This window comes from Mobula hypostoma, chromosome X1, assembly GCF_963921235.1.
Source record: "Mobula hypostoma chromosome X1, sMobHyp1.1, whole genome shotgun sequence".
Lineage (NCBI taxonomy): Eukaryota > Metazoa > Chordata > Chondrichthyes > Myliobatiformes > Myliobatidae > Mobula > Mobula hypostoma.
In genome coordinates this window covers 54,639,185-54,780,866 of record NC_086128.1, presented here as the reverse complement: position 1 = coordinate 54,780,866, position 141,682 = coordinate 54,639,185, and the positions used below count along the sequence as shown (strand labels likewise).

Genomic DNA, 141,682 nt, shown 5'->3' with positions numbered 1-141,682 from the left:
AACTAAAAGTGTTGCTGCCTCACTGCTCCAGTGACTCAAGTTCAATTCTGACGTTATGTCTGTGTGGAGTTTGCATGCTCGTATTGTGAGCACGGGGGTTTCCTCCCACATCCCAAAGACACGTGTCTTTGGTAATTTCATTGGCTGCTGGAAATTAACCCCCACCCTGCAGTGTGTGGGTGAATGGTAGAATCTATGGGGAGTTGATGGAAAAGATTATTAAAGATTAGTGTTAGTTGTCACATGTACATTGAAACATACAGTAAAGTGTGCCATTCCTTCAAATATAATCAGCGAGAATTGTGTTGTGTAGCCTACAAGTGTCGCCTCGCTTCCAATGCCAACATAGCATGCCCACAAACAAGAGAAAATCTGCAGATGCTGGAAATCCAAGCAACACACACACACACAAAGTGCTGAAGGAACTCAGCAGGCCAGGCAACATCCATGGAAAAGAGTAAATAGTTGACATTTTGAGTGGAGACCCTTCATCAGAACTGGAAAAAAGAAATGAGAAGTCAGTGTAAGAAGATTGAGGGGAGAAAGAAGTACAAGGTAGTAGGAGATACGTGAAACCGGGGGAGGGGGAGAAGAGAAGTAAAGAGTTCGGAAGTTGATTGGTGAATGAGATAGAGGGCTGAAGAAGGGGGAATCTGATAGAAGAGGACAGAAGGCCATGGAAAGAAGGGAAGGGGGAGGAGCATCAGAGGGAGGTGATGGGCAGGTAAGGAGATAGTTGAAGAGGGAAGTGGGGATTGGAAATAGTGAAGGAGAGGGGGTGAGACAATTACCGGAAATTTGAGAAATCAATGTTCATGCCATCAGGTTGGAGGCTATCCAGACGGAATACAAGGTGTTGCTCCCCCAACCTGAATGTAGCTTCATCACGGCAGAGAAGGAGGCCATGTTGGAATGGGAATAGGAGGTAGAACTAAAATGGGTGGCCACCGCTTTTTCTCTTGGACAGAGTGTCGGTGCTCAGCAGTCTCCCAATCTACGTAGGGTATCACTGATATACAGGAAGCCACACGGAGAGCACTGGATACAGAAGATGACCCCAACAGACTCACAGGTGAAGTGTCGCCTCACCTGGAAGGACTGTTTGTGGCCCTGAAAGGTGGTGAGGGAGGAGGTGTAAGGGCAGTGTAGCACTTATTCCGCTTGCCAGGAGGGAGATCAGTGGAGAGGGAAGAATGGACAAGGAAGTTGCATTGGGAATGACTCCTACAGAAAGCGGAAGTGGGGTGAGGGAAAGATGTGCTTAGTGGTGGGATCCTAGAAACATAGAAACATAGAAGCATAGAAAACCTACAGCACAATACCTGCCCTTCAGCCCACAATGCTGTGCTGAACATGTCCTTACCTTAGAACTGCCTAGGCTTACTATTTTTCTAAGCTCCATGTATCCATCCAGGAGTTTCTTAAAAGACCTTATCGTTTCTGCCTCCACCACCGCTGCTGGCAGCCCATTCCACGCACTCACCACTCTCTGTGTAAAAAACTTATCCCTGACATCTCCTCTGTACCTACTTCTAAGCACCTTAAAACTATGTCCTCTCATGCTAGCCATTTCAGCCCTGGGAAGAAAGCCTCTGACTATCCACACGATCAATGCCTCTCATTATCTTGTACATCTCCTGTTGGAGATGGTGGAAGTTACAGAGAACTATGTGATGGACACAGTGGCTGGTGGGGTTGTTGGTGAGGACAAGCGGAACCCTATCCCTGGTGGGGTGGTGGGAGGATGGGGTAAGAACAGTTGTGTGTGAAATGGAAGAGATGCGGGTGAGGGCAGTGTTGATGGAGGAGGAAGGAAAGCCCCTTTTTCTGAAGAAGGAAGATATCTCATTAGTTCTGGAATGAAAAGCCTCATCCTGAGAGAAGATGTAGTGGAGACTGAGGGATTGAGAGAAAGGGATGGCATTTTTACAAGTGACAGGGTGGGAAGAGGTATAGTCCAGGTAGCTGTGAGAATCAGTGGGTTTATAAAAGATATCAGTAGATAAAGTGACTCCAGAGATTGAGACAGAGAGATTAAGAAAGGGGAGTGAGGTGAGAAACCTCTGCTGTAGTATGTGCTGACCACAGCTGTACACTGTGGCCTGACCCGTGTCTTATACAGTCTAAGCATATATGATGTGCCCTACTGCTTTATAACTTAGCTACAGCCTGTTATGCTGCCAATAGGCCATTTTTGATCATTATCATTTCTAAGGTCTCTGTGAAGCTACCCAGACCACTACATGTCCCTGAGATACTCTGGACTGCAATTTTGCAGCAAAATCCAGACTTGATGTACGTTATGGATGAGTGTCTAGTGACCAAGATGATCATTAAGCTCCATAAACCACAGTCTGTCACCGAGAATGCCAATGCCTGGATTAAAAAACAGGCAAGTATACTGATTCCTAGGATGGCTGGATTGACATACAAGGGGAAATTGGGCAGTTAGAGGACTAAGAGGGAGGCATAGAGGAACCAATTAAATTCTAGTAGCTCACGTGAAATGGTGCTATTAATGACCCAGACTTGGTTGAGAACTTACTCTTAGTAAGGCCAAGCAGCATCTATGGAAAAGAGAAAACAGTTGACATTTCAAGCTGAGGCCCTTCATCAGGACTGGAGGAGATAAGAAGCCAGAGTATGAAAGTGACCCTGATGCTGAGCTTGTCAACTTCATCGACTTTGTCTCCAAGTTCCACTCTGCCCTCAAATTTACCTGCTCCATTTCCGACTACTGAACTCCCTGCCACCACCTAGGTCTCATCATGTATGAAGCACCAGTAACGTTAAACTGTGCATGTTTAAACATATTTTATATGTAACTTCTGCTAATTATCAATCTTCTAGAATATATGTAATTAATTACTTGTTAATTTATTTGTGTAATAAATTAAACTTTATGTATTGTGCAGTACACCTTGGTCGGATGAACGTTGTTTTGTTTGGCAGTATACACATGTACAGTTGAATGACAATAAACTTGAACTTGAACTTGAACTTGAGATGCTGGAAGTCCAGAGTATCACACACAAAATGCTGGAGGAACTTTGCAGGTCAGGCAGCATCTACCCATAGAGTGTGTTTTGAAGATGTGGCCAAAGCTGGAGAATTCTAGCTCTGCAAAGAAGCTGTCAAGGTACAGACTGAGTGGAAACTTGATCAAGGTGTACTTAGATAAGAGTATAAACAGAAGGGTTTTGATTCCCTTGGAAAAAATGATATAAATCAGACTGAAGAGGCTGAAGTTAATTAGTAGGATATGAGGAGGGCAGTTAGAAATGGAACAATCAGTACAAGCGTTTTGTCCCATAGTGTCTGTTAGACCATAAGAACATAAGACAAAGAAGCAGAAGTCGGCCATTCGGCCCATCGAGTCTGCTCCACCATTTTATCATGAGCTGATCCATTCTCCCATTTAGTCCCACTCCTCTGCCCTCTCACCATAACCTTTGATGCCCTGGCAACTCAGATGCCTATCAATCTCTGCCTTAAATACACCCAACGACTTGGTCTCTACTGCCACCCGTGGCAACAAATTCCATACATTCACCACCCTCTGGCTAAAAAATTTCTTCGCATTTCTGTTCTGAATGGGCGCCCTTCAATTCTTAAGTCATGCCCTCTCGTACTAGACTCCCACATCATGGGAAACAACTTTGCCACATCCACTCTGTCCAGGCCTTTCAACATTCGAAATGTTTCTATGAGGTCTCCCCTCATTCTTCTAAACTCCAAGGAATACAGTCCAAGAGCGGACAAATGTTCCTCATATGTTAACCCTCTCATTCCCGGAATCATTCTAGTGAATCTTCTCTGTATCCTCTCCAATGTCAGCACATCCTTTCTTAAATAGGGAGACCAAAACTGCCCACGGTACTCCAAGTGAGGTCTCACCAGCGCCTTATAGAGCCTCAACATCACATCCCTGCTCCGATACTCTATTCCTCGAGAAATGAATGCCAACATTGCATTCGCCTTCTTCACCACTGACTCAACCTGGAGGTTAACCTTAAGGGTATCCTGTACGATGACTCCCAAGTCCCGTTGCATCTCAGAACTTTGAATTCTCTCCCCACTTAAGTAATAGTCTACTCATTTATTTCTTCTGCCAAAGTGCATAACCATACACTTTCCAACATTGTATTTCATTTGCCACTTCTTTGCCCATTCTTCCAATCTATCCAAGTCTCTCTGCAGACTCTCTGTTTCCTCAGCACTACTGGCCCCTCCACCTATCTTTGTATCGTCAGCAAACTTAGCCACAAAGCCATCTATTCCATAATCCAAATCATTGATGTACAATGTAAAAAGAAGCGGCCCCAACACGGACCCCTGTGGAACACCACTGGTAACCGGCTGCCAACCAAAATAGGATCCCTTTATTCCCACTCTCTGTTTCCTGCCAATCAGTCAACGCCCTATCCACGTATGTAACTTTCCCGTCATTCCATGGGCCCTTATCTTGTTAAGTAGCCTCATGTGTGGCACCTTGCCAAAGGCCTGAAAATCCAAATATACAACATCCACTGCATCTCCCTTGTCTAGCCTACTGGTAATTTCCTCAAAAAAATTGTAATAGGTTTGTCAGGCAGGATTTTCCTTTGAGGAATCCATGCTGAGTTCTGCCTGTCTTGTCATATGCCTCCAGGTACTCTGTAACCTCATCCTTGACAATCGACTCCAACAACTTCCCAACCACTGATGTCAAGCTAACAGGTCTATAATTTCCTTTTTACTTCCCATTAGATAGCAGGGTGACATTTGCAATCTTCCACTCCTCCAGAACCATGCCAGAATCGTATCGATTTCTGAAAGATCATCGCTAATGCCTCCGCAATCTCCACAGCTACTTCCTTCAGAACACGCGGGTGCATTCCATCTGGTCCGGGAGATTTATCTACCTTTAGACTTTTCAGCTTCCTGAGTACTTTCTCTGTCGTAATTGTGACTGCGCACACTTCTCTTCCCTGCCACCCTTGAGTGTCCGGTATACTGCTGTGTATTTAAATTTCAAAAGTACTTGAGTAATATTGTTAATATATTGTTTGATTAAGCATTCTTGTTCATTTAAATAATTCATTATGAGTTATATGTAAAAATATGTGAATGGCATATGTCATCATGCCACCACATCATAATTGCATGCCTCACTTAAAGTAAAAATGAAGCTAGGACCCGTTCTCCTGGGCTCCCGTCTTTTTCTTGCAATCAGTTTTATGTTTTGGAGTTACAAAATACAAACCCCATTTCCAGAAAAGTTGGGATATGTTCCAAAATGCAATAAAAACAAAAATCTGTGATATGTTAATTCACGTGAACCTTTATTTAACTGACAAAAGTACAAAGAAAAGAGTTTCAATAGTTTTACTGACCAACAATTGTAGTTTGTAAATATACACAAATTTAGAATTTGATGGCTGCAACACACTCAACAAAAGTTGAGACAGAGTTAAAATAAGATTGAAAAGTGCACAGAATATTCAAGTAACACCGGTTTGGAAGACTCCACATTAAGCAGGCTAATTGGTAGCAGGTGAGGTATCATGACTGGGTATAAAAGTAGCATCCATCAAAGGTTCAGTCTTTGCAAGCAAGGATGGGTCGTGGCTCACCCCTTTGTGCCAAAATTCGTGACAGAATTGTTAGTCAGTTCAGAAGGAACATTTCTCAACGCAAGATTGCAGAGAATTTAGGTCTTTCAACATCTACAGTACATAATATTGTGAAAAGATTCAGAGAATTCAGAGACATCTCAGTGCGTAAAGGGCAAGGTCAGAAACCACTGTTGAATGCGCATGATCTTCGAGCCCTCAGGCGGCACTGCCTAAGAAACCGTCATGCTACTGTGACAATTATAGCCACCTGGGCTCAGGAGTACTTCAGAAAACCATTGTCACTCAACATAGTCCGTCGCTGCATCCAGAAATGCAACTTGAAACTGTATTACGCAAGGAGGAAGCCATTCATCAACTCTATGCAGAAATGCCGGCGAGTTCTCTGGGCCCGAGCTCATCTCAGATGGACTGAAAGACTGTGGAACCATGTTTTATGGTCAGATGAGTCCACATTTCAGCTAGTTTTCGGAAAAAACCGGCGTCGAGTTCTTCGTGCCAAAGATGAAAACGACCATCCAGATTGTTATCAGCGAAAGGTGCAAAAGCCAGCATCTGTGATGATATGGGGGTGCATCAGTGCCCACAGCATGGGTGAGTTGCATGTATGTGAAGGTACCATTGACTCTGAGGCGTATATTAGGATTTTAGAGAGACATATGTTGCCATCAAGGCGATGTCTCTTCCCGGGACGTCCATGCTTATTTCAGCAGGACGATGCCAGACCACATTCTGCACGGGCTACAACAGTGTGGCTTTGTAGACACAGAGTGCGTGTGCTTGACTGGCCTGCTGCCAGTCCAGATCTATCTCCTATTGAAAATGTATGGCGCATCATGAAGAGGAGAATCAGACAGCGGAGACCACGGACTGTTGAGCAGCTGAAGTCTTATATCAATGGACAAAATTTCCAGTTGCAAATCTACTACAATTAGTATCCTCAGTTCCAAAAAGATTAAAAAGTATTATTAAAAGGAAAGGTGATGTAACACAATGGTAAACATGCCTCTGTCCCAACTTTTGTTGAGTGTGTTTCAGCCATCAAAATTTAAATTTGTGTATGCTTACAAAATACAATTAAGTTGGTCAGTAAAACTATTGAAAATCTTTTCTTTGTACTTTTGTCAGTTAAATAAAGGCTCATGTGAATTAACGTATCACAGATTTTGTTTTTATTGCATTTTGGAAAATATCCCAACTTTTCTGGAAATGGGGTTTGTAGTTGCAATTTATCCTAACTCCAGAACACACCTTAACTGCCCCTCTTCTTGGCCTTCCCGGACAAAAATGAATTTGATCCAGGAAAGGCCAAACTTTAAGGAGGATCTAATCAAAAAGGGCAGCAAAAATGCTCTGTTCTTAGGACCACCTTCCCCAATTACCTATCACATCCTTATGTGCATCTACATCTATGCTATCATCCTTAATAGCTCCCTACAAGACTCTAAACAGAAATTTGACGAATGGTCTTTAAAATACAGCTTGGACATTCGTATGTCTGTTGCCTCATTCCTTGCTGGCCAATTGCAGTTTTGATCACATTTTTCATTCTTTACCCTTTCATTCTCTGACCACTTGCTGATGTCACTGATGCTAACCCAGGCCAGCAAACATCTTAATTTTATGTGTATTCTCGTCACAATACACAAATTTAGAATTTGATGGCTGAAACACACTCAACAAAAGTTGGGACAGAGTTAAAATAAGACTGAAAAGTGCCCAGAATATTCAAGTAACACCGCTTTGGAAGACTCCACATTAAGCAGGCTAATTGGTAGCAGGTGAGGTATCATGACTGGGTATAAAAGTAGCGTCCATCAAAGGCTCAGTCTTTGCAAGCAAGGATGGGTCGTGGCTCACCCCCTGTGCCAAAATTCGTGAGAGAGTTGTTAGTCAGTTCAAAAGGTACTGCCTAAGAAACCGTCATGCTACTGTGACAATTACAGCCAACTGGGCTCGGGAGTACATCAGAAAACCATTGTCACTCAACACAGTCCGTCGCTGCATCCAGAAATGCAACTTGAAACTGTATTATGCAAGGAGGAAGCCATACATCAACTCTATGCAGAAACGCCGGCGAGTTCTCTGGGCCCGAGCTCATCTCAGATGGACGGAAAGACTGTGGAACCATGTTTTATGGTCAGATGAATCCACATTTCAGCTAGTTTTCGGAAAAAACGGGCGTCGAGTTCTTCGTGCCAAAGATGAAAACAACCATCCAGATTGTTATCAGCGAAAGGTGCAAAAGCTAGCATCTGTGATGGTATGGGGGTGCATCAGTGCCCATGGCATGGGTGAGTTGCATGTATGTGAAGGTACCATTGACTCTGAGGCGTATATTAGGATTTTAGAGAGACATATGTTGCCATCAAGGCGACATCTCCATGCTTATTTCAGCAGGACAATGCCAGACCACATTCTGCACGGTCTACAACAGCATGGCTTTGTAGACACAGAGTGCATGTGCTTGACTGGCCTGCTGCCAGTCCAGATCTATCTCCTATTGAAAATGTATGGCACATCATGAAGAGGAGAATCAGACAACGGAGACCACGGACTGTTGAGCAGCTGAAGTCTTATATCAAGCAAGAATGGACAAAATTTCCAACTGCAAATCTACTACAATTAGTATCCTCAGTTCCAAAACGATTAAAAGGTGTTATTAAAAGGAAAGGTGATGTAACACAATGGTAAACATGCCTCTGTCCCAACTTTTGTTGAGTGTGTTGCAGCCATCAAATTCTAAATTTGTGTATGTTTACAAAATACAATTAAGTTGGTCAGTAAAACTATTGAAAATCTTTTCTTTGTACTTTTGTCAGTTAAATAAAGGCTCATGTGAATTAACGTATCACAGATTTTGTTTTTATTGCATTTTGGAAAATATCCCAACTTTTCTGGAAATGGGGTTTGTATATCAGTGGTGACAAGTAAGTTTTAAAAGAACCCAAGACAACAAAAAAAGCGCAGAGAGATGTTCGAGGTTTAAAATAAAAAGCAAAAATTGGACAAGTACCAGGTGATAATAATCATAAATAAACAAAGAGCAGAAATGGCTGGCTACATTGGAAAGGTAGATGCATGATTGCACCAGAGATAACCAGTTGCAAATTAAGTAGTATGGCTTCCCTGCTTGTTGATAGATCAGTACAGCACAGTAACAGGTGTTTTGATCAAAAAAGATAAGAGAAAAACTGAAGATGCTGGAAATCTAAGATAAAAGCAGAAAACGCTGGAAATACAGACCATGAATGTGGCCTGACCTGCTGAGTAGGGCCAACATCCATTGCCTTTATCCATTCAAAGAGTTATGGGCTCTGAAACTCTGAAATTACATTTATATTTACAATTGGGAGAGACATGTAGCTCGTAAAGCCACCACCTCACAGCTTTGGAGGCATGGGTTCAATCCCGACCTCTGAAGCCTCCTGTGTGGAGTTACAATACATGTTCCCCTCCCCCCCACATCGTTTGGGTTTCCCAGGTGCTTCAGTTTCATCCTACATCCTGAAGATTTGCAAGTTAACTGGCCCCAGTAAATTGCCCCTAGTAGGTACATGAGTGGTAGAATCTGGGGGATAGTTATTGGGATTGTGGAGAGTATGAATTAGGAGAGGATGGGTCAATGGTCAGTGTGGACCCAATGGGCCAAAGTGCCTGTTTCCATGCTATATCTCTAAGACTCCATGGCTAAGTACCTGGATGAAAATTTGAGCTGTGCCCTGCATGGAAAGAACCAGAAAGTGAGATTCACCTAAGTTCAGCAAGGACAAGAAAGGCCTAGATAGAGTCAATGTAGAGAGGATGTTTCCAATAGTGGGAGAGTCTAGGATCAGAGGGCACAGCCTCAGAATACAAGGGAGGTCCCTTTTGATCAGAGAGGAGGAGGAAATTCTTTAGCCATAGATTGGTGAATCTGTTGAATTCATTGCCACAAACAACTGTGGTGGCCAGGACATTAGGTCTATTTAAAGCAGAGGTTGATAAGTTCTTAAATTAAATTAGATTAGCTTTTATTTGTCACATGTACACCAATACATTGAAATGATTTGTTTGCATCAACAACAAAAACAATCCAAAGTGTCACCACACTTCAGACAACAACATAGTATGCCCACAACCTACTAAACCAAACCCATACATGTTTTGAATGTGGGAGGAAACCAGAGCACCTGGAGGAAGCCAATGTGGTCTTAGGGAGAATGTACAACCTTCTTCCAGACAGTGGTGGGAGATGAACCTGGGTCACTGGTACTGTAAAGCATTGTGCTAACTGCTAACCTACCATGCCACCCTATTTGATTAGTAAGGGTATCAAAGGTTACAGGGAGAAACCGGGAGAATGGGATTGAGAAGGAAAATGAATTATTCATGATTGAATAGAGGAGCAGACTCGATGGGCCAAATGATCTATTTTTTCTCCTTTGCCTTAATGTCCATCATCCAAACAATGCTCTCTTCTCACTGCTACCATCAGGCAGGAGGTATAAGAGCCTTAGGTTCCACATAGCCAGGTTCATAACAGGAATTCTGCAGATGCTGGAAATTCAAGCAGTGTGGCTTCATCTTTACAGTAGAGGAGGCCGTGGATAGACATGTCAGAATGGGAATGGGATGTGGAATTAAAATGTGTAGCCACTGGGAGATCCTGCTCACAGCTATCTGGACTATTCTTCTTCTCATCCTGTCTCTTGCAAAAATGGGAGACAATTTTGCTGAACACCTACGCTCTGTCCGTCAGAGAAAGCAGGGTCTCCCAGTGGCCACTCAGGTTGGAGGAACAACACCTTATATTCCGTCTGGGTAGCCTCCAACTGGATGGCATGAACATCGACTTCTCTAACTTCCGCTAATGCCCCACCTCCCCCTCGTACCCCATCTGTTACTTATTTTTATACACACATTCTTTCTCTCACTCTCCTTTGTCTCCCTCTGTCCCTCTGAATATACCCCTTGCCCATCCTCTGGGTTCCCCCCCCCACTCCTTGTCTTTCTTCCCGGACCTCCTGTCCCATGATCCTCTCGTATCCCTTTTGCCTATCACCTGTCCAGCTCTTGGCTCCATCCCGCCCCCTCCTGTCTTCTCCTATCATTTTGGATCTCCCCCTCCCCCTCCAACTTTCAAATCTCTTACTAACTCTTCCTTCAGTTAGTCCTGACGAAGGGTCTCGGCCTGAAACGTCGACTGCACCTCTTCCTAGAGATGCTGCCTGGCCTGCTGTTTTCACCAGCAACTTTGATGTGTGTAGCCAGGTTCATGGAGAGTTAGTTGAATCAGCATAGATAACTTCACTCACCTCAACGCTGAACTGATTCCACAACCTATGGACTCTTTTTCAAGGTCTTACAACTCATGTTCTCAGTGTTATTTATTTATTGTATATATTATTTGCTTTTTTGTATTTGCATATTTTACCTTCATTTTGCACATTGGTTGTTTCTCCATCTGTGTAGATTTCCATTGATTCTATTGTCTTTCTTTGTTCTATTGTGAATGCCCACAAGAAAATGAGTAACAGAGTAGTATATGGTGACATATGCATACTTTGATAATAAATTTACTTTGAGCTTTGAAGTCTAAGATGGCTGAATATTCTAATGATATTCAGTGAATTTTGATGGCTCCATATAATTCTATGAGAAGGATCCAGTTGGAGGCTCATAACAGATACCTGTCTTTTAGCCTCAGGGGCTTCACCATCGTTCTGCTCCATCACTCTGAGACACAGAGGATGTTGCAAAGCAAGACAAACAGTCAAAGAGCTGTAAAGTACGTTGAAATGTTTACAGATCTTAATCAGCATTGTGACTTACATGGTTCATTACCCACTGATGTCCTACATTGGAGAGAGTTAAAATTAAACTGGAAGTCCCATTCCTAATTGTTATCTTGACACCAACCATGGTGAGCAATGCACACCATTAAACAGCTTCAAACATCATTAGTTATAAGCAAATTATGTTGCTTTGACGCAACAGGACAAGAAATTTCCTCTCAGGGAAATTCCTGTGAGTTATTTTTTGTTCAACGCGTCACTGTATATCAAGCTGAGTTTCTGACCTTGTTTCCTGAACTGAGTTTCAATCTTGTGCAATCATCAATGTGTCAGCTCCAAAATTAGTCCTTGGCATTGTATGTTCAACAATTAGTCGGACAGTACAAATGCCATGTTTACAAGTTTGTGGGATTTTGAGAAAATAAAATGAATTTATGTACCAACTTCTGCACATTCCTCAAAGTCAAAGTAAATTTATTATCAAAGTATGTATATGTCACCATATATTACATCAATATTCACCTTCTTGCAGGCATTTACAGAAAAGTAAAGAAATACAATAGAATTTATGAAAAACTATACATAAAGACTGGCAAACAATGTGCAAAACGAGAGAAATCGTGGAAGTAAAAATAGGTACATAGAAGGGTCCTGCCAAAGATTCTCGGCCTGAAACGTTGACTGTAATCTTTTCCATAGATGCTGCCTTGCCTGCTGAGTTCCTCCAGCATTTTAGAAACATAGAAACATGGAAAACCTACAGCACAATACAGGCTGTTCGGCCCTCAAAATTGTGCCCAACATGTCTCTACCTCAGAAATTACCTAGGGTTACCCATAGCCCTCTATTTTTCTAAGCTCCATGTTCCTATCCAAAAGTCTCTTAAAAGACCCTATCATATCCGCCTCCACCACCGTCACCGGCAGCCCATTTCACACACTCACCACTCCCTGCATAAAAAACTTACCCCTGACATTTCCTCTGTACCTACTTCCAAGCACCTTAAACCTGTGTCCTCTTGTGGCAACCATTTCAGCCCCGGGAAAAAGCCTCTGACTATCCACACGATCAATGCCTCTCATCATCTTACACACCTCTATCAGGTCACCTCTCATCGCTCCAAGGTGAAAAGGCTAAGTTCACTCAACCTGTTTTCATAAGGCATGCTCCCCAATCCAGGCAACATCCTTGTAAATCTCCTCTGCATCCTTTCTATGGCTTTCACATCCTTCCCGTAGTGAGGAGACCAGAACTGAGCACAGTGCTCCAAGTGGGGTCTGACCAGGGTCCTATATAGCTGCAACATTACCTCTCAGCTCCGAAATTCAATTCCACAATTGATGAAGGCCAATACACCACATGCCTTCTTAACCACAGAGTCAACCTGCGCAGCTGCTTTGAGCATCCTATGGACTCAGACCCCAAGGTCCCTCTGATCCTCCACACTGCCAAGAGTCTTACCATTAATATTATATTCTGCCATCATATTTGACCTATCAAAATGAACAACTTCACACTTATCTGTGTTGAACTCTATCTGCCACTTCTCAGCCCAGTTTTGCATCCTATCAATGTCCCACTGTAACCTCTGACAGCCCTCCACACTATCCACAACACCTCCAACCTTTGTGTCATCAGCAAATTTACTAACACATCCCTCCACTTCCTTATCCAGGTCATTTATAAAAATCACAAAGAGTAAGGGTCCCAGAACAGATCCCTGAGGCACATCACTGGTCACTGACCTCCACGCAGAATGTGACCCGTCTACAACCACTCTTTGCCTCCTGTGTGCAAGCCAGTTCTGGATCCACAAAGCATGTCCCCTTGGATCCTATATCTCCTTACTTTCTCAATAAGCCTGGCATGGGGTACCTTATCAAATGCCTTGTTGAAATCCATATACATTACATCTACTGCTCTTCTTTCATCAATGTGTTTAGTCACATCCTCAAAAAATTCAATCCAGCTTGTAAGGTACGACCTGCCCTTGACAAAACCATGCTGACTATTCCTAATCATATTATACCTCTCCAAATGTTCATAAATCTTGTCTCTCAGGATCTTCTTCAACAACTTAACAACCACTGAAGTAAGACTCACTGGCCTATAATTTCCTGGGCTATCTCTACTCCCTTTCTTGAATAAAGGAACAACATCCGCAACCCTCCAATCTTCTGGAACCTCTCCCATCCCCATTGATGATGCAAAGATCATTGGTAGAGGCTCAGCAATTCCCTCCCTCGCCCCCCACAGTAGCCTGGGGTACATCTCATCCGGTCCTGGCGATTTATCCAACTTGATGCTTTCCAAAAGCTCCAGCACATCCTCTTTCTTAATATCTACATGCTCAAGTTTTTCAGTCTGCTGCAAGTCAGCACTGCAATCACCAAGATCCTTTTCCATAGTGAATACTGAAGTAAAGTATTCATTAAGTACCTTTGCTTTTCCCTTCGGTTCCAAACACACTTTCTCACTGTCACACTTGATAGGTCCTATTCTTTCACATCTTATCCTCTTGTTCTTCACATACTTGTAGAATGCCTTGGGGTTTTCCTTAATCCTGTCCACCAAGGCCTTCTCATGGCCCCTTCTGGCTCTCCTAATTTCCTTTTTAAGCTCCTTCCTGTTAGCCTTATAATCTTCTAGATATCTAACATTACCTAGCTCTCTGAACCTTTTGTAAGCTTTTCTTTTCTTCTTGACTAGATTTATTACAGCCTTTGCACACCACAGTTCCTGTACACTACCATAAATTCCCTGTCTCATTGGAAAGTACCTATGCAGAACTCCACATAAATATCCCCTGAACGTTTGCCACATTTCTTCTGTACTTCTCCCTGAGAACATCTGTTCCCAATTTAGGCTTCCGATTTCCTGTCTGATAGCCTCATAATTCCCCTTACTCCAATTAAACACTTTTCTAACTTGTCTGTTCCTATCTCTCTTCAATGCTATTGTAAAGGAGATAGAATTATGATCACTATTTCCAAAATGCTCTCCCACTGAGAGATCTGACACCTGACCAGGTTCATTTCCCAATACCAAATCAAGTACAGTCTCTCCTCTTGTGGGCTTATCTACATATTGTGTCAAGAAACCTTCCTGAACACACCTAACAAACTCCACCCCATCTAAACCCCTTGCTCTAGGGAGATGCCAATTGATATTTGGGAAATTAAAATCTCCCATCACGAGAACTCTGTTATTATTACACCTTTCCAGGATCTGTTTCCCTGTCTGCTCCTCGCCCTGTTACTATTGGGCGGCCTATAAAAATCACCTAGTAGAGTTATTGACCACTTCCTGTTCCTAACCTCCAGCCGCAGAAACTCCGTAGACAATCCCTCCATGATGTTCACCTTTTCTGTAGCCATGACACTATCTCTGATCAACAGTGCCACACCCCCACCTCTTTTGCCTCCCTCCCTGTCCTTTCTGAAACATCTCAAACCTGGCACTTGAAGTAACCATTCCTGTCCCTGAGCCATCCAAGTCTCTGTGATGGCCACCACATCATAGCTCCAAGTACTGATCCACGATCTAAGCTCATCCGCTTTGTTCACAATACTCCTTGCGTTGAAATAGACGCATCTCAAACCGTCCGTCTGAGCGCATCCCTTCTCTATCACCTGCCTAACCTCCCATTTTGTGTGTGTTGCTTGGGTTTCCAGCATCTGCAGATTTTCTCTTGTTTGTGAATAGATAGATAGATAGATAATACTGAGAACCTAAGTTAAGGAGTCCTTGAAAGTGAGTCAATAAGTTGTGGAATCAGTTTAGTGTTGAGGTGAGTGAAATTTTCCACACTGGTTCAGGAGCCTGATGGTTGAGGGGTAATAATTGTTCCTGAACCTGGTGGTGTGGGACTATAGGCTCCTGTACCTCCTTCCCAACTGTAGCAGAAAGAAGAGAGCCTGGCCCGAATGATGGGCATTCTTGATAATGGATGCTGCTTTCTTGTGGCTGTTTTCCAGTGCTCTGTGGTGGGGAGGGCTTGACTTTGAAATATCTTGCAGCCAATGGGACTATTCTGTACTGAAGACACTACTGACAATAGGCAAGATCCCACAAAGGGTAATGAGGAATGATCAGATGATCTGATCTTTCTTATTCAAGATGCTAGATTTAAGACTGTTTATTGTTATTCTTCAGTACGAGCGTAAAGGAGAACAGAAAGGTTTTTACCCGAGATCCGATGCAGCATAAGAAAGCACAATAAGCATTGAAAACACAATAAATATGAATACTGTGTAAAAGCAATCCTATCAAACACGATGTTTTTATTTTAATTTTTATTTAGAGTTGCACTGCCCAGTAGCGCACTGATTTAACCCTAGCCTAATCACAGGACAATTTGCAATTAAATGGTAGGTCTTTGGATTGTGGGAGGAAATCCACACAGTTCATGGGGAGAACATTCAAACTCCTTACTGACGGCGCCAGAATTGAACTCCGTTCTCCTGAATGCCCCAAGCTGTAATAGTGTCACCTTAACCACTACACTGCTATAGCACCCTGTACAAGTACAAGTAATTGATTGTGACATTATGTACATCAGATTAGATTATATACATAGACTGACTGTATATACATAAAGAATATGTGTACATAAGGTGACTGTGAAAGGAAATGATAAAATGACAAAGTGACTCTTGGCAAGGCATATGAAAACATCGGACAATGGCTGTGTTGGGGGATGTTGCATGCAGTGATGTTTCAGTAATGCTGAATAAGGGATAAATGCTTGCTAGGACTTTGGGATATCTTCTCTGCTGGTCCTTTGGCATTTTTTATGTCCATCAGAAGAACAAAGCAATGCAAAGCTTCATTTAAAAGACAGCACTGTCAACGCCGCAGGGTGCCCTCAGTGCTATACTGCTCAGTACCAAGCTGGACTATCAGACAAGGTTCGTCTGACCAAGTCCCTTGAGGAGAACTTAACTACCACACCTTAGTGATACAGTGTTAGCCACAGAGGCACTCCAGACCATAGGTCTGGTGAGACCATGGGGGTTCAGACCACCACCAAACCCCTCACAGAATCCTTGTTTCTCATCCCAATTTTACAGACCAACACAAGAGGAAATTAACTGTAGCTGCAAATATTTAGCAAAGGAAACAGCTGCTCAAACACTTCAATCTCTGGCTGTTTGTTTTAAGAGGCAAAAGCTTGTAGGAACAATTAGGCAGCAATCCCACTGTTAAGGGAATCAGAATCAGAATCAGGTTTAGTATCACTGACAGATGTCATGGAATTTATCGTTTTTCAGCAGCATTAGAGTGCATACTTAAAATACTATAAATTACAATAAGAAATATATATTAAAATTAAATTCAATAAGTAGTGCAAAAAGAGAACAAAAATAGTGCCCGTGATGGAGCTGGATGAGTTTGCAACCCTCAGCAACTTTTTACGAGCATGTGCAGTGGCTCCTTCATACCAGTTGGAATGCTCTCCACGGTTCATCTGTAAAAACTTGCTGGAGTCTTTGGTGACTATCAGTGTTCCATCCTGAAGAAGAGTGCTTGACTACACAGAAGAGGGAGAAAGTGGGAAAAAAGTTAACAGGAAAGGACAAAATATTGATTGAAAAGAAGACAGAAAGAAGCATGGAGGAACTCTGCATTTATTTACTGCTTTCAAATTATTGAATTATCACAATGATTGATTGACTTGGTGGTCCACTTTATCTGACGATGACAGCTTCAAACCTGGGCAGGGGAGTTTTCAAAGTGGAAAAACCTTTGCACTGGCCCAGTTCCACTCTCTCAACCTTGAAAGTCCAGGTCCAGTGGTATGAGTAGTCGTCACAACTGGGGTCTGCTTTGGTTGCAGTGGATGACCATGACTTCTTCTGTGTCTTGTCATGCCCTTTGCTCTCCACAAAGTGTTGCAGAACCATTGGATCTCACTGTTGACCTCATCTGCCCAGTCTGCTGGTGCTGACTTTGCATGCTAGGACAAGCATGTCCTTATTTCATCGGGGTATGAGGCCCAGCACCACCCTCACCTGGTTTAGCCCGCCTGTCAAAGCAGTGTACTGGGGTGTGGCCGCTGTCACGTGCAAACAGCTACTTGCAGCCACAGGTGAGATCTGAGTGTCCACTGGGGACCAAAGATGAATGAGTTGCCCCAGAATGGACATGACAAGCCCCTTCACAGGAGGTGTGACCCCTTCCTGGATCTCCCTTACACTTCAGTGGCCCAATAGCAGAATATGTTTTACAAAATCAGGCACCTCTGCAGAGCCTTTCTCAAATCCAGAATGCCCCAAAGTACTTTAATGTCAAATCAGTTACTTGGAAATTATGAGGAAAAAGTATTTTCCAAATAAAAGCAAGAAACGTTGAGAGAGGTAGCCTACTGCTTGGTTAGGGGGTGGTTTTAACTGGACTCTTAATACAGGAGAGTGAGGTGGAGAGTTAGAAAAGGGTAGAATCTATACTCCAGGAGGTGATGCCTCTGCGATTGAAGGCCCAGCCATCATTACTGGGTCAAAGCAAGGGCAATTGTGTATAAAAGACTGGAGGAGGAGGGTTAGAATTAAAGGAGGTGGGTGGAAAGAACTTAGAGCAGTGTTATTTCATCCTTGTGCTATCTAAGAGTCTCTTAAATGTTTCTAAACTACCACCACCCCGGCAGTGTGTTCCACACACCCACCAACCTTTTTTAAAAAAAACTAGCTCTGACATCCCCTACATTTTCCTCCAATCACCTTAAAATTAAGCTGCCTCGTATTAGCCATTTCCACTCTGTGGAAAAGTCTCTGGCTGTCCACTCTATCTATGCCTCTTATCATCTTATATTCCTCTATCAAGTCACCTCTCATCCTTCGCTTCAGAGAGAAAAGCCCTAGCTCGCTCCACCTATCTTCATAAGACATGCTCTCAAGTCCAGGCAGCATCCTGGACCCTCTCTAAAGTTTCCATATCCTTCCTATAATGAGGCAACCAGAACTGAATACAATTCTCCAAGTGTGGTCTCACCAGGTTTTTATAGAGCTGCAACGTTATCTCATTCTTCTTGAACGCAGTCCCCTGACCAATGAAGGCCAACACACCATACGCTTTCTTAACCATCCTATCAACTTGCACTGCAACATTTAGAGATCTATGGACATGGATTGAGCTGGGTTCAAAGATGGCAAAGGGGATGATCTTACCAGGATTTAACCATGAGAAAAGCAAAGTATGGAAGGAAAGAGAAAGCTGCTGACAAGCAGGACGAGAGAAAGAGTCAGGGGGAAGAAAGGAAACAAATGGGGTTCTTTCTGAGTCAAATGCTGAGAGGATGGAGCAGATGCAGAAAGAGGAAAGTGACTGTCCAAGATTTTAAACAGTTCTAATGGATAGAATTAAGGGAAGAAAAATGTCAAATACAAGGCGAAATGAATTAACGGGGTTATGATAAATGGATGTAATGCACCTCCAAAGCTTCCACAGGCCTTGGGGAAACTTTCTACAGAGGCTCTTTGCTCTCTACTGGCATGAAGCAAAGTTTTTTGCAATCCCAGTCACAGTGAGCCTTATCCCTTATAATCTTCATTTTGACAGAGACAAAAACTCAAGAAGATTTGAAGATTCTAATCTGCAGATTGAAACACGAAGCCCAAAGACATTCCTCGGTACTGTACACAGGGAGGGTTTCAGCAAAGCTGTACTTCTTATCAGGAGTTTACCTCACAGAGTTTCAAGCTACCTGCTGTTACATGAGGAGAGATTTGCTGCACGGTGGCATTGGCCACTGGACATCACGTCTGCTGGAAGGAACTGGAGACTACAGATGCCGGAATTTGGAGCTACAACCCGCTAGAGGAACTCAGCAGGTCGAACAGCCTCTGTGAATTGTCAACGTTTCAAATTAAAAACTAATGCAGGGCTTTGACCCAAAATGTTTACAATCTTTTCCTGCCCGCAGGTGCCACTGGCCTCACTGAGCTCCTCCAGCACATAGTTTATTAGCTGGGAGGAGTTATTGGTTGAACAATTCCTTTATTAGCTAGGTTGAGGGAGATGAACTATAGTGTAAGATTGGAGAAGGTTGGATCATCCTCCTTGGAGCATAAAACCATAAGACTATAAGACGTACGAGCAGAATTAGGCCATTTGGCCCATCGAGTCTGCTCCACCATTCCATCACAGCTGATCTATCATCCATCACAACCCCATGCTCCTGCAGGTTCCCTGTAACCTTTGACGCCCTTACTGACCAAGAATAAATCAACCTCCACCACTTTAAATATACCCAATGACTTAGCCTCCACAGCTGTCTGTGGCAATGAATTCCACAGATTCACCACCCTCTTGCTATAGGAATTCCTCCTGATCTCTGTTCTAAAAGGACATCCAACACTTCTGCTGGCAGCTCATTCCACACTCTTACTGCCCTCTGAGTGAAGAAGCTTCTCCTCATGTTCCCTTAAACATTTCACCTTTCACCCTTAACCCACGACCTGTAGTTGTAGCCTCCTCCAACCTCAGAGGAAAAAGCCTGAAGTAACCCTATCTATACCCCTTTATAATTTTGCATGCCTCTATCAAATCTCCCCTCTCTCTCCTACGCGCCAGAGAATAAAGCCCTAACATATTCAACCGTTCCCTGGTCTGCAAGTTCCGGCAGCATCCTTGTAAATTTTCTGTATACTCTTTCAATTTTATTGATATCTTTCCTGTAGGTAGGAGACCAGAATAGCACACAATACTCCAAATTAGTCCTCGCCACTGTCTTATGCAACTTTAATATAACATCCCAACTCCTGTACTCATTTTTTTTAACCAAGCAGAAATATTCTGGACCCTTAGTTGGTCATATGTGACAAGTGACTATAATATTAGATAACATCACATTAAAACCAGATTTACATCCTAAAAGCTGGCAAGTTACTTTAAGTCCCTCCTTAATCAACTAGCCTCTAACTTCACATGTGATGTAAGAGATAATTCAGATCGAGACACATATCCTGTAAATGGCTGAAGGCCAAGTACTGGAATCTGGGGTTAATATGGAAGGGTGCCTAATAGTTGGCATGATTATGGTGGGCCGAACCACCTGTTTCTGTGCAATGACCTTCAGTGCATTCAAAAGAAATCGACAGTGTCATCTGACAAACATGTTCCAGGTGAACAGCTGAATCCAGTGTTTAGTTCCTGTCATGGCTAATATTTGTCATAAACCAAACTAATTATGTTGACAGAATCGGGGTGGTTCTCAAGGAGAGTCATTTGTGTAAATTAGTTGCAGAACGTAGAAAAGGCCAAAGTCTTGCACTGTGCGTCTGCATTTCCTCTGTTTGTAGAAAACTTTGCACTGAGTTAGAGGTTTGTGTACAAAAGCCAGTGTTCCGTTCTGTTCTGGTTCAAGTTCAGTACTAGCAGGGTGTCTCATTGATTGAGCTGCCACCTTTCTAGTCAGAATGAATGATGCAAAGCCCTCTCAGTCCAATACCCCAGACATTTTCTCTTCTTCCCTCTCCCATTGGATAGACGATACAAAAACCTGAAAGCGTGTACCAACAGGCTCAAGGACAGCTTCTATGCTACTGTTGTTAGACTCTTAAATGGACCTCTTGTAAGATGAGATGGACTCTTGGTCTCACTATCTACCTCAATATGATCTTGTACCTATTCATTTACTTGCATGCACTAGACTTTTCAGTAGCTTTTACAATTTATTCTGTATTGTCATTGTGTAATGATTTGATCAGTATGAACAATAGCCAAGACAAGCTTTTCACTGTGACAATAGTAAATCAATAACAATATCCTGTCAGATCTCTCTGGTGGTGGGACTGCATGGCACTTTATTTTCCATTTTCTCACATAATTTATGTCATAGGATCATAGAGATCTGCAGCATGGAAACAAGCCCTTCAGCACGACTAGTCCATACCAAACACAATTCCCATTAAAGCTAGTCCTATTTGTCCACCTTTGGCCCATATCACTCTAAATCCTTCTTAGCCATGCATCCAGCCGGGTACACATATAGATTATAACTGATGTTTCGATGACAAAGTCTGCCATGCCATCTTCATCAGGGATGATGCCTGCGCATATCTAGTATAGTGGTATTTATACCCCTGCAGTCTATCCCACCTGCTTGGTTAGGCCTCATCCAATCAGGTTTCCGCTCTCCCACCTTGTTTACAATCGAACTCTAGTTTTTACTTAGAGCGAAACCTTCTTCTTTGTTAAAATTCTTTTCCACTAGTTTTATTTCAATGGCTTCCTTTACCAAGCGGTCTTAAAAGCCACTGGTGTGGCACAGTAGTTTTGTGCCGTCAAAGTCAATCTTATGGCCATTGCGTATACAATGTTCTGCTATTGCCGATTTCTCTGGGTAACCCAAACAGATACACTTCCTGGGCTCCTTGATGCGGGTTTCCACTGATATACGCTGCTCCACATTCATGGGGAATCCTGTAAGCACCAGCTGACCTGAGTCCCAGGCCATCTTTGACCTGCATAAGCTGTGACTTGAGCTTCCTTATGGGTTTGTGGATGGCATAAATCCGGAATTTCTTCAGGTTCCCGGCGATCCTTCCAGAAACCATGGAATTATAGGGAAGACAGACAATAATGATAGGCTCCTTCTCGTTGTTAGGTTTCCTGGTTCTTCCATCGGCCCTTTTAAGAGCCAAGTTGATTTCCTACATCGTGAGCAATTGTCTTATTTCCTTGGGGGGATTCTCCAGGTCCAAAATGGTTTTTGCATGGTTAATCAAACTAGAAAGAAGTGCTCTACGTTTGGAGGCATGACAAGACCATAAGATATAGGAGCATTAGGCCATTGAGTTTGCTCCGCCATTTCATCATGGTTCATCCAATTTTCCTCTCAGCTCCAGTCTCCTGACTTCTCCACGTATCCCTTCATGCCCTGACCAATCAAGAATCTATCAACATCTACCTTAAATATACATAAAGACTTGGCCTCCAGAGCTGCCTGTGGTAACAAATTCCACAGATTCTCCACTCTCTGGCTAAAGAAATTCCTCCTTATCTCTATCCTAAAAGGATGCCCTTCTGAATTCTAGTGAATACAGGCCCAGAGCCATCAAATGCTCTTCATATGACAAGCCATTCAATCTTGGAATCATTTTTGTGAACCTCCTTTGAACCCAGTTTCAGCACATCCTTTCTAAGATAAGGGGCCCAAAACTTCTCACAGTATTCTAACTGAGGCCTTATAAAGTTTCAACATTACATCCTTGCTTTTATATACGCATCCTCTTGAAATGAATGCTAACATTGCATTTGCCTTCCTCACCACAGACTCAACCTGCAAATTAACCTTTAGGGAATCCTGTACAAGGACTCCAAACTCCCTTTGCATCTCAGTTTTTTGTATTTTCTCTCCATTTAGAAAATATTCAACCCTTTCATTTCTTTTATCAAAGTGCATGACTATACACTTCCCGACACCTTATTCCATCTACCACTTCTTCGCTCATTCTCTTAATCTATTTATCCTTCTGTAGCCTCTCTACTTCTTCAAAGCTACCTGCCCCTCCACCTATCTTCATATCATCTGCAAACTTTGCAACAAAGCCATCAATTCCATCATCCAAATCACTGACATATAACATAAAAAGTATTAGTCCCAACACAGACTCCTATAGAACACCACTAGACACCAGCAACCATTCAGAAAAGGCTCCCTTTATTCCCACTCTTTGCCTCCTGCCAATCAGCCACTGCTTTATCCATATTAAAATCTTTCCTGTAATACTATGGGCCTGTAGCTTGTTAAGCAGCCTCACGTGAGGCACCTTGTCAAAGGCCTTCTGAAGATCAAAGTACACAATATCAACCGATGGTGGCTGTTATTGTTGAGGTATGAGTCCGAGTGAGTGGGTTTCCGATAGATGCCATGTCCGAGGATACCATCTGGTTTCAGTCATATTAAAATGTCCAGGAACAGGAGATAACTGTTCTTCTCTATCTCCATCATAAATTGAATGCTTCGATGTATGCTGTTTAGATGGTCGTAGAACTGTTGGAGTGCAAGGAGTCCATGAGGCCACACTATGAAGGTGTCATCGATGTAGCTGAAGAAGCATTTGGGGTGCAAGGGCGATGAATTCAGAACCCTCTCCTCAAAGTCCTCCATGTAGAACTTAGCAATAGCCGGCGACAAAGGTGATCCTATGGCTACTCCGTCCATTTATTCATAGTAGTTCCCCTTATAGAGGAAGTACATTGATGTAAGGGTGTGTTTAAAAAGATCAATGGTACCCTTATCAAACTTGACCACAGGAGGACCAGGCTGTCCTTAATGGGAACCCTCGTGAACAGAGACACTACATTTAAATTGACCATTATGTCCTCCGGGGTCAGCTGGATGGTGGTTTTTGTTTTTTATGAAGTTGGTCAAATTTGTGATGCGATGCTCACAGCCCCCAACAAAGGGAGATGGCATGGTCATTAAATGCTTAGCAAGGTAGTAAGTTGTAGAATCTAACCTACTGACAATAGCCTGGGGGGGGGAAACCCTCCTTGTGCATCTTTGGGAGCCCATAAGGTCTTGGTAGTACCAGCGTCAGAGGCAGAGGTGTCCTGCTGGCAGTCCAGATTTCTTCTTTTAAAAGTTATTATTGTATATGCTTCAGCCACTTCCTCTGGAAGCTCATTTCAGAAACTCCTTCCGACACAGCCCTCCAGTTTTCTTTCATCCATTCAGAGACTCTTAAATGGCCTTGATGTATCTGCATCTACCACCACCCTGGCAATGCATTCCACGCACTTACCACTCTCCATGTAAAAACCTACCTCTGATATATCCCCCGATACTTTTCTTCAATCATCTTAAAAGTATGCCTTCTTGTATTAGCTATTACCACCATGGGAAAAAGTCACTGTTTCTCCATTCTCTTATACACCTCTAACAAGTCACCTTTCATCCTCCATCACTCCAAAGAGGAAAGTCCTAGCTTACTCGACCATTCCTTACATGAGATGTTTTTTATTCCAGCCAACATCATGGTACTACTACAGCTGAAATCCACAATCACAGCCATGGGTACTTCAGTAAGCAGCATCACTTAAAGACATTTTAAGAATCTAGCAACATTAGATTAGATTAGATTCAACTTTATTGTCTTTGTGCCGAGTACAGATACAAAGCCAATGAAATGCAGTTAGCATCTGACCAGAAATGCAAAGAATAGTGTTATTTACAAAATAACTGCGAATAACAAGTAAGTGCTACAGCACACAAATATAAAAGTACTGAGACAGTACAATATGGGTGCAATACTGCTTAGCGCTGTGCAAAATCGATGAACCTCTGACGGCTGACTTGGGTCGAGAGTGTAGTTCCCCTTTGTTCAATTGAAATGCAAAGGCTTTTGACTTCCACTCCTGACTTTTCTGCTGGTGGATGTACAGTCTCTGGAAAATAAAATTGAAGACCTCAGAGCTAGATTGTTGTACCAGAGGGACATAACGGACTGCTATGTACTCTGCTTTAGGAAACGTGGCTCACACCCACCATTTTGGTCACAGTGCTGTAGCTCAATAGCATCACCAGTTTCTGCAAAGGCAGAACAGCTCAGTCTTTTAAAAGCAGAGGAGGTGGAATATACTTTACAATTAACTCATCATGGTTTACAACCGTGGCAATTCTGTCTCAGTCCTGATCACCCAACCCAGAACATTTAGCGATCAAATGTCATCCATTTTACCTGCCAAGGGAGTTTTTCACTATAATGCTGTCAGTATAGTGCCAAAATACTCCTACCCCAAAAAAATTGCAAAAAAAATGTTTTATGGTCATTTCTTGTACTTTCAGACGTACTGAACAACTTATCAAAAGTTCGACAGAAACGGAGCACGGTAAAGTAAAAAAATATGACATTAAAAAAATGGCTGCCAATGAAAAGAATCGGACCTATACCTGTCTTATTTTGCTATATTTCACTGTTTCTAACAATGGTAGTGCCATAATTGTGGTATAAAATGTGAATGTGAATACCCACAGGGTGTGTTTTCTCGTCAGAACTATGAACTATTATTTCATGACGTCTCAAAAAGGATGAACTGGCAGGGACCTCCAAAACCAGCACATGGTAGGGATTGCTAGGGTACTTGTCACTGTTGATCGAATGGGGTCATTGGGAGATGCATCTCAGTGCCATCTCAGCTTGCTTGTCGATATTCGCGGCCGTTGACCATCTGAATTATCTGAAGTCGGCTCGTCTCTGTCTCCAGAAGATGCATGCATTGGAGGATGACAACCCTGAGGTTCATCAGAAGTTCCAGTCTGGGTTCCATGTAATCAGACGCAGCAGCCAATACTGGGCTGGCCTTGGCTCTGATCTTGTGATAGAACAGACACTAATGCGCTCACTAAAAAGCCAAGGGGGCCTAACGTGAGGAAGTGGGATATCAGAGCACCAGAGAGAAGTTTGAACTATGTCATCCTCTTACAACCTTGCCATGCAAGAACTGACCGCGATAAGGAGTTGTTCACGTCCAGAGTGAGTAGAGATGAGGCTGACCTTGAAAAAGTCGCAGCAAAACTTGACTGTTTCACGCCATTTTCGGATGATTAATCATCGCGCAACATCATCACAGGGGTTTATGCAAATGAGAATGTCAATGTACATGACCTGTTCACAATAGGAAATGACATAGTTAGGAAGATGGATGGACACTCTGTTTTCTCGTACTCGCACAAAAGGAGTTTGAAAGTCAAGACACTAGCATCCAGCAGGATAGTCAAAGTTGCTGAAGACTGTACCATAGATCCAGCATTGTTATTTCAGAGGTTCCTAGTTGTGTCACAGACAGGTGATCTCTGGCTAGACGAAGTGATGAACTATGAACTCTGTTCATATCCGAGGTCTTTGTTTGAAGCAAAGACCATCTTGCGCCAGCTGGATAAGCCACAATTGGCAGGAGTGACAAAGAACTACGTCACCTCCAAATCGGACAATGCTGTCACACAGACGGTCCCAGTGACAGATCACTATGCTCTAGATGGGGGATCACTTATGCACCACTTAAAATGGATGGAGAGGTACAGCTACAGTTCAAGTGCAGATGACTACACTTCATTCACTGTCAAACACTGTGCCAGAGCCACTGCAGTGTTTGATGGTTATGGGTTTGGGCCAAGCATAAAGGACTGTACTCATCAGCATCGAAGTAGAAATTTGAATGCGAACAAGGTGAACATTACAGGGGCGACAACGTTTGTTGGAAAAAAGGAGAACTTCTTGTCGAATGAGGCAAACAAGCAGTTAATTATCCAGCTCATCATGGAACATTTGTGACAGAGAAGCTGCAAAGTGATTCAAGCTGAAGGAGATGCTGACACTGAGATCGCAAAAGCAGCCGTCACAATGTCTGCTTTCAAATCTACCACCCTCGTTGGAGAAGACACAGATCTCCTCGTACTCTTACTCTACCATGTAGTGGTAACAAACTGCACTAAACTCTATTTCTGCTTGGACAAGGCAAAATCAAATGCCTGTAATATCAAGGTCCTTAAGCAGATACTCGGAGAAGCAGCCTGTAATGATCTATTGTTTCTCCATGCCTTTACCGGATGCAACTCAATGTCCAGAGTATTTGGGATCGGAAAGAGGTCAGGGTTCCAAAGAATCATCAAGAAAGAAAAGGGAATCAGAGACTGTTCGAAAGCGTTCTGCTCACCAAAGCAAAGTCAGGATGCTGTGGAAACTCATTGCTGTAGGGCAATGGTGGCATTGTTCAATGGAAATCAGAACGACTCCTTGACATCTATCAGATACAATATGCTCTGCAAGAAAGTTGCGAGAATTAAGACTTTCATCACGCCTGAAAGATTGCTACCAACCACCTCGGCCTGTAAATTTCAATCCCTGCGGACTTACTACCAGGTTATGGAGTGGATGGGCTGTAGTGATGAAACGGAGCCGTCTGAGCGGGGATGGAGGGTAGAAGGGGAAAAACTCGTTCCAGTGATGACAGACAAAAGACCTGCTCCAGAGGTACTTATTCAGATGATTCACTGCAACTGTTTGGGAGGGTGCAATATGCTAAAGTGTACCTGCAGAAAGCATGGGCTGGAATGCACCAGAGCATGTGGGCATTGCTAAGATGGCAACTGTGACAATATGACAAATGAGCCAGTGATAGAAAAGGATGATGAACAAGACTGCATCTGAGAAGCCATAAGGTAGCATACTATGTGTCATGACGTCAGTACTTAACACCAGAGTTGTCCCTTGATTACGTCACTGATGACATCATGACGTCAGTACAAATGCAACTTTCATTCCAGGAACTACTGTTATTTGAAAAACATTGGTGAAAAGAGCATTCATTAAAACATCAGGTTCAAAAAACTTGCAATTTGATGGCTATCAGTCAGATTTTTGATGCTTTTCTGCTGGTGGCCATCTTGGTTTTTGATGTCATTTTTGGAGACTTTCTCATCTGTCAAAATTATCCAACTTTTGATACGTTGTTCTCCACATCGAATAGTACAATAAATGATCATAAAACATTTTTTTGGGGCTAGGTTGTATATTGACCCAATAACTATTATCCTCATAGCAGAGCACATTCCACCCCAGACCAATGTCAAGCAAGCTCTGGAGGTGCTAAGCAATGTAATCAGCAGCAAGCATTAAAAAGGGCCACTTTTCAACGTAATTGTATAAGGGCTAAGAGAGTTGTAAAAGAGCGCCTGAAGGCTTTATGTGTCAATGCAAGGAGCATTCGTAATAAGGTGGATGAATTGAAAGTGCAGATTGTTATTAAAGATTATGATATAGTTGGGATCACAGAGACATGGCTCCAGGGTGGGAGCTCAACGTTCAGGGATATTCAATATTCAGGAAGTACAGACATGAAGGAAGGGGAGGTGGGGTGGCGTTGCTGGTTAAAGGAGAGATTAACGCAATAGAAAGGAAGGACATAAGCCGGGAAGATGTGGAATCGATATGGGTAGAGCTGCGTAACACTAAGGGGCAGAAAACGCTGGTGGGAGTTGTGTACAGGCCACCTAACAGTAGTAGTGAGGTCGGAGATGGTATTAAACAGGAAATTAGAAATGTGTGCAATAAAGGAACAGCAGTTATAATGGGTGACTTCAATCTACATGTAGATTGGGTGAACTAAATTGGTAAAGGTGCTGAGGAAGAGGATTTCTTGGAATGTATGCGGGATGGTTTTTTGAACCAACATGTCGAGGAACCAACTAGAGAGCAGGCTATTCTGGACTGAGTTTTGAGCAATGAGGAAGGGTTAATTAGCAATCTTGTCGTGAGAGGCCCCTTGGGTAAGGGTGACCATAATATGGTGGAATTCTTCATTAAGATGGAGAGTGACATAGTTAATTCAGAAACAAAGGTTCTGAACTTAAAGAGGGGTAACTTTGAAGGTATGAGACGTGAATTAGCTAAGATAGACTGGCAAATGACACTTAAAGGATTGACGGTGGATATGCAATGGCAAGCATTTAAAGGTTGCATGGATGAACTACAATTGTTCATCCCAGTTTGGCAAAAGAATAAATCAAGGAAGGTAGTGCACCCGTGGCTGACAAGAGAAATTAGGGATAGTATCAATTCCAAAGAAGAAGCATACAAATTAGCCAGAGAAAGTGGCTCACCTGAGGACTGGGAGAAATTCAGAATTCAGCAAAGGTGGACAAAGGGCTTAATTAGGAAGGGGAAAAAAGATTATGAGAGAAAACTGGCAGGGAACATAAAAACTGACTGTAAAAGCTTTTATAGATATGTAAAAAGGAAAAGACTGGTAAAGACAAATGTAGGTCCCCTACAGACAGAAACAGGTGAATTGATTATGGGGAGCAAGGACATGGCAGACCAATTGAATAATTACTTTGGTTCTGTCTTCACTAAGGAGGACATAAATAATCTTCCAGAAATAGTAGGGGACAGAGGGTCCAGTGGGATGGAGGAACTGAGCGAAATACATGTTAGTAGGGAAGTGGTGTTAGGTAAATTGAAGGGATTGAAGGCAGATAAATCCCCATGGTCTGCATCCTAGAGTGCTTAAGGAAGTAGCCCAAGAAATAGTGGATGCATTAGTGATAATTTTTCAAAACTCGTTAGATTCTGGACTAGTTCCTGAGGATTGGAGGGTGGCTAATGTAACTCCCCTTTTTAAAAAAGGAGGGAGAGAGAAACCGGGGAATTATAGACCGGTTAGCCTAACGTCGGTGGTGGGGAAACTGCTGGAGTCAGTTATCAAGGATGTGATAACAGCACATTTGGAAAGCGGTGAAATGATCGGACAAAGTCAGCATGGACTTGTGAAAGGAAAATCATGTCTGACGAATCTCATAGAATTTTTTGAGGATGTAACTAGTAGAGTGGATAGGGGAGAACCAGTGGATGTGATATATTTGGATTTTCAAAAGGCTTTTGACAAGGTCCCACACAGGAGATTAGTGTGCAAACTTAAAGCACACGGTATTGGGGGTAAGGTATTGGTGTGGGTGGAGAATTGGTTAACAGACAGGAAGCAAAGAGTGGGAATAAACGGGACCTTTTCAGAATGGCAGGCAGTGACTAGTGGGGTACCGCAAGGCTCAGTGCTGGGACCCCAGTTGTTTACAATATATATTAATGACTTGGATGAGGGAATTAAATGCAGCATCTCCAAGTTTGCGGATGACACGAAGCTGGGTGGCAGTGTTAGCTGTGAGGAGGATGCTAAGAGGATGCAGGGTGACTTGGATAGGTTGGGTGAGTGGGCAAATTCATGGCAGATGCAATTTAATGTGGATAAATGTGAAGTTATCCACTTTGGTGGCAAAAATAGGAAAACAGATTAATATCTGAATGGTGGCTGATTAGGAAAAGGGGAGGTGCAACGAGACCTGGGTGTCATTATACATCAGTCATTTAAAGTGGGCATGCAGGTACAGCAGGCGGTGAAAAAGGCGAATGGTATGCTGGCATTTATAGCGAGAGGATTCAAGTACAGGAGCAGGGAGGTACTACTGCAGTTGTACAAGGCCTTGGTGAGACCACACCTGGAGTATTGTGTGCAGTTTTAGTCCCCTAATCTGAGGAAAGACATCCTTGCCATAGAGGGAGTACAAAGAAGGTTCACCAGATTGATTCCTGGGATGGCAGGACTTTGATATGAAGAAAGACTGGATGAACTGGGCTTGTACTCGTTGGAATTTAGAAGATTGAGGGGGTATCTGATTGAAACGTATAAGATCCTAAAGGGATTGGACAGGCTAGATGCAGGAAGATTGTTCCCAATGTTGGGCAAGTCCAGAACGAGGGGCCACAGTTTGAGGATAGAGGGGAAGCCTTTTAGGACCGAGATTAGGAAAAACTTCTTCACACAGAGAGTGGTGAATCTGTGGAATTCTCTGCCACAGGAAACAGTTGAGGCCAGTTCATTGGCTATATTTAAGAGGGAGTTAGATATGGCCCTTGTGGCTATGGGGATCAGGGGGTATGGAGGAAAGGCTGGTACAGGGTTCTGAATTGGATGATCAGCCATGATCATACTGAATGGCGGTGCAGGCTCGAAGGGCCGAATGGCCTACTCCTGCACCTATTTTCTATGTTTCTATGTTTCTATGAAACTGCACACCAAGATACTTTCCCTATCATTGCGAGAGATTTCAACCAGGCCAGCTTGAAGTAGTCTCTGAATAACTACCACAAACATATCACCTGTGGAACCTGTGCCCATAGTTATGTAACCAACAAGAACGCTTACCATGCCATCCCACGGCCACACTTTGGAAAGTCCGATTACCTGACTGTACTTCTACTCCTGGTGTATGGGCAGAGACTAAAGACCACAGCATCAGTGGTGAGTATAAGGAGGTATGGTCAAGGAAGGCATTGAAGTGCTTACAGGACTGCTTTGACAGTGTACTGGAAAATATTCAGGGATTTATCTTTGAGTCTGGATGAATAGGCCACAATTATCACTGACTTCATCAGGCTGTGTGTGGATGAATATGTGCCTTTGAGAACAAACCCAAATCAAAAGTGATGGATGAACCAGGAGATTTGGAGCCTGCTGAGGGCTAGATCTATGGCATTCAAGACTGGTAATCCAGCACTGTACAAGAAGTCCAGGTATGACCTATGGAAAGCTATCTTAAGAGCAAAAAAAATTTCCAATTGAAGTTAGAGATGGAATCAGATGCATATCAGCTCTGGCAGTGTTTACAGGCCATTATTTATACATGCCCCTCCTCCCCCTCGTACCCCATCCATTATTTATTTATATATATATTCTTTTTCTCTCTCTCCTTTTTCTTCCTCTGTTCCTCTCACTATGCTCCATGCCCATCCTCTGGGCTTCACCCCTCCCCCCTTTCCTTCTCCCTGGGCCTCCTGTCCCATGATCCTCTCACATCCCTTTTGCCTATCACCTGTCCAGCTCTTGGCTCCATCCCTCCCCCTCCTGTCTTCTCCTATCATTTTGAATCTCCCCCTCCCCCTCCCACTTTCAAATCTCTTACTAACTCTTCTTTCAGTTAGTCCTGACGAAGGGCCTCGGCCTGAAACTTCGACTGTACCTCTTCCTAGAGATGCTGCCTGGCCTGCTGCGTTCACCAGCAACTTTTATGTGTGTTGCTTGAAATTCCAGCATCTGCAGATTTCCTTGTGTTTGCATTTTTAAATGAACAAAAGGGATGGCCTCCACCCATGCTAAAATAACTCTAGGTTACTGAGTGAAGAACTGATGCAAGAAACTAGAAAGGGGGCACCTGGATTTGAACCAGGGACCTCTTGATCTGCAGTCAAATGCTCTACCACTGAGCTATACCCCCTACTGACAATAATGGGGGCTACATTTCCAGAATGGAAAATGCTGCAATAATCAAGAACAGACTAGGTTCATGGAAACAATTGACTCAGGTATACTGGGTCTTAAAACTCATCTTCACTAGAATACCTGAGACGTTCTCGAAGGAGTAGGCACCCTTTTTGATAATAAAACAAATGTTCCAGCAGCCTAATTATCCAAATACAGATCCTTACAGGTAGCTTAGTGGTGAAGTATTTGGCTGCAGGTCAGATTGTCCCATTAATGTGTTAGATGATACAAGTATCCAATTTTCTCACTTCAGTTCGTATCATCAAAAATAGCAATTTAATGTAAGCACTAATTGTAGGAAAAATTCATTTTACCACTGTGGCAAATGGGGAATTGAAATTAATGTAACTTAAATAAATCTATCATTTTTAAAAAAAAGAAAACAAACCTTAGTCATTTTAAACATGAGGAATTCTGCAGGTGCTGGAAATTCAAGCAACACACATCAAAGTTGCTGGTGAACGCAGCAGGCCAGGCAGCATCTCTAGGAAGAGGTACAGTCGATGTTTCAGGCGGAGACCCTTCGTCAGGACTAACTGAAGGAAGAGCTAGTAAGAGATTTGAAAGTGGGGGGGCAGGGGGAGATCCAAAATGATAGGAGAAGACAGGAGGGGGAGGGATGGAGCCAAGAGCTGGACAGGTGATTGGCAAAAGGGATATGAGAGGACCATGGGACAGGAGGCCCAGTGAGAAGAAAAAGGGGTTGGGGGTGGGAAACCCAGAGGATGGGCAAGGGGTCAGTCAGAGGGACAGAAGGAGAAAAAGGAGAGTGAGAGAAAGAATGTGCGTATATAAATAAATAACGGATAGGGTACGAGGGGGAGGTGGGGCATTAGCGGAAGTTAGAGAAGTCAATGTTCATGCCATCAGGTTGGAGGCTACCCAGATGGAATATAAGGTGTTGTTCCTCCAACCTGAGTGTGGCTTCATCTTTACAGTAGAGGAGGCCGTGGATAGACATATCAGAATGGGAATGGGATGTGGAATTAAAAGTACAATGTCTTTAGATTATTGCAAATATCCAATATTCTTTAGGAAATTACATTGATCCATCTTCCAGTCAAGATGGTGCAAGCTGGGGGCTCCATCAAAGTCGTAGCTTAGTTATTTTTTAGCTGTTTTTAGGTTTTCGGGGCTGGTTTTGGGGATAGAAGGGTCTGGTGAGGGTTTAGGGATGTGGGGAAAAGTTATAGGAAGAATGCAGAAGTTTTGGAGAGGGTGCAACTATTTATCTGGATGCTGCCTGGATTAGAAAGCATGTCTTATGAAGATAGGTTGAGCAAGACAGGGCTTTTTCTCTTTGGAGCGAAGGAGAATAGAGGTGAGAGGCATAGCCAGATGGATAGCCAGAAACATTTTTCCAAAGCAGAAATGGATAATATGAGGGGCTGTAATTTTAAGGTGATTTGAGGGAAGTTTAGCGGATGTCAGAGGTAAGTTTTTTACATAGAGAGTGGTGGGTACATGGAACATCCTGCTGGGGTGATGGTAGAGGCAGATACATTAGGGACATTAAAGAGACTCTTAGATAGGGGCATCAATGACAGTAAAATAGAAGGATGTCTAGGAGGAAAGGGTTAGATTGATCTTACAGTAGTTTAAAAGGTCAGCACAACATCGTGGGCCAAAGAGCCTGTATTGTACTGTAATGTTCTATGTTCAATGAAAGTGAACGTGCTACCCTTTTCTGCTCTGGCCTCTAGAACTAGGAAAGAGAGATTAACAAAGGAAGGTAACACCAAGTTGCAAAGAAGGTGGCAGGAGATAGAATAATTGAAAGGGAATATTGGATCTGATGTTCTTTACAGGACAGACCAGGAAAGGGTAGCAGGTTTACTTTCATTGAACATAGAACACTTGGAGGAACTCAGCAAACTTGTATGGAGGGGAAGAAAACAGTCAGCATTTTGGGCTGAGACCTTTCATCAGAACTGGAAAGGAAGGGACAGAATCCTTTGTTCCATGGCTCAATCTCATCTCCCATTGGATTCTTTCTTCTTCAGCTCTTTACCTCGTCCACCTATCACTGCTCACTTCATCCCCCCTCTCCCATTCACCCACCTTCCCCCCTCACCTGGTCACACCTATCACCTGCCAGATTGTACTCCTTCCCATCCCCTCATCTTCTAATTCTGGCTTCTGATCCCTTCCTGATGAGGGGTCTCAGCCTGAAATTCTGACTGTTTACTTCCCCTCCATAGATGTTGCCTGACCTGTTGAGTTCCTCCAAATATTCTATGTTCAATGAAAGTAAACCTGCTACCCTTTCCTATTGAAGATTGTGGCATTAGGAATGAAATCATCCAGTACTTGTAATGGCTGCCGGTATACCAACTCAGCCACAGACGACTGCAGGTCCTCTTCTGGAGCAGTGCTGAGTCCCACAGGACCGACTGGAGATGATCAGGCCAACACTCATTCATCAGGGGAGCCCTCAGAGCAGCCTTTAAGGAGTGGTGAAACCACTTGCATAGGCCATTGGAATGTGGGTGATACGTCGTGGTGCGATGCAGCCTAATGCCAAGGTTCTGTGCCCAGAGGTCTGAAATGAATTATGGACCGCAGTCAGAGGAAATATCAGATGGGTGCAAAACTGAGCAACCCAGATCCTCATGAACACCCGAGCCACGTCTGTGGCCATCGTTGATGCTTGGAGGAGATCTCTGGCCACCTGGTGGTACGGTCCACCATGGTAAGAAGGTGCATGAAACTGCAGGGTGGGGTGGGGGGGATGGTGGGAAGAGGACCAGCGAGGTCCACATTGACATGGTCAAACCATCGCTCAGGGACCTCAAAAGATGCCAATGGCACCTGAACATGACAGTTAATTTTTGCCCCCGGCACTCCACACAGTCTGCAGTCCAATCACACACATCCCTTCTGAGGCCATGCCAGACAAATTTTAGTGCAACCAGTTTCTGTGAGGCCTTCCAGCCCGGATGTAGGAGGCCATATATGGTGCCAGAAACATTCTGCCTCCAGTTTGCAGGCACAATGGGGTGAGGGCAACCAGTTGAGACATCACACAGGAGAGAAACCCCAGCTTCCCTGAAGTTAATATCAGCCATCTGCAGGCCTGTGACTGTTGTACTGTAATCCTGGACCTCTGGGTCAGTAGCTTGGTCAGCTGCTATGCCGGCATAATCAACCCCTACATGTACGGCTTCAGCGGCTGGCCATCAGCGGCACTCTGCCACGGAATTATTATCCCCCTTGATATGTGAACGCTGAGATGTAGGCCAGGTGGTGTTGCTGTCGTGGAGGCCAAGGGTCTGATATTTTGGCCATTGCGTGCACGAAGGGTTTGTAATCAACGAATGCTGTGAAATGACGACCCTCTAGAAGAAAACAAAAATGGCAGTCAGGCAGATAGAGACCGAAAAGCTCACAGTCAAACATGCTGTACTTCTTTGCAGGGGGATGGCGCTGCTGATTGAAGAAAATGAGCAGCTGCCCCACACCTCTGACCAACAGCACCCACAGCATAGTCTGAAGCGTCAGTAGTAATGGCTATGGGTGTGTTGGGGGGTGGGTGACCCAGTAGTGTCACGTTAGAAAGAGCTTGTTTGGTATCATCAAATGCCCTGGTCATGTCCGCTGACCAGTCAAGCACCTGATTAGGGGTATTGTCTTTAACCGCACTGTACAGGGGAGCATAAGTGCAGCAGCTCACAGAATGAAGCGATGGAAATTCACCATGCCTAAAAACTCCTGTATTTTTTGTAGTGCGGGGCGTTGGGAAATCCATAATAGCGGCTACTATTGATGGGAAGGGTTTTGCACCTGCTATGGAGATGAAATGGCCAAGAAAGACAATGGTTGACAACACAAACTGGCATTTAGCATCAACCTGTCTTGGCTTAAGCTCTTGAAAAGTGTGCGGAGATGAGATACATGCTCGGATTTCGATACACTGGCGATAAGTATGTCATCCAGGTCAATAAAATGAAAATCTAAGTCTTGGAAGTTCTGTGCTGCATTTTTCAGCCCAAAAAGTATGCGCAGAAACTCAAAAAGGGCAAATGGGGTTATCACAGCTGTTCTGGGAATGTCCTCCCAGCACACAGGCACCTAATGGTTGCCCCTAATTAGATCAACTTGGAAAAGTCTAACTTTCTGGCTAAGCATGCTGAGAAGTCCTGGATATGTAGGACCAGGTAACAATTGGGGGTGGTGGCCTCGTTAAGGTGTTGGTAATCACCACATGGGCAGCAACCATCATTGGACTTAGTGACTATATGGAGGCGCAAAGCCTAGGGGCCATTCAACTGGTGTAAAATGCCAAGACTTTCTATGCTGGCAAACTCAGCCTTTGTGGGTGCCAGATTTTCTGGGTCCAGTCTACATGCATGGGCATGGACTGGTGGGCCGTTTGTGGAATGTGGTGCTTGACCCCATGTTTTGTGACCATACTTGAGAATGTGGGCTTGGTGAGGTTTGGAAATTCACCCAGCAGTCGAGTAAGCTCCCATGCAGTGGTGCATGCAGTTGTTGAGGGGAATTTCCTGTGGGAACAGAGTAACAACCCAAAGCCCTTGAGATCCACAAGCTGGCAGTTTTTAAGATTGACTAACAGTCCTGAGGCACGAGAAAATCTGCACTGAGCAGAGGTCTAGTCACCTTAGCCAGGACGAAGTCCCATGTGTAACGTTGCCCACTGAAGCAGAGCATCACCTGTCCTGTCCCATAAGTCCGGTTCCTGCTTCTGTTGGCGGCCTCCAGCGAGGTCTCGTCACTCTTTGTTTTCTCATCAATAGGCGATGCTGGCAGCACACTCACTTGAGCACCTGGGTCACACAGGAAACGTCACCCTTGAAAGGGTGTCCCTAATGAACAGTAGACAACCCTAGTAGCTGTAACCCACAGTTTTCACAGACCTCTGATATCCCAATGTGCTGGCACTGTTGAAGTTGCAAGGTGGTTGGTACTTCCTAGTTTTTGTACTAAAGCGAGCATGGTAAAAGAACAGGCCTGACATTGTCTGTTTCGCAGCCGCAGGCATCCTTATGTTGGGGGCCTTGCTGACCTGGCTCATTGAGGTAGAGAAAGGAGGAGGAATGATGCACCTCTGCCTGGCTGAGTGTAGACTATCAGCCATTTTAGCAAGTTCTATAGTCTTTCACGGGTGCATTAGTGAGGGCTATGTGAACTTGATCAGTATTTGCATCATGAAGAGTTCTTTAAAAATAAACAAGGATGGTGATTTCCTAGGAGATACAGCATTAGATTGGTCCATTAGCTCTGAAGGCTTACCATTGGCGAGGCTGGGCAAGGAGAGCAACTATTTGGCGTGCTCAGACTCCGATAGTCCAAAAGTCTGTAAAAGATCAGTATATATATATTCAGCCATCAGTATATAATCTGTACAGGTAGGTGTTCTAGTAGACTCACCACTCTTGCCATCATAGAGCTGCTACTACATTGAAATATTTGGCGTTGTTAGTGGAGATTTCTTGAAGCATGAATTGAGTGTCCACTTGTACGAACCAAGCGATGGCATTGTGCTCCCCAAACTCCAGCATTTTCAAAGCAACTGCTTTTGCCAACATGTTCAATAACTCTGGAATCGTTCCAGAGCATCAGGGTCACCAATGTAGGTTTTAACAAATAAAAATCAGAGACGTTTAATATTTTTAAAAAAACATAGCAACACATTTACTGAACTCTAAAAAACTGAACTCAAAGCGTGGTAAAAACCCTTTACGTAATTACATCAACACATCAGAGCAGCCTCTTAAAGTGAAACCCCAACTCAATGTTGGTAGTTGTGAATTAAGTGTGTTTCCACCAATTACGTTGCCCTACATGTCCTCTGGTCCTAGACTCACCCACTATAGAGAACATCCTCTCCACACCCACTCTACCTAGGCCTTTCAATATTCCATAGATTTCAATGAGATCTCCCCTTATTCTTCTAAATGGCAGGGAGTACAGGCTCAGAGCATCAGACGCTCCTTCATAGGTTAACCCTTTCATTTCTGAAATCATTATCATGATTTTCCGAGATGCAGCACAGAGCATCATAGGAAGTCATTCCTGCCTGTGGCCATCAAACTTTACAACTCCTCCCTTGGAGGGTCAGACACCCTGAGCTGATAGGCTGGTCCTGGATTTATTTCATAATTTACTGGCATAAATTACATATTACTATTTAACTATTTATGGTTTTATTACTATTTATTATTTATGGTGCAACTGTAACGAAAACCATTTTCCCCCGGGATCAATAAAGTATGACTATGACTATGACGACTACGACTTCTGATTGACTGCCTCCAGTGCCAGCATATGTTTTCATAGATAAGGGGCCCAAAACTGTTCACAGTACTCGAAGTGTGGTCTGACCAATGCCTTATAAAGCCTCAGCATTACATCCTTGCTTTTATATTCTATCCCTCTCAAAATGAATGCTAATATTGCAGTTGCCTTCCTTACCACTGACTCAACCTGCAAATTAACCTTTAAGAAGCCCTGCATGAAGACTCCCAAGTCCCTTTGCACCTCTGGTTTTTGCATTTTCTTTCCACCATCGAGTACATCTTCAATCGGTGATGCCTAAAAAAGATGACATCCAACACGAAAGACGCCCTCCACGCAGGACATGTCCTTTTCTCATTGCTAACATCAGGGAGGAGGTACAAGAGCCAGAAGACACACACTTGGCATTTTAGGAACCTTCTTCATTCCTGCCGTCAGGTTTCAGAAAGGACAATATTTTGCTCTCTTTCTGCACTACTTATTTTTTTAAATATTTCTCATGGTAACTGAAAGTCATTTTTATGCATCACACTATACTGCTGCTGCAAAACAAATTTCATGACACCTGAGCACCATTTCCCTGCACTACCCCCATATCTCTTGATCCTGTTAAGAGCCAGAAATCTATGAATCTCTGTTTAAATTCTAAGGAAAGATGGAATAGGCTAGGGCTTCTTCTCCTGAAGCTTAGAAGGATGAACAAGAGAAAATCTGCAGGTGCTGGAAATCCAAGCAACACACACAAAATGCTGGAGGAACTCAACAAGCCAGGCAGCATCAGCATTTTGTTTGTTTTGCTTAGAAGGATGATGGCTATTTTATTGAAGTTTATAAATTCATGAATGGCATAGGAAAAGTGAACAGCCTCAATCTTTTCCCCTGGATAGTGGAGTCCAAAACTGGAGCACCCAGAGTGAATTAGAATATTTGTTCAGGTTGAAGATTCGCCTAATTTCTCCTAGCCTCAGTGCTAAATGGCCGACTCCTTACTCTGAAACTGTGATCCTTGGTTGAGACTCCTCAAAGATATTGATAATTCCACTCTGACACAGCAGCCATGTAACAGAGGTGTGACTTGGATCCTGGCACCCTGCAGGGTATTTGCTCAGAACAGCACCCTGCAGTTGGTCAAATCAGTCCTTGGGAAGCATTTGGCAACAGCAAAGCAAACAGTAATTCCCATTACACTATGTAATCCTCAGGAGCTGAATCAAGTTTGTGGGCTCAAGTGCTTTGGGTTGTTAATTACTAAAGGTGGAAATAGGTTACACATGTTGCAAATGGGGACTGCACTTGTTGAGGGAAGCAAAAAGGTGTAAATACTTATTGTCCTGTTTACTGAAGAAGCAACTGTAATAGTAATAAAAAATAAAGAATATAGAACATCCAGAAGAACATAGAATATATAATAGAAGAAAAGCATAATACAGGCCCTTCAGCCCACAATACTGTGCCAACCTTTTAACCTACTCTAAGAACAACCTAACCCTTCCCTCCCACATAACCATAAACACAAGATGCTGGAAATCCAAAGTATTACAGTAAAATGCAGGAGGAACTCAGCAGGTCAGGCAGCGTCTATGGAAAGGAAAAAACTGTTGATGTTTCAGGCCGAGACCCTTCATCACCCTCCCAGATAACCCTCCATTTTCCTATCATCCATGTGCCTATCTTAGTGTGAAGAGGATGATTCCTATTGGGGGGTAGTCTAGGACCAGAGGGCACAGCCTCAGAATACAAGAACATCTCTTTAGAACAGAGGTGAGGAGGAATTCCTTTAGCTAGAGGGTGGTGAATCTGTGGAATTCATAATCACAAATGGCTGTGGAGGCCAAGTTACTGGGTATAGTTAAAGCAGAAATTGATAGGTTCTTGATTAGTAAGGACATCAGAGGTTACAGGAAGAAGGCAGGAGAATGGAATAATAAATCAGCCATGATCGAATAACAGAGCAGGCTCAATGGGATGAATAGCAAATTCTGCTCTTTATGTCACATGGTCTTAGGGTTTTAAATGCCCCTAATGTATCTGCCTCTACCACTACCCCTGGCAGAGGCATACCTCTGAGATATGAGATACCTGGACTTCCCTTCAAATATATTAAAACTATGCCCCCTTGTATTAGCTGTCAATATGGATAAAGAAAAATAATTATAATAATAGTATTTTCCTCTCAAAATTAGATAAATTAGCACACACTAAGCATGCATAAATCATGCTTAAAAAAGTTTTACCAGCGTTGTTTGCAAAAGTGGTCACTTCTCGGCGAAAGCAGGTTCAATTCAGTTTATTGTTTTATGCACCAGAGTGTATAAAGAAAATAGTGGTAGGAGTTGGAGTTCTGATGAAAGGCAATGACCAGTAATAGTAACTCTGCTTCTCTCTCCATAGATGCTGCCTGACCTGCTAAGTTGGGCACCCTTCAGGCTCTGAGGCAGTCAGCATGGAGTGAGGCAGCAGAGTGAGCCGACCAGCATTTCTATCACACTGCTTTTAAGAGATGTTTAGAGATAATTTTGCCATTGTAGAGCAAAGTGATCATAGTGTTGCTCTATTGAGGAAGTGATTAGGGTTGTGCAGTTTGGTTCAAGAACCAAATAGTTAAAGGGAAGTAGCTGCTCTTGAATCTGGTAATGTGGGACTTCAGGCTCCTGTACCTACATCCTGATGTTAGTTACAAGAAGATGGTGTGGCCTGGATTGTGGGTATCTTTGATGATAGATGCTGTCCTGTTGAGGTAGGAACTCATGTAGATACTTCTGATGGTAGAGAGAATGTGCTAGTGATGTCTTAGACTGAGTCCACTACTCTTACGTCCCTGTGCATTTATATTGCCAATATGCAAGCAGTCAGTACATCTAGAGGTGTTTGCTGGACTGTTCAAAGTTTAAAGTTCAAAGTAAGCTTATTATCAAAGTATGTATATGTTACCATATACCATCTTGAGATTCATTTTCTTGCGGGCATCCACAATAGAACAAAGAAATACAATAGAATCAATGAAAAACTACGCACAGAGACTAACAAGCAACCAATGTGCAAAAGTAGTTTGTGTGTTCAGAAGTCCATTCCTTAAAAGGGAAATGACAGGTTACAGATTGCAGTGATAGTAGTTCAGAAGATGTATATCTAGTAGTTTTGTGAACTGCCCACCCTCCCCCCACCTTCTTTATATCACCTCTGGCCCTTCCCTCTACAGTCCTGATGAAGGGTTCCGGCCCAAAACGTCGACCGATCTTTTCCACGGATGCTGCCCGACCTGCTGAGTTCCTCCAGCGTGTTGTGAGTGTTGCTTTGACCCCAGCATCTGCAGGTTATTTTGTGCCCACAAGATGTCACCAGAGATGACCAGTGCCATCTTGCTCAGTGACATGGAACACTGACAAGCCAAGCCTCCTTAATATTTTAAGAAACTCAATCTAAATCTATCGCGTGATCATTAACCTTTACATGTTTTTCCTGATCTGTTGAGTGTCTCCAGCATCTTTCACTTCCCAGCAGCTTACAGTATGACAACACCTCACAAGGTGGAGACACACTCAAAGCCTTGGTGAACAGAATTGAAATAGGAGTAAGAGTAGGCCATTCAGTCCCTTGTGTTTGCCTTCGCATTCATCTTAATAAAGATCACACTGATCTTTTATCTCAGCCTCATTTACCTGCTACTCAATGATTCAGGAACAGCTTCTTCCCCTTTGTCATCAGATTTCTGAATGGAAATTGAATCCATGAACCCCACCTCACTATTTTTTCTCTTTTTGCATGACCTATTTAATTTAACGTTATATATATATATACACACACACAGTTCTTACTGTAATTCACAGTTTTTATTACCACGTATTGCAATGTACTGCTGCTGTAAAACAACAAATTTCACGACATATGCCAGTGATATTAAACCTGGTTCTGATTTTGCACTAACCCATGTCATCGAATGGCCCAACAAGCTTCAGCAAGTGTACTGTTAGAGTCCTAGAACACTACAGCAAATGGGCCTTTGGCCCATTTAGTCTATGCCAAACTATTATTCTGCCTAGTCCCATCGACCTGCACCTCGTGGTGCAGTCCTCCATAACCCTCCCACCCATGTACTTATCCAAATTTCTCTTAAATGTAGAAATCAAACCTGTATCCACCATTTCCACTGGCAGCTCATTCTGCACTCTCAGCACCCTCTAAGTGAAGAAGTTCCCCCTCAGGTTCCTTTAAAAGTTTCACCTTTCATCTTTAACCCATAACCTCTAGTTCTAGTCTCACCCAACAATTGCTTTAATATCCAAATGAAAATATATTGACCACTGAACTACAGCACATTACAGGCCCTTCAGCCCATGATGTTATGCTGACCTTTTAACCTACTCTAAGATCAATCCAACTCTTCCTCCTACATACCTCTGACATCCCCCCTGTACTTTCCTCCAATAATTTTGAAATTATGCCCTCTCATATTAGCCATTTTTGCCCTGGGAAAGGTCTCTTAACCTTTGCCACTCCTCATCTTGTAGGCAGGAGGAGAGATAGCAGAGCGCCGTGCTGGAGAATCTGGAGAAATTTCTGAAACGCTCGTTCGCTGCTGTTGTACTTCGCGATCAAGAATCTTCTGGAGGGAAGGCCTCAAAATCCCTGGCTTTGCTTGCTCTTGGCGACCGTGATTGAGGTCGAATCGTTCGGATAGAGATGGTGCTCGGTACTCGGTGTCGGAGAGCTGATTCGGAGGCTCGAAGTTTTTGGACAACTCAGAGTCAGACTGTGGTCGGGCATGGCAGGGAGAGTTTTTCTTCCTTCTCCCGTCTATGTGAGATGTGGGACATTTGAGAGACTTTGAACTTTTTACTGTGCTCATGGACTGTTCTTCATCAAGTTATGGTATTGTTGCATTGTTGTAACTATATGTTATAATTATGTGGTTTTGTTAGTTTTTTCAGCCTTGGTCTATCCTGTGTTTTGTGATATCACACCGGAGGAAATATTGTATCATTTCTTAATGCACGCATTACTAAATGACAATAAAAGAGGACTGCATGTCTTCATAATCATCCATCAAGTCTTCTCTGATGTTCCCTTGTTCCAAAGTCCTAACTTGCTCAACCTATCCTCATAAGACATGCTCCATAATCCAGGCCGCATCCCGGTAAATCTCCTCTACATCCTCTCTAAAGCTTCCACATCCTTTTTATAACGAGGGACCAGAAATGAACACAAATTCCAAGCGTAGTCTAATCAGGGTTTTATATAGAGCTGCAACATTACGTCACGGCTCTTGAACTCAATCCCTTAACTAATGAAGTCCAACACACCGTACGTCTTCTTAACCGCCTTATCAACTTGCATGGCAACTTTGAGGGAATATGTGTAGTTTTCCATTCACTTATTTATTATTTATTGACATACAGTGCAGAATAGTCCCTTCAAGCCACACTGCCCAGTAATCCCCCAATTTAATCCTAGCCTAATCATGGGACAATTTATAATGACCAATTAAGCCACTAACTGGTACTTCTTTGGACTGCGGGAGGAAACCAGAGCACCTGGAAGAAACCCAAACGGACATGGGGAGAACATACAAGCTCCTTACAGGCAATGGTGGGAATTGAACCAGGGCTGCCTGCACTGTAAAGGGTTGTGCTAACCACTACGCTACCGTGCTGCTCCTATTCTATTGTATTTCTTTGTTCTACTGTGAATGCCTGCAAGAAAATGGATCTCAGGGTGGTAGCTGCCTTCTTGAGCCAATGCAGCTGTTATAGAGTCATAGAGTCAAAGAGAACTACAGTACAGAACAGAAACAGACCCTTCGGCCCATCTACTCTGTGCCGAACTGTTATTGTGCTGAGTCCGTCGACCTGCACCTGGACCATAGCCCTTCAAACCCCTCCCATCCATGTACTTATCCAAACTTCTCTTAAATTTTGAAATCTAACCCACAACCCCCACTTCCACCAGCAGCTCTGTTCTCATGAAGGTTCTCATGGTGTTATTAGGTAAGGAAATCCAGATTTAACCTTAAGGCTACTGAGTGATAAATTATACCGAAATAAATTTAACACAGGGTGAAAGTTGGCTGCTGAGGAATGAGGAGAGGAGAAAGGTGGGAGGGTGGTTAGGGTGTTATTGTATAGAGAGAAAGATCTAAATATTGGTTGGTTGGCTGATTAATTTGATAAACAAGTTGTTGAGAATGATTTTTGGCAAGAGCTGAGTGAATGGGTGAGTGAGGCCTCCGTTGGTCCGGGTTGATCATGGATATTGTGTCCTAGCTGTCTAGATCTGCAAGCCTGGGCAATACAATATGGAGAACAAGCTGTTGCTCATGTAGCAAGCTCCCCCTCTCCACACATCTGATGAACCCAAAGGAACTGCAGAAACCGATGCAGTTTGCTACCAGAAGCATTGCAGGAGTTGCTAGTTAGTTTTGAACTCAACTTAGGGACTTCAGCTCCAGATTTTTCATTTGGGTTTACTCCTGAAGCCTTCCCCATGAATGGGTATAGCCACAAGGCAGTGAAGGTTTGAGATCAGAGTTTTCCTTCTCCTAGATGAGCTGACGAGCCCCATCCACCCGAAGTGACTGGTTTTGAGGCACCAGTAACCCACCCTTGCCCTTTCTCCTGTCAGTAGAAATGGTTCCACTGGGCCTAGTAACTAAGCCACACATGAAGACCAGGAGCTGGACTTGGTTGTCAGAGGCTATGAGGCGCACGTTATTGCGAACATAGGTAGTGGGAACTTGTCCCCATTAGCATTCCCAGCTATAACAACCTTAAGGGCTGAAGGTGATGAGATCACTACCCTAGTTTCAGGGAAATGTTGGTTACGGAGCCTACAGAAACATCAGCATGTAAAGGTATCAGGTGCTCTGCTGGAGGCATTGTGCTGCAGTTCAACAGGTCATTGTTCAAAGCTTCAAAGCCACATGCAAAATAACAATTATTGGATTAGTAGAAGATTAATCACTGAACATCAAGTTTGGTCAACTACCCCAAGCTAAACTGTTGCTGGCTTTGCTGTTCTTATCCTTCATTGCTGCTAATAGTGACCACTAATCTGGGGGTATAGGCCAGTGGTAGAACATTTGACTGCATATCAAGTGGTCCCTAGTTCAAGTCTGGGTACCCCCTTTAAATTATCACAGATTTGTAATAATGATAAATCTGTGATAATTATAATAATTAAGATTTGTGATCACACCACCTCTTTAGCACTGCAACAATATCCACTTCCGGAGGAGACTGAGGTGGGTACGGCTCCACTTCCCCATTCACCCCAATTTTTACAGGAGCACCATTGAGAGTGTCCCGACAAACTGCATCACCATCTGGTTTTGGAATTGCAAGGCACCTGACCACAAGACCCTACAAAGAATTACGAGGACTGCTTAGAAAATCATCAGGTTTCTCTTCCACCCATCTGAGATACTTATCCCAAACACTGCATACACAGGGTACTTAGCATTATCAATAATCTCTCCTATCCGTTCATCAGTCTCTTTGTCTCCCTATCATCGGGCTGGAGGTACCGTAGCATTAGGACAAGAACTGTTAAGATGGGAAACAGCTTTTTCCGCCAGGCCATGAGACTACTGAACTCCCTGACACTACCCAGGTCTCATCAAGTACGAAGCACTAGTGCCATATTCTGTTTACTTTTTGACTTGTGCCATAAATGCACTTTATTATTTGTTAATGTATTTGAGGTAATACTACCTTATGTTTTATGTGTGAGTTATATGTATTGTGTTGTGCACTTTAGTCCAGAGAAACATTGTTACGTTTGGCTGCATACATGTGTACAGTTGAATGACAATAAACCTGAATGAGTAATTGGTTGCATATACAATCCAGTTCCACGTTGTTTTGTTAAAGTAGTTCAACTATATTCTGTGTGTTGTCTGTACCTACGTGACTGTGATGTTGCTGCAAACAAATTTTTATTGTACTTGCACCTCCACATACTTGTGCATATGACAAAGAACTGAACATGTGGGGGTAACACACAAAATACTGGAGGAACTCAACAGGCCAGGCAGCATCTATGGAAAAAAGTCAGTCCACATTTCAGGTGGAGACCCTTCATATGTGAACATGTGGGGGTATAACTCAATGGTAGAGCATTTGACTGCAGATCAAGAGGTCTTTGGTTTAAGTCCAGATGCCCCCTCAATCTCCATTATACTTGCTTCAATTCAGGTCAATTTAAGATCATTAACTGATAGGGTGCAAGTTTCACTTTGTAGAAGAATCTACGAGGGGTGATTGACAAGCTTGTGGCCTAAGGTAGAAGGAGTCAATTCTAGAAAACCTAGCACATTTATTTTTCAACATAGTCCCCTCCTACATTTACACACTTAGTCCAGCGGTGATGGAACATACAGATCTTGGACCTTCAGAAAGTGTCCACAGCAGGGGTGATTGATAAGTTTGTGGCCTAAGGTAGAAGAAGATGAGTTATTAACTTCAAACTTTCTGCATAATCACTCAAAGAGTTGATGTGCATGTAACGAGAGCTGTATAACTCATCTCCTTCTACCTTAGGCCACGAACTTATCAATCACCCCTGCTGTGGGCACTTTCTAGAGGTCCAAGATCCGTATGCTCCACGACCACTGGATTAAGTGTGTAAATGTAGGAGGGGACTATGTCGAAAAATAAATGTGCTAGGTTTTCTAAAATTGACTTCTTCTACCATAGGCCACGAACTTATCAATCACCCCTTGTAGAACTCGGGGTCACCTGCTAAAAGTAACAAGTTGCTCATTTAAAAGCAATGTGAAGGGAACCTCTGTATCTTAGGAAATCGAAAGTCTTCTCAAAATTGAGTCTTTGAATTATTTTATTTTAAAGAAAAACAGGTTCTTGAAGAGGAAAAGGGGTATCAAGGAATAGAAGTGTTAAGGAATAGCACTGTGCTGAAACCTTTAGGAATTTATGGACTAGAATGCCCTACTCTTGTTTCATGTTACTGAAAATAAGGAGAGATGTGTGATCCCAAATATTCCTAACCCAGTACGGAATCCAATGAGGAAATGTAAATCAGGATTTAAACCTTATGATCTTTCGATTGGAAATATATTGCTGTTGACTCTTCCATACCAAAAAAAAAATTTCAGTGGCTGGGTTAGAGGTAGAAGATGAAGTGGGCTCATTAACAGATTGGGTCAGGATCTAACTTGGACGAGAGAATCCGAAAAAACCTGGCTTAAACCTGAATATGACCTGGGAACACATACGGTAGGGAATCTGGTGTAGCACATACAAAATGCTGGAGGAACTCAGCAGGCCAGGCAGCATCTATGAAAAAAAGCACAGTCGACATTTCATGCCGAGACCCTTCAGCAGGACTGGAGAAAAGAAGCTGAGGAGTAGATTTGAAAGGTGGGGGGTGAAGGGGGAGAGAAACACAAGATGATAGGTGAAACTTGGAGGGAAGGGACGAAGCAAAGATCTAGGATGTTGATTGGTGAAAGAGATAGAAGGCCATGGAAGAAAGAAGGGGGGGGGGGAAGCAGTACCAGAGGGAGGCGATGCGCGGGCAAGGAGATAGCATGAGAGAGGGACAATCGGATGGGAAATGGTGAAGGGGGGAGGGGTGGAGGCATTACTGTAAGTTTGAGAAATCAATGTTCATGCCATCAGGTTGGAGGCTACCCAAACGGAATATAAGGTGTTGTTCCTCCAACCTAAATGTGGCCTCATCACGACAGTGGAGGAGGCCATGGATGGACATATCGGAATGGGAATGGGAAGTGGAATTAAAATGGGTGGTCACTGGGAGATCCCGTTTGCCCTGGCAGACGGAGCGTAGATACTCAGTGAAGCGGTCTCCCAATCTACGTCTGGTCTCACCGATATACAGGAGGCCACACCGACAGCACCAAACACAGTATAAAACCCTAACAGACTCACAGCTGAAGTGTCGCCTCACCTGGAAGGACTGTTTCTGGCCCTGGATAGCAGTGAGGGAAGAGGTGTCGGGGCAGGTGAAGCACTTGTTCCACTTGCAAGGATAAGTGCCAGGAGGGAGATCAGTGCGGAGGGACGAATGGACAAAGGAGTGGTGTTGTGAGTGATCCCAGTGGAAGACAGAAAGTGGTGTGGGGAGGAGGGAAAGATGTGCTTGGTGGTGGGATCCCACTGGAGGTGGCGAAAGTTTCTGAGAATTATGTGAAGACGCAGAGGCTGGTGGGGTGGTAGGTGAGGACAAGAGGAACCCTATCTCTTGTAGGGTGGCAGGAGGATGGGGTAAGAGCAGACGTGCGTGAAATGGAAGAGATGTGGTTGAGGGCAGTGTTGATGGTGGAGGAAGGGAAGCCCCCTTCTTTGAAAAAGGACATTGCTAAGGCCACACTTAGGTTGGAGGAGGAGCAACACCTTATGTTCTGTTTGAGTAGTTTTCAACCTGATGGCATGAATATGGATTTCCAGTAATGCCTCCACCCGCACCCCCCCCCACCATTTTCCATCTCCTTGTCCCTCTCTCATGTTATCTCGCCTCCCCTCGCATCGCCTCCCTCTGGTACTCCTCCCCCCTCCCCCCTCCCCCTTTCTTCTTTCTTCCATGGCTTTCTGTCTTTCACCAATCCACTTACTAGCTCTTTGCTTCATCCCTTCCCTCCAAGTTTCACCTGTCACGAAGGGTCTCGGCCTGAAATGTCGATGCTGCCTGGCCTGCTGCGTTCACCAGCAACTTTGATGTGTGTCACCTATCACCTTGTGTTTCTCTCCCCCCTCACCCCCCACCTTTCAACTCTACTCCTCAGCTTCTTTTCTCCAGTCCTACTGAAGGGTCTCGGCCTGAAATGTCGACTGTGTTTTTTTTTCATAGATGCTTTTCTCGTTTGTGAAATAATGAAATACAATATCTTCTGGTGAGAGATAAACCATCATTAAAATTTTTAAAAATAGAAATTTGTGGAAAAACTGATACTGTTTGCACCAGTTTAAAATCCATGTACTTACATTTGCTTGTAAGGGGGTATAGCTCAGTGGTAGAGCATTTGACTGCAGATCAAGAGGTCCTTGGTTCAAATCCAGGTGCCCCCTCAGCCTAGTATTTTCCCATACTGTCCAGTCAATCCTTGTTTTTTGAAATTATCACTTATCAAATACACATCAGCCTTCAGGACAATGTGCTGTATACAACCAACCACTTAAACATCAGCTTGTCGAGTAATACATCCCAATGAGAGGGCAGGATAGTGCAGGGCGTTCCGAAGTTCGGACTTCAATTCAGGTGCAATCCTGTAAGGAGCCGCTGTATGTCCTGGCAGTGGAATGCGTGGTTTTTCTCTGCGTTCTCCGGTTTTCGCCCGCAGTCTAAAGACCTGCCAGGTAGGTTAACTGTCCCGTTAGCCCGATTAAGGTTACTTGTTGGTGGGCGGTGGGAGGAAGTTGTTGTTCGAAAGGCCTACTCCGTGTTGGTGCCTAAATAAATAAATAAATAAACATGAAAGCGGAAATTGTTCGTCTGCACTTTAAAATGGTTCAATCCCATATCATGTGAAGTATAAGTGGAAAAGCAATTCAAATTCAAGTTTATTGTCGTATGTACAAATACATGTATTTATGGAAAACTTACTTGCAGCAGCATCACAGGCACATAGTATCAAATAAGTAGCATAAATACAATTTTTACAAGAACACAATCCACTTCTTGAAGATGTCCTGGGTACTTTGTAGGCTAGTACTCAAGATGGAGCTGACTAAATTTACAACCCCCTGCCGTGCCCCCCCCCACATACCAGAATGTGATGCAGCCTGTCAGAATGTTCTCCATGGTACATCTATAGAAGATTTTTGAGTGTTTTTGTTGATACTCTTAAAACTCCGAAATGAAGTATGGTTGCTGTCTTGCCTTCTTTATAGCTTCTTTGTATGTTGGGACCAGGTTAGGGCCTCAGAGATCTTAACACCCAGGAACTTGAAGCTGCTCACTCTCTCCACTTCCGATCCCTCTATGAGGATTGGTATGTGTTCCTTCGTCTTACCCTTCCTGAAATCCACAATCAGCTCTTTTGTCTTACTGACGTTGAGTGCCAGGTTGTTGCTGGCACTCCACTCGTTGGCATATCTCACTCCTGTACACCCTCTCGTCACCACCTGAGATTCTACCAACAATGGTATTTGTGCTATGCCTAGCCACACAGTCATGTGTATATGGAGAGTAGAACAGTGGGCTAAGCACACACCCCTGAGGTGCGCCAGTGTTGATCATCAGCAAGGAGGAGATATTATCACCATTCCGCACAGATTGTGGGCTTCCGGTTAGGAAGTTGAGGATCCAGTTACAGAGGGAGGTACAGAGGCCCAGGCTCTGTAATTTATCAATCAGGATTGTGGGAATGATGGTGTTAAATGCTGAGCTATAGTCGATGAACAGCATCCTGACATAGGTGTTTGTATGTGAGGCAGAATGCAAAGGATGTTATGGAGGGAGAGAGTTGTGAGGGTCTGGATCGAGTTGGAAGGCCTAGTCATATTTATAAACATACCATTTTGCCACACATCTCCTATCTGAATTTTTGTAGGATCACTGGATTATGGATTGTGGGCAGCACATTAGCATAATGCTTTACAGCATCAGCAATTAGCAATCAGGGTTCAATTCTTGCAGCTGTCCGCAAGGAGCTTGCACGTTCTTCCCATGACTGCAAATTCATGCAGAAAAGGTTATGGTTATAAGTCTAGAAAGACAATAAGACATAGGAGCAGAATTAGGCCATTCGTCCCATCAAGTCTGCTTCGCCATTCAATCATAACTGATTTAAAACTTGCCCCTCACATCACCTTCAAACTTCTCAAACATCCCCCCTCTAATAACGGTTTCCTCCCACGTGCCAAAAGATGTGCGGGTTAGAGTTTGCAAATTGTGGGCATGCTATGTCGGCGCCGGAAACATGGTGACAGCTGCAGTTTGCAGAGCTCAGTAGCAGAGTATTTAAGTGCAAATCAAGAGGTCCCTGGTTCAAATACAGGTGTCCCTTTTTAAATATATTCAAACACCAGAAGACATGCTTTTATGGTTATTAGAGGGGGGATGTTTGAGATAATTTTCGTGAACCTCCTCTTGACTCTCTCTAATGCCTTAGATAAGGGGTCCATAACTGCTCACAATGTTCCAAGTACGGTTTCAGCATTATACCTTTGCTTTTTCTTTTATATATTTTTTTGAAATGCATGCTAACGTTGCATTATAGAAGTGATGAGAGTTCCATTACCACTGCGCTAGGTGACAGTGAGATCGTCAACTGAGTTTCAAGATTCAAGATTCAAGATTCAAAAAACTTTATTGTCATTCTAACCATACATCAGCTCTGCAGGGCAGAATGAGACAGCGTTTCCCAGGAGCAGTGCAATCATTACATAACAAACGCAACACTAAATAATAGACATAACAATAAATAGTAAAACACAACAGCCACATGTCAGTTAAAATCAGTTATAAGTGCCCAGTGCAAGTTAAAAGTGTCCAAAGCAGAGTCAGGTAGAGCAGCTATTTAGCAGTCTGACTGCCTGTGGGAGGAAGCTGTTTAGTAGCCTTGTGGTTTTAGTTTTGATGCTCCTGTAACATTTGCCTGATGACACAAGATCAAACAGTTCATGGAGAGGGTGTGAGGGGTCTTTAATGATGTACCGTGTCTTCTGGAGGCATCAACTCTGAAAGAGGTCTTGGACAGAAGGTAGGGAGACCCCAATAACCTTCTCTGCTCCCCTAACCACCCTCTGCAAGGCTTTTTTGTCGACAGCACTGCAGCTGGAGTACCAGGTTGTGATGCAAAAGGTCAGCACACACTCAACCACGCCTCTGTAGAATGTAGTTAAGATGTTAGTGGGGAGTGATGCTTGTTTAAGCTTCCTCAGAAAGTGCAATCTCTGCTGGGCCTGTTTCACAATCCCAGTGGTGTTCCTGGACCAGGTGAGATTGTCCAAGATCTGCACCCCAAGGAACTTGATGTTTTCCACTCTCTCCACTGTGGAGCCGCTGATGCTGAGGGATGTGTGCTCAGGCTGAGACCGTCTGAAATCGACGATCATTTCCTTGGTTTTGGTGACATCAAGCATCAAGTTGTTATCCCTGCACCAGCTCTCTAGGTGTTTGACCTCCTCCCTGTACATAGTTTCATCATTTTTGCTGATGAGCCCCACCACTGTGGTATCATCTGCAAATTTAATGATCAGGTTCTCCTTGAATCTGGCTGCACAGTCATGTGTTAGCAGTGTAAACAGCAATGGGCTAAGCACACAGCCTTGTGGGGATCCAGTGTGATGGAGTCAGAGATGTTCCTGCCAACACGGACTGATTGTGGTCTCTCTGTTAAGAAATCCAGAATCCAGCGACACATGGCAGTGTTAAGGCCAAGCAGTGTATGGCATCCACTGGCAGGGGTGAACCTCTGTACCATGTAGACCCGTCACATTTATTTGCACAATGAAGTGTGCAGTATATGTAAATAAGTGTGATCAGCCCAATATGGTACTAGGATGAAAGGAAAATGAAGGGATATGCGGGAGGGGAGGATTTGATTGCAAGGGTGTAATGCTGAAACTGTACTTGGAACATTGTGAGCAGTTATGGGCTCCTTATCTAAGGCATTGGAGAGGGTCAAGAGGAGCTTCACAAAAATGATCCTGGGTATGAGGAGTGTTTAGTGGCTCTGGGCCTTTACTCACTGGAGATTAGAAGAATGAGAGTGGATCTCATTGAAACCTATCCAATGTAGAAAGGCCTAGACAGAGTGGATGTGGAGAGGATGTTTTCTATATTGGATGAGTCTAGGACCAGAGTGACCTCCATTGACAGCAGAGATGAGGAGGAATTCATTTAGCTAGAGGGTGGTGAATCCGTGGAATTCATTACCACAGACGGCTGTGGAGGCCAAGTCATTGAATATATTTAAAGCAGAGGCTGATAGTTTCTTGGTTAGTAAGGGTGGCAAAAGTTATGGGGAGTAAGCAAGTGAATGGGATTGAGAGGGATAGTAAATCAGTCATGATTGAATGGCGAAGCAGACTTGATGGGGCCAATGGCCTAATTCTGCTCCTATGTCTTATTGTCTTTCTAGACTTATAACCGTAACCTTTTCTGCATGAATTTGCTTGATTGGCTTGACTTGTCACATTACAGTGCAGTACAGGTCCTTCAGCCCACGATGCAAAACTTGCCCCTCGCATCACCTTCAAACTTGATTGTTCTGTGTAGGTTTTATTTAACACAATGAGCGTTAAGTAACTCAACTGCACTGCTGGAGATGGTGATAGATGCAGATATATTAGGGATATTTAACACAATAGGGATAATAACAAGAAATGCATAAAGAAAGAAATAATAATAAAATAAATAAGCAATAAATATCAACGACATGAGATGAAGAGTCCTTGAAAGTGAGTCTATCTGTAGTAGGAACATTTCAGTGATGGGGCAAGTTAAGTTGAGTGACGTTATCCTCTTTGGTTCGAGACCCTGATGGTTGAGGGGTAGTAACTATTCCTGAACCTGCTGTTATGAGTCAAGAGAGGTAAGTAACTTAAATGCACTGCCGGAGGTGGTGATACCTGCAGATACATTCAGGATATATAATAAACTCTTCAAGAAGGGAGAGAGGCAGAAGAAAGGAAATTATAGGTCAGTTAGCCTGACCTCAATGGTTGGGAAGATATTAGAGTCAATTGTTAAGGGTGTGGTTTTGGGGTACTTGGAGGCAGGATGGTTTCCTCAAGGGAAAATCTTCCCTGACAAAACTGTTGGAATTCTTTGGAGAAATAGCAAGCAGAATAGACAAAGGAAAATAGGTTGATGTTGTGTACTTGGATTTCCAGAAGACCTTTGACAAAGTGCCACACATGAGACTGCTTAACAAGCTATGATCACATCGTATTACAGAAATGGATGGAGCAGGAGGCAAAGAGTGGGACTAAAGTGAGCCTTTTCTGCTTGACTGCCACAGGGGTCTTTGTTAGGATAGCTTCTTTTTACGTTATATATCAATGATTTTGATGATGGAATTGATAGCTTTGTGGCCTAGTTTGCGGATGATATAAGATAGGTGGAAGGGCAGATGGAAGCAGGGAAGCTACAGAAGGACTCAGACAGATTGAGAACGGGCAAAGAAATGGCAGCTGGAATATAATGTCAGGAAGTGTATGGTCATGCTCTTTTGTTGAAGAAATCAAAGCATAAACTATTTTCTAAATGGGGAGAAAATTCAAAAATCCAAGGTGCAGAGGGACTTGGGAATCCTCGTGCAAGACTCCCGAAAGGTTAAATTGCAGATTGAGTTGGTGGTGAGGAAGGCAAATGTGATGTTAGCATTAATTTAGAATATACAATATAAAAGCAACAATGTAATGTTGAGGCTTGATAAGGCACTGACTGGTGAGGCTTCACTTGGAGTATTGTGAACAGTGCTGGGTGCTGACATTGGAGAGGGCTCAAAGGAGCATTCACAAAAATGATTCTGGGATTGAAGGGTATGAGGAACACTTGATGGCTCTGGGCGTGTTCTCACTGGAGTTCAGAAAAATGGCGGGGGGGGGGGTGGTGGATCTCATTGAAACCTATCGAATCTTTAAAAGCCTCGATAGAATGGACGTGGAGAAGATGCTTCCTATGGGGAAAGAGTCTAAGCTCAGAGGAGACAGGCTCAGAATAGAGAGATGTCCATTTAGAACGGTGATGAGGAGGAATTTCTTTAGCCAGAGAGTGGTGAATCTGTGGAATTTGTTGCTGTGGAGGCCAAGTCACTGGGTATACTTAAGGAAGAGGTTGATAGAGTCTGGATTACTCAGGACATGAAGGGAGATGGGGAGAAGGCAGGGGATTGGGGCTGGGAAGGAAATGGATCAGCCATTATGAAATGACTTAATTCTGTTCCTATATCTTATGATCTTATGGCCTTAAAGTATATTGATGAAAGAAAAATGGTGGATTATGGACACAAGAGATCCTGCAGATGCTGGAATCCATAGCAACACACATAAAATCCTGCAGGAACTCAACAGGTCAGGCAGCATCTATGGATAAACAGTTGATAATTCTTCCTCTCCACAGATGCAACCTGATCTGCTGAGTTCCTGCAGGATTTTATGTGTGTTGCTATGGATTCCAGCATCTGCAGGATCTCTCGTGTCCATAATTCACCATTTTTCTTTCATCAATATGTGGAGCGTTATGGACTGTGTAGGAGGGAAGGGTTAGAGTAGGTTAAAAGATTGGCACAAGATGTGTGTATAAGATGATGAGAGGCATTGATCGTGTGGATAGTCAGAGGCTTTTTCTCACCCTAATAGGTATCATATCAGACTGTGATGAGACAGCCTATAGGGAGGAGGTACAGCATTTGACAGAATGGTGCTGTCATAATAACCTGGACTTGAATATCACAAAAACCAAGGAGCTGATAGTAGACTTCAGGAAATCAAAGCGCGTCGAGCACTCTGCTCTGCACATATACGGGAAAGAGGTGGAGAGAGTAGAGAGTTTCAAGTTCCTCAGCGTCCACATCTCGGCTGACCTCACCTGGACTGCCCATATCTCTTATCAGGTGGGGAAGGCCCCACAGAGGCTCTACTTCCTAAGGAAGCTAAAGCACGCTCTCCTCCCTCATCACCTGCTGATCAACTTCTATCGGACAGCTATAGAGAGCCTCCTGACGTATTGCTGTGCAGTGTGGTTTGCCAGCTGCACATAACAGAACAGGAAGGATTTGCAGCGGGTGGTGAGGGTAGCAGAGCGGGTTATTGGCACAACATTACCCTCCCTTAGAGACATTTATACTGGCAGACTTCAAAAGAAGGCTACTTGTATTTCAAAGGATCCCACTGATCCTGGACATCATCTGTTTTCCCCTCTACCTTCTGGGAAGAGATACAGAGCATTAAGGACGAAAACAAAGAGACTCCTTAACAGCTTCTACCCACAAGCAGTGAAATGTCTAACACCCCCTTCCCTTCCCTTCTCCTGCCCCCCTCCTAAGACGGCGGCAGCTAAATGCATCACACTTCCAGGAATGGCAGGTGTGCAATAGCCCTACCCCACCCCCCCCGCCCCCCCCATCCATATATTATTAATTTTGGACGCACTCCTGAGGTTTTAGAGTTTATTTTATGTATATATTCTTTGTCATGCTGCAAAACGTTTAGCTGCTAAACTGTGTTTCATTGCTCCACAACAATGACAAGAAAGATATTCTTTTTCTTCTTCTTACAGTTGGGTATCTTGTGTGGAGCTTGAACACTGGCATAACCCATGTGGGCCAGCTAGCAATTCTACAACATACATGTTGGCTGGTTCACCTTGGAACATTTCAAAACTGCGCTGGAGGCAGGAGTTGGGAAAAGTAGGAAGACATCCTCCATCACAGATGTTGTAAGGAGAGCGATTCAGAGACCAGCAAGTGATGGAAGGCTGGCTTCTGGTGGTGATGTCAGGGACTGCAGTGCCCCCAGCCACACAGACCCTGTGGGGCTTCATAGTCAGTTTTTTCTACAATTTCTAAAGCACTTAAAATTAATTTACAACCAAACAAATTAACTGTGCCTTTTGGAATAATTCCTCAAAATATCCACGGTATCTCTTTGTCTGACCAACACGTTATTGCATTTGTTACATTGATAGCTAGGAGGGCCATTTTGTGAGGGAGTGCTGCCGATTGGCATGGTCCACGCTTCAGGAGTACATGCTGAAGGATGTACAGAAGCATGTTCCAGCCTATACCAAGGCTCTGTGAAAAGGAGCACAGACAAAGCCCCTGATGCTACTGCACGTGGATGGGTTGAGTCAGGTGGGGAAGCCTCTCAATCAGTGAAAGGGTGTATCACCCCAGGCGATAACATAAGCATCAAAGGTGCTGTGGTTTAAAAAATGTTAACACTACTGAACGTAGTGATCATGAACATTAAAGTTTTGCACTGCTTCATCCTTTATATATGTTATTTATAATCGATAAAGTTTATTTTTGAAATCTCATCTAAGGTCCATCTGCCATCCAGAATTGGGGATTAAGCACTGCAAAAGCCTCTCAAATACTAGAAATGGAGCTGAGACACAGGAAAGGTATGGCCACATTAGTGAGATTGTATTACAGACCACCCAATAGTCAACGAGAATTGGAAGAGCAAATCTGCAGAGAGATAGCAGGCAACTGCAGGAAACATAAAGTTGTGATGGTAGGGGATTTTAATTTTCCATATATTGATTGGGACTCCCATACTGTTAGGGGTCTAGATGGTTTAGAGTTCGTAAAATGTGTTCAGGAAAGTTTTCTAAGTCAATATATAGAGAGACCAACGAGAGGGGATGCAATATTGGATCTCCTGTTAGGAAATGAGTTAGGACAAGTGACAGAAGTCTGTGTAGGGGAGCACTTTGGTTCCAGTGATCATAACACCATTAGTTTCAACTTGATCATGGACAAGGATAGATCTGGTCCCAGGGTTGAGGTTCTGAAATGGAAGAAGGCCAAATTTGAAGAAATGAGAAAGGATCTAAAAAGCGTGGATTGGGACAGGTTGTTCTCTGGCAAAGATGTGATCAGTAGGTGGGAAGTCTTCAAAGGAGAAATTTTGAGAGTGCAGAGTTTGTATGTTCCTGTCACGATTAAAGGCAAAGTGAATAGGAATAAGGAACCTTGGTTCTCAAGGGATATTGCAACTCTGATAAAGAAGAAGAGCGAGTTGTATAGGACATGTATAGGAAACAGGGAGTAAATAAGTTGCTTGAGGGGTATAAGAAGTGCAAGAAAATACTGAAGAAAGAAATCAGGAGGGCTAAAAGAAGACATAAGGTTGCCTTGGCAGTCAAAGTGAAGGATAACCCAGAGAGCTTTTACAGGTATATTAAGAGTAAAAGGATTGTAAGGGATAAAATTGGTCCTCTTGAAGATCAGAGTGGTCGGCTATGTGCGGAACCAAAGGAAATGGGGGAGATCTTAAATAGGTTTTTCTGCGTCTGTATTTACTAAGGAAACTGGCATGAAGTCTATGGAATTAAGGGAAACAAGTAGTGAGATCATGGAAACTGTACAGATTGAAAAGCAGGAGGTGCTTGCTGTCTTGAGGAAAATTAAAGTGGATAAATCCCCGGGACCTGACAGGGTGTTCCCTCGGACCTTGAAGGAGACCAGTGTTGAAATTGCAGGGGCCCTGGCTGAAATATTTAAAATGTCGCTGTCTACAGGTGAGGTGCCAGAGGATTGGAGAGTGGCTCATGTTGTTCCGTTGTTTAAAAAAGGATCGAAAAGTAATCCGGGAAATTATAGGCCGGTAAGTTTAACGTCGGTAGTAGGTAAGTTATTGGAGGGAGTACTAAGAGACAGAATCTACAAGCATTTGGATAGACAGGGACTTATTAGGGAGAGTCAACATGGCTTTGTGCATGGTAGGTCATGTTTGACCAATCTATTGGTGTTTTTCGAGGAGGTTACCAGGAAAGTGGATGAAGGGAAGGCAGTGGATATTGTCTACATGGACTTCAGTAAGGCCTTTGACAAGGTCCCTCATGGGAGGTTAGTTAGGAAAATTCAGTTGCTAGGTATACATGGAGAGGTGGTAAATTGGATTAGACATTGGCTCAATGGAAGAAGCCAAAGAGTGGTGGTAAAGAATTGCTTCTCCGAGTGGAGGCCTGTGACTGGTGGTGTGCCACAGGGATCAGTGCTGGGTCCATTGTTATTTGTCATCTATATCAATGATCTGGATGATAATGTGGTAAATTGGATCAGCAAATTTGCTGATGATTCAAAGATTGGAGGTGTAGTAGATAGTGAGGAAGGTTTTCAGAGCCAGCAGAGGGACTTGAACCAGCTGGAAAAATGGGATGAAAAATGGCAGATGGAGTTTAATACAGACAAGCGTGAGGTATTGCACGTTGGAAGGACAAACCAACGTAGAACATACAGGGTTAATGGTAAGGCACTGAGGAGTGCAGTAGAACAGAGGGATCTGGGAATACAGATACAAAATTCCCTAAAAGTGGCATCACAGGTAGATAGGGTCATAAAGAGAGCTTTTGGTACATTGGCCTTTATTAATCAAAGTATTGAGTATAAGAGCTGGAATGTTATGATGAGGTTGTATAAGGCATTGGTGAGGCCGAATCTGGAGTATTGCGTTCAGTTTTGGTCACCAAATTACAGGAAGGATATAAATAAGGTTGAAAGAGTACAGAGGAGGTTTACAAGCATGTTGCCGGGACTTGAGAAACTCAGTTACAGAGAAAGGTTGAATAGGTTAGGACTTTATTCCCTGGAGCGTAGAAGAATGAGGGGAGATTTGACAGAGGTACATAAAATTATGATGGGTATAGATAGAGTGAATGCAAGCAGGCTTTTTCCACTGAGGCAAGTGGAAAAAAAAACCAGAGGACATGGGTTTAGGGTGAGGGGGGAAAAGTTTAAAGGGAACGTTAGGGGGGGCTTCTTCACACAGAGAGTGGTGGGAGTATGGAATGAGCTGCCAGACGAGGTGGTAAATGCGGGTTCTTTTTTAACATTTAAGAATAAATTGGACAGATACATGGATGGGAGGTGTATGGAGGGATATGGTCCATGTGCAGCCCACTTTTACTGGAACGTTCTCTCCAGTATAGCCTGTCACTTTTAACTTCACTGGGTAAATATTGCTCTTTACTGTGAGAGTCTTGTAATCATCCATGGATACCAAATTCAACTGGGCTCCAGTGTCAAGCTTGAATGTTATTACTGTCTCATTCAGTCACTGGAATGACCCATCCTGTTTGACTGGCACCAGCAGTCTGTCGAGAATCCACAAAGAATTCCTCTATTTCCTCATCAACCATAGAAACATAGCAACATAGAAAATAGGTGCAGGAGTAGGCCATTCGGCCCTTCGAGCCAGCACCGCCATTTATTATGATCATGGCTGATCATCCAACTCAGAACCCTGCACCAGCCTTCCCTCCATACCCCCTGATCCCCGTAGCCACAAGGGCCATATCTAACCCCCTCTTAAATATAGCCAATGAACTGGCCTCAACTGTTTCCTGTGGCAGAGAATTCCACAGATTCACCACTCTCTGTGTGAAGAAGTTTTTCCTAATCTCGGTCCTAAAAGGCTTTCTCCTTTATCCTCAAACTGTGACCACTCGTTCTGGACTTCCCCAACATCGGGAACAATCTTCCTGCATCTAGCCTGTCCAATCCCTTTAGGATTTTATGCGTTTCAATCAGATCCCCCCTCAATCTTCTAAATTCCAATGAGTACAAGCCCAGTTCATCCAGTCTTTCTTCACATGAAAGTCCTGCCATCCCAGGAATCAATCTGGTGAACCTTCTTTGTACTCCCTCTATGGCAAGGATGTCTTTCCTCAGATTAGGGGACCAAAACTGCACACAATACTCCAGGTGTGGTCTCACCAAGGCCTTGTACAACTGCAGTAGTACCTCCCTGCTCCTGTACTCAAATCCTCTCGCTATAAATGCCAGCATACCATTCGCCTTTTTCACCGCCTGCTGTACCTGTATGCCCACTTTCAATGACTGGTGTATAATGACATCCAGGTCTCGTTGCACCTCCCCTTTCCCTAATCGGCCACCATTCAGATAATAATCTGTTTTCCTATTTTTGCCACCAAAGTGGATAACTTCACATTTATCCACATTAAATTGCATCTGCCATGAATTTGCCCACTCACCCAACCTATCCAAGTCACCCTGCATCCTCTTAGCATCCTCCTCACAGCTAACACTGCCACCCAGCTTCGTGTCATCCGCAAACTTGGAGATGCTGCATTTAATTCCCTCATTCAAGTCATTAATATATATTGTAAACAACTGGGGTCCCAGCACTGAGCCTTGCAGTACCCCACTAGTCACCGCCTGCCATTCTGAAAAGGTCCCGTTTATTCCCACTCTTTGCTTCCTGTCTGCTAACCAATTCTCTATCCACATCAATACCTTACCCCCAATATCGTGTGCTTTAAGTTTGCACACTAATCTCCTGTGTGGGACCTTGTCAAAAGCCTTTTGAAAATCCAAATATACCACATCCACTGGTTCTCCCCTATCCACTCTACTAGTTACATCCTCAAAAAATTCTATGAGATTCGTCAGACATGATTTTCCTTTCACAAATCCATGCTGACTTTGTCTGATGACTTCACCGCTTTCCAAATGTGCTGTTATCACATCTTTGCTAACTGACTCCAGCAGTTTCCCCACCACCGACGTTAGGCTAACCGGTCTATAATTCCCCCATTTCTCTCTCCCTCCTTTTTTAAAAAGTGGGGTTACATTAGCCACCCTCCAATCCTCAGGAACTAGTCCAGAATCTAACGAGTTTTGAAAAATTATCACTAATGCATCCACTATTTCTTGGGCTACTTCCTTAAGCACTCTAGGATGCAGACCATCTGGCCCTGGGGATTTATCTGCCTTTAATCCCTTCAATTTACCCAACATCACTTCCCTACTAACATGTATTTCACTCAGTTCCTCCATCTCACTGGACCCTCTGTCCCCTACTATTTCTGGAAGATTATTTATGTCCTCCTTAGTGAAGACAGAACCAAAGTAATTATTCAATTGGTCTGCCATGTCCTTGCTCCCCATAATCAATTCACCTGTTCTGTCTGTAGGGGACCTACATTTGTCTTTACCAGTCTTTTCCTTTTTGCATATCTATAAAAGCTTTTACAGTCAGTTTTTATGTTCCCTGCCAGTTTTCTCTCATAATCTTTTTTCCCCTTCCTAATTAAGCCCTTTGCCCTCCTCTGCTGAACTCTGAATTTCTCCCAGTCCTCAGGTGAGCCACTTTTTCTGGCTAATTTGTATGCTTCTTCTTTGGAATTGATACTATCCCTAATTTCTCTTGTCAGCCACGGGTGCACTACCTTCCTTGATTTATTCTTTTGCCAAACTGGGATGAACAATTGTTGTAGTTCATCCATGCAATCCTTAAATGCTTGCCATTGCATATCCACCGTCAATCCTTTAAGTGTCATTTGCCAGTCTATCTTAGCTGATTCACGTCTCACACCTTCAAAGTTACCCCTCTTTAAGTTCAGAACCTTTGTTTCTGAATTAACTATGTCACTCTCCATCTTAATGAAGAATTCCACTATATTATGGTCACTCTTACCCAAGGGGCCTCTCACGACAAGATTGCTAATTAACCCTTCCTCATTGCTCAAAACCCAATCTGGAATAGCCTGCTCTCTAGTTGGTTCCTCGACATGTTGGTTCAAAAAACCATCCCGCATACATTCCAAGAAATCCTCTTCCTCAGCACTTTACCAATTTGGTTCACCCAATCTACATGTAGATTGAAGTCACCCATTATAACTGCTGTTCCTTTATTGCACACATTTCTAATTTCCTGTTTAATACCATCTCCGACCTCACTACTACTGTTAGGTGGCCTGCACACAACTCCCACTAGCGTTTTCTGCCCCTTAGTGTTACGCAGCTCTACCCATATCGATTCCACATCTTCCCGGCTTATGTCCTTCCTTTCTATTGCGTTAATCTCATCTTTAACCAGCAACGCCACCCCACCTCCTTTTCTTTCATGTCTATCCCTCCTGAATATTGAATATCTCTGAACGTTGAGCTCCCATCCTTGGTCACCCTGGAGCCATGTCTCTGTGATCCCAACTATATCATAATCATTAATAACAATCTGCACTTTCAATTTATCCACCTTGTTACAAATGCTCCTTGCATTGACACACAAAGCCTTCAGGCGCTCTTTTACAACTCTCTTAGCCCTTATACAATTATGTTGAAAAGTGGCCCTTTTTGATGCTTGCCCTGGATTTGGCGGCCTGCGACTTTTACTTTTCTCCTTACTGCTTTTTGCTTCTACCCTCACTTTACACCCCTCTGTCTCTCTGTCTCATCCCCCTGTTGTGAACTAACCTCCTCTCGCCTAGCCTCTTTAATTTGATTCCCACCCCCCAACCATTCTAGTTTAAAGTCACCTCAGTAGCCCTCGCTAATCTCCCCACCAGGATATGCACCTTTCTCTTGGTAGCCCCAGTTTTGAAGCACTTCGCAAAATGATTCTTCTTCCCACAGTTCTTGCAGGACTTTTCATAAACAGGACACACCTTTAGAATGTGACTACCTCCATGTTTGTTGTTTGAGTCTACCTCTCTGCTTTTCTGTTGCTTTGTCCCTCTGATTTCACAGCATGCACTGTTGTGGCTGCCCTAGCAATGCCTTAGCTTGTGTTCACGTGGACTCTGCTGCCCTGCACATATCCACAGCTTTTTCCAGTGTTAAATCTTTTTTCACGGAGTAATCTTTCTCTGAGCCTGTAATTTGAAGTTCTGCAAACTATCATGTCTCTAATTAATGAGTCTCTCAAATCTCCAAACCCACAGGGCTTACTCAGTGTGTGAAGCTCAGCTAACAGCTTGTTTCTGGTCACACTTAAAGAACTTACATCTTTCAAATGTGATGTTTTTACTTGGGACAATTATCTTCTCAAATTTTGTCATTAGAGTATCCAATGTCAATGTAACCCAGGTTAATTAAACCCAAAGATGTAATGTTAGAAAGTTCTATCTGTGGAGGCATGAAAACAGAAGAGAGAATTTTGAAAAAAAAAATGCCATGCGAGGGCGGGGTGAGCTGGACACAGGACGAACAAGGAGAGAAACACAGCAACGATTAGAAGCTGAAGACGTGAACTGTTAAGAGTGGAATTAGTAGTGAGTAACTTTACCCTACTAGCTTGAAAACCTCAGGGTGAAACTCCCGGAAGAGAGATAATAGCGATAAAAGATTTATTGAAGCTACGGCTATATCACGCAGCATATTTAACAAGAGAAGATCGGCAGAGGCAAGTGTCCAAAATCCCTACCGTGTCGTCAGGAGTTAGTTCTGTAAAACTATACCAAGGGATTTGGTCAAGTTTTTGTACAAGTTTGTGAATTGACTTACTGTGGATGATAAACTATTTCATGAACCAAGAAACAAGATGGGGAACCACCCAAGCTGATGAACCAGTGCGGGAATGAAATGTGTAATGACGCAGAGAATTTAGTGCGGTTAGATGTTTATTTTCATTCGAAGAATCAGAATTTGATTTTCTGCAAGAACTGATTATTTTTGCAAAGACTTTGATAAGTTACCAAATGAGATTTACATTGTTTAAGAGTTGTGATTTTGGTGTCATGGTCCAGTCCGTGAAGTCCGCGTTCCGGTCCACAGCCCAGTCCATGGACTCCGGACTCCACGTCTTCCTGCTGTCCCTTGTTTCAGTTGGGCTTAATCATAGGCACCTGATGCTCGTCTTGGGCCTGGGAATATAAGTGGCCCTGGGTTTGAGTGTGGGTGCTGGCTGGCTGGTTAATTGGTTGGACCAGTTGGGAGCAGGAGTGGCTGAGTTGGCTTGACTGGAAGCTGGCTGTGTTTTGCTTGATGTGTGAGTGTGTTTTGGAACCTGTTGAGGGAAAGAGAGTGGGGAAGGAATGGAAATTGCTGGGAGGGGGTCGTGTGGGTCCGGTAATGGCAGACAAGATAAGAGGCGGGGTTGAGGGACAGAAAGTGGAGAAGGAGAGGGATAGAGACTTGGGACCAGAGGTAGGCAGCTGGGGAGAGGTGGATTATTGTGAAGGGAGAAATAAAGGGAATGAGGAGGTAGTGAGGGGTTGGATGAATAAAAACCAAGACAAAGGGAATAAAAGAATAAGAAATGATAGTGGAGAAAGCTCTGAAAGTGAGGAAGATGAACAAGCTCAGAGAGGAGGTGTTGTCATAATTAGGTTTAATGAGAAGGCTCAGGGACATATGAAGAAAATTAACCTGTTTGTGCTAACAACAACTCTGACAAATAAGATAGGGGAAATAGTATTTGCAAAAGTCCTTAATGATGGCAACTTATTGGTAAGAGGTGCGAATGAGGAACAACTTGAGAAAGCACTCAAGCTAAAAGAGATAGGAAAATGCAAGGTGGAATACACTGGGAGGGTGGGAGCACAAAACAGTGGTTGTAAAGGAGTGATTATGGGGATACCAATGAGTATAAATATGGAGGAGATAAAGAGGAATATCAAAGGAGGGAAAGTAATGAATGTTCAAAGACTGAAAACAACAAAGGAGGGAGTGAAAAAGGAAAGTGAATCTGTATTGATTGAATTTGAAGAAGAAAGAGTGCCAAGGAAGGTGTTCCTGGGTTTCATGAGTTACCCAGTAAGGGTGTATGTGCCAAAGCCATTGAGGTGCTATAATTGTCAAAGGTTTGGACACGTGGCTAAAAACTGTAAAAGGCAGAGGAGATGTGCTAGATATGGGGGTGATCATGAATATGGAAAGTGTGGAACAGGAGTTCAACCAAAATGCTGCAATTGTGGAGGAGCTCATAATGTTGCATATAGTGGGTGTGAGGTTATGAGACGGGAGAATAAAATTCAAGAAATAAGAGTGAACAGAAAGATCACTTATGCAGAAGCTGTAAGAATGTCAAGAGAACAGAATAATGCTCCTAATGAACAGGGAGCAACAGGGATACGAGAGATGCAACAAAGAACAAATGACAGGATTTATGTAGACAAAAAGGCTCTAGTAACATTCATTGCAGGAGTGATTAATAGTATGGCTGAGGTAAAGTCAAAAAGTGACAAAATTCAGCTGGTGGTAAAAGCAGCAGTGAACCATTTAGGGTTAGTAGGACTGACATGGGAGGAAGTGAGGGAGAACCTCAGTAATCAGTCAAGCCAAGAAGTGTAATGTGTTGGTTAATACTAATTATGGTGATTCTTTTACAATGGAATGCAAGAAGCTTACTGGCCAATAGCCAGGAATTCAAGCACTTTATTAAAGAAATGGTTGTAAAACCGGATGTAGTGTGTATTCAGGAAACTTGGTTGAAACCAACTTTAGACTTTGTGGTATATGGGTATACAATGATAAGGAAAGATAGAAATCTAGGGGGAGGAGTGGGTTGTGCTATGTTAATCAAGCAAGGTATACCATATAGGGTACTGGAAAAAGGAGATGATCAGGAATACATAGTGGTGGAAGTGTGGGAGAGAGGGGAGGGAGTGGTTATAATTAACTACTACAATCCATGTAAAAGGTTGGATTTGGACAGCCTATTAAAGATACAAGGACAAAACAGACAAAGTAGTGTGGTGTGCAGATTTCAATGCTCATAGCACAATATGGGGGGATCAGAATACAGATCCAAATGGAAAGGTAATTGAAGATTTGATGGAAGAAAGGGGTTTGGTGTGTATGAATGATGGTAGCGGCACAAGGATAGATATAACAACAGGAACTGAGTCAGTGTTAGATATTACATTCGTGTCTAATACCTTGGCTGGCATTAGTAACTGGGGAGTTTGGACTGCTTCAACAGTAGGCAGTGATCACTACCCAGTTTTATGTTCAGTGGGTGAAAGAGTTGAAGTAAGACCAGGTGGCGGAACCCCAAAGTGGGTGTTTGAAAATGCTGTTTGGGGTAAGTTCCAGAAGTTGAGTGAAGAAGGGTTGACAAAGATTGATATTTCTGGAAATGTAGATGAATTAAACAGTCAGGTGACTTCAGCAATTATCATGGCAGCAGAAGGATCTATACCTAGGAGTAAAAATAGGATGAATAGGAAACTGGTACCATGGTGGACAGAGGAATGTTGTCAGGCTGTAAAAAACAGAAATAGAGCATTCAGGCTAGTTAAAAGAACCCATAATATGCAGCATTTGGTTCAATATAAGAAAGCACAGGCAGTGGTGAGAAGAACTATACGTCAAGCTAAAGGGGCAAGTTGGAGGAGTTTTTGCGACAAGGTAGGAAGAACAACACCTGTGGGAGAGATATGGGGAATGATTAAGAGGATGGGAGGAGATAGAAGGGAATGGGAATATCCAGTAATGATATCTGAGGAGGAAACTGCAGTCTCCAGTAGGGATAAGGCTGAGGTCATGGCCAAGTCATTTGTACTGATACACAGTTCAAAAAATTTGTCTGAAGAAGGGAGAAGAAGGGAAAGAATAATGAGCCAACACCCAGGTGTGTTAAGCAGGAGGGAAGGAACAGATGATATAATTGATGATCCATTTACATTAGCAGAAATGGTGAGAGCAATAAAGAGATCGAGACCAACCTCCCCAGGGAAAGATCTGATATGCTCTGTGATGCTAAAAAATCTAGGAGAAGGAGCGCTCTTGAAGTTGCTGCATTTTTATAACAGAGTGTGGGAGGAGGGAAGATTACCAAGTGCATGGAAAGAAGCAGTAGTAATTCCAATAAGGAAGCCTGGCAAGGATCTGTCAAAACCCACTAGCTACAGACCAATTGCATTAACATCAAGTATGTGTAAGATAATGGAAAGGATGATAACAGAAAGGTTATTATATGAGCTTGAGAAAAGGGGAATGCTGGCAAGTTATCAGAGTGGTTTTAGAAAGGGAAGGAATTCCATGGACTCAGTGATTATGTTAGAGACTGAAATAAGGAAGGCCCAGGCAAATAGAGAGTCATTGGTGGCAGTGTTCTTTGACATTGAAAAAGCCTATGATATGATGTGGAAGGAAGGATTATTAATTAAACTGCACAAGATGGGGGTTGGTGGGAGAGTTTTTAATTGGATTAAAGATTTTTTGTTTGGTAGAAAAATTCAAGTTCGGATTGGATCAGAATTATCAAAACAGTACATCGTGGAAAATGGCACACCTCAAGGTAGTGTGATTAGCCCGTTACTTTTCATCATTATGATCAATGATGTCTTCACAAAGGTACCAGTGGATATAGGTAGGTCACTGTTTGCGGATGATGGGGCCTTGTGGAAAAGAGGCAGGAACATGGACCATATAATCAGGAAACTACAAGAAGCAATTGATGAAGTGGTGGAGTGGGGTTATGATTGGGGATGTAGATTTTCAGTAGGTAAAACTCAAACTGTATTTTTTTTTACCAGGAAAAGGGTTGAGGGAGGGAAGAAGTTAAGAATGTATGGGGTTGAATTAGAAAGGGTTGCATCATTTAAATTTCTGGGAGTTATATTTGATTCACGATTAACATGGGCAGACCATATCAGGAAAGTTGAGGAGAAATGTAAAAAAGTAATAAATGTGATGAGATGTTTGACTGGTAGGGAATGGGGAGCAAGTTGTTCAGCTTTGAAGAGAATGTATGTGGCTTTAGTGAGATCTGTGTTGGATTATGGAAATATAGTATATGGATCAGCAGCCAGGTCTCTTATAAGGAAGCTGGATGTGATTCAGGCTCAGGCCTTGAGAGTGTGCAGTGGGGCTTTTAAAACATCACCAGGGTCAGCCCTACAGGTAGAAATGGGAATAATGCCTTTGGAACTAGGAAGGATGCAACTGATGGCAAACTACTGGGCTAACTTGCAGGGGCACAATGATTCCCACCCTACTAAAGGAGTGTTGCAGGAGTGCTGGGAAAATGGGAGGTTTCAGAGGGATACCTTTAGTCGGGTAGGGAATGATATCGCGAAAGAATGTGGAGTATTTGATCTGAGGATAAGTCCTTCAGTAGTTTATCCGGCTGTAGCTCCATGGAAGCTTGTATGGCCTGACATAGACTGGCATTTGTTAGAGGTAAAAAGGAAAGAAAGATATAAAACAGATTTGGTAAATGCATTTAACTGTCATGTGATGGAAAAGTATAGTGATTATACTCACATTTATACGGATGGTGCGAAGGAACCTGAAACAGGAGTGACAGGGTTTGGGGTGGTAATACCAGCAAAAGAAATTGGAATCAGCAGAAGAACATCTAATAAGTTAGGGGTGTTTACAGTGGAGATGCTGGCAGTGTTGGTTGCGTTGCAATGGGTGCAGAAAGCCAGACAAGCCAAAGCATTGATATGTTCAGATTCATCCTCAGTTCTAGCAAGTTTAAGGTCTTTTCACACAAACAGTCGGCAAGATGTACTTTATGAAGTCCTTCAGTTAGTTACAAGAATTGCAAATCAGGGAGGTCAGGTAAAATTTATGGGTTCCAGCACATGTAGGGGTGAAGGGGAATGAGAGGGTGGATGAGTTGGCAAAGAGGGCGTTAAAGAAAGAAAATGTGGAAATGCACATTAGTATCAGTAAAGCAGAGGATAAGTGTGCAATCTGGGAAAAAGTCAACCGAATGTAGCAAGAAAGATGGGACAGGGAGGGGAAAGGGAGGCATTTATATCAAATACAAAAGAGTGTTGCAGGTACTAGGGTAGGTAATGGAAACAGAAGAGAGGAAACTGTGTGGACTAGGTTAAGGCTGGGGCACCGTGCATTAAACAAAACATTGAAAATGATAGGGAAACACCAGACAGGATTGTGTGAGGAATGTCAGGAAGAGGAGTCAGTAGAACATGTAGTTCTGAGTTGCAGGAAGTATGGGATACAGAGAGAGATGATGAGAAATAAATTAAGGGAGTTGGGGGTGCAGGAATTCACATTAAAAGGGTTGCTGGGCATGGGTGAGAGAGCACAAGTCCGGGTATTTTTAGCGTTTTTAAGGGGTACAGGAGTTTCTTATAGAATATGACGAATAAACAGGAATAGGATACTAGGATGGTCAAAGATGGGAGGGTGAAGTGTAGGTTTGTGTGTGTGTGTGTGTGAGATTGGGTGAAGGGATTTAGAATGTACGTCTATTGCACATTCTGGAGCAGAGGGTGGCGGTAATGCACCATTAAGCTGGATGCCAACCGCCGTAAAACAAGATACAGACAGACAGTGTGGGTGCTGGTTTGTCTTGTCAGTATCCTGTCCTCCCCTTTGTGGGGTAAGCCAGGCTGTCTTTGCTGTTACCCTGAGGCTGGACTGTTCCCTTCTCTTCCTCTTCCTTCTGAAGCCTTGGCTGTTTTGCTGTCAAGTTCTGCTGCTGGAGCTAGACCAGAGCCTTGCTGTGTCAAGATAAGAAACTATCTATTGTTGTTTGGAACTGTCTCTTTGTGTCCTCGCCTTTGCTAGGTAGGTCTGACTGTTTGTTGCTACCTTGTGTTGAGAACTGTCTCTGTGTCCATGCCTTTGCTAGGTAGGTCTGGCTGGTTGCTGCTACCTTGTGTTGGGAACCGTCTCTATGTCCACGCCTTCACTAGGTAGGTCTGGTTGTTTGCCGCTACCTTGTGTTGGGAACTGTCTTGTCATTTTCAGCATTCTGTGTATGAGTCCCAGCCCTATGTCCTGCTCCCAAGGAAGGGTCCCGGCACTGTGTTCCATGTTCCTGTCTCTCAAGTCCAAGGCTCCGAGGTTCCTGTCTCCCAAGACTATGTCATGTGTTTACCTAGTTCTGGAGTCAAGTCTGAGTCAAGACCCAGGTTCTGGGTCCTTGCCCAGTCTCTGGCTTGGAGTACATATCCAACTCTTGAAGAACCCAAGCCATATTCAGTCCTGTAGCCATGTCATGTCCTCGCCTAATTCTGGGGTCAGGGTCTGGGTCTGAGCCCTAGTCAAGTCCCAGGTTCTGGGTCCTTGTCCAGTCTCTGGCTCTGAGTCCAAGCCCAGGCTCCTAGTTCCCAGTTCCTGGTCCTGGTCCCGCTTGCCTAGCCAATGTCCTAGCCCATGTCTGTGTTCTTGTCCCAGCTCCTAGTCTGCGTCTAGTCACCTCCCTAACTCCAGTCCAGCCCAGTTCCTAGTACCTCAGTGTCTGTGCCTTGCATTTGGGTCCGCTCCCAGTGCCCCCCGTTATGACAGTTGGAGAATTGTCCATGCGAGGAGTTAAGCTGTATAGATATATAATTTTTGAATTTGAATTTAAACTTGTAGATATACTGCCTGGAATTGAAACTGAAGTTAACTATAATTGAGAATGGGAATTATATTTGGTTTTCTAAATATATTTGGTAGTCTGTAAACTTTTAAATAGGGAATAACACTAGATCTACTTAGTTAAATTAGAGTAATAAAGGAACCTCATTGATTAAAATTAAATAGGAATTTGTTGTGGTTTGATATCTAAGATTTGGAACTTGAACAGAATGTTGGAAGTTGGAATTGTTCTTGCTCTCGTAAATATTTTTTAACTCTTTTGTTCTGGACACCAGTGACTACCAGGAATAGTCTGGTTGGCAACCGGGAATAGTCCGGTGACAGCGTGGAGAGACAGCGGACAGCCAGGAAAGACTGGCACTGGGGGTGTTAGGATTGGCAGTCCGGGCACCAGCTCAAAAGAGCACCCACCTCTTGAAGCTTCTAGTTTACACGGAGAAACATACCCTCGGGGTCCTCCAAGAGGGAGGGAGAATGATGGACCCAATTGGACTGATACAGTTAATTACAGGGAATGACTACGACCAAGAGCTAGGATAAGAGGCTCTGAGTGTCCAGTGTGTTGGTGTGGGAGAGCGTTTTCCAGCATTAAAGGTTTATGAGTCCACCAAGCAAAGTTGAAGTGCTATTCCATCCCAGTGGATGAAGATGAGATTACTTCACCAAGCACAGATGATGTGGTCTTTTCAACCACTGATTCACAAGCCACAGCGATTCGCTCTGGAGAGCGTCATCATACTCCAGGTCAGACGAGAGATAACCCAGGTCAGGTTTCAGACCACAGTCCCCAGGTAGATCCTTCGCATGATGGCGATGGTGTGGAGGTAGAGAAGAAGAGGAAGGTCAAGTGGCCAGCAATGGCAGATGAGAAGGCTTGGTGTGTATTTGATGAGGATATCAGTATGATGTTGGAGAACACTGTCAGGGGAACATCAAAGAAAGTTGGAAGTGATGGGCGATATGATTTACGATGTTGGAAAGTACAGGTTTGGTTTGGTTGAGTTGAAGAAAGCAAAGCCTACACAGCAACCAAGCAGGTGCCAGAAGGAGACTAGTAGGTTGAGGAGAGAGTTTAGATCGTTGAGACAGAGGTGGAAGGCAGCAAGTGAGGGTGACAAGCCAGGGCTTGCTGATCTCCGAGAGCATTTTCAAATAAAGTTAGCATCACTCCGTCGTGCAGAGTCACAACATAAAAAGAGAAAGAAGTGAGAGAAGGCAAGAAAGTCATTCTTTGAGAACCCTCACGAGTTCACAAAGAAACTGTTTGAACAAAGTAAGAGCGGGCAGCTTAACATTTCTCGACAAGAACTTGAGGATCACCTGGCAAGCACTTACTCTAACAAACAGCGGGAGACTCCTTTGCTTGACATTTCAGGGCTTGTGAAGCCTACCAAGCCAGGAGTGAAGTTCGATCTGTCAGAACCCAAACTGGCAGAAGTTGAAAGGTTCATCAGAAAGGCAAGGTCAGGCTCAGTGCCAGGACCTAATGGAGTGCTGTATAAGGTGTTCAAGAAGTGTGAACAGCTGAGGAAATACTTGTGGAAATTGTTAAAGGTGGTGTGGAGACAAGGTGTTGTTCCTTTGTCATGGAGTGAGGCTGAAGGAGTATACATCCCGAAGGAAGAGAATTCTTCTACATTGAATCAGTTCCGACCAATTTCACTCCTGAATTTAGAGGGGAAGATTACGTTTGGCATTCTGGCAGAAAGAATATCTTCATTTGTGATAGAGAATGGATTGGTAAATACATCTGTGCAGAAGGCAGGAATACCTGGCTTCCCAGGATGCCTTGAACATTCTAGTATGATATGGCATACCATCCAGGAGTCGAAAAGGTTGAGAGGAAATCTGGCTGTAGTTTGTCTTGATCTGGCAAATGCATATGGTTCTGTTCCCCATGTCCTGATTGAGTTTGCAATGGAATTCCTATGGATTCCTGTTAAGGTGAGGAACTTTGTTATGCAGTACTACAACGATTTCCAGATGAGGTTTTCCACTCAGCAGTTTACAACTAGGTGGCAGAGCTTGGATGTTGGAATCCCAATGGGATGTGCAATTACACCCATCCTTTTTGTGTTAGCCATGGAGGTCATTGTGAGGGCTGCAGAATCAGTGGTACCAGGTGTCGCACTTGATGGCGGAGCGGAGTTACCACCAATACGAGTGTTCATGGATGAAGTTACCCTTCTGGGACCCAGCACGGAGGCAGTGGAAAATGTACTATCTAGACTCGAGGAGCTAATGGATTGGGGAAGAATAAAGTTCAAGACCAAGAAGTCAAGGAGCCTTGTTCTTAGGAGAGGAAAGCTGGTTGACTTTCATTTCACCCTTTGTGGAGAGGCAATTCCATCCATTCAGGACCGACCAGTTAAGAGCCTCGGGCGATGGTACACAGAGGAGCTGAGAGAAACCAAGAGGGTTCAAGAGACAGGAGAACAGATCAGCAGAGGTATGATGTCTGTTAACAAGTGTGGCTTGCCTGGCAAGTTGAAGTTGTGGTGCTTGCAGTAGGGACTGATGCCACGTATAATGTGGCCACTAACTGTCTATGAAGTGGCAATGTCCCATGTTGAGGCAATGGAACGGAAGATCAACAAGTATGTGAAGAAGTGGCTTGGAGTACCGAGCAGCCTCACCAATGTTGCAATCCACAGTAGCCAGACAAAGCTTACCATCCCAGTGCAATCCCTTGTTGAGGTCAAGGTAGCCAAGGTAAGAACATTCTTGATGCTTCGAGACTCAAAAGGCCCTGTCATCAAGAACACCCAGCCGGATGTGAGATCAGGCAGGAAGCGATCAGCCCGTGTAGCAGTTGATGAGGCAGAGTCTAGATTGAAGCACAAGGAGACGGTTGGGGCTATCCAGCTAGGCCGCCAGGGACTTGGGTGGACAACCCACAAGTGGTGGTCATCTTCTACAGGTAAGGAGCGCCATGAGCTTGTAACACAAGAAGTAGGAGAGGTAGAAGAGGAGAAGAGCTTAACTAAAACAGCTGGCCTGACCAAACAAGGGGCTTGGACCCGGTGGGAAAGTGTTGAACAACGACATCTATCTAGGAATGTTCTGTGGCAGATGGAACCGCTCCGCATTTCTTTTCTATGCAGAGCAGCGTACGATCTGCTCCCAACACCTGCCAACCTCAGCACCTGGTATGAAGATAAGACAGACAGGTGTGCTGCTTGTGGCGAGAAGGGAACACTTCAACATATCTTGAGTGCATGCAGAGTCAATCTTTCCAGCGGCATGTACACTTGGAGACATAACAACGTTCTCAAAGTTGTAACAGAAGCGGTTGAGCAGAGAGTACTGCAGCACGACTTATCTCATGCCCCATGCTGCACAGAACATCGCTTATCATTTGTGAAAGAAGGCTCCAAGTCAAGGGTGTACAGCACAGGCTCACGATCAAGCATACTTTCTTCAGCCAATGACTGGTGTGTCAAGGCCGACCTGGATGGGAAAGGCAGTTTCCCGGAGCAAGTAGCTTTCACAACATTGCGTCCAGATATAATCATATGGTCTGACACCAGTAAAGAAGTGGTTATTGCTGAACTCACAGTCCCCTGGGAAGACAACATCGATGAAGCCCATGAGCGCAAGTTAACCAAGTATGCAGAATTAAGATCAGAGTGCAGAGACAGAGGGTGGAAGGTCTCATGCTATCCATTCGAAGTAGGCTGCTGTGGGTTTATTGCATTCACTCTCCAGACGTGGCTGCGTGACCTTGGCTTCACTAGAAGAGAGATCAAGTCAACCAGCAGGGATGTAGCTGAGGCAGCAGAGAAAGGATCAGCATGGGTGTGGACCAAGTATGTCCAGGGGGGCAGATAGTCAGACAGTGTATACATATTTTGCAAACCCTTCAGTAGTTGTATAGACACCTGAAGAGCAGACTATCTGTTGGATGGAAGTGACCAACAACTCTGATAGAGGCAGATGCCAAGTTTTTAAGCTCACCAGTGGGAGGTGGTGCTTTAGCACTGCTGGCCCACCACCTCGAGGGAGTCTTGATCATAAGCGGGCCGATACTCCTGAAGACAGGTGGCAGATCAACTGATGATCCCACTGGTGATCGCACAGGACAGTTAACATCTTAGTCCACGTGTATTTTTTAACTGTACATATTTTTTTTCTTATAAACAAAAGGTTTCCATAGGCCTCCTTCCAATACCAGAATCTTCTGATGGCCTACTAGCACCTAGTGTAATTTGATTTTCTCAGAGTGTGGCGACTATTCACACGCGATAAGACCAGTGTTACACAGGTGGTATATCAAGGCTGTCTCATAAACTTGAAAGTTGCTATAGATGTCCAAAGCATCTTTGTCAATTACAAGTAGAAAGATAGACACTTTTATAAATTAGGAACAGATTTTCTCAGGGAAATGTACGGAAGAAATGTGGCAAATGTTCAGGGGATATTTGCTTGGAGTTCTGCATAGGTACGTTCCAATGAGACAGGGAAAGGATGGTAGGGTAGAGGAACCGTGGTGTACAAAGGCTATTGCAAATCTAATCAAGAAGAAAAGAAGAGCTTATGAAAGGTTTAAAAAACTAGGTAATGATAGAGATCTAGAAGATTATAAGGCTAGCAAGAAGGAGCTTAAGAAAGAAATTAGGAGAGCCAGAAGGGGCCATGAGAAGGCCTTGGCAGACAGGATTAAGGAAAACCCCAAGGCATTCTACAAGTATGTGAAGAGCGAGAGGATAAGATGTGAGAGAATAGGACCAATCAAGTGTGACAGTGGAAAAGTGTGTATGGAACTGGAGGAGATGGCAGAGGTACTTAATGAATACATTGCTTCAGTATTCACTGTGGAAAAAGATCTTGGCGATTGTAGGGATGACTGACAGTGGATTGAAAAGCTTGAGCATATAGGCATTAAGAAAGAGGATGTGCTGGAGCTTTTGGAAAGCATCAAGTTGGATAAATCTCTGGGACGGATGAGATGTACCCCAGGCTACTGCAGGAGGTGAGGGAGGAGATTGCTGATCCTCTGGCGATGATCTTTGCATCATCAATGGGGACAGGAGAGGATCTGGAGGATTGGAGGGTTGCAGATGTTGTTCCCTTATTCAGGAAGGAGAGTAGTTAGTCCAGGAAATTATGACCAGTGAGTCTTACTTCAGTGGCTGGTAAGTTGATGGAGAAGATCCTGAGAGGCAGGATTTATGAACATTTGGAGAGGCATAATATGATTAGGAATAGCATGGCTCTGTCAAAGGTAAGTCGTGCCTTACGAGCCTGATTGAATTTTTTGAGGATGTGACTAAACACATTGATGAAGGTAGAGCAGTAGATGTAGTGTATATGGATTTCAGCAAGGCATTTGACAAGGTCCCCATGCAAGGCTTAGTGAGAAAGTAAGGAGGCATGGGAACCAAGGGGACATTGCTTTGTGGATCCAGAACTGGCTTGCCCACAGAAGGCAAAGAGTGGTTGTAGACGGGTCATATTCTACATGGAGGTCGGACACCAGTGGTGTGCTTCAGGGATCTGTTCTGGGACCCCTACTCTTCATTATTTTTATAAATGACCTGGATGAGGAAGTGTTGGGATGGGTTAGTAAATTTGCTAATGACGCAAAGGTTGGGGGTGTTGTGGATAGTTTGGAGGGTTGTCAGTGGTTACAGTGGGACACTGATAAGATGCAAAATTGGGCTGAGAAGTGGCAGATGGAGTTCAACTCAGATAAGTGTGCGGTGGTTCATTTTGGTAGGTCAAATATGATGGCAGAATATTGTATTAATGGTCAGACTCTTGGCAGTGTGGAGGATCAGGGGGATCTTGGGTTCCGAGTCCATAGGACACTCAAAGCTGCTACGCAGGTTGACTCTGTGGTTAAGAAGGCATACAGAGCATTGGCCTTCATCAATTGTGGGATTGAGTTTAGGAGCTGAGAGGTAATGTTGCAGCTGTATAGGACCCTGGTCAGACCCCACTTGGAGTACAGTACTCAGTTCTGGGTTGCCTCACTACAGCAAGGATGTGGAAACCATAGAAAGGGTGCAATGGAGGAGTGCAAGATGATGAGAAGTATTGATCGTGTGGATAGTCAGAGGCTTTTTCCCAGGGCTGAAATGGCTAGCATGAGAGGGCACAGTTTTAAGGTGCTTGGAAGTAGGTACAGAGGAGATATCAGGGGTACGTTTTTTTACGCAGAGAATGGTGAGTGCGTGGAATGGGCTGGCGGTGACAGTGGTGGAGACGGATACGACAGGGTCTTTTCAGAGACCCCTGGCCAAGTATATGGAGCTCAGAAAAATAGAGGGCTATAGGTAACCCTAGGTAAATGCTAAGGTAAGGACATGTTCGGCACAGCTTTGTGGGCCGAAGGGCCTGTATTGTGCTGTAGGTTTTCTAAAGTTTCTATTTTTTCCTCCGTCCCTCGGCTCTGCTTGCTGCTAAATGTATATTGAATCGCTGTTAGAAGCCTATATGTCACCATATACTAACCTGAGTTTCATCTTCTTGTGGGTATTCACAATAAACACAGTGAAACACAACAGAATCAATGAAAAACTACCCACAAACAGGGATGGACAAAGCAGCCAATGTGCAAAAGACAACAAATTGTGTAAATACAGAAAGAAAAACTAAATAATAATAATAGATCTAAAAGTATCCTTCATGGACTCAAAAACTCGTGTTCTCAATATTAATTAATAGATATATAAGTATTAATTAATATTGAGAACATGACTTACTGAGTCCTTGAAAGCGAGTCCATAGGTTATGGACTCAGCTCAGTGTTGAGGTGAGTGACATTATCCACTTTGGTTCAGAAGCCTGATGGTTGAGGGGTAATAACTATTCCTGAACATGGTGTTTCCTGTACCTCCTTGATGGTAGCAGTGAGAAAAGAGCATGGCCTGGATGGTAGGGGTCCTCGATGATCGGTGCTGCTTTCCTGCAACAGCATTCCTTGTAGATGTGTGTAGTGGTGAGGAGGGCTTTACCTATGATGGACTGGGCTGTATCTACTACCTTTTGTGGGTTTTTCTATTCTTGGGCATTGGTGTGTCCATACCAGGCCGTGGTACAACCAGTCAGTATACTCTCCACTGTGTATCCATAGATGTTTGTGAAATTTTTAGATGACGTGCAGATCTTCACAAACTTCTAAGAAAGTGGAGGTGCTGCAGTGCCTTATTATAATGGCACTTAATTGTAATTTTTGGTTGTTGTTGTGGCACCACTCAGTCAGGTTTTCAATCTCGGAAGGTGGTGTGTGCTTTCACGCGGAACGAGGTGTGAGTGACAGACAAGTTCAAGATGAGCTCCAATGTGTGCACATTTGATTGTTCTTTTGAATGGACCCTTTGTATTCTTTCTTTTCTTTACTAACCCTTTAGTTAAGTAAGATTCAGAAATATAATTCCTTTAATTGTATGCAGTGTGCTGTCTGTTATTTCTTGGCACTGAGTTGTAACAGGGTAGTAAATTACACAGTATCCACACAAACCGGGGTTTGAGGTTTGAGGTCTCAAACTCACGGGTTTGGCAGGACCGGAGTGTGTATTCCCTCAATTTACGCAGCCAAGGAAACCAGGTGATTTCATCAACAAGAAGCAAAATACAGCCCATGGGGGAGGGGTGGAGGGACAGGGAGGAAAAAGAAGGAAAAGCAGGATGCTCAGGTTTTTGTCATCTTCATTTAAGAGTCTATATGAGAAACTGGGTGATAACGAGAAAGAGGTACGCTACAGTCAAATTCAGAACCTTTCTGAAATAAACTACGTAGTTGGCCCAGTTCATTAATAACTACAATATACTGTATGTGTGAACGAGTAATCAACTTCCGGGAACACCTTGAGCTTTCAATGAAGTAGAAACTTGTAGTCGAAATACATCTCCCTGAACATTGAGCTTCTACCAATACCAGTCCAATGACTCAGAGGCGACCTGGTGTAAAAGTGTTTAGAGGTGCTGATTACTGCATAATGCCATGCAGTCCCAGGATACGCAACACTTCAGAAACAAAAATGTAGCGTGAAACTGTTTTAAAACTTCAAACACCAAATATTGGTTAAATAAATGTCATGACAAATCGTTGCCCGGAAGGAGCAATTGTTAGATGAAATGTAATCTGAAAGGGTAAAAAGGATAGAAACAGACAAGTTAGGAAAGCATTTACTTGGAGTAAGGGGAAATGTGAAGCTATCAGGCAGGAACTTGGAAGCATAAATTGGGAACAGATGTTCTCAGGGAAGTGTACGGCAGAAATGTGGCAAATGTTCAGAGGATATTTGTGTGGAGTTTCAATAGGTATGTTTCAATGAGACAGGGAAATGATGGGAGGGTACAGGAACCGTGGTGTACAAAGGCTGTTGAAAATCTAGTCAAGAAGAAAAGGAAAGCTTACGAAAGGTTCAAAAAGCTAGGTAATGATAGAGATCTAGAAGATTATAAGGCTAGCAGGAAGAAGGTTAAGAATGAAATTAGGAGAGCCAGAAGGGGCCATGAAGGTCTTGGCAAGCAGGATTAAGAAAAACCCCAAGGCATTCTACAAGTATGTGAAGAGCAAAAGGATAAGACTTGGAGAGAATAGGACCTATCAAGTGTGACAGTGGGAAAGTGTGTATGGAACCGGAGGAGATGGCAGAGGTACTTAATGAATACTTTGCTTCAGTATTCACTATGGAAAAAGATCTTGGCGATTGTATGGATGACTGACAGTGGATTGAAAAGCTTGAGCGCATAGACATTAAGAAAGAGGATGTGCTGGAGCTTTTGGAAAGCATCATGTTGGATAAGTCTCCAGGACCGGACAAGATGCACCCTAGGCTACTGTGGGTGGTGAGGGAGGAGACTGCTGAGCCTCTGGCAATGATCTTTGCATCATCAATGGGGACGGGAGAGGTTCCGGAGGATTGGAGGGATGCGGATATTGTTCCCTTTTTCAAGAAAGAGAGTAGAGATAGCCTAGGAAATTATAGACCAGTGAGTCTTACTTCAGTGGCTGGTAAATTGATGGAAAAGATCCTGAGAGGCAGGATTTATGAACATTTGGAGAGGCATAATATGATTAGGAATAGTCAGCATGGCTTTGTCAGAGGCAGGTCGTGATTGAATTTTTTTGAGGATGTGATGAAACACATTGAAGGTAGAGTAGTAGATGTAGTGTATATGGATTTCAGCAAGGCATTTGATAAGGTACCCCATGCAAGGCTTACTGAGAAAGTAAGGAGGCATGGGATCCAAGGGGACATTGCTTTGTGGATCCAGAAATGGCTTGCCCACAGAGGGCAAAAAGTGGTTGTAAGTGGGTCATGGAGGTTGGTATGCCTCTGAGACCCATTATAACCATATAACAATTACAGCATGGAAACAGGCCATCTCAGCCCTTCTAGTCCATGCTGAACGTTTACTCTCACCTAGTCTCACTGACTTGCACTCAGCCCATAACCCTCCATTCCTTGCCTGTCCATATAGCTATCCAATTTTAATTTAAATGACCATATCAAACCTGCCTCTACCACTTCTGCTGGAAACTCGTTCCACACGGCTACCACTCTCTGAGTAAAGAAGTTCCCCCTCATGTTACCCCTAAACTTTTGCCCCCTAACTCTCAACTCATGTCCTCTTGTTTGAATCACACCTACTCTCAATGGAAAAAGCCTATCCACGTCAACTCTATCTATCCCCCTCATAATTTTAAATACCTCTATGAAGTCCCCCCTCAACCTTCTATGCTCCAAAGAATAAAGGCCCAACTTGTTCAACCTTTCCCTGTAACATAGGTGCTGAAATCCAGGTAGTATTCTAGTAAATCTTCTCTGTACTCTCTATTTTGACATCTTTCCTATAATTCGGTGACCAGAACTGTACACAATACTCCAAATTTGGCCTTACCAATGCCTTGTACAATTTTAACATTACATCCCAACTCCTCTACTCAATGCCCTGATTTATAAAGGCCAGCATACCAAAAGCTTTCTTCACCACCCTATCCACATGAGATTCCGCCTTCAGGGAACTATGAACCATTATTCCTAGATCCCTCTGTTCTACTACATTCTTCAATGCCCTACCATTTACCATGTATGTCCTATTTTGATTAGTCCTACCAAAATGTAGCACCTCACATTTATCAGCATTAAACTCCATCTGCCATCTTTCAGCCCACTCTTCTAACTGGCCTAAATCTCTCTGCAAGCTTTGAAAAACCTACTTCATTATCCACAACGTCACCTATCTTTATAAATGACCTGGATGAGGAAGTGGAGGGATGGGTTAGTAAACTTGCTGATGACAAAGGTTGGGGGTGTTGTGGATAGTGTAGAGGGCTGTCAGAGGTTACAGTGGGACATTGATAGGATGCAAAACTGGGCTGAGAAGTGGCAGATGGAGTTCAACCCAGTTAAGTGTGAAGTGGTTCATTGTGGTAGGTCAAATATGATAGCAGAATATAATATTAATGGTAAGACTCTTTGCAGTGTGGAGGATCAGAGGGATCTTGGGGCCTGAGTCTATAGGACGCTCAAAGTAGCTGCTCAGATTGACTCTGTTGTTAAGAAAGCATACGGTGTATTGCCCTTCATCAATCATGGGATTGAGTTTAGGAGCCGAGAGGACCCTGGTCAGGCCCCACTTGGAGTACTGTGCTCAGTTCTGGTCACCTCACTACAAGAAAGATGTGGAAACCATAGAAAGGGTGCAAAGGAGATTTACAAGGATGTTGCCTGGATTGGGGAGCATGCCTTATGAAAACAGGTTGAGTGAACTCGGCCTTTTCTCCTTGGAGCTGCGGAGGATGAGAGGTGACCTTATAGAGGTGTATAAGATGATGAGAGGCATTGATCGTGTGGATAGTCAGAGGCTTTTTCCCAGGGCTAGCACGAGAGGTTACAGTTTTAGTGTGCTTGGAAGTAGGTACAGAGGAGATGTCAGGCGTGTTTTTTTAACGCAGACTGGTGAATGCGTGGAATGGGCTGCCGGCAACGGTGGTGGAGGCGGATACGATAGGGTCTTTTAAGAGACTCCTGGATAGGTGCATGGAGCTTAGTAAAATAGAGGGCAATGGGTAACCCTAGTAATTTCTAAGGTAAGGACATGTTCGGCACAGCGTTGTGGGCCGAAGGGCCTGTATTGTGCTGTAGGTTTTCTATGTTTCTATGAACTATTAACTGCGAGCGGCTGGGTTAATATACACATTGTGTCGTTCAGTGGTTGAAACAGGAACTTGGGGAACGACAAAAAAAATGCTGTTTATGACCTCCGCATTGTGCTGAACTGCATCTGGGACCTACTCTCTCACGTTGTCAAAAGAAAAGGTAACGTCAACATTACTGTGTCACCTGAAACGGTTAATGTTATTAACATGACTCATCCGTATAATAGCTCCGGAAAGTCAAGTCGGCGGGATCAGTTGCTGGCCATGAAACCCAATAGCAGGAACACTGCGAAGAAATACAATCACTACCCTCAAAAAAGCAAGAGTATTCTGAAAAGCTTTCAACCAGGACGCCTGTACTTCTAGTCTAATAATACCCAGTCGATGCCTCCTCCCTTGAAGGGTCAGACAGCCTGAGCCAATAGGCTGGTCCTGGACTTATTTCCTGGCATAATTTACATATTACTATTTAATTATTTACGGTTTTATTACTATTTAATTATTTATAGTGCAACTGTAACGAAAAACAATTTCCCTCGGGATCAATAAAGTATGACTATGACTATATAGCTGGACTTTTTAACCCGCAGAATAATTTAAGAATGAACACTGTTTTGGACGAACAACTGTGGTCAAGTATCTTTTTCTATCCCCTAAACACAATATAGCCTCATTTGTATGAAATGTAACGCGATATTTTTACCGGAAAATGCAGCACCCCTCCACCCCCCTGCCACCCCGTCTCTGACGGACAAAATAAGGGCGTGAGACGAACTGCATCAGAACTCTGTCACGTTGTATGAGGACGAGCATGTATTAACATATTTTACCGCAGCCCAACTATTGTCCATATTACAGAGTCACAAGGCGGTGTCCTTCTTATTGATCAGAATATCGATTCCAAGAAGCGAAGCCGGAAGGTTCGGAAGCTTGTGAAGACATTATTCAGCTGAATCGGTACGAAGCAAACTTGCGAGCGCCACGCCAGCGGCTGGAGAACCCGCAAGCATCTTCAAAGCAGGATTGCTGTGATTCCACTCCGCTCTCCAGGCATTGGCACTCTACTGTTAGAAGCTAAATCCACCTTTAAGCTATCAAGGAGATGACTTGAAATTATACCAGTGCGTTCCACCTTCCTTTCAAAATAAATTTCTAGCCAGTTTAAAGTTCAATGTGGTCTTTGAAGTCAACTATTCATTCACACATGCATTGAAATTATTAGTCACCTACCTTGTTTATTTCATTCAACACACATCAAAGTTGCTGGTGAACACAGCAGGCCAGGCAGCATCTATAGGAAGAGGTACAGTCGACGTTTCGGGCCGAGACCCTTCGTCAGGATTAACGGAAAGAAGAGCTAGTAAGATATCGTCTCTCTGTCAAATGTCTGTCGTTGACATACTCTCTCGATCACCTCCATAATTCCTTATTTGAAGTCTCTTAACTAACATGGCACAAATCCAACCAACTGTGTCTCTCTCACTTTCTCCCTCTCCCCCATTCCTCTCAGTGTCACTCTGCGCCTGAGTACATTCAGTCTTTTATTTTCTTATATAAACTGCCAATATTTCAAATTAATCTTGGAACAATAGCGAAATTGTTTCCTTGAAAATAGTTTAAAAGTGTTTTAACATTTTTAATAAAAATATTGTTAGAGATGGAACGTGAAATTATTGCCTGAAATGTGCAATCATTAGACAACTATATTCCGAAATGGTGAATGATGAACTATTTAAAAGCAGCGAACGGCTGTGTTGACGTTGCGTTGTTTCGTGGTTGGAAAGGAAACTTGACGCGCAAAAAAATGATGTTATATTACTTCCGCACTATACTGAACTGTATCTGGAACCTGTTCTCACGCGTTGTAAAAACAGACCCGCCCAGCATAAGTAACGTCAACGTTACAATATCACATGGTACGGTTACTATTATTAACATAACTCATTTGCATGACAGCTCCAGAAAATCAAGGCGGGTCTAGCTCCGAAATCCAATAGCAGGATGGCTGCCAATAAATACAGTCAGCGGCCATCAAAAAACAGTCAAAGTCGGAAGAGTTTTCAAGCCAAGCCGCTGCTGCTTCCAATCTAATCTAATTCCAATCTACTGCGCACCTATTGGTGGAAGTAGACACCACAGAATAATATAAAAATGTGTACTGCTTCGGATTAACAACCCCGAAACACAGAAACCACTGCAGATGTTAATCAGCAGAATCGAAGTAAAGCAATCGATGTTGTCACCATCCACCTAAAATGGCGGAAAACCCGCCAACACCATCACACCAGGACTCCTCTGACTCCGCTCTCCAATCGTTGGGCCGCTCCTATTGGAATTGAAGCCACAGAATATTTCAAGAACATGACTTAAAATGATTCAAATGATTTCCGTATTCTTTTAAAAATAAAGTTCTCTCCCATTTAAAGTTGAATGTGCTCTTGGATCTCGATTATTTATTAACACATACGCGGGAATTAAGTTCAACGTAAAATGCATCATGCAACCTTTTCCTGCGGCCATACTTAGCAGATCTGTAGAGCAGCCACTGTAAACACGATCAATGGAAAACAAATTGTGCAAATGAAAATATAAATAAACGAGCATGAAATAACAAGATAAAGAGTCCTTCTCATGAGACCATTGGTTTTGGGAACACCAGAAGTGGAATGAATGGACTTAACCCACTTTGTTTAAGAGCCTGATGGTAGAAGTGTCGCAGTGGCGGGGCATTGGGAGCAAGGGTGGACCCAAATGCAAGACACATCTTGTGAGGTTAATTAAATTTAGTTTATTGTTCAATACCAGGAAAGCAAGGCAGGAGCAGGAGTAGCGAACTGGATAAGGACTCAGGACTACGACTAGGCTTGGACTAGGGATTTGGGCTAGGACTCGGAATTGGATCCCAGAACTAGAGGAGACATGAAGAGGCTAGGGTAAGGACTCCGAGCCCGAGACTGGGCAAGGACCCAGTACCTGGGTCTTGCCTCGGGCTCGGACCCCAGAACCAGGCATGGACATGACATGGGCTAGGGAGAGGAGGAACATGGAAAACAGAGCCTCGGTCTCGGGAGAGCAGGTACATGGAACCATGGACACATACACAGAACAGAGAGCCAGGACCCCTCCTTGGGTACAGGACATAGGGCCGGGACTCACACACAGTACAGAGAGCCAGGACCCCTCCTTGGGTACAGGACATAGGGCCAGGATTCACACACAGTACAGAGAGCCAGGACCCCTCCTTGGGTACAGGACATAGGGCCGGAATTCACACGCAGAACAGAGAGCCAGGACCCCTCCTTGGGTACAGGACATAGGGCTGGGACTCATGACCCCCGCAGGGCAATGGCAAGACGGCCTGACTTACCCCACGGAGGTGAGGACAAGACACGACAAGACATGACCCCCCCCCCACCGCAGGGCAACGGCAAGACGGCCTGACTTACCCCACGGAGGCGAGGACAAGACAAGACCAACACGAAAGAACACCAGACAGTACCTATCTAGCTCCGGTGATAGAACTAGACCGAGGGGCAGGTGAGGGCTGCAGACGAGGGCTAGAGGCGAGAGGGGCAGAGAAGGGATTCAGACGGGGGGTGGGGGTAGGACAGGAATCACAGACCGCCAGGGCCAGGACTTGACTCGGAACTTGGATGCTGCCAGGGCCGGAACTTTACTTGGAACTTGGATGCCGCCAGGACCGGGACTTGACTCGGTACATGGATGCCCCTGGAGCCAGGACTTGACTTGGTACTTAGATGCCCCCGGAGCCAGGACTTGACTTGGAGCCTCTGGGTAGTGGCGAGCTCTCGACTTGGCCCGGGAACAGTAGACAGCGGTTCTTGGTTCGCTTCGGCAGGTTAACTGACGGACCCACCTCGGTGAGGAACTTTGCAGGCTCGCTTTGGCGAGGTAACTTGACAGGGTTGCTTCGGTGAGGAAAGGTGACTTACCGGCACTTGCTTCGGCAGAGACTTGGCTTGCTCCAGCCAGATGACATTGGCACGCCATACCTTGGTGACTTTGCAAACGCTCTCACGCTGAACGGCTGAAAGCCAGAGACTATAAACTACCGGTTCAGCTGAGAGTAAATTGCCTCTAATCACCAAGGCCGAGGGACACGGGAAAACAGTGAACCAAAGGGAAACAGGGAGTCAATGGTCCGGATCGTTACATAAACAAAGTAAATTTAAAGGGACCCCGATCCGGACCATGACAAGAGGGGCAGTAACAGTTCTTGAACCTGGTGATATGAGTCCTGAGGCACCTGTACCTTCTACCTGACGGCAGCAGCGATGAAAGAGCAGGGCCTGGGTGGTGAGCGTCTTTGCAGCGACTCATAGGGATGTGCTCAATGTTTGGGAGGGTTTTATTCGTGGTGCACTGGGCAGAATCCACTACCTTTTGTTGGATTTTCTGCTCAAAGATATTGGTGTTCCCATACCAGGCCATAACACAGCCAGTCAGCACACTTGCCACCACACATCTACAGAGGTTTGCCAAGGTTTTGATGACGTAACAAATCTCTGTAGTCTCCAAAGGTACAGTTGAAGTCAGAAATTTACATACACCTGAGCCAAATACATTTAAACTCAGTTTTTCCCAATTCCTGATATTTAATCCTAGAAAACATTCCCTGTCTTAGGTCAGTCAGGATCACTACTTTATTTTAAGAATGTGAAATGTCAGAATAATAGTAGAGGGAATGATTTATTTCAGCTTTTATTTCTTTCATCACTTTCCCAGTGGGTCAGAAGTTTACATACACTTTGTTAGTATTTGGTAGCATTGTCTTTAAATTGTTTAACTTGGGTCAAACTTTTGGGTAGCCTTCCACAAGCTTCTCACAGTAAATTGCTGGAATTTTGTTCCATTCCTCCAGACAGAACTGGTGTAACTGAGTCAGGTTTGTAGGCCTCCTTGCTCGCACTTAATGTAAGATAAAAAGACCTGATTGGGAACCTCAGGAAGGGTAAGACGAGGAAACACAAACCAATCCTCATCAACGAATGAGGAGTGGAGAGAGTGAGCAGCTTCAAGTTCCTGGGTGTCAAGATCTCTGAGGATCTAACCTGGTCCCAACATATCAATGCATCTATGAAGGCACGAGAGTTTGAAGAGATTGGTTTGTCACCTAAAACACTCCAAAAGTCTGCTGTCATCAATGATGCCCTCACCTGCATCTCCTCCATTTCCCGCACTTCGGCTCTCATCCCATCCTCCCGCCACCACAACAGGGACAGAGTTCCCCTTGTCCTCACCTACCACCCCACTAGCCTCCGGATCCAACACATTATCCTCCGCAACTTCCGCCACCTTCAACAGGACCCCACCACTAAGCACATCTTTCCCTCTCCGCCTTCCGCAGGGATCGGTCCCTCCGCGACTCCCTGATCCACACGTCCCTCCCCACGGATCTCCCACCCAGCACTTATCCGTGTTAGCACAAGTGCTATACCTGTCCCTACACCTCCTCTCTTGCCACCATTCAGGGCCCCAAACAGTCCTTCCAAGTGAGGCAACGCTTCACTTGTGAGTCTGTTGCGGTCATCTATTGCATCCGGTGCTCCTGGTGCGGCCTCCTCTACATCGGTGAAACCCGACGCAGATTGGGGGAACGGCTTCATCGAGCACCTCTGCTCCATCCGCCACAACAGACAGGATCTCCCAGTAGGCACCCACTTCAACTCTGCTTCTCACTCCCATTCAGATATGTCCGTACATGGCCTCTCTACTGCCATGATGAGGCTAAACTCAGGTTGGAGGAGCAACACCTCATATACCGTCTAGGTAGTCTCCAGCCCCTTGGTATGAACATAGAATTCTCCAATTTCCGGTAATTCCCTCCCCCTCCCTTCCTCTATCCCTATTTCACTCTGCCCCCTCACCCAGCTGCCTACCACCTCCCTCTTGGTTCTGCCTCCTTCTACTACCCATTGTGTTTTCCTCATTCCTCCTTCACCTTTCCTGCCTATCACCTCCCTGCTTTCCCTCCCCCACCCCTTTATCTTTCCCCTTACTGGTTTTTCACCTCGAACCTACCAGCCTTCTCCCTCCCACCCTCCCCCCACCTTCTTTATAGGGCCTCTGCCCCTTCCCTCTACAGTCCGGACGAAGGGTTCTGGCCTGAAACGTCCACCGATCTTTTCCACGGATGCTGCCCGACCTGCTGAGTTCCTCCAGCGTGTTGTGAGTGTTGCTTTGACCCCAGCATCTGCAGATTATTTTGTGTTTACGATTCTAACAGGCTGCATCACTGTCTGGTGTTCCAGGGGCGGGGGTGGCAGCGGTTACTGCACAGGACCAAAAGAAGCTACAGAAAGTTGTAAAATTAGTCAGCTCCATCTTGACCAATGGCCTCAGTAGTATCCAAGACATCTTCAAGGAGTGATGCCTCAGAAAGGTGATGTCCATTATCCAGGGCATGCCCTTTTCTCACTGTTACCATCAGGGAGGAGGTACAGAAGCCTGAAGGCACACACTCAGCGATTCAGGAACAGCTTCTTCCCCTCTGCCATCCGATTCCTAAATGGACATTGCGCCTGTGAACACAACTTCACTACTTTTTTTTAAATTTCAGTTTTTTTTGCATTCTTTATTTTAACGGACCCAATTAATGGATATATATATGTGTGTGTGTGTGTGTGTGTGTATATATTTACTGTAATTTCATTTTTTTCTCTACATCTATTTATCATGCATTTGTACTGCTGCTGTAAAGTTAATGAATTTCACAACATATGCCAGTGATATTAAACTGGATTCTGAATTGTCTAATCCAACGTGCCTGTGGTGCTGTATAATTCAATATATACCGTCAGGCTGATCAACCCCTCCACGCATGAGAAGGTGGAGGGGTTGATCAGCCCTTCAATGGGAACTCACATCAGCTCACATCACATTACACATTACATTACATGCATGTAACGAGAGCATCTTGGATCTCCAGCTGGTCCACAGCAGGGGTGATTGATAAGTTCGTGGCCTACGGTAGAAGGAGATGAGTTATACAGCTCTCATTATGTGCACTTCAACTCTTTGAGTGAAAATGCAGAAAGTTTGATGTTAATAACTCATCTCCTACCTTAGGCCACGAACTTATCAATCACCCCTGCTGTGGATCACTTCTGGAGGTCCAAGACGCCGACTTCTACAAAGAAGGGATCCGTATGTTCCACGACTGCTGGACTAAGTGTGTAAATGTAGGAAAAATAAATGTGCTAGGTTTTCTAAAATTGACTCCTTCTACCTTAGGCCATGAACTTATCAATCACCCCTCGTATATAACAGTTACTTGAACATTGTATTTTACATGTCTGCTTTTATATTTATCGTGTTCTTTATGCTTAATGTGTTTTTATGCTGCATCAGATCCGCAGTAACAATCGTTTCATTCTCGTTTACACTCATGTACTGAAGAATGACAATAAGTGATCTTAGATCTTGAATATTCAATGGGGTGACATTTAAATGACATGGAGTCAAAGGGGGTAGGAAATCAATGCTAAATCCACTTTGTTTATGAGAGAAACATACTCCAATTAGCATACACCCACTCCTCATTACTTATATTTCTCTGTTGACAGATGCTGCCTGAAGATATTGAATGTTTGCAATTCTTTTAGTTTTCCACAATTCTGGAAGGTGGGAAGGTTGAATTTTTTTGTGTGTGGGATTACATAAGACCATAAGACAAAGGAGCAGAAGTAGGCCATTTGGCCCATTGAGTCTGCTCTGCCATTTTATCATGAGCTGATCCATTTTCTCCTATTTAGTCCCACTCTACTGCCTTCTCACCATAACCTTTGATGCCCTGGCTACTCAGATACCTATCAATCTCTGCCTTAAATACACCCAATGACTTGGCCTCCACTGCTGCCCGTGGCAACAAATTCCATAGATTCACCACCCTCTGACTAAAAAAATTTCTTCGCATTTCTGTTCTGAAAGGGCGCCCTTCAATCCTTAAGTCATGCCCTCTCGTACTAGACTCCCCCATCATGGGAAACAACTTTGCCACATCCACTCTGTCCATGCCTTTTAACAATTGAAATGTTTCTATGAGGTCTCCCCTCATTCTTCTAAACTCCAAGGAATACAGTCCAAGAGCGGACAAATGTTCCTCATATGTTAACCCTCTCATTCCCAGAATCATTCTAGTGAATCTTCTCTGTACCCTCTCCAACGTCAGCACATCCTTTCTTAAATAGGGAGACCAAAACTGCCCACAGTACTCCAAGTGAGGTCTCACCAGCGCCTTATAGAGCCTCAACATCACATCCCTGCTCCTATACTCTATTCCTCTAGAAATGAATGCCAACATTGCATTCGCCTTCTTCACTACTGATTCAACCTGGAGGTTAACTTTAAGGGAATCCTGTACGAGGACTCCCAAGTCCCATTGCATCTCAGAACTTTGAATTCTTTCCCCATTTAAATAATAGTCTGCCCGTTTATTTTTTCTGCCAAAGCGCATAACCATACACTTTCCAACATTGTACTTCATTTGCCACTTCTCTGCCCATTCTTCCAATCTATCCAAGTCTCTCTGCAGACTCTCCGTTTCCTCAGCACTACCGGCCCCTCCACCTATCTTCATATCATCAGCAAACTTAGCCACAAAGCCATCTATTCCATAATCTAAATCGTTGATGTACAATGTAAAAAGAAGCGGCCCCAACACTGATCCCTGTGGAACACCACTGGTAACCGGCAGCCAACCAGAATAGAATCCCTTTATTCCCACTCTCTGTTTCCTGCCAATCAGTCAACACCGTATCCATGTATGTAACTTTCCCGTAATTCCATGGGCTCTCATCTTGTTAAGTAGCCTCATGTGTGGCACCTTGTCAAAGGCCTTCTGAAAATCCAAATATACAACATCCACTGCGTCTCCCTTGTCTAGCCTATTGGTAATTTTCTCAAAAAATTGTAATAGGTTTGTCAGGCAGGATTTTCCTTTAAGGAATCCATGCTGAGTTCTGCCTATCTTGTCATATGCCTCCAGGTACTCTGTAACCTCATCCTTGACAATCGACTCCAACAACTTCCCAACCACCGATGTCAAGCTAACAGGTCTATAATTTCCTTTTTGCTTCCTTGCCCCTTCTTAAATAGCGGAGTGACATTTGCAATCTTCCAGTCCTCCGGAACCATGCCAGAATCTATCGACTTTTGAAAGATCATCGCTAATGCCTCTGCAATCTCCACAGCTACTTCCTTCAGAACACGCGGGTGCATTCCATCTGGTCCAGGAGATTTATCTACCTTTAGACTATTCAGCTTCCGGAGTACTTTCTCTGTCGTAATTGTGACTGCGCACACTTCTCTTCCCTGACACCCTTGAGTGTCCGGTATACTGCTGTCTTCCTCAGTGAAGACTGATGCAAAATACTTGTTCAGTTCCTCTGCCATCTCCTCATCTCCCATTACAATTTCTCCAGCATCATTTTCTATCAGTCCTATATCTACTCTCACCTGTCTTTTACTCTTTATATACTTGAAAAAGCTTTTAGTATCCTCTTCGATATTATTTGCTAGCTTCCTTTCATAGTTAATCTTTTCTCTCTTAATGACCTTCTTAGTTTCCTTTTGTAAGCTTTTAAAAACTTCCCAATCCTCTGTCTTCCCACTAATTTTTGCTTTCTTGTATGCCCTCTCTTTTGCTTTAACTTTGGCTTTGACTTCTCTTGTCAACCACGGTTGCATCCTTTTTCCACTCGAAAATTTCTTCTTTTTTGGAATATCACCTGTCTTGCACATTCCTCATTTCTCACATAAACTCCAGCCACTGCTGCTCTGCTGCCTTTCCCGCCAGTGTCTCTTTCCAGTCAACTTTGGCCAGTTCCTCTCTCATGCCACTGTAATTTCCTTTACTTCACTGAAATACCGACACATCAGATTTCGGCTTCTCTTTTTCAAATTTCACAGTGAACTCAATCATGTTATGATCACTGCCTCCTAAGGGTTCCTTCACCTCAACCTCTCCAATCACCTCCGGTTCATTACATAATGGTCTATAAGAGGATGTTGTAAAGTGAACAAAGTTACCGGAGAGACACTGAAGCTCGTGTAGACAGAAGTGTTTTATTTAACAAAATGAGACGCTGTTGGAGGAAGCTGCCTCCTGACCTGATATTACATGCCATTTTTTGTATTCTGAAAACCAAAGGTAACATCAGGACAGTTCTACAGTTGGAATGTATTTAGAATGCTTATTTTGAATTACATATAGTTGTCACACACGTTCTTCTTTGCAGCCACATTGCAGACACCCAAGATGAATGTTAATCAGCATTGTCTGGTTTGCAATTAACTCCAGTGCACAGTTCCAGGAAAACTGTTGTTCAGGGCTGTATTTTAAATTTAATCTACAGTTCACATTCGGGTCTGAAGATTGGTTGCTGGTGAAGTAAATACAAACCCCATTTCCAGAAAAGTTGGCATATTTTCCAAAATGCAATAAAAACAAATATCTGTGATATGTTAATTCACGTGAACCTTTATTTAACTGACAAAGGTACAAAGAAAAGATTTTCAATAGTTTTACTGACCAACCTAATTGTATTTTGTAAACATACACAAACTTAGAATTTGATGGCTGAAACACACTCAACAAAAGTTGAGACAGAGGCATGTTTACCATTGTGTTACATCACCTTTCCTTTTAATAATACTTTTTAATCATTTTGGAACTGAGGATACTAATTGTAGTAGATTTGCAATTGGAAATTTTGTCCATTCTTCTTGATATAAGACTTCAGCTGCTCAACAGTCCGTGGTCTCCGTGGTCTGATTCTCCTCTTCATGATGCGCCATATATTTTCAATAGGAGATGGATCTGGACTGGCAGCAGGCCAGTCAAGCACACGCACTCTGTGTCTACAAAGCCACGCTGCTGTAGCCTGTGCAGAATGTGGTCTGGCATTGTCCTGCTGAAATAAGCATGGACATCCCGGGAAGAGACATCGCCTTGATGGCAACATATGTCTCTCTAAAATCCTAATATACGCCTCAGAGTCAATGGTACCTTCACATACATGCAACTCACCCATGCTGTGGGCACTGATGCACCCCCATATCATCACAGATGCTGGCTTTTGCACCTTTCGCTGATAACAATCTGGATGGTCGTTTTCATCTTTGGCACGAAGAACTCGACGCCCGTTTTTTCCGAAAACTAGCTGAAATGTGGACTCATCTGACCATAAAACATGGTTCCACAGTCTTTCAGTCCATCTGAGATGAGCTCGGGCCCAGAGAACTCGCCGGCATTTCTGCATAGAGTTGATGAATGGCTTCCTCCTTGCGTAATACAGTTTCAAGTTGCATTTCTGGATGCAGCGACGGACTATGTTGAGTGACAATGGTTTTCTGAAGTACTCCTGAGCCCAGGTGGCTATAATTGTCACAGTAGCATGACGGTTTCTTAGGCAGTGCCGCCTGAGGTCTCGAAGATCATGCGCATTCAACAGTGGTTTCTGACCTTGCCCTTTACGCACTGAGATGTCTCTGAATTCTCTGAATCTTTTCACAATATTATGTACTGTAGATGTTGAAAGACCTAAATTCTCTGCAATCTTGCGTTGAGAAATGTTCCTTCTGAACTGACTAACAATTCTGTCACGAATTTTGGCACAAAGGGGTGAGCCACGACCCATCCTTGCTTGCAAAGACTGAACCTTTGATGGATGCTACTTTTATACCCAGTCATGATACCTCACCTGCTACCAATTAGCCTGCTTAATGTGGAGTCTTCCAAACCGGTGTTACTTGAATATTCTGTGCACTTTTCAATCTTATTTTAACTCTGTCTCAACTTTTGTTGAGTGTGTTGCAGCCATCAAATTCTAAATTTGTGTATATTTACAAACTACAATTGTTGGTCAGTAAAACTATTGAAACTCTTTTCTTTGTACTTTTGTCAGTTAAATAAAGGTTCACGTGAATTAACATATCACAGATTTTTGTTTTTATTGCATTTTGGAAAATATCCCAACTTTTCTGGAAATGGGGTTTGTAGTTGCAATTTATCCTAACTCCAGAACACACCTTAACTGCCCCTCTTCTTGGCCTTCCCGGACAAAAATGAATTTGATCCAGGAAAGGCCAAACTTTAAGGAGGATCTAATCAAAAAGAGCAGCAAAAATGCTCTGTTCTTAGGACCACCTTCCCCAATTACCTATCACATCCTTATGTGCATCTACATCTATGCTATCATCCTTAATCTAAACAGAAATTTGACGAATGGTCTTTAAAATACAGCTTGGACATTCGTATGTCTGTTGCCTCATTCCTTGCTGGCCAATTGCAGTTTTGATCACATTTTTCATTCTTTACCCTTTCATTCTCTGAGAGCTAAAACTTTCTCTTTTCCAGGGGCACCAGCCGGGTAAATGTATCAGGTTCACATGCCCTCTCATGGATGCACAGAAGGGGTTGAGGTGGTCCCTATTTGAATGACTGCAAAGACCTCTCCCTGGTGGCACCCCTTTCCAAACTATCCAGTTGGTCGCTGGCCCAACCACCGAAAGGGCCCAGTTCATTTGTATTCACTGCCCATTCAGGCTGGGGGTGACTGCTTTCAGATGCAATGTGCAATTTCTTCTCTTTCTCAGTCTGCCATGCCATCAAATTTGTGGACCCTGATGTCCCTGCTGTAACTTGGATCCATTCCCATCTATTTTCCCCCAGTATCTTTCTATTCTATACTATACAACTAAGTGGGGTACCGCAAGGCTCAGTGCTGGGACCCCAGTTGTTTACAATATATATTAATGACTTGGATGAGGGAATTAAATGCAGCATCTCCAAGTTTGCGGATGACATGAAGCTGGGTGGCAGTGTTAGCAGTGAAGAGGATGCTAAGAGGATGCAGGGTGACTTGGATAGGTTGGGTGAGTGGGCAAACTCATGGCAGATGCAATTTAATGTGGATAAATGTGAAGTTATCCACTTTGGTGGCAAAAATAGGAAAACAGATTACTATCTGAATGGTGGCCGATTAGGAAAAGGGGAGGTGCAACGAGACCTGGGTGTCATTATACATCAGTCATTGAAAGTGGGCATGCAGGTACAGCAGGCGGTGAAAAAGGCGAATGGTATGCTGGCATTTATAGCGAGAGGATTCGAGTACAGGAGCAGGGAGGTACTACTGCAGTTGTACAAGGCCTTGGTGAGACCACACCTGGAGTATTGTGTGCAGTTTTGGTCCCCTAATCTGAGGAAAGACATCTTTGCCATAGAGGGAGTACAAAGAAGGTTCACCAGATTGATTCCTGGGATGGCAGGACTTTCATATGAAGAAAGACTGGATGAACTGGGCTTGTACTCGTTGGAATTTAGAAGATTGAGGGGGGATCTGATTGAAACATATAAAATCCTAAAGGGATTGGACAGGCTAGATGCAGGAAGATTGTTCCCGATGTTGGGGAAGTCCAGAACGAGGGGCCACAGTTTGAGGATAGAGGGGAAGAACCGAGATTAGGAAAAACTTCTTCACACAGAGAGTGGTGAATCTGTGGAATTCTCTGCCACAGGAAACAGTTGAGGCCAGTTCATTGGCTATGTTTAAGAGGGAGTTAGATATGGCCCTTGTGGCTACAGGGGTCAGGGGGTATGGAGGGAAGGCTGGGGCGGGGTTCTGAGTTGGATGATCAGCCATGATCATAATAAATGGTGGTGCAGGCTCAAAGGGCCGAATGGCCTACTCCTGCACCTATTTTCTATGTTTCTATGTTTCGCTTCCCATGACTTGGTCACTTGGCCATGGGAGGACTATCTTCTCTCCCCCTGGGTTTCTTTGATCCGCAATGTATCGCTGCTGCTTTGCTCGACCCCTCAATGTGGTCCTTCACATCTCCTTGTAACCTTACTAACATGGCATTTGTAGTTTCTTCCTATACACTTGCAATTTCTGTTGCGTCTTGTTCTCCTGCTGCCCTGCTCGCACTGAGTCTGCCCACTCTTTCCCTTTCTGGCGAGCCTTTACTGTGATCACCTCAGGCAGCCGCACTATTTTTAACAGCTCCTGACTGCTCGGCCTCTCCCCTTGGGACATCCTGGCATGATTCCCACACATCGCTGTCTCTCTTCTCTGTTTGGGGCTGCTGTCTCTCTGTGGGCCATATTAGCTGCTTTGAGGGTCATACACATTTTGCTCTCCCTGTCTTGTCCATGTTATTTCTTCTTTCCGAGTAAGGCATACACCTGCCTTACACAGCGTGTCTATCCCCAGGATAGTACCTTCATTGTTTGTGCACACCCAAAATTCTACAGGAATCTGCAATCCCTCAACCTCAAGTACCTAGGGCTGACCTCTCCACCCTCATTGTTTCACCTCCTGTAACTCGCCTCTCCACTCGTGGGCAAGGGTAGATCAGTTATCGATACGGATGAACCCGTGTCCACTAACATTTCACGTTGCTGCCCCCATAATAAACCTCTTGTGTACATCTGTGGATGACCACCATTGGCCATTAGCCATTAGCGTTTGTCTGCCCCCACTAGCTCTATAATCTAGTCGGCAGTCAAATCAGAAAGAGAGGGTACAGCTGTGGATTCTACCTGCTTTGGTGAGTGATTTTCACACATCTCTTTGTTCAGGACGCTGCCTCCAACCATGGTTCGAGAAATCACAGCTGTAAAAATCATCTCCTTTACCCTTCCACGTCTATTCCAGCAGTTCCTTGCAAAGTGCCCTAGTTGCTGGCACTCAAAGCAAGTTCTCTGTAACAACACAGCAGCCACATTTACCACAGCCACTTTACAACTTTCCCCTCCCTCTCCTCTGGTCTATCTCACCGGCCCATGATACTAGCAACACACACAAAATGCTAGTGAATGCAGCAGGCCAGGCAGCATCTATAGGAAGAGGTACAGTGGACGTTTCGGGCTGAGACCCTTCGTCAGGACTAACTGAAAGAAGAGATAGTAAGAGATTTGAAACTGGGAGGGGGAGGGGGAGATACAAAATGATAGAAGACAGGAGGGGGAGGGATAGAGCTAAAAGCTGGAAAGTTGATTGGCAAAAGGGATACGAGGCTGGAGAAGGGAGAGGACCATGGGACAGGAGGCCTAGGGAGAAAGAAAGGGGGGGGGGGAGCACCAGAGGATGGAGAACAGGCAAGGAATTGTGAGAGGGACAGAGAGAGAGAAAAAAAGGAAAAAATAATAAATAAATGACGGATGGGCTAAGAAGGGGAGGAGGGGCATTAACGGAAGTTAGAGAAGTCAATGTTCATGCCATCAGGTTGGAAGCTACCCAGGCAGAAGCCCTCCAGACGGATGCTGCCTGGCCTGCTGCGTTCCACCAGCATTTTGTGTGTGTTGCTTGAATTTCCAGCATCTGCAGATTTCCTCGCGTTTGCGGCCCATGATACTATCGCAGATTCAGATTTCTGAATGGACAATTTTTTTTTGCTCTCTTAATCTTTAAAATAAAGTATATACTGCATATAATTATACATACACATAAATTACAATTATATATATTATGTATATTTCTTATTGTAGTTTATAGTTTTTATATTATGCATTGCACTACACTGCTGCTGCAAAAGTGATAGTGATACTAAACCTGATTCTGATTGAACACTGTGATGGATTCAGAAAGGCCATTTATAAAAGCTGGAATATTTCCCAAAATTACTCGGAATTTCTTGTGAAAATTTTTGTTCTTTTAACAAAGATACCAGAATGTTAGTGATGTAGATCGTGATTATTGCAGAGGAGGAGGTGTGTTTAACCTTCTCTCTCTCTCTAATAACATAAAGCTTAGTGTGTGCAGGTTCAGGGCTTCTTGATCCACATGCAAAAAAAAACACGAGCACTAAGCTATACCCCGATACCGTTGGGATAGGAGAGAAAGGCTTTACTTTTGCCCGAAATGCAGCTGCAAACCATATTCTGCCATCAGTCCTTCAGCAGAATGATGAGTGAAGCAACTTTCTAGCACGTGGTTTCAGGAACGTTCAGCTGTGCTCCCCCTGGTGGGAGATATCAGTATCTCATGCTAGAGTTGTACATATAAAAACAAAATCCTCAAAAGTTCAAAGTAAATTATCGAAGTACGTATCTTCTTTGGTTGTCCACCGAAATCTAATGATGACGTCCACTCCTTTAACGGTGAGATCTTTGATGACTATACAGTCCTATCCTGGACCCACAAGCTCTATTGCAGGTGGGACATGTATATGTGGTAGTGGTGGCAACCATGGCTGTATTTCTCCTGGCTCTCTTCTACTGTCTTCTGGTTGTTCTTTCCATCTCCAGAATACGGACCCCGTCCCTACACAGCTGTAGCCAAGTGGTACGGTCAACAGCAACATCCTCCAGGTCCTCAGGTCTGATCTTGCACTTCCTTAAATTCTTCATCTGATCCTTATAGCGCTTATTCAGCCTTCCAGCTGAGCGTTGACCATGATGTAGCTGGCTGTATAACACTCTGCGGGGTAGCTGACATGGGAGCATCCTTATCACGTGCCCCAGCCACTGCAGCTGACGCTGGGTGATCATGGCCTCAATGCTTCTGCAGTTGGTATTTCAGTGTGAGGCACCCGCTCACGCCAGGTAATTCCCAGGATGTGCTGGAGGCAGCTTATGTGGAAGCGCTCCAAGCACTTGATGTGACGGCTATAGGTTACCCAAGCTTCACAGCTGTAAAGGAGGGTGGTGACACAGACTGCTTGGTATACAGTGACCTTTGTGGAGGGACAAAGGCTCCTGTTCTGAAAGACTCTACGCTGAAGTCTCCCAAAGGCAACTGATACATGTTTAATGTGGCTCTGGATGTCTGGTACGTATATGTCACCATATACTGACAAGATTAATTTTCTTGTAGGCATTTACAGGAAAAAAATACAAACATACCTAAACAGACTAAGACTGACAAACAGCCAAAGCTAAAAGGCAAACTGTGCAAATAAAAAATTAATACTGAGAGCATGAGTTATAAAAAGTCCTTGAAAGTGAGTGGTTGTAGAATCAGTTCAGAGTTGTGGTGATTGAAGTTACCATGCTAGTTCAAGAGCCTGAAGGTCGTAGGATAATAACTGCTCATGAATCTGGTGCCGTTGGATCTAAGACTTCTGTACCTTGTTGAGTCAATGTATGGAACATAGAACATTGAAAATCTGCAGCCCACAACGTTGTGCCGACCACGTAACCTACTCTAGAAGCTGCCTAGAACTTCCCTACCACATAGCCCTCTATATTTCCTCAGTACCTATCTAACAGTCTCTTCAAAGACCCTACTGTATCCACCTCTACCACCTTCACTGGCTGTGCATTCCACGCACCCACCACTCTGTGTGAAAAATTTACCTTTGACATTCCTTTGTACCTACTTCCCAGCACCTTAAAACTATAACCCCTTATGGTAGCCATTTCAGTCCTGGGAAAAAGCCTCTGGCTATCCACACAATCAATGCCTCTCATCATCTTATATACCTCTATCAGGTCACCTTTGATCCTGTCGCTCCAAGGAAAAAAGGCCCAAGTTCACTTAACCTATTCTGATAAGGCATGCTCCCCAACCCAGGCAACATCCTTGTAAATCTCCTCTGCACTGTCTCTATAGCATCCACATCCTTCCTGTAATGAAGTGACCAGAAATGAATACTCCAAGTTCGGTGTAACTAAGGTCTTATATAGCTGTAACATTACCTTATGGCTCTTGAAGTCAATCCCACGGTTGATGAAGGCCAATGCACCAGACACCTTCTTAACCACAGAGTCAACCTGCGCAGCAGCTTTGAGTGTCCTATGGACACTGACCCCAAGATCCCTCTGATCCTCCACACTGCCAAGAGTCTTACCAATATCAGAATCAGAATCAAGTTTATTATCACCGGCATGTGACGTGAAACTTATTAACTTAGCAGCAGCAGTTCAATGCAATACATAATCTAGCAGAGAGAGAAAAAATAATAAAACAAAACATAATAATAAACAAATAAATCTATTATGTATATTACCATTACTACTGGACTTAATTCTATATCCTGTTCAGCAGAATGCAACACTCTACAGCTTTTCTTTTTTCAGATCACCACTACTCCCTCCCCAAATCTTTTGAAACCCCACTGGTTTCCTTGGCTGTGGAAGCCGAGGGAAGACACACTCTGGTCCTGCCAAAACTGTGAGATTGAGACGACTCTCCCACCCCAAACCCGGTTTGTGTGGATACTGTGTAATTTGCTACCCTGTTACAACTCAGTGCCAAGAAATACCAGACCGCACATTGCCTATGATTAAAGGAATTATATTTATGAATCTTAACTAAAGGGTTAGTAAAGAAAAGAAAGAAAACACAGAAAGGGCCCATTATAATTAAACAGTCAAATGTGCTCAATTCACCGATCCTCAGTCAATCTCAGTGCCTGACTCCAGTGAATCACGATGTCCCACCAGGTCGTATCCTACGACTGGTTCTTTCCAGCGTTTTCTCTCTCCAGGAGATGGCGGAGGAACCGAATGAGTATTTTGCATCAGTCTTCACTGAGGAAGACATCAGCAGTATATCGGACACTCAAGGATGGCAGGGAAGAGAAGTGTACGCAGTCACAATTACGACAGAGAAAGTACTCAGGAAGCTGAATAGTCTAAAGGTAGATAAATCTCCCGGACCAGATGGAATGCACCTGCGTGTTCTGAAGGAAGTAGCTGTGGAGATTGTGGAGGTATCAGCGATGATCTTTCAAAAGTTGATAGATTCTGGCATGGTTCCGGAGGACTGGAAGATTGCAAATGTCACTCCGCTATTTAAGAAGGGAGCAAGGAAGCAAAAAGGAAATTATAGACCTGTTAGCTTGACATCGGTGGTTGGGAAGTTGTTGGAATCAATTGTCAAGGATGAGGTTACGGATTACCTGAAGGCATATGACAAGATAGGCAGAACTCAGTATGGATTCCTTAAAGGAAAATCCTGCCTGACAAACCTATTACAATTTTTTGAGGAAATTACCAGTAGGCTAGACAAGGGAGATGCAGTGGATGTTGTGTATTTGGATTTTCAGAAGGCCTTTGACAAGGTGCCACACGAGGCTGCTAAACAAGATAAGAGCCCATGGAATTACGGGAAAGTTACATACGTGGATAGGGCGTTGGCTGATTGGCAGGAGACAGAGAGTGGGAATAAAGGGATCCCATTCTGGTTAGCTGCCGGTTACCAGTGGTGTTCCACAGGGGTTCGTGTTGGGGCCACTTCTCTTTACATTGTACATCAACGATTTGGATTATGGAATAGATAGCTTTGTGGCTAAATTTGCTGACGATACGAAGATAGGTGGAGGGGCTGATAGTGCTGAGGAAACAGAGAGTCTGCAGAGAGACTTGGATAGATTGGGAGAATGGGCAAAGTGGCAAATGAAATACAATGTTGGAAAGTGTATGGTCATGCACTTTGGTAGAAGAAATAAATGAGCAGACTATTATTTAATTGGGGAGAGAATTCAAAGTTCTGAGATGCAACAGGACTTGGGAGTCCTCGTGCAGGATACCCTTAAAGTTAACCTCCAGGTTGAGTCAGTAGTGAAGAAGGCAAATGCAATGTTGGCATTCATTTCTAGAGGAATAGAGTATAGGAGCAGGTATGTGATGTTGAGGCTCTATAAGGTGCTGGCGAGACCTCACTTGGAGTACTGTGGGCAGTTTTGGTCTCCTTATTTAAGAAAGGATGTGCTGACGTTGGAGAGGGTTCAGAGAAGATTCACTAGAATGATTCTGGGAATGAGAGGGTTAACATATGAGGAATGTTTGACCGCTCTTGGACTGTACTCCTTGGAGTTTAGAAGAATGAGGGGACACCTCATGGAAATATTTTGAATGTTGAAAGGCATGGACAGAGTGGATGTGGCAGTTATTTCCCATGGTGAGGGAGTCCAGTACGAGAGGGCATGACTTAAGGATTGAAGGGCGCCCATTCAGAACAGAGGTGCGAAGAAATTTTTTTAATCAGAGGGTGGTGAATCTGTGGAATTTATTGCCCCGGGCGGCAGTGGAGGTCAAGTCATTGGGTGTATTTAAAGCAGAGATTGATAGGTATCTGAGTAGCCAGGACATCAAAGGTTATGGTGAGAAGGCGGGGGTGTGGGACTAAATGGGAGAATGGATCAGCTCATGATAAAATGGCAGAACAGACTCGATGGGCCAAGTGGCCGACTTCTGCTCCTTTGTCTTATCTCAAGCCGAACAAAGGGCCCAGCTCACATTCCAAAGCACCTGTTATCTCTAACCATATCCCAAAGACCATTGCGTTAGCAGTGAAACCTTTCCCAGGGTGTTACACTTTGATTAGTCTTAATTCACACTGTTGGCAGAAGGGTAGACAGTGAACAGGGCCTTTGGCCCATGATGTTGTGCCAACCTTTTAACCTGCTCTAAGATTAATCTTACGTTTCCCTCCCGTACAGCCTTCATTTTTCAGTGTTCTGGTTGGTGTCTCCATCTGTTCAGAACTGGTTTGCAAACTGACGCTCCTAGGCACATTGTTGTCTTTATGAAAATCAACTTTTCTTCAGCAGAATACAGCTCATAAGAATTGTCAAGATTAAAAATTCAAGATTGTTCATTGTCATTTATCAGTACACAAGTGTAAAGGAGAACAAAGTGATTATTACTCAGGATACGATGCTGCATAAAAAACACAATGAGCATTTAAAAAAAATCACTATAAATATAAAAGCAATCCTATAAAACACAATGCACGAGTAACTGCTGAGTGTGTCTGTATATACATAAGATTAGCTTTTATAGATAGACTATATACTGTACATAGTGATACTAGGTGTAGGAGTATCTGAAACACAAAGTGACAGAAAATGATAAAGTGATAAAGTGACTCAGCACTATAACAGTAATGTAATGGAAATGAGAAATAAAATTCACAATCAAATAAGAGGCAAAATTTAAAAAAAAAATGAATGCACTTTTATTAATCAATCTTGCACCACTACATTCAATGTACAAGCATTGGTTCATAAATTAGGACTATTTTCTTACTTGATGTCCTGTCGACATTGAGGGGCAAGTACAGGTTTAATTCTGACATATGTACTCTGGCAAGAGTTTACTGCACAATGTAACAACGCCCACCAATGGGTTTACAAGCAGTTTGTTAGAGCTCCTAACCCAATCACCACCTAGCTACCCCTCACCATAGCAATGATATGTGAGGAAATCTAACCAGAACAGGGCTGAACTCAGGAGTGATGCCTCAATGAGGGAATAACCATCCACGTGCACCGTCTGTACAAAAAACTCCCCAATGACAGGGCAAAATATGCTCAGAAATCTAAGGGTTAATCCCATTGCTAAACTGACATTAAAACTTGTGTCTGGAGCAAAGGAATATAAATGAAGTGATGTCTGAAAGCAGAAGTTATTTCTAAATAATGTTCTTCACCATCTAATCCATTCTGCTCAGAATGGACAGACTGGGTAGAGGAGCTTGACAATGGTGAGATCTCCTGATAACACAACAACAAACACTCCCTGTAAGCAAGGGGCTCAGGGGTTACAGGTGAACACTAAGCATAATTGTAGTGGCTGCCATGGTACAAACACAAAAGATTCTACAGATGCTGGAAATCCAGAATAACACACACAAAATGCTGGAGGGAATTAGCAGGTCTGGTAGCATCAGTGGAGCAGAATAAAGAGTCAGCGTTTTGGGCCGAGAGGCTCTGAAGAAGGATCTCAACCCGAAACGTTGTTTATTCCTCTCTATAGATGCTGCATGAACTGCTGAGTTTCTCCAGCAATTTGTGCCTGCCATGTCAACTTGTTTAACAAAATCCATGACTGTTGGTATGTCATTGGATCAATTTCATTTAAATCCGAGTGTTTTGGATCATTCCATCAAGATCCAAATCTACCCCCCAGTATTCTAAAGGCTTTTGGGCCTAGTTCTTCTCCCTGCTCCCCAACATTTGTGCTGATTGGAGCGACGCAATGACCCAAACAGTGTGAAGGAATGGCAGCTCCCCTCCAGCTTCTGTCTTGATGCAGTCTAGTCATCCAACTCCAGCCCGAATTCACCATACAGATCCTTGATGGTGACCCCTCTGACTATAGCTGGAGCAATGGCACCTCCCCTCCAGCTTCTGTCTTGATGCAGTCTAGTCATCCAACTCCAGCCCGAATTCACCATACAGATCCTTGATGGTGACCCCTCTGACTATAGCTGGAGCAATGGCACCTCCCCTCCAGCTTCTGTCTTGATGCAGTCTAGTCATCCAACTCCAGCCCGAATTCACCATACAGATCCTTGATGGTGACCCCTCTGACTATAGCTGGAGCAATGGCACCTCCCCTCCAGCTTCTGTCTTGATGCAGTCTAGTCATCCAACTCCAGCCCGAATTCACCATACAGATCCTTGATGGTGACCCCTCTGACTATAGCTGGAGCAAAGACAACAAAGGGAAATAATTACAGGAGCTGGCTCAGTAAGCAGTGAGAACCCCAGAAGCTGTGATTTACAGTCTGTGAAGCTACACCATGTAAACAATTACTTTAAAAGGAACACACTGGTTTTGAAAACAGAGTTTGCTATATATTTCTGTATGCATGAACAAAGCCATCTTCATTTTTGCTGTAACTAACTCCAGCTCACATAGAGACCAAAATAAAAACGTGTGCTTGATTAAAACAATATCTTTAATATCTCCAGCCATTTCACAGAAGGGTTACCAGGCATGCATGTGCAAGAATGAGAGGGGATTTTAGAAAATAGTATAGCATAAGAAGGGGCTCTTTAACTCAAGATGTCTGTGCAGAACACAAAATGCCAAATTAAATTTAATCTTTTCTGCCTGTACATAATTCATATCCAATTCCCTGCATTTTCATGTGTCTACACTACCGCTGGCAGTGTGCTCCAGAAACCCACCACTCTCCAGTAAAACACTTGCTATGCACATCCCCTTTAAAGAGAGGGAGGAATGGGACTTGTTTCACTGATGTTGCTTTGTTGCTTGTTCTGTTCTGTGTTGTCCTGCCAAGCACTGTGAGCACGCTATGTTGGCTGCCCCCAGCACATCCTTGGGTATAGAGTCATAGTCAGCCATTCAGCCTATCTAGTCTGAGCCGAAGTATTAATCTGCTTCATCCCATCGTCCTCCACCTGGACCATAGGCCATCCATGTACCTATCCAAATTTCAAAATCAAACCCATCCACCACTTCTGTTCATGGCTCGTTCCACACTCTCACCAACCTCTGAGTGAAGAAGTTCCCTTCAGGTTCCCTTTAAACATTTCACCTTTCACCCTTAACCCATGACCTCTAGGTGTCATCTCACCCAACCTCAGTGAAAAAACCTCTATACCCCTCATAATTTTGTATACCTCTTATCAAATCTACCCTCAATCTCCTATGTTCTAGGGAATGAAGTCTTAATCTAAACAAACTTTCCCCATTAACTCGGGTCCTCATATCCTGGCAATACCCTTCATAATTTTCTCTGCACTCTTTCAATCTTATTGATATAATGTATGTCGGTTGTTGGTTGATAATAGAAATTACACATTTCACTGCATGCTTTGATGTACGTGTGATAAATGAATCTGAATATTTGAGACATTTAGACAGTTACTTAGATAGGAAAGGTGCAGAGGGTTAAGTGCTTACCAGAAGCAGATGGTACTAGCCTAGTAGTCATCAGGGTTGGCATGAACAAGGTGGGCAAGAAGGGCGTTTATCTGTAATATACGATAGTGTAAGGAGAGATTTAAATACAATTCCTCCTTGGTATATTCTAAACTGAAATGGCATCTGTAAGACAAAATTGCAGTACCCTAGAAGTGGGATTATTTTGAGAAAGTTAAAGGAGTACAAGTCTACAGACTTGTGAGAAGGTAACGACGAATAGGTGTTTGGGGAAGGTGAGATCATTGTGCAGGTGCAGGTACCAAATAAGACCTTATCATGGGAAAGTACTGGGGTAAGAATTTTGAATGGATCTTGAAGGGTATAAAAAGAGGCACTTTTTCTGATGAAGGTTCAAATGAAGTCCCAAAATATCAACTATTTCTTTTGATAGATACTGCCTGATTTGCTGAGTTCTTCTGGCATTTTGTGTGTGTTGCATTTTCTTTGTATAGTGGGAAATCTTCTCTTAGGCTAGGTCACAACTTGTGCCAGTGCAAAGAGATGGAGAAGGGCATCAAGAGCAAGAGGGAAAGAGAGAGAAGGTAGCGTGAAAGGTTGTCAGGTCTGTGGTTCCTTCTGGCATTCTGCAGATCAGCTCATTCAGTGGATGATAAGTATTAGCTTGTTTTCTATACTGCTATTTCATTAACCATTTGCTTTCCATTTTGTTTTGCATATTTTATACAATTCTAATGAAGTGATTTCTAGTGATTTAACACGTTACAGTGACTCCCTTGTTTGCTATTGTACTTTGCTGGATCAGAAAAGAATATGGAACAAATTTTAATATATTTGTTACAGATTTTATGAAAAGATCATAATCCTAGAGGGACATGTTTTGATTTTGGGGGATATGGTCAATTTCCCCTGATTTTTGGATGATATATCACTTTCAACTGATCGTAACAAGTTCTTACCCAGTTTTCCCAACAGAATCTGGCCTACATCTTTGATGTCATTGTACTCATGGAGCTGGTCAATGTGCTGGTCAAGTTCTTCGAGAGTACATCCTCTGCAACCAAAGAAGTATACTAGTGATTCCTGCACACACACAGTCACATCTTGTACTTAATGTTGAGGCACCTCCACATTGTAATTTCAGGGCAGCATATCATACAGGGTAACATAATAACTTTTTATCTCCAATGTGGCTACAAGAGCAAGTCAAAGGCTGGGAATCCTGTGGTGACTAACTCATCCCCCTAACTCCCTAAAACATGTCCACCATCTACAAGGCTCATCAGGAGCGTGACGGAATACTGTCCACGTGCCTGGATAAGTGCAGCTTAAGAAGCTCAGCACAATACAGGACATAAGGGCCCTCCATCACCATTCACTCAGTCCACAGTGGCAGCAGTTCTTACCATTCACACGACACACTGAAATAACTCACCTTAGAAAGCACATTCCAAACTCACCAAACCACATGGTAGCATAGTGGTTAGCACAATGCCTTACAGCACCAGTAACCCACGTTCAATTCCACTGCCACCTGTAAGGAGTTTGTATGCTCTCCATGATTCCTCTGGGTGGTCCGGTTTCCTCCCACATTCCAAAGACATACGGGGTAAGGTTTGTAACTTCTGGGCATGCTACGTTGCCGCCAGAAGAGTGGCAACACTTTCTGGCTGCTCCCAGTGCATCCTCTGACCCTGTTAGTCATTGATGCAAACAACACATTTCACAAAATCTATCGATATCTACATGACAAATAAAGCTAATTGTTAATCTTTATCTTTTAATCTTTAATCTCTACCAGCTGGGAGGACAAGGGCAGCAAAAGCACAGGAACACCACTGCCTGGATGTTGCCTCCAAGTCACACACCATCCTGACTAGGAAATATATCACCATTCCTACACCAGTGCAGTGTCAAAATCCTTGAGCTCCCTCTCTTACACTTCAAGGGGTGGTACTCCGTACTTCCTGAAAAGCATTCAACTCTGTTTGTAACAACTAGAACATAGAAAAACATACAGCAGAATACAGGCCCTTCAGCCCACAATGCTGTGCCGAACATGTACTTACTTTAGAAATTACCCAGGGTTACCCATAGCCCTCTACTTTCCTAAGCTCCATGTACCTGTCCAGGAGTTGTTAAAAGACCCTATTGTATCCGCCTCCAACACTGTCGCCGGCAGCCCATTCCACGCACTCACCACTCCCTGCGTAAAAAACTTACCCCTGACATCTCCTCTGTATCTACTTCCAAGCACCTTAAACCTGTGCCCTCTCGTGTTAGCCATTTCAGCCCTGGGAAAAAGCCTCTGACTATCCACACGATCAATGCCTCTCATCATCTTACACTCCTCTATCATCCTCCGTCACACCAAGGAGAAAAGGCCGAGTTCACTCAACCTATTCTCATAAGGCATGCTCCCCAATCCAGGGAACATCCTTGTAAACCTCCTCTGCACCCTTCCTATGGTTTCCACATCCTTCCTGTAGTGAGGTGACCAGAACTGAGCACAATATTCCAAGTGGGGTCTGACCAGGGTACTATACAGCTGTAACATTACCTCACGGCTCCTAAACTCAATCCCACGATTGATGAAGGTCAATGCCTCGTATGACTTCTTAACCACACAATCAACCTGTGCAGCAGCTTTGAGTATCCTATGGACTCGGACCCCAAGATCCCCCTGATCCTCAACACTGCCAAGAGTCTTACCATTAATACTATATTCTGCCATCATATTTGATCTACCTAAATGAACCACTTCACACTTATCTGGGTTGAACTCCATCTGCCACTTCTCAGCCCAGTTTTGCATCCTATCGATGTCCCACTGTAACCTCTGACAGCCTTCCACACTATCCACAACACCCCCAACCTTTGTATCAGCAAATTTACTAACCCATCCCTCCACTTCCTCATCCAGGTCATTTATAAAAATCACAAAGAGAATGGGTCCCAGAACAGATTCCTGAGGCACATCACTGGTCACCAACCTCCATGCAGAATATGACCCATCTACAACCACTCTTTGCCTTCTGTGGGCAAGTCAATTCTGGATCCGCACAGCAAGGTCCCCTTGGATCCCATGCCTCATTACTTTCTCAATAAGCCTTGCATGGGGACCTTATCAAATGCATTGCTGAAATCCATATGCACTACATCTACTGCTCTACCTTCATTAATGTGTTTAGTCACATCCTCAAAAAATTCAATCAGGCTCATAAGGCACGACCTGCCTTTGACAAAACCATACTGGCTATTCCTAATCATATTATGCCTCTCCAAGTGTTCATAAATCCTGCCTCTCAGGATCTTCTCCATCAACTTACCAACCACTGAAGTAAGAACTAGAACTAAAACTTTTTTTTTAAAAAAGTCACAATGCGTTTATCTCTCTGGATTTAAATACTCCAACTTCCTGGATCAGATGAGAATTAGGGTCCCAATAACTACCTCTGCTAGGCTCAATAAGCAACTCATCCAGTCCTACACCAAATAAATATTGTGCTCCTGAGGGAAAAAACTAAAGTATCTGTATACTGTACAATACAGTTCAAGAGAATGCAGGCACAAGACAGACTGCAGTTGGCTGGAAATCTGGAACACACCCAAACTGCTGGAAGAACTCACCAGGTCAGGCAGCATCGATAGAGGTTGAAGGACAGTCAACATTTTGAGTTGATGTTTCCCAAAGTTCCAGCATTTTGTGTGTAGGACCTAAAGATTATATCTAACAATCTACCTTGATGTTTCCTGAAATATTGACTGTCCACTTGCTTCCGAAGATGCTACCTTACCCACTGAGTTCCCTCTGCATTTTGTTTGCTGGACCGAGTGAATAAGTTCATTTTTCAGAGGACTTGGGGTTGTACATGGTGACATACATATACTTTGATAATAAACTAAATTTGAACAAAATTCTAAACTTGACAGATTTAAGTCATGGTATGAATGGAACTATGACTGATAATAACCCATCTTCAGAATTTCTACAGGAAAACTGCAATTGCTACAAGTCTACGATAAACAGAAAATGCTGAAAATAGTTGACAGGCAGCCAGCATCTGTGGAGAGAGAAAAATCAAGTTTACATTTAATCTTTCTTAACAAAGGGTCTTGGCTGACCCAGTTGTAGACTCTTAACTGCCCTCTAAGATGACTGGGAATGCCACTGTTCAAGGACACAATGAAAGGTCATCCAACTGAAATGTTAACTCAGTTTCTCTTTGCACAGACACTGCCTGACAAGCTGACTGTCACCAACATTTATTGTTTTATTCCTAGAAAAGAAAAATTGAGTTCTATGCTCAATTTTTGAATTGAGGGAAGAGTTAGACTGATTTTGGGATAAGTTAAAAGAATCATAGGCTGAAGGCCCTGTACTGTTTATGTTCTAAATAGCATGTTTCTGCACTTTGATTGGCTTCTTGTCAAAAATTTGCATGATCAAGGCAAACAACAAACTTACTCCGAGATCAGTTCAGCAATCTGCCGGTCCAGCTCTTCAGATTTCTTCTTCAGACTTGCAAGTTCAGTCTGAAGATCAGTAGCATTGAGCTCTGTACTCCGGTGGGTTGATAGAGACTGTAGGTGAGAGAAAATTTAGTGACAGCAGTAATGAATGGGCTTGGATCCAAAATATTAACTGTTCCTTTCTCTACAGATGCTACCTGATCTAATGAGTGTTTCCAGCATTTTTTTTGCTTTTATTTTAAAGGAGGAAAATAAACAGTAGATTCAGTATGAAGTGTAGTATCTCACAGGTAATAAAGTAAAAGGAAATTAGTTTCTCTTTACAAAGGGAGAAAACGGACAGGAGATTGCTCAAGAACTTGATTTCATAATAAAAATTTTAAAAATAACTTAATTCTTAATAAAAATTGAAAATGCCAGGTTCATAGCACAGCAGTTAGCATAATCAGAGAAGTGTTGAGATGGGTAATAAATCAGCCATGATCAAACAGCAGAGCAGACTCAATGGGCCAAACAGCCCAATTCTCCTCCTTTATCGTATGCTATCTCCATTACAGTACCAATGACCTGGGATCATTTCCGTCACTGTTTGTAAGAAGTTTGTATGTTCTCCCCATGACCATGTGGGTTTCCTTCGGGTAACCTGTCCACATTCCAAAGACGTATGGGTTAGTAGATTATCTGGCCACATTTGATGGTTGGTGTAATTGGATTACGCAGGCTCGTTGGACCGAAAGCACCTGTTACTGTGCTGTACCTCTAAATAAAATAAACAGTGCAGATCTAAAACTGTAAATCTAAAACAAAACCAGAAAATGCTAGAAACACTTGGCAAGTCAGGCTGCATCTGTGGGAAGAGAAACAGATAATGTTTCTGATCCTTTATCAGTCTGGAACGTTGACTCAGTTTTACTTCACACAAATGCAACATGATCTTCCAAGTATGTCCAATCTTTTCTGGTTTTTGTTTTGAACTTCATTACTTTGATCTGTCTTTTCAAATCTGCCAGCAGACCCACTTGAGAGAGCATTCAGATACTCACTGGTGACTTAAATCTTGCATTTAATTTTTTGGATGGTTCAACAGGTGTCCTGTGAACAAGAGAAAAACCATTAGTCAAAACATATACTACAATATTTAGACTTGGCCCACAACTGTCTTTTTACATCTTGGTTCATCCATCCAGAAAGATTTCATATTATCCTGCCACATGAATACATCCAACTCTTGTGAGCCAGAGCTTTTTTCTTTGGAGCGAAGGAGGATAACAGGTGACTTGATAGAGGTGTACAAGATAAGAGGCACAGATCATGCAGACAACCAGAGACAATTTCCCATGGTGGAAATGGCTAACACCAGGGGGTATAATTTTAAGGTGATTGGATGAAAGCATGGGGGGGCGGTGGATGTCAGAGTCAAGTTAAAAAAAAATACAGAGTGGTGGGCGTGTGGAAAGCAATGCCATGGGTGGTGGAAGAGGCAGATACATTAGGGATATTTAAGAGACTCTTAGGTAGGCACTTGGATGATATAAAAATGGAGGGCATGTGGGAGCAAAGGGTCAGATTGATCTGAAGAGTAGGTTAAAAGGTCGGCACAACATCTTGGGCCAAAGAGTCTGTACTGTGCCATAATGTTCTAAGTTCTTCCTCAAGGGACACCTCTGTCCTATTTGTGAGGTTATCCATTTTGGTGGCAAAAACAGGAAAACAGATTATTATCTGAGTGGTGGCCGATTAGGAAAAGGGGAGGTGCAACGAGACCTGGTTGTCATTATACACCAGTCATTGAAAGTGGGCATGCAGGTACAGCAGGCGGTGAAAAAGGCAAATGGTATGCTGGCATTTATACCGAGAGGATTCGAGTACAGGAGCAGGGAGGTACTACTGCAGTTGTACAAGGCCTTGGTGAGACCACACCTGGAGTATTGTGTGCAGTTTTGGTCCCCTAATCTGAGGAAAGACATCCTTGCCATAGAGGGAGTACAAAGAAGGTTCACCAGGTTGATTCCTGGGATGGCAGGACTTTCATATGATGAAAGACTGGATCGACTAGGCTTATACTCGTTGGAATTTAGAAGATTGAGGGGGGATCTTATTGAAACATATAAAATCCTAAAGGGATTGGACAGGCTAGATGCAGGAAGATTGTTTCCGATGTTGGGGAAGTCCTGAATGAGGGGTCACAGTTTGAGGATAAAGGGGAAGTCTTTTAGGACCGAGATTGGGAAAAACTTCTTCACACAGAGAGTGGTGAATCTGTGGAATTCTCTGCCACAGGAAACAGTTGAGGCCAGTTCATTGGCTATATTTAAGAGGGAGTTAGATATGGCCCTTGTGGCTAAAGGGATCAGGGGGGTATGGAGAGAAGGCTGGTACAGGGTTCTGAGTTGGATGATCAGCCATGATCATACTGAATGGCCTACTCCTTCACCTATTTTCTATGTTTCTACGGAACTCCATGCAGTGATGATCACAGTGACAATGGTTCTGATTTAACTTATTTTAAAATTACCTTATTTTAACCTCTTTCCCCGTTAGTCCCACCTTTCCCAATGATCTTTCCTTCTACTAACAAATTTCTGAAAGTTTATGAATTCATTCTTGTTATTCCCTTTTTTGCACTATTATTTTAGTTATTTTTGTCTTTGCCCTGTACTGCCACACAACAACTACTTTCACATCCTACAAGTCAGTGATAAACTTGATTCTGAGTTCCAATGAAAGGTTGCAGGTCTGAAATATTTATGGTTTCTGTTTCCACAGATGCTGCCTGACCTACCAACAGTTCTGAGCATTTGCTGTAACACACATAAAACGCTGGAAATTCAAAGAAACACACACAAAATGCTGGAGGAACTCAGCAGGCCAGGCAGCATCTATGAAGAGGAATAGAGTTGATCTTTCAGGCCGAGACCTAAGGGTTTCAAAGGAAAGTTCCTCCAGCATTTTGTGTGTGTTACTCTGGACTTCCAGCATCCGCAGAATCTTTCGTATCAAGTATTTACTGTTTTTATTTCAGATTTCCAGATGTCTTACTTTGTCCTCTACAAACTGCCAGCATTTACACTGTGGTGTTCTGAACTGACATTGTCCATATCATTGCAGATGAAAGATTGGCTCATAGCTTTAGAGCCCAAGTGAAACATTCATTTCTATTATGCCTCTCCTCTGTCACCAGCAACAGAATCATATACATGGACATCAGTATTCAGCTCTTCTTAAGTCTTTTATTTGAAACGAATGAAAAACGCTGCTCATTTGCCATCAAAATCGTTAACAATTCAATTGATTTTGTCTCAATTACGCTAAACATTGGCCGGCTGGTGGCGTAGTGGCATTAGCGCCTGACTTCGGAGGGAAGGCTCCCGAGTTCGAACCCAGCCGGCTCCCCTGGCATGCTTTCCATGCGTGCTGGGTTGAGCGTCGAGCTAGCAACTCGACCTCATAAAAAAAAAAATTGCCTGCTACAGAAACATCAATAGCAAAAAGTTGATGGCCTATGCTCTCTCGTGAGGTTAACGGTAATTTCTCTTTCTCACACTGAACTGGCATCCGGTCTCCACTTGTCAGCCCTCTATTTGTTATCTGATGTGGGTTTCCAGATTGATGCATGGAGACTACTGACATGATGTCCCAGAAGATTATCTCTCAAACAACGGGTGAAACATTTACTTTAGACATGGGAGCAGAATTAGGCCATTCAGCACATCAAGTCTGCCCCACCATTCCATCATGGCTGATTTATCATTCCTCTCCAGACTTCTCCCAGTAACCTTTGACACCCTTGTCAATCAAAGTTCAAACTAAATTTATCAAAGTATATATGCATCACCATACACTACCCTGAGATTCATTTTCTTGTGGGCATTCACAGTCAATACAAACAATAGAATCGATGAAAAACCACATAAAAAGGCAAACAAGCTATGTGCAAAAGTCAAACTGTGCAAATACAAAAAAAAATACACAATAAATAATATTGAGAACATGAGATGTACAGTCCTTGAAAGTAAGTTGTTAGGTTGTGGAATCAGTTTAGTGTTGAGGTGAGTGAAGTTATTCAAGAACTTAACCTCTGATTTAAATAACCAATATTTCTCCACTCTCCTCCACTTAGCCAGCTAACTGCTCTTCCTATTATGGGTCTCATGCTTGAAAATCTCACTGGTATTGCCTGGGAGAGGCACATTTCAAGGCAAAGGCAGAATGGAGCATCGTCGAGATTGATCTCGAGTATTATTCTTGACAGTGCCTAATAAGTACTACACTTCATAGGCTTGTTGACCAATACTTTGGATTGGTAGGACACATACAACCTTAAATCTATTTCCTCTATACTTATTTCAACACAAGTTAACCAACCCTTCTTTAACAAATATAGAAACATACTCAGTGGCCACTTTATTAGGTACACCTGCTTGTTAATGAAAATACTTAGTCAGCCAATCATGTAGTAGCAATTTAATGCATTAAAACATGCAGACACGGTCAAGAGGTTCAGATCAAATATCAGAATAGGGAAGAAATGTGATCAAAGTGACTTTGACCGTGGAATGATTGTTGGTGCCAAACAGAGTGGTTTAGGTCTCTCAGAAACTGCTGACCGCTTGGGATTTTCTCCCAAAGTTTACAAAGAATTGGGTGAAAAACAAAAAAAAAACCATGAATAGCAGTGCTGTGGACGAAAACACTTTGACAATGACAGAGTTCAGAGGAGAATGACTAGACTGTTTCAAGCTGACAGGAAGGCGACAATAACTCAAATAACCATACGTTACAACAGTGATGTGCAGAAGAGTATCTCTGAATGTACAACATGTCAAACCTTGAAGTGGATGGGCTACAGCAGCAGAAGACCACACAGGGTTCCACTGCTGTACCTAATAAAGTGACCACTGAGTGTAGAACACAGCACAGTACAGGGCTTTGTAGGCCTGTACTCTGCTACAAGGCACAGCAGATTTGATAGACCAAGTAGCCTAATTCTGCTCCAATGTCTTATGGTTTTTTGGCCCACAATGTTATGCAAACTCTTTAACCTACTCCAAGATTGATCTAACCCTTCCTTCCCACAAAGCCCTTCATGTTTCTTTCATCCATGTGCCTATCTACAAGTCTCTTAAATGTTCATACCTGATCATAAATCATTGCATAAAGAACTAGAAACTCAAACTGACATTCACTTTCAGTGTCAGAGAGCGTGGAAAAAGATGCCCTACAGCCCAACTCACCAATGCCAAACAAAATGTCTACCTATGCCATTCTGATTTGCCTGGGGACATGCAACAGCAACAGGATTTTTTTTTTAATGGGGCTGTTATAAGTTCTTAGAATCAATCAATCCTCACATTAAATAAAAGGGTTTGTTGGAGGACAGTGAAACTATTGCCAGTAATCTTAGGAATGGATATCAATGCACAGACTTAAGATGACTGGCATGAGAAGCATTTTGAAAGTGAGCGTTGTAATCAATTTGTCATGAGAGGTATATTCTCTGGAGAAAGGTACTGAGATGAGATGTAACTTGGAAAGCAATCTAACCATGTTTAAACCCTCCACCATCTGGGGAGGGTTTAAATTAATTTGGCAGAAGGTGGGAACTGGAGTGAAAGGACTTAAGATAGGACGGATGGTTTAAAAAAAAGCAAAGATAGCATGCAGTTAGACTGTCAGGAAGGACAGGCAGATGATGGGACAAAATTGCAGCAAGCAGGTGGAGTACCAGTGCATTAGGAATGCGGAATCAAAAAGGGTAGCAAATAGAGCACTCGAAGTGTTATACCTCAATGCAGAGTATAAGAAATAAGGTGGATGATCTTGTTGCATTATTACAGATTGTCAGGTATGATGTTGTGGCCATCACTGAATCGTGGCTGAAAGATGGTTGTAGTTGGGAGCTGAATGTCCAAGGTTACACGTTGTATCAGAGGGATAGGAGGATAGGCAGAGGGGGTGGTGTGGCTCTGCTGGCATCAAATTAGTAGAAAGATGTGGTTTAGGATCAGAAGATGTTGAATCCTCGTGGTTGAGCTAAGAAACTGCAAGGGTAAAAGGACCCCAATGGCAGTTATATACAAACCTCCAAAAGTAGCTGGGATGTGGACCACAGGTCACAACTGGAGATGGAAAAGACAAGTTAAAAGGGCAATGCTATGATAATCATGGGAGATTTCAACATGCAGGTCAATTGGGAAAATCAGGCTGGTAATGGATCTCAAGAGAACGAGTTTGTTGAACGCCTACAAGATGGCTTTTTAGAGCAGTTTGACATTGAGCCTGCTAGGGGATCAGTTACACTGGATTAGGTGTTATGTAATGAACCGGAGGTTATTAGGTAAAAGAACCCTTAGGAGACAGGAGAAAGTAAAGTCTGACATAGCAGTATGTCAGTGGAGTAAGGGAAATTACAGTGGTATGGGAGAGGAGAGTTACCAAAGTAAATTGGAAGGAGCTGCTGGCAGGGATGACAGCAGAGCAGCAATAGCGCGAGTTCTGGGAAAAATGAAGAAGGCGCAGGATAGATGTATTCCAAAAACAAAGAAATACTCAAATGGCAAAATAGTACAACTGTAGCTGACAAGGGATGTAAAAGCAAAAGAGAGGGTATACAACAAAACAAAAATTAGCAGGAAGATAGAGGATTGGGAAGTTTTTAGAAATCTACAGAAAGCAACTAAAAGAATCATTGAGGGAAAAGATGAAATATGAAAGCAAGCTAGCAAACAATATCAAAGTAGATAGTGAAAGCTTTTTCAAGTATGTAAAAATAAAAGAGAGATTAAAGTGGATATAGGACCACTAGAAAATGAGGCCAGAGAAATAATAACGGGGGACAAGGAGATGGCAGATGAACTAAATGAGTATTTTGCATTGGTTTTCACTGTGGAAGAGACTAACAATGTGCCAGGTGTTCAAGAGTGTGAGGGAAGAGAAGTAAGTGTAGTTGCTATTACAAGGGAGAAAGTGCTCAAAAAGCTGAAAGACGTAAGGATACATAAGTCACCCGGACCAGATGAACTGCACCCTAGGGTTCTGAAAGAGGTAGCAGTAGAGATTGTGGAGGCCCTAGTAATGATCTTTCAAAAAATTATTGGACTCTGGCATGGTGCCAGATGACGAGAAAATTGCAAGTGTCACTCCACATTTTAAGAAAGGTGGAAGGCAGCAGAAAGTAAGTTATAGACCAGTTAGCCTGACCTCGGTGGTTGGGAAGATGTTGGAGTCAATTGGTAAGGATGAGGTGATGGAGTACTTGGTGACACAAGACAAAATAGGACAACATCAGCATGGTTTCCTGAAGTGAAAATCTTGCCCGATGAACCTGTTGGAATTTTTTGAGGTGATTACAAGTAGGATAGATAAAGGAGATGCAGCTGATGTTGTATATTTGGATTTTCAGAAGGCCTTTGACAAGGTGCCACACCTGAGGCTACTTATCAAATTAAGAGCCCATGGTATTACAGGAAAGTTACTGGCATGGTTACAGCATTGGCTGATTGGTAGAGGCAGTGAGTGGGAATAAAATGATCCTTTTCTGGTTGGCTGCCAGTGACTAGTGGTGTTCCGCAGGGGTCGGTGTTGGGACGTTTCTTTTTATGCTGTATATCAATGATTTAGATGATGGAATAGATGGCTTTGTTTCCAAGTTTGCAGATGATACGAAGATTGGTAGTGTTGAGGAAACAGGTAGGATGCAGAAAGACTTAGACAGATTAGGAGAATGGGCAAGAAAGTGGCAAATGAAATACAATGTTGGAAAATGCATGGTCATGCACTTTGGTAGTAGAAATAAGCATGTAGACTATTTTCTAAATGGGGTGAAAATCCAAAAATCTGAGATGTAAAGGGACTTGGGAATCTTTGTGCAGAACACCCTGAAGGTTAACTTGCAGGTAGAGTCAGTGATGAGGAAGGAAAAGGCAATGTTAGAATTAATTTCAAGAGGTCAGAATACAAAAGCAGGGATGTGATGCTGAGGTTTTATAAGGCACTGGTGAGGACTCACCTTGAGTATTGTGAACAGTTTTGGGCTTTTCATCTAAGAAAAGGTGTGCTGGCATTGGAGAGGGTTCAGAGGAGGTTCACAAGGATGATTCCGGGAATGAAAGAGTTATCATATGAAGAACCTTTGATGGCTCTGGGTTTGTACTCGCTGGAATTTAGAAGGTCAAGGGGGGGGAATCTCACTGAACCCTTTCGAATGTTGAAAGGCCAAGACAGAGTAGATGTGGAAAGGATGTTTCCCATGGTGGGAGAGTCTAGGACAAGAGGGCACAGCCTCAGGATAGAGGGGTGTCCATTTAAAATAGAGATGCAGATAAATTTCTTTAGTCAGAGGGTGGTGAATTGTGGAATTTATTACCACAGGCAGCTGTGGAGGACAGGTCGTTGGGTGTATATAAGGAGGAGATTGATAGGTTCATGATTGCACATGGTATCACAAGTAGAAGGCCAGGGATCGGGCTGAGGAGTGAAAAACAAGGATCAGCCATGATTGAATGATGGAGCAGACTCGATGGGCCAAATGGCCTAATTCTGCTCCTATATCTTATGGTACGGAGGGGACACTGCATATGATCAGAAAAAGCAGTAGAGTTGCAAACTCAGCCAGTTCCATCGTGTAGACTCGCCTCCCCAACATCAAGGATATCTTCACAGGTCATGCCTCAAGAAGGTGGAACCCATCATTAAGTACTTCCACCACCCAGGACATGCCCACTTCTATTTGCTATGAGACAGGAGGTACAGGAGCCTGAAGACGCAATGTTTTAGGAACAGCTTCTTCCCAACTGCTATCAAATAGCTGAACAGACAATGAACCCATAAACACTACCTCACTATTTTTTTTACTCAGAGCATTGAACAGTACATCACAGGAACAATATTGTGCCAAACAACTTAAATTGGTAATCAAACAGCAACTAAATTAACCTCTTCTGCCTCGCATTGTCCATATCCTTCCATTTTTCTCACATTTATAGGCCTATCTAAATACATCTTAAAAGTCCCTCATGTATCTGTCTCTAAGACCACTCTAGGAACACATTCCAGGCACCTACTGCCCCTCAAATCCTTCGAAATTACTCCCTCTGGCATGTATTCTGATATTAGACATTTCAACCCTGGAAAAAAGATGCCATCTGTTTACTCAATCTAAGACCCTCAATCTTATAAACCCCTCTCAGATTTCCCCTCAGCTTCCACTACTCCAGAGAAAACAATCCAAGTTTGTCCAACCACTCTTTATAGCACATGCTCTCTGATCCAGGTAGCATCTCTTTTAGATGCTCTTTAAAGCCTCACCATCCTTCCTATAATAGGGCGACCAGAACTGTACACAATACTCCAGATGCAGCCTAACTACAGTTTTATAAAGCTGTAACATAACTTCCTAAATTTTGATCTCAATGTCTCAACTAACAAAGGCAAGCAATAAATGCCTTCTTAACCACCCTCTCAACCTGTGCAGCCACTTTCAAGGAGCTATGAACTTGGATCCCATGATCCCTCTGCTCATCAACACTTAAGGATCTTGCCCCTTACAGAGTACTATCCCTTTACATTTGATCTACCAAGAAGCAACAATTCACATTTCTCTCGATTAAACTACTTCGCCATTTTTCTGCCCATGTCTCCAACTGATCTATATCCTGCCATTTCTTTGCCAGTCATCTAAGCTATCCACAACACCACCAACCTTCATATCATCTGCAAACTTACTAACCCACCCATCTACATTTTCATCCAAGTCATTTATGGAAATCACAAACGGCAGAGGTCCCCAGTTGATTCCTGTAGAACACCACTAATCACAGACCTCCATCTAGAATAAGTCCCATCAACCAGTACCCTCTGTCTTCTATGGACAAGCCAGTTCTGAAGCCAAACAGCCAATTCACCCCATATCCCATACATCTCAATCTTCTGGATGAATGTCCATATAAACAACACCCACAGCTCTGCCTTCATCAAAAATTTAACTAAAATTAGTAAGACAACTTGCTACAAACAAAGCCATGCTAGCTCTCCATAACTAGGCCATGGTTTTCCAAACGCTCATAAATCCTATCCCCAAGAATTCTCACCAGTAACTTCCTTACCATATATGCAAGACTCACCGGTCTACATTTTCTAGGATTATCCCTGATTCCTTTCTTGAATAATGGAAAATTAGCTCATCACCAGTCCTCAGCGACCTCACCTGTGGCTAGATAGAACACTAAGATATTGGTCAAGACCCCAGCAATCTCTTCTTTTGCCTCTCAATAACCTGGGGCATATCCTATCAGGCCCTGGGGCCTTTAAGAGACCCAACACTACCTCCTCCTTTACCTCGAAATGCCTTAGCACGTCAAAGTGCTTGGCACTGATCTCCAAATCCTCCACGTTCTTCTCCTTGGTAAATGCTGATGTAAAGTACTCGTTAACCCAATCTTTGGGCTGTGTGTAAGAAACCGGAGCACCCGGGGGAAACCCACGCATTCCACGGAAAGAACATACACAGACTCCTTACAAAGGATGCCGGAACTGAACTCCGGAACACCCCGAGCTGATAGCGTCGCGCTAATTGCTATGCTACACTAGAGTGGAGTTTCTCCCCTCTTTTCGTAACGCTCCCCTCCCACGTTTACAAACCCGGAGTGTGACAGACCTTTTGAGGGATCGGCCAAGTGTCCCCTCACCAACTGTAGGAGTAGAGGCACGGGGCAATGCCGGCGTCAGGCCACCAGAGGAGGGAGAGCCCGCATCCACCGCCAGCAGCCCCGCCATCGATTCCTCGGCCATAGTGACCGCTTCGCCGCCTCGGTCAACTTCCGCGCACGTGACAAGCAGCGGCCAATCAGACGCACTGAGGTGGTGTGGCGGACATTCGTTGTTTCGGGCCTCTGCTTCATTCTTCAGTCATATTTTCCAGAGGCATTTTGGTGTTTTTTTTTGTCTTGGAATCGGAAAATTTGAGTGCAAGATTCCTAAGCATACAGGTTTTAATATAAATTACCCAGCTGACATAACGGCATCTAAACTTCCATCTGCAAATCGACGCTCCTGATTGTAAATACACTAATTGAACCTGGAGTTGTTTTGTTCTGTTGTTTCTGCTTGTGTTGTTCTGCTGAACATTATGGGCATGCTGTGTCGGCGCCGCAATATGTGGCGAGACACGTTCTACACTGGTAGACCAGGGTTGCCAGATTGAAATTTTAATTTAAAGCCAAACAATACTAGAAAAAAAACAGAAAAAAGCCAAACAAATTTCAATATATTTTTCATACTCACATCACATGAAAATCTCCAGATCCAGGTCATTACTATCCTCTTCACTGGAATGAGTGGAACATACCGCATAAACCTTGTCTGATGTGAAGTTTTTTTTTAGCATTTCTGGACATGCAGTGAAGTCTGCAACATTTGCTTGAAAGCAATAGTTCTGCCCTGATTCTCACAATAGCATCAAGAAGATTCAGCTGCATTCTGTTTCTTGCCTTTGTTTTAATAGAGGATACAAGAGAAAATATCCTCTCAACTACAGCATTGCTGACGGGGTATTGGGCAAGTAAGGGTGGGACCTCTTTAAATCCCTGATGGTGAAGTACACCAGTCCAAAACTCTTCAGTGTCTGTTGGGAGTCCATCTTTCTTAAATGGAGCTTCTTTCCAATCCACAAAAGGCATTTTTCTGTATTGTTCTTCAATAGAAAGGCTCCGGAGGGTTCCTGTGCTGTGGAAGACGTCCTGCCTCGTCCCTGTGCTGAAGACATCGCGCCCCAGCGGCCTCAATGACTACAGACCGATGGCATTATCCTCCCACATCATGAAGACCCTGGAGAGACTTGTTCTGGAGCTGCTCCGGCCTATGGTCAGGCCACACTTAGATCCCCTCCAGTTCACCCACCAGCCCCAACTAGGAATTGAGGATGCCATTGTCTACCTGCTGAACCGTGTCTGCAACCACCTGGACAAGCCAGCGAGCACTGTGAGGGTCATGTTTTTTGACTTCTCCAGTGCGTTCAACACCATCCGCCCTGCTCTGCTGGGGGAGAAGCTGACAGCGATGCACGTGGATGCTTTCCTGGTGTCATGCATTCTTGATTACCTCACTGGCAGACCACAGTACGTGTACTTGCAATACTGTGTGTCTGACAGAGTGATCAGCAGCACTGGGGCTCCACAAGGGACTGTCTTGTCTCCCTTCCTCTTCACCATTTACACCTCGGACTTCAACTGCTGCACAGAGTCTTGTCATCTCCAGAAGTTTTCTGATGACTCTGCCATAGTTGGATGCATCAGCAAGGGAGATGAGGCTGAGTACAGGGCTATGGTAGGAAACTTTGTCTCATGGTGTGAGCAGAATTATCTGCAGCTTAATGTGAAAAAGACTAAGGAGCTGGTGGTAGACCTGAGGAGAGCTAAGGTACCGGCGACCTCTGCTTCCATCCAGGGGGTCAGTGTGGACATGGTGGAGGATTACAAATACCTGGGGATACGAATTGACAATAAACTGGACTGGTCAAAGAACACTGAGGCTGTCTACAAGAAGGGTCAGAGCCATCTCTATTTCCTGAGGAGACTGAGGTCCTTTAACATCTGCCGGACGATGCTGAGGATGTTCTATGAGTCTGTGGTGGCCAGTGCGATCATGTTTGCTGTTGTGTGCTGGGGCAGCAGGCTGAGGGTAGCAGACACCAACAGAATCAACAAACTCATCCGTAAGGCCAGTGATGTTGTGGGGATGGAACTGGACTCTCTGACAGTGGTGTCTGAAAAGAGGATGCTGTCCAAGTTGCATGCCATCTTGGACAATGTCTCCCATCCACTACATAATGTACTGGTTGGGCACAGGAGTACATTCAGCCAGAGGCTCATTCCACCGAGATGCAGCACAGAGTGTCATAGGAAGTCATTCCTGCCTGTGGCCATCAAACTTTACAACTCCTCCCTTGGAGGGTCAGACACCCTGAGCTGATAGGCTGGTCCTGGACTTATTTCCTGGCATAATTTACATATTACTATTTAACTATTTATGGTTTTATTACTATTTAATTGTTTATGGTGCAACTGTAATGAAAACCAATTTCCCCCAGGATCAATAAAGTATGACTATGACTATGACTATGACTAGTGCTGACGTTGTTTTCTGCAAGGTGTATAAAGGGTAATTTGGAAAACGTAGGCCTTGAAACTTGATTTAAAATTATCACAGGGCTCAATTTTGATAAACTTTCAAATGTGTCTCTTGCTGATGGAAGTTTACATGTAACTTGACTCAGAGCTTCTTCTAGCATAGACATACTTTGACATTTTTTATTTCTAGATGGGCCTCAGCACTATTGTTCTGTTGTACGAACTTATTACATGCTGTTAAGAATTTGATACCAAAATCAACTAAATGAATTTTTTTTTTCTGTCTTTTGGCATCATACAGTCTGTCTGAAGACTTCTGGTGTAAGAATATTAGTTGGTACAATTCATGAGGATCAGCTTTGCTATCGGAGACGCTATCCTTTGGATCTGATGTGAAAACAAGTTTCCCACTGTCAATTCATCTGGATGCAAAACATTTCTTGACGTTATCTCAAAGACTCGGGATATCCATCTCCTTGGTGTCCTGAGACCAATACCTTACCACACAAACATGCTGGGCTATAACATTCACCTAGTCACTCAGCGGTTTAAAAATTTCGAAGAAAAGCTCACACAGCCCTGAGATTCGTTTTCTGTGGGTATACTTAGAATATCCATAGAACAGTAAATATAAACTGTTCGGGAACTGATAACTGTAAACAAACTGCAAATGCAGATATAAATAAATAGAAATAAATCGATCAGGTTTATCATCACCGGCATGTGACGTGAAATTTGTTAACTTAGCAGTAGCAGTTCATTGTAATACATAGTATAGAAGAGAGAAAAATAAATAAGCAAATCAATTACAATATATGTATATTGAATAGATTAAAAATGTGCAAAAACAGAAATACTGTATATTAAAAAAGTGAGGTAGTGTCCGAACTTGAGGCGAGGCTGTAGGCAGGAGGCTGGAGAGTTGAGGCGAGGCTGGAGGCTGGAGGGACAAGACTTGAGGCGAGGCTGGAGGCTTGAGGCTGGAGGCAGGAGACTTGAGGCGAGGCTGGAGGCAGGAGATTTTAGGCGAGGCTGGAGGCTGGAGGCAGGAGGCTTGAGTCAGGCTGGAGGCTGGAGGTAGGAGACTTGAGGCGAGGCTGGAGGCTGGAGGCAGGAGACTTCAGGCGAGGCTAGAGGCTGGAGGCAGGATACTTGAGGCGAGGCTTGAGACTGGAGGCAGGAGTCTTGAGGCGAGGCTGGTGGCTGGAGGCTGGAGACAAGGCGAGACTGGAGGCAGGAGGCAGGAGACCTGACGGGAGGATGGAGGCTGGAGGCAGGAGGCTTGAGGCGAGGCTGAATTGAGGCACGGCTGGAGGCTGGAGGCAAGAGGCAGGAGAATTGAGGCGAGGCTGGAGGCTGGAGGCAGGAGACGAGGCGAGGCTTGAGGCTAGAGGTAGGAGACTTGAGGCGAGGAAGAGGCAGGAGGCTGGAGACCTCAGGCGAGGCTGGATGCAGGAACCTGAAGACTTGAGGCGAGGCTGGAGGCAGGAAACTGGGGTCTTGAGGTGATGCTGGAGGACGGAGGCTGGAGACTTGAGGCGAGGCTTGAGGCTGGAGGCAGGAGACTTGAGGCGAGGCTGGAGGCAGGAGGCTGGAGGCTGGAGGCTGGAGGCTTGAGGCGAGGCTGGAGGCTGGAGGCAGGAGACTTGAGGCGAGGCTGGAGGCTGGAGGCAGGAGACTTCAGGCGAGGCTAGAGGCTGGAGGCAGGAGACTTGAGGCGAGGCTTGAGGCTGGAGGCAGGAGTCTTGAGGCGAGGCTGGAGGCTGGAGACTTGAGGCGAGACTGGAGGCTGGAGGCAGGAGACTTGAGGCGAGGCTGGAGGCAGGAGGGTGGAGACTTGAGGCTATGCTGGAGGCAGGAGACTTGAGGTGAGGCTGGAGGCTGGAGGCAGGAGGCTTGAGGTGAGGCTGAATTGAGGCGCGGCTGGCGGCTGGAGGCAAGAGGCAGGAGAATTGAGGCGAGGCTGGAGGCTGGAGGCAGGAGACGAGGCGAGGCTTGAGGCTGGAGGTAGGAGACTTGAGGCGAGGAAGAGGCAGGAGGCTGGAGACCTCAGGCGAGGCTGGAGGCAGGAAACTGGGGACTTGAGGCGATGCTGGAGGCAGGAGGCTGGAGACTTAAGGCGAGACTGGAGGCAGGAGGCAGGAGACTTGAGGCGAGGCTGGAGGCTGGAGGCAGGAGACTTGAGGCGAGGCTGGAGGCTGGAGGCAGGAGACTTGAGGCGAGGCTGGAGGCTGGACGCAGGAGGCTTGTGGCGAGGCTGGAGGCAGGAGGCAGGAGACTTGAGGCGAGGCTGGAGGCAGGAAACTGGGGTCTTGAGGTGATGCTGGAGGACGGAGGCTGGAGACTTGAGTCGGGTCTGTAGGCTGGAGGCTGGAGGCAGGCGACCGGAGGCGTGGCTGGAGGCAGGGACTGGAGGCTGTAGGCAGGAGACTGGAGAGTGGAAACTTGAGGGGAGGCAGGATGCTGGAGGCTGGAGACTGGAGTCTGGAGAATGGAGGCTGGAGGCTGGAGTCGAAGCTGGAGGCTGCAGGCAGGAGACCTGAGGCGAGTCTGGAGGCTGGAAGCAGGATATTTGAGGCAAGGTGGAGGCCTGAGGCAGGAGACTTGAGGCGAGGCTGGAGGCTGGAGGACCTCAGGCGAGGCTGGATGCAGGAACCTGAAGACTTGAGGCGAGGCTGGAGGCAGGAAACTGGGGTCTTGAGGTGATGCTGGAGGATGGAGGCTGGAGACTTGAGGCGAGGCTATAGGCTGGAGGCAGGAGTCTTGAGGCGAGGCTGGAGGCTGGAGGTAGTAGACCTGAGGCGAGGCTTGAGGCTGGAGGCAGGAGACTTGAGGCGAGGCTGGAGGCTGGAGGCAGGAGGCTTGAGGCGAGGCTGGAGGCAGGAGGCAGGAGACTTGAGGCGAGGCTGGAGGCAGGAAACTGGGGTCTTGAGGTGATGCTGGAGGACGGAGGCTGGAGACTTGAGTCGGGTCTGTAGGCTGGAGGCTGGAGGCAGGCGACCGGAGGCGTGGCTGGAGGCAGGGACTGGAGGCTGTAGGCAGGAGACTGGAGAGTGGAAACTTGAGGGGAGGCAGGATGCTGGAGGCTGGAGACTTGAGGCGAGGCTGGAGGCTGGAGGCAGGAGACTTGAGGCGAGACTGGAGGCTGGAGGCAGGAGACTTGAGGCGAGGCTGGAGGCTGGAAGCAGGATATTTGAGGCAAGGTGGAGGCCTGAGGCAGGAGACTTGAGGCGAGGCAGGAGGCTGGAGACCTCAGGCGAGGCTGGATGCAGGAACCTGAAGACTTGAGGCGAGGCTGGAGGCAGGAAACTGGGGTCTTGAGGCGAGGCTGGAGGCTGGAGGCTGGAGACTTGAGGCGAGGCTGGAGGCTGGAGGCAGGAGACTTGAGGCGAGGCTGGAGGCTGGAGGTAGTAGACCTGAGGCGAGGCTTGAGGCTGGAGGCAGAAGACTTGAGGTGAGGCTGGAGGCAGGAGACTGTAGGCGAGGCTGGAGGCTGGAGGCAGGAGGCTTGTGGCGAGGCTAGAGGCAGGAGGCAGGAGACTTGAGTTGAGGCTGGAGGCTGGAGGCAGGAGACTTCAGGCGAGGCTAGAGGCTGGAGGCAGGAGTCTTGAGGCGAGGCTGGAGGCTGGAGGCAGGAGACTTGAGTCGGGTCTGTAGGCTGGAGGCTGGAGGCAGGCGACTGGAGGCGTGGCTGGAGGCAGGGACTGGAGGCAGTAGGCAGGAGACTGGAGAGTGGAAACTTGAGGGGAGGCAGGATGCTGGAGACTGGAGACTGGAGTCTGGAGAATGGAGGCTGGAGGCTGGAGTCGAAGCTGGAGGCTGCAGGCAGCAGACCTGAGGCGAGTCTGGAGGCTGGAAGCAGGAGATTTGAGGCGAGGTGGATGCCTGAGGCAGGAGACTTGAGGCAAAGCTGGAGGCTGGGGACTTCAGGCGAGGCTGAAGGCCAGAGACTGGAGACTTGAGGCGAGTCTGGAGGCAGGAGACCTGAGGCGAGGCTGGAGGCTGGAATCTGGAGGCTGGAGACTTGAGGCGAGGCTGGAGGCTAGAGGCAAGAGGCAGGAGACCTGAGGCGAGGCTGCAGGCTAGAGGCAGGAGAGTTGAAGCGAGGCTGGAGGCTGGAGGCAGGAGAATTGAGGTGAGGATGGAGGCTGGAGGTTGGAGGCTTGAGGTGAGGTTGGATGCACGATGCTTGAGTTGAGGCTGGAGGCAGGAGACTTGAGGCGTGGCTGGAGGCAGGAGACTTGAGGCGAGGCTGGAGGCTGGAGGCTGGAGACTTAAGGCGAGACTGGAGGCAGGAGGCAGGAGACCTGACGGGAGGCTGGAGGCTGGAGGCAGGAGGCTTGAGGCGAGGCTGGAGGCAAGAGGCTGGAGACTTGAGGCAAGGATGGAGGCAGGAGGCTGGAGACTTGAGGCGAGGCTGGAGGCTGGAGGCAGGAGACTTGAGGTGAGGCTGGAGGCTGGAGGCAGGAGGCTTGAGGCGAGGCTGAATTGAGGCACGGCTGGAGGCTGGAGGCAAGAGGCAGGAGAATTGAGGCGAGGCTGGAGGCTGGAGGCAGGAGACGAGGCGAGGCTTGAGGCTAGAGGTAGGAGACTTGAGGCGAGGAAGAGGCAGGAGGCTGGAGACCTCAGGCGAGGCTGGATGCAGGAACCTGAAGACTTGAGGCGAGGCTGGAGGCAGGAAATTGGGGTCTTGAGGTGATGCTGGAGGAAGGAGGCTGGAGACTTGAGGCGAGGCTATAGGCTGGAGGCAGGAGTCTTGAGGCGAGGCTGGAGGCTGGAGGCAGGAGACTTGAGGCGAGGCTGGAGGCTGGAGGCAGGAGACTTGAGGCGAGGCTGGAGGCTGGAGGCTGGAGGCAGGAGACTTGAGGCGAGGCTGGAGGCTGGAGGCAGGAGACTTGAGGCGAGGCTGGAGGCTGGAGGCAGGAGACTTGAGTCGAGGCTGGAGGCAGGAGGCTTGTGGCGAGGCTGGAGGCAGGAGGCAGGAGACTTGAGGCGAGGCTGGAGGCTGGAGGCAGGAGACTTCAGGCGAGGCTAGAGGCTGGAGGCAGGAGTCCTGAGGCGAGGCTGGAGGCTGGAGGCTGGAGGCAAGAGACTTGAGTCAGATCTGTAGGCTGGAGGCTGGAGGCAGGCGACCGGAGGCGTGGCTGGAGTCAGGGACTGGTGGCTGTAGGCAGGAGACTGGAGAGTGGAAACTTGAGGGGAGGCAGGATGCTGGAGGCTGGAGACTGGAGTCTGGAGACTGGAGTCTGGAGAATGGAGGCTGGAGGCTGGAGTCGAAGCTGGAGGCTGCAGGCAGGAGACCTGAGGCGAGTCTGGAGGCTGGAGGCAGGAGACTTGAGGCGAGGCTGGAGGCTGGAGGCAGGAGACTTGAGGCGAGGCTGGAGGCTGGAGGCAGGAGACTTCAGGCGAGGCTGGAGGCTGGAGGCAGGAGACTTGAGGCGAGGCTGGAGGCAGGAGACTTGAGGCGAGGCTGGAGGCTGGAGGCAGGAGACTTGAGGCGAGGCTGGAGGCTGGAGGCTGGAGACTTGAGGCTATGCTGGAGGCAGGAGACTTGAGGTGAGGCTGGAGGCTGGGGGCAGGAGGCTTGAGGTGAGGCTGAATTGAGGCGCGGCTGGCGGCTGGAGGCAAGAGGCAGGAGAATTGAGGCGAGGCTGGAGGCTGGAGGCAGGAGACTTGAGGCGAGGCTGGAGGCTGGAGGCAGGAGACTTGAGGCGAGGCTGGAGGCTGGAGGCAGGAGACCTGAGGCGAGGCTGGAGGCAGGAGACTTGAGGCGAGGCTGGAGGCTGGAGGCAGGAGACTTGAGGCGAGGCTGGAGGCTGGAGGCAGGAGACTTGAGGCGAGGCTGGAGGCTGGAGGCAGGAGACTTGAGGCGAGGCTGGAGGCTGGAGGCAGGAGACTTGAGGCGAGGCTGGAGGCAGGAGGCAGGAGAATTGAGGCGAGGCTGGAGGGTGGAGGCTGGAGAACTGAGGCGAGGCTGGAGAGTTGAGGCGAGGCTGGAGGCTGGAGGCGAGGCTGGAGGCTTGAGGCGAGGCCGGATGCAGGAGACTTGAGTCAAGGCTGGAGGCAGGAGGCTGGAGACTTGAGGCGAGGCTGGAGGCATGAGGCTGGAGACTTGAGGCGAGGCTGGAGGCTGGAGGCAGGAGACTTGAGGCGAGGCTGGAGGCTAGAGGCAGGAGACCTGAGGGGAGGCTAGAGGCTGGAGACAGGAGGCTTGAGGTGAGGCTGGAGGCTGGAGGCAGGAGACTTGAGGCGAGGAGGCTGGAGGCTGGAGGCAGGAGACTTGAGGCGAGGCTGGAGGCTGGAGGCAGGAGACTTGAGGCGAGGCTGGAGGCTGGAGGCAGGAGACTTGAGGCGAGGCTGGAGGCTGGAGGCAGGACGCAGGCGACCGGAGGCGTGGCTGGAGGCAGGGACTGGAGGCGAGGCTGGAGACTGGATGCAGGAGACTTGAGGCGAGGCTGGATGCTGGAGGCAGGAGACTTGAGGCGAGGCTGGAGGCTGGAAGCTGGAAGGTTGAGGCGAGGCTGGAGGCTGAAGGCAGGGGACTTGAGGCTGGAGGCTGGAGGCAGGAGACTTGAGGCGAGGCTGGAGGCTGGAGGCAGGAGACTTGAGGCGAGGCTGGAGGCTGGAGGCAGGAGAATTGAGGCGAGGCTGGAGGCTGGAGGCAGGAGACTTGAGGCGAGGCTGGAGGCTGGAGGCAGGAGACTTGAGGCGAGGCTGGAGGCTGGAGGCTGGAGACGTGAGTCGAGTCTGTAGGCTGGAGGTTGGATGCAGGCGACCGGAGGCGTGGCTGGAGGCTGGGACTGGAGGCTGTACGCAGGAGACTGGAGAGTGTAAACTTGAGGGGAGGAAGGATGCTGGACGCTGGAGACTGGAGTCTGGAGAATGGAGGCTGGAGGCTGGAGACTTGAGGCGAGGCTGGAGGCTGGTGGCTGGAGTTCGAGGCGAGGCTGGAGGCAGAAGACTTGAAGCAAGGCTGGAGGCTCGAGGCAGGAGACTTGAGGTGAGGCTGGAGGCAGGAGACTTGAGGTGAAGCGAGGCTGGAGGCTGGAGGCAGGAGACTTGAGGCGAGGCTGGAGGCTGGAGGCAGGAGACTTGAGGCGAGGCTGGAGGCAGGAGACTTGAGGCGAGGCTGGAGGCAGGAGACTTGAGGCGAGGCTGGAGGCTGGAGGCAGGAGACTTGAGGCGAGGCTGGAGGCTGGAGGCAGGAGACTTGAGGCGAGTCTGGAGGCAGGAGGCTGGAGACTTGAGGCGAGGCTCGAGGCAGGAGGCTGGAGACTTGAGGCGAAGATGGAGAGAGGAGGCTGGAGACTTGAGGCTATGCCGGAGGCAGGAGACTTGAGGTGAGGCTGGAGACTGGAGGCAGGAGATCTGAGGGGAGGCTGGAGGCTGGAGGCAGGAGACTTGAGGCGAGGCTGGAGGCTGGAGGCTGGAGGCAGGAGACTTGAGGCGAGGCTGGAGGCTGGAGGCAGGAGACTTGAGGGAGAGGCTGGAGGCAGGAGACTTGAGGCAAGGCTGGAGGCTGGAGGCAGGAGAGTTGAGGCGAGGCTGGAGGCTGGAGGCAGGAGAATTGAGGCGAGGCTGGAGGCTGGAGGCAGGAGACTTGGGGCGAGGCTGGAGGCTGGAGGCGAGGCTGGAGGCTTGAGGCGAGGCCGGATGCAGGAGACTTGAGTCGAGGCTGGAGGCAGGAGGCTGGAGACTTGAGGCGAGGCTGGAGGCTGGAGGCTGGAGACTTGAGGCGAGGCTGGAGGCAGGAGACTTGAGGAAGAGGCTGGAGGCTGAAGGCAGGAGACTTGAGGCGAGGCTGGAGGCTGGAGGCAGGAGACTTGAGGCGAGGCTGGAGGCTGGAGGCAGGAGGCTTGAGGCGAGGCTGGAGGCTGGAGACTGGAGACTTGAGGCGAGGATGGCGACAGGAGGCTGGAGACTTGAGGCGAGGCAAGAGGCAGGAGGCTGGAGACTTGAGGCAAGGCTTGAGGCTGGAGGCAGCAGTCTTGAGGCGAGGCTGGAGGCTGGAGGCTGGTGGCAGGAGACGTGAAGCGAGGCTGGAGGCTGGAGGCAGGAGGCTGGAGACTTCAGGCGAGGCTGGAGGCTGGAGGCAGGAGACTTGAGGCGAGGCTTGAGGCAGGAGGCTGGAAACTTGAGGCGAGGCTGGATGCTGGAGGCTGGAGAATTGAGGCGAGACTGGAGGCTGGAGGATGGAGGGTTGAGGCTTCAGGCAAGGCTGGATGCAGGAGACTTGAGGCGAGGCAGAAGACAGGAAGCTGGAGACATGAGGCGAGGCTGAAGGCAGGGGGCTGGATACTTGAGGCTGAAGGTAGGAGAGCTAAGGCGAGTCTGGAGGCAGGAGACTTGAGGCGAGGCTGGAGTCTGGAGGCAGGAGACTTGAGGCGAGGCTGGAGGCAGGAAAATTGAGGCGAGGCTGGAGGCAGGAGACTTGAGGCGAGGCTGGAGGCTGGAGGCTGGAGACTTGAGGCGAGGCTGGAGGCAGGAGGCTGGAGACTTGAGGCGAGGCTGGAGGCAGGAGGCTGGAGACTTGAGGCTATGCTGGAGGCTGGAGACAGGAGACTTGAGGCGAGTCTGGAGGCAGGAGACTTGAGGCGAGGCTGTATGCTGGAAGCTGGCGGGATGAGGTGAGGCTGGAGGCTGGAGGCGAGGCTGGAAGCTTGAGGCGAGGCTGGATGCAGGAGACTTGAGTCGAGGCTGGAGGCAGGAGACTTGAGGCGAGGCAGGAGGCAGGAGGCTGGAGACTTGAGGCAAGGCTGGAGGAAGGAGGCTGGAGACTTGAGGCGAGGCTGAAGGCAGGAGGCTGGAGACTTGAGGCGAAGCTGGAGGCTGGAGGCAGGAGACTTGAGGCGAGGCTGGAGGCTGGAGGCAGGAGACTTGAGGCGAGGCTGGAGGCTGGAGGCAGGAGACTTGAGTCGAGTCTGTAGGCTGGCGGCTGGAGGCAGGCGACCGAAGGCGTGGCTGGAGGCTGGGACTGGAGGCTGTAGGCAGGAGACTGAAGAGTGGAAACTTGAGAGGAGGCAGGATGCTGGAGGCTGGAGAATGGAGTCTGGAGAATGGAGGCTGGAGGCTGGAGGCTGGAGCCTGGAGACTTGAGTCGAAGCTGGAGGCTGCAGGCAGGAGATCTGAGGCGAGGCTGGAGATTTGAGGTGAGGCTAGAGGCTAGAGGCAGGAGACTTGAGGCGAGGCTGGAGGCAGGAAGCTGGAAACTTGAGGCGAGGCTGGAAGCTGGAGGCAGGAGACTTGAGGCGAGGCTGGAGGCTGGAGGCAGGAGACTTGAGGCGAGGCTGGAGGCTGGAGGCAGGAGACTTGAGGCGAGGCTGGAGGCTGGAGGCAGGAGGCTTGAGGCGAGGCTGGAGGCTGGAGGCAGGAGACTTGAGGCGAGGCTGGAGACTGGAGGCAGGAGACTTGAGGCGAGGCTGGAGGCTGGAGGCAGGAGACTTGAGGCAAGGCTGGAGGCTGGAGGCAGGAGTCTTGAGGCGAGGCTGGAGGCTGGAGGCAAGTGGCAGGAGACGTGAAGCGAGGCTGGAGGCTGGAGGCAGGAGACATGAGGCGAGGCTGGAGGCTGGCGGTAGGAGACTTCAGGCGAGGCTGGAGGCTGGAGGCAGGAGACTTGTGGCGAGGCTGGAGGCTGGCGGCAGGAGACTTGAGGCGAGGCTGCTGGAGGCTGGAGGCAGGAGACTTGAGGCGAGACTGGAGGCTGGAGGCTGGAGGGTTGAGGCTTCAGGCAAGGCTGGATGCAGGAGACTTGAGGCGAGGCAGAAGGCAGGAAGCTGGTGACTTGAGGCGAGGCTGAAGGCAGGGGGCTGGAGACTTGAGGCTGAAGGTAGGAGAGCTAAGGCGAGTCTGGAGGCAGGAGACTTGAGGCGAGGCTGGAGTCTGGAGGCAGGAGACTTGAGGCGAGGCTGGAGGCTGGAGGCAGGAGAGTTGAGGCGAGGCTGGAGGCAGGAGACTTGAGGCGAGGCTGGAGGCTGGAGGCAGGAGACTTGAGGCGAGGCTGGAGGCTGGAGGCAGGAGACTTGAGGCGAGGCTGGAGGCTGGAGGCAGGAGACTTGAGGCGAGGCTGGAGGCTGGAGGCAGGAGACTTGAGGCGAGGCTGGAGGCAGGAGACTTGAGGCGAGGCTGGAGGCTGGAGGCAGGAAACTTGAGGCGAGGCTGTATGCTGGAGGCTGGCGGGATGAGGCGAGGCTGGAGGCTGGAGGCGAGGCTGGAAGCTTGAGGCGAGGCTGGATGCAGGAGACGAGTCGAGGCTGGAGGCAGGAGACTTGAGGCGAGGCAGGAGGAAGGAAGCAGGAGACTTGAGGCGAGGCTGGAGGCTGGAGGCTGGAGACTTGAGGCGAGGCGAGGCTGGAGGCTGGAGACTGGAGTTTGAGGCGAGGCTGGAGACTTGAGGCGAGGCTGGAGGCAGAAGACTTGAAGCGAGGCTGGAGGCTGGAGGCAGGAGACTTGAGGTGAGGCTGGAGGCTGGAGGCAGGAGACTTGAGTCGAGTCTGTAGGCTGGCGGCTGGAGGCAGGCGACCGAAGGCGTGGCTGGAGGATAGGAATGGAGGCTGTAGGCAGGAGACTGAAGAGTGGAAACTTGAGAGGAGGCAGGATGCTGGAGGCTGGAGAATGGAGTCTGGAGAATGGAGGCTGGAGGCTGGAGGGTTGAGACGAGGCTGGAGGCTGGAGGCTTGAGGCTATGATGGAGGCAGGAGACTTGAGGCAAGGCTGGAGGCAGGAGGCTGGAGACTTTAGGTGAGGCTGGAGGCAGGAGGCTGGAGACTTGAGGCAAGGCTGGAGGCTGGAGGCTGGAGACTTGAGGCGAGGCTGGAGGCAGGAGGCTGGAGACTTGAGGCGAGGCTGGAGGCTGGAGGCAGGAGACTTGAGGCGAGGCTGGAGGCAGGAGAATTGAGGCGAGGCTGGAGGCAGGAGGCTGGAGAATTGAGGCGAGGCTGGAGGCAGGAGGCTGGAGACTTGAGGCGAGGCTGGAGGCTGGAGGCTGGAGACTTGAGGCGAGGCTGGAGGCAGGAGGCTGGAGATTTGAGGCGAGGCTGGAGGCAGGAGGCTGGAGACTTGAGGCTATGCTGGAGGCAGGATACTTGAGGCGAGGCTGGAGGCAGTAGGCTTGAGGGGAGGCTGACTTGAGACGCAGCTGGAGGCTGGAGGCAAGAGACAGGAGACCTGAAGCGAGGCTGGAGGCTGGAGGCAGGAGACTTGAGTCGAGTCTGTAGGCTGGCGGCTGGAGGCAGGCGACCGAAGGCGTGGCTGGAGGATAGGAATGGAGGCTGTAGGCAGGAGACTGAAGAGTGGAAACTTGAGAGGAGGCAGGATGCTGGAGGCTGGAGAATGGAGTCTGGAGAATGGAGGCTGGAGGCTGGAGGCTGGAGCCTGGAGACTTGAGGCGAGGCTGGAGGCTGGAGGCAGGAGACTTGAGGCGAGGCTGGAGACTTGAGGTGAGGCTAGAGGCTAGAGGCAGGAGACTTGAGGCGAGGCTGGAGGCAGGAAGCTGGAAACTTGAGGCGAGGCTGGAAGCAGGAGGCTGGAGACTTGAGGCGAGGCTGGAGGCTGGAGGCAGGAGACTTGAGGCGAGGCAGGAGGCTGGAGGCAGGAGACTTGAGGCGAGGCAGGATGCTGGAGGCAGGAGGCTTAAGGCGAGGCTGGAGGCAGGAAACTGGGGACTTGAGGCGATGCTGGAGGCAGGAGGCACGAGACTTGAGGCGAGGCTGGAGGCTGGAGGCAGGAGACTTGAGGCGAGGCTGGAGGCTGGAGGCAGGAGACTTGAGGCGAGGCTGGAGGCTGGAGGCAGGAGACTTGAGGCGAGGCTGGAGGCTGGAGACTTGAGGCGAGGCTGGAGGCTGGAGGCTGGAGGCTGGAGACTTGAGGCGAGGCTGGAGGCAGGAGGCAGGAGACTTGAGGCGAGGCTGGAGGCTGGAGGCTGGAGACTTGAGGCGAGGCTGGAGGCTGGAGGCAGGAGACTTGAGGCGAGGCTGGAGGCTGGAGGCAGGAGACTTGAGTCGGGTCTGTAGGCTGGAGGCTGGACGCAGGCGACTGGAGGCGTGGCTGGAGGCAGGGACTGGAGGCTGTAGGCAGGAGACTGGAGAGTGGAAACTTGAGGGGAGGCAGGATGCTGGAGGCTGGAGACTGGAGTCTGGAGAATGGAGGCTGGAGGCTGGAGGGTTGAGACGAGGCTGGAGGCTGGAGGCTTGAGGCTATGATGGAGGCAGGAGACTTGAGGCGAGGCTGGAGGCAGGAGGCTGGAGACTTTAGGCGAGGCTGGAGGCAGGAGGCTGGAGACTTGAGGCGAGGCTGGAGGCAGGAGGCTGGAGACTTGAGGCGAGGCTGGAGGCTGGAGGCAGGAGACTTGAGGCGAGGCTGGAGGCTGGAGGCAGGAGACTTGAGGCGAGGCTGGAGGCAGGAGACTTGAGGCGAGGCTGGAGGCTGGAGGCAGGAGACTTCAGGCGAGGCTGGAGGCTGGAGGCAGGAGACTTGAGGCGAGGCTGGAGGCTGGAGGCAGGAGACTTGAGGCGAGGCTGGAGGCTGGAGGCAGGAGACTTGAGGCGAGGCTGGAGGCTGGAGGCAGGAGACTTGAGGCGAGGCTGGAGGCTGGAGGCAGGAGACTTGAGGCGAGGCTGGAGGCTGGAGGCAGGAGACTTGAGGCGAGGCTGAGGCTGGAGGCTGGAGGCAGGAGACTTGAGGCGTGGCTGGAGGATAGGAATGGAGGCTGTAGGCAGGAGACTGAAGAGTGGAAACTTGAGAGGAGGCAGGATGCTGGAGGCTGGAGAATGGAGTCTGGAGAATGGAGGCTGGAGGCTGGAGGCTGGAGCCTGGAGACTTGAGTCGAAGCTGGAGGCTGCAGGCAGGAGACTTGAGGCGAGGCTGGAGACTTGAGGTGAGGCTGGAGGCTGGAGGCAGGAGACTTGAGGCGAGGCTGGAGGCTGGAGGCTGGAAACTTGAGGTGAGGCTGGAAGCAGGAGGCTGGAGGCAGGAGACTTGAGGCGAGGCAGGAGGCTGGAGGCAGGAGACTTGAGGCGAGGCTGGAGGCTGGAGGCAGGAGACTTGAGGCGAGGCTGGAGGCTGGAGGCAGGAGACTTGAGGCGAGGCTGGAGGCTGGAGGCAGGAGACTTGAGGCGAGGCTGGAGGCTGGAGGCAGGAGACTTGAGGCAAGGCTGGAGGCTGGAGGCAGGAGACTTGAGGCGAGGCTGGAGGCTGGAGGCAGGAGACTTGAGGCGAGGCTGGAGGCTGGAGACTTGAGGCGAGGCTGGAGGCTGGAGGCTGGAGGCAGGAGACTTGAGGCGAGGCTGGAGGCTGGAGGCAGGAGACTTGAGGCGAGGCTGGAGGCTGGCGGCAGGAGACTTGAGGCGAGGCTGGAGGCTGGAGGCAGGAGACTTGAGGCGAGGCTGGAGGCTGGAGGCTGGAGGCTGGAGGCAGGAGACTTCAGGGCGAGGCTGGAGGCTGGAGGCAGGAGACTAGAGGCGAGGCGAGGCTGAAGGCTGGAGGCAGGAGACTTGAGGCGAGGCTGGAGGCTGGAGGCAAGAGACTTGAGGCGAGGCTGGAGACTGGAGGCAGGAGATGAGGCAAGGCCGGAGGCTGGAGGCTGGAGGCTGGAGGCAGGAGACATGAGGGCGAGGCTGGAGGCTGGCGGCAGGAGACTTCAGGCGAGGCTGGAGGCTGGAGGCAGGAGACTTGAGGCGAGGCTGGAGGCTGGACGCAGAAGACTTGAGGCGAAGCTGGAGGCTGGAGACAGGAGACTTGAGGCGAGGCAAGGCTGGAGGCTGAAGGCAGGGGACTTCAGGCTGAGGCTGGAGGCAGGAGACATGAGGCGAGGCTGGAGGCAGAAGACTTTAGGCGATGCTGGAGGCAGGAAAATTGAGGCGAGGCTGGAGGCAGGAAGCTGGAAACTTGAGGCGAGGCTGGAAGCAGGAGGCTGGAGACTTGAGGCGAGGCTGGAGGCTGGAGGCAGGAGACTTGAGGCGAGGCAGGATGCTGGAGGCAGGAGGCTTAAGGCGAGGCTGGAGGCAGGAAACTGGGGACTTGAGGCGATGCTGGAGGCAGGAGGCTGGAGACTTAAGGCGAGACTGGAGGCAGGAAGCTGGAAACTTGAGGCGAGGCTGGAGGCAGGAGGCTGGATATTTGAGGCGAGGCTGGAGGCTGAAGGTAGGAGACTTGAGGCGAGGCTGGACGCTGGAGGCAAGAGACTTTAGGCGAGGCTGGAGGCTGGAGGCAGTAGGCTTGAGGGGAGGCTGACTTGAGACGCAGCTGGAGGCTGGAGGCAAGAGACAGGAGACCTGAAGCGAGGCTGGAGGCTGGAGGCAAGAGACTCGAGGCGAGACTGGACTCTGGAGGCAGGAGACTCGAGAGGATGCTGGAGGCTAGAGGCAGGAGACGATGCGAGGCTGGAGGCTGGAGGCAGGAGAGTTGAGGCGAGACTGGAGGCTGGAGGCAGGAGAGTTGAGGCGAGGCTGGAGGCTGGAGGCAGGAGACTTGAGGCGAGGCTGGAGACTGGAGGCAGGAGATGAGGCAAGGCTGGAGGCTGGAGGCAAGAGACTTGAGGCGAGGCTGGAGGCTGGAGGCAGGAGACTTGAGGCGAGGCTGGAGGCTGGAGGCAGGAGACTTGAGGCGAGACTGGAGGCTGGAGGCAAGAGACTTGAGGCGAGGCTGGAGAATGGAGGCAGGAGACTTCAGGCGAGGCTGGAGGCAGGAGACATGAGGCGAGGCTGGAGGCTGGCGGCAGGAGACTTCAGGCGAGGCTGGAGGTAGGAGAGTTGAGTCGACGCTATATGTTAGAGGCAGCAGACTTGAGGCGAGGCTGGAGGCTGGAGGCAGGAGACTTGAGGTGAGGCTGGATGCAGGAGACTTGAGGCGACGCTGGAGGCAGGAGGCTGGAAGGGATGCTTTAGGCGAGGCTGGAGTCTGGAGGCAGGAGACTTGAGGCGAGGCTGGAGGTTGGCGGCAGGGTACTTGAGGCGAGACTGGAGGCTGGAGTCAGGAGACTTGAGGCGAGGCTGGAGACAGGAGGCAGGAGATGAGGCAAGGCTGGACGCTGGAGGCAAGAGACTTGAGGCGAGGCTGGAGACTGGAGGCCGGAGAGTTGAGGCGAGGCTGGAGGCTGGAGGCAGGAGAGTTGAGGCAAGGCTGGAGGCTGGAGGCAGGAGACTTGAGGCGAGGCTGGAGGCTGGAGGCAGGAGACTTGAGGCGAGGCTGGAGGCTGGAGGCAGGAGAGTTGAGTCGAGGCTGGAGGCTGGAGGCAGGAGAGTTCAGGCGAGGCTGGAGACTGGAGGCAGGAGACTTGAGGCGAGGCTAGAGGCAGGAGGCAGGAGACCTGAAGCGAAGCTGGAGGCTGGAGGCAGGAGAATTGTAGAGAGGGTGGAGGCTGGAGGCAGGAGGCTGGAAGTGAGGCTGCAGGCGAGGCTGGAGGCTGGAGGCAGGAGACTTGAGGCGAGGCTGGAGGCTGGAGGCAGGAGACTTGAGGCGAGGCTGGAGGCTGGAGGCAGGAGACTTGAGGCGAGGCTGGAGGCTGGAGGCAGGAGAATTGTGGAGAGGGTGGAGGCTGGAGGCAGGAGTCTTGAGGCGAGGCTGGAGGCTGGAGGCAGGAGACTTGAGGCGAGGCTGGAGGCAGAAGGCTGGAAGTGAGGCTGCAGGCGAGGCTGGAGGCTGAAGGTAGGAGACTTGAGGCGACGCTGGACGCTGGAGGCAAGAGACTTGAGGCGAGGCTGGAGACTGGAGGCAGGAGATGAGGCAAGGCTGGAGGCTGGAGGCAGGAGAATTGAGGTGAGGGTGGAGGCTGGAGGCAGGAGACTTGAGGCGAGGCTGGAGGCTGGAGGCAGGAGACTTCAGGCGAGGCTGGAGGCTGGAGGCTGGAGGCAAGAGACTTGAGGCGAGGCTGGAGGCTGGAGGCAGGAGACTTGAGGCGAGGCTGGAGGCAGGAGGCTGGAAGGGATGCTTTAGGCGAGGCTGGAGGCTGGAGGCAGGAGACTTGAGGCGAGGCTGGAGGCTGGAGGCAGGAGACTTGAGGCGAGGCTGGAGGCTGGAGGCAGGAGACTTGAGGCGAGGCTGGAGGCTGGAGGCAGGAGACTTGAGGCGAGGCTGGAGGCTGGCGGCAGGAGACTTGAGGCGAGACTGGAGGCTGGAGGCAGGAGACTTGAGGCGAGGCTGGAGACTGGAGGCAGGAGACTGAGGCAAGGCTGGAGGCTGGAGGCAGGAGACTTGAGGCGAGGCTGGAGGCTGGAGGCAGGAGACTTGAGGCGAGGCTGGAGGCTGGAGGCAGGAGACTTGAGGCGAGGCTGGAGGCTGGAGGCAGCAGACTTGAGGCGAGGCTGGAGGCAGAAGGCTGGATGTGAGGCTGCAGGTGAGGCTGGAGGCTGAAGGTTGGAGACTTGAGGAGACGCTGGACGCTGGAGGCAGGAGACTTGAGGCGAGGCTGGAGACTGGAGGCAGGAGACTTGAGGCGAGGCTGGAGGCTGGAGGCAGGAGACTCGAGGCGAGGCTGGAGGCTGGAGGCAGGAGACGAGGCGAGGCTGGAGGCTGGAGGCAGGAGAGTTGAGGCGAGACTGGAGGCTGGAGGCAGGAGAGTTGAGGCCAGACTGGAAACTGGAGGCAGGAAACTTGAGGCAAGGCTGGAGACTGGAGGCAGGAGATGAGGCAAGGCTGGAGGCTGGCGGCAGGAGACTTGAGGCGAGGCTGGAGGCTGGATGCAGGAGACTTGAGGCGAGGCTGGAGGCTGGAGGCAGGAGACTTGAGGCGAGGCTGGAGGCTGGAGGCAGGAGACTTCAGGCGAGGCTGGAGGCAGGAGACATGAGGCGAGGCTGGAGGCTGGAGGCAGGAGACTTCAGGCGAGGCTGGAGGTAGGGGAGTTGAGTCGAGTCTGTATGTTAGAGGCAGCAGACTTGAGGCGAGGCTGGACGCTGGAGGCAGGAGACTTGAGGCGAGGCTGGAGGCTGGCGGCAGGATACTTGAGGCGAGACTGGAGGCTGGAGGCAGGAGACTTGAGGCGAGGCTGGAGACTGGAGGCAGGAGACTTGAGGCGAGGCTGGAGGCAGGAGGCAGGAGACTTGAGGCGAGACTGGAGGCTGGAGTCAGGAGACTTGAGGCGAGGCTGGAGACTGGAGGCAGGAGACTGAGGCAAGGCTGGAGGCTGGATGCAGGAGACTTGAGGCGAGGCTGGAGGCAGGAGATGAGGCAAGGCTGGAGGCTGAAGGTAGGAGACTTGTGGCGACGCTGGACGCTGGAGGCAAGAGACTTGAGGCGAGGCAGGAAACTGGAGGCAGGAGACTTGAGGCGAGGCTGGAGGCTGGAGGCAGGAGACTTGAGGCGAGGCTGGAGGCAGAGGGCTGGAAGTGAGGCTGCAGGCGAGGCTGGAGGCTGAAGATAGGAGACTTGAGGCGATGCTGGACGCTGGAGGCATGAGACATGAGGCGAGACTGGAGACTGGAGGCAGGAGTTGAGGCAAGGCTGGAGGCTGGAGGCAGGAGACTTGAGGCGAGGCTGGAGGCTGGAGGCAGGAGACTTGAGGCGAGGCTGGAGGCTGGAGGCAGGAGACTTGAGGCGAGGCTGGAGGCTGGAGGCTGGAAGTGAGGCTGCAGGCGAGGCTGGAGGCTGAAGGTAGGAGACTTGAGGAGACGCTGGACGCTGGAGGCAAGAGACTTGAGGCGAGGCAGGAAACTGGAGGCCGGAGAGTTGAGGCGAGGCTGGAGGCTGGAGGCAGGAGACTTGAGGCGAGGCTGGAGGCTGGAGGCCGGAGAGTTGAGGCGAGGCTGGAGGCTGGAGGCAGGAGACTTGAGGCGAGGCTGGAGGCTGGAGGCAAGAGACTTGAGGCGAGGCTGGAGGGTGGAGGCAGGAGAGTTGAGGTGAGGCTGGAGGGTGGAGGCAGGAGAATTGCGGAGAGGGTGGAGGCTGGAGGCAGGAGTCTTGAGGCGAGGCTGGAGGCTGGAGGCAGCAGACTTGAGGCGAGGCTGGAGGCAGAAGGCTGGAAGTGAGGCTGCAGGCGAGGCTGGAGGCTGAAGGTAGGAGACTTGAGGAGACGCTGGACGCTGGAGGCAAGAGACTTTAGGCGAGGCTGGAGACTGGAGGCAGGAGATGAGGCAAGGCTGGAGGCTGGAGGCTGGAGGCAGGAGACTTCAGGCGAGGCTGGAGGCTGGAGGCAGGAGACTTGAGGCGAGGCTGGAGGCTGGAGGCAGGAGACTTGAGGCGAGGCTGGAGGCTGGAGGCAGGAGAGTTGAGGCCAGAC

At 46.1% G+C, this 141,682-nt stretch overlaps 1 protein-coding gene, 1 long non-coding RNA gene and 3 other non-coding genes across 5 annotated transcripts; 2 read left to right on the top strand and 3 right to left on the bottom strand.

Annotated features, from left to right (window-relative positions):
- Positions 1-24,652: 24,652 nt before the first annotated feature.
- On the bottom strand, positions 24,653-83,634 carry LOC134340293 (uncharacterized). Its single transcript, XR_010016515.1, has 3 exons — positions 83,503-83,634; positions 49,429-49,893; positions 24,653-24,784 (listed from the first exon to the last, which is right to left on the bottom strand). It is a non-coding gene; the product is annotated as an uncharacterized LOC134340293 (long non-coding RNA).
- trnac-gca (transfer RNA cysteine (anticodon GCA)) lies at positions 32,094-32,165 on the bottom strand. Its single transcript has one exon. It is a non-coding gene; the product is annotated as a tRNA-Cys (tRNA).
- Positions 45,520-45,591, top strand: trnac-gca (transfer RNA cysteine (anticodon GCA)). Its single transcript has one exon. It is a non-coding gene; the product is annotated as a tRNA-Cys (tRNA).
- trnac-gca (transfer RNA cysteine (anticodon GCA)) lies at positions 49,441-49,512 on the top strand. Its single transcript has one exon. It is a non-coding gene; the product is annotated as a tRNA-Cys (tRNA).
- Positions 83,635-103,175: 19,541 nt separating the features above from the next.
- swi5 (SWI5 homologous recombination repair protein) lies at positions 103,176-121,245 on the bottom strand. Its single transcript, XM_063038090.1, has 5 exons — positions 121,008-121,245; positions 111,397-111,445; positions 110,349-110,464; positions 106,840-106,934; positions 103,176-104,674 (listed from the first exon to the last, which is right to left on the bottom strand). The coding sequence occupies exons 1-5, from the start codon at positions 121,139-121,141 to the stop codon at positions 104,610-104,612; spliced, it is 459 nt and encodes a 152-aa protein (XP_062894160.1). The 5' UTR covers positions 121,142-121,245; the 3' UTR covers positions 103,176-104,609.
- Between the last annotated feature and the right edge of the window lie 20,437 nt (positions 121,246-141,682).

Coding starts and splice junctions, on each gene's coding strand:
- swi5 (XM_063038090.1), bottom strand. CDS start 121,141: ATGGCCGAGGAATCGATGGCGGGGCTGCTGGCGGTGGATGCGGGCTCT. Junction 106,935..110,348: donor ATTGCTGAACTGATCTCGGA/GTAAGTTTGTTG, acceptor CTTTGGTTGCAG/AGGATGTACTCTCGAAGAAC. Junction 104,675..106,839: donor GATTCTGTTGGGAAAACTGG/GTAAGAACTTGT, acceptor TCTTTGCTCCAG/CTATAGTCAGAGGGGTCACC.